The sequence below is a fragment of the Peromyscus maniculatus genome, chromosome 9, assembly GCF_049852395.1.
Source record: "Peromyscus maniculatus bairdii isolate BWxNUB_F1_BW_parent chromosome 9, HU_Pman_BW_mat_3.1, whole genome shotgun sequence".
Lineage (NCBI taxonomy): Eukaryota > Metazoa > Chordata > Mammalia > Rodentia > Cricetidae > Peromyscus > Peromyscus maniculatus.
Window position 1 is genome coordinate 41,379,845 of NC_134860.1, and position 142,077 is coordinate 41,521,921.

The 142,077-nt window shown below is 43.8% G+C and overlaps 4 protein-coding genes, 2 long non-coding RNA genes and 1 pseudogene across 11 annotated transcripts in view; 5 read left to right on the forward strand and 2 right to left on the reverse strand.

Moving 5' to 3' along the window:
- Positions 1-6,163, forward strand: part of LOC143267343 (uncharacterized) — a 7,752-nt gene extending 1,589 nt beyond the window's left edge. The window contains exons 2-5 of one of the 2 annotated variants that reach the window (XR_013042346.1): positions 2,201-2,388; positions 2,844-4,481; positions 4,708-4,999; positions 5,880-6,163. This is a non-coding gene — a long non-coding RNA (uncharacterized LOC143267343). Of the gene's footprint in view, positions 1-2,200; positions 2,389-2,843; positions 4,482-4,707; positions 5,780-5,879 lie in introns of those variants that run through there. The other variant, XR_013042345.1, reaches the window with a different exon arrangement.
- Positions 1-6,825, reverse strand: part of LOC143267331 (disks large homolog 5-like) — a 15,640-nt gene extending 8,815 nt beyond the window's left edge. Inside the window, exons 1-3 of one of the 2 annotated variants that reach the window (XM_076544769.1) lie at positions 5,931-6,825; positions 3,233-3,319; positions 2,170-2,259 (exon numbers count right to left, since the gene is read on the reverse strand). In XM_076544769.1, the coding sequence (XP_076400884.1) occupies positions 2,170-2,209 (40 nt within the window). In that variant the 5' untranslated portion in view covers positions 2,210-2,259; positions 3,233-3,319; positions 5,931-6,825. The remainder of the gene's footprint in view (positions 1-2,169; positions 2,260-3,232; positions 3,320-5,930) is intronic. The other variant, XM_076544770.1, reaches the window with a different exon arrangement.
- Positions 6,826-25,970: 19,145 nt separating this feature from the next.
- On the reverse strand, positions 25,971-82,656 carry LOC102916718 (disks large homolog 5-like). Of its 4 annotated transcripts, XM_076544780.1 has the most exons (12): positions 82,069-82,656; positions 80,092-80,161; positions 77,996-78,109; positions 70,556-70,640; positions 47,982-48,140; positions 46,687-46,818; positions 39,496-39,621; positions 34,749-34,908; positions 33,289-33,420; positions 30,914-31,097; positions 29,795-29,910; positions 25,971-28,654 (listed from the first exon to the last, which is right to left on the reverse strand). In XM_076544780.1, the coding sequence occupies exons 8-12, from the start codon at positions 34,898-34,900 to the stop codon at positions 28,492-28,494; spliced, it is 747 nt and encodes a 248-aa protein (XP_076400895.1). In that variant the 5' UTR covers positions 34,901-34,908; positions 39,496-39,621; positions 46,687-46,818; positions 47,982-48,140; positions 70,556-70,640; positions 77,996-78,109; positions 80,092-80,161; positions 82,069-82,656; the 3' UTR covers positions 25,971-28,491. The 4 variants fall into 4 exon arrangements, with proteins under 4 accessions (XP_076400895.1, XP_076400896.1, XP_076400897.1 ...); XM_076544781.1 differs by lacking the exons at positions 70,556-70,640; positions 77,996-78,109; positions 80,092-80,161; positions 82,069-82,656 and adding an exon at positions 51,494-52,287; XM_076544782.1 differs by lacking the exons at positions 46,687-46,818; positions 70,556-70,640; positions 77,996-78,109; positions 80,092-80,161; positions 82,069-82,656 and adding an exon at positions 51,234-52,287.
- Positions 32,674-43,866, forward strand: LOC143267340 (uncharacterized). The gene is made up of 3 exons (XR_013042342.1): positions 32,674-33,079; positions 33,741-33,952; positions 43,647-43,866. It is a non-coding gene; the product is annotated as an uncharacterized LOC143267340 (long non-coding RNA).
- Positions 55,247-56,695, forward strand: LOC143266749 (glyceraldehyde-3-phosphate dehydrogenase pseudogene; annotated as a pseudogene).
- Positions 82,657-87,538: 4,882 nt separating the features above from the next.
- Positions 87,539-97,740, forward strand: LOC107399810 (disks large homolog 5-like). The gene is made up of 6 exons (XM_076544775.1): positions 87,539-87,747; positions 88,796-88,955; positions 90,329-90,460; positions 92,667-92,850; positions 93,845-93,960; positions 95,090-97,740. The coding sequence occupies exons 1-6, from the start codon at positions 87,615-87,617 to the stop codon at positions 95,247-95,249; spliced, it is 885 nt and encodes a 294-aa protein (XP_076400890.1). The 5' UTR covers positions 87,539-87,614; the 3' UTR covers positions 95,250-97,740.
- A 24,877-nt stretch (positions 97,741-122,617) lies between these two features.
- On the forward strand, positions 122,618-132,807 carry LOC143267332 (disks large homolog 5-like). The gene is made up of 6 exons (XM_076544772.1): positions 122,618-122,805; positions 123,853-124,012; positions 125,348-125,479; positions 127,692-127,875; positions 128,875-128,990; positions 130,139-132,807. The coding sequence occupies exons 1-6, from the start codon at positions 122,673-122,675 to the stop codon at positions 130,296-130,298; spliced, it is 885 nt and encodes a 294-aa protein (XP_076400887.1). The 5' UTR covers positions 122,618-122,672; the 3' UTR covers positions 130,299-132,807.
- The last annotated feature ends 9,270 nt before the right edge of the window (positions 132,808-142,077 follow it).

Sequence of the window (142,077 nt, forward strand, 5' to 3'; positions counted from 1 at the left end):
AAATCAGCTAAACTTGTAATCAAAGTTTATCACTTTAAAAATCTATATATAGGCAGCAAATATGAAAGTTGTAATTCCTACTCTTCCCTTTGGATATTATTATATCTCCTTTATAGACTAAATAGGCAGTCACAGTTACTCAAAATATTTTGGAGAAAGATGGAATTTAATATCATGAGGTATCCTTAAGGAAATATAAATCTACTCAGGATAGATGAACCTGACTCAAAAGATGTTAACTAACCACTTATGTATTGCTAACTTTGAACACCAGGATTCTGGAAAAATTTAAATAAGAAACAAATATGTGACTGATAAATATGGTATATTTGATAAACAAGCTCTTAAATACCTAAGGTCTATTTAGGCTAGCAGAAATGCACTTGAAGATATTATATCTAGGATCTTTGTCTTTCCCAACTTTGTTCAGCTTTAATCTCTCTGCATAAACTGAGTCATATAAATAACTATGATATTCTATAATGGTACACCCTGAAAGAGCAAAATATAAAATAAAATTCAATTCTATGAACTGTATTTATTTAAGTTTTATATTTAAGACTAAGGGATTGTAAGTTAAATCTTCAATCCAAATTTTTAAAACTCAAACTCAACAGGGAAAAAATTGTAAAATCCTATTCATATAAAAAGCTTTCAACTCTTTGTAAACTGTTAAAGACAATTAGGTCATACCAGTTAATGAAGATCACCATATAAATAATAAAATTCTTTAAAGTGTTCTAAAACTATGCTTGTAGTCATACTAATTACAAATCTATTTCATTTTACAGGGAAAAGCTTCAGTTAGAATGCTGTTCATATTTTCAAGGTTAGGCCAAAAGCAATGATTAAAAATGAATGAAGTTTGTTTACACAGACAGTTTACCTTGCTGAAAGACTTTACACTGAAAGAAATAACCTTCATGATGTGTTTCAGTGGAACTTCTCTCTATTCCTTTATTTCAAGGAACTTGCTTTGTAATTAGGTAAATAAACAAGTAATAAATTCAGTTCTATTAAAACATGACAGTAATAGTGAACTGCTCACTCATTTTTCTCCAGAGAACACAGAACAAAAATCTTGCCTAGGAGAAAAGCTAGAAGAGGTCCTGACTCAAGCTGCTGGCAGGAGGCTTAATCAAGGGCTTGGTGCCATGAGCTGTCTGTTACTGAGACTGTAGGAACTTTCCCTGCTTATGCCTGGTCCAATAATGCACGCATCCAATGTGTACAGTGCTAGCAAAAGAAATTTTGTCTTGTCTTTAACATAAACAATGGAGACATTTTAACTGTATGTCTTTCAGAAATGGAAAGCCAGGACACCACTCATATTCCTTGTATTTGTGATTAGTAAAGCTTACTTCTTTCACATTTATATATTTGTATATCATAAGAAGTTAAAACAATGTAAACAGGCTTAGCTGGGTTTAAAAATAAGAGTGAATATTAAAAAAGGGTTTTCTACTAGATAATATAAATATAGTGTCCAACAAGACAAAATAATCACATGTTGCTATTATTCCCTTGGAGGCCAAAATGTGTTAAACAAAAATGTAATCAGTAGAAGTTAGAGTGTTTGGTAGTTTTCATCTAAACTTATTCTTTCTGAGCCATCAAGTATCTAGATGTCTATGCCCAGAATAGGATCACTACAGGCACGCATGATGCCTCTCTCTAGCCAGTCACCTGCAGAGCACAACCCATGTTTAGCATGGGCCACTGGCACCTCCACAAAAATACAGTTGTGTCTTATCTAAAACTTGACTTTGTCAAATAGCTCTTTATGGGTGTCCTTTCTCAGACTCCCATTACAACTTAAAACTGGAAATGGTCTTGCTTATACTAGCCAACACCTTCAAGAATTTTGTACTTTATGGAATATTAATCATGTTAATAAAATCCCTTACTATCCACAAGATCCAGCTAGTGTAAAACACCATCAAATAATTAAATGGCAAGTTTCAAAAATAAAAGGGCAATATTTAGGAACCAAGGTAAATCTACACAAAATACTACATTTATCGAAGTTAACCATTAATTTTTCCACTTTAAAGAATAATCCTTTTCTGCTTCTCTTAAAGCATTTTGCCTTAAAGTAGACACAGCCTAAGAATATATTAAGTCAAAAGATATAAAAATTAAACAATGAAGAGGGCCTGATAATCTAACCTTGAAGCAAGGATGTGTTTATATTTTCCAGGAAATTCATGAAGTCCTAGATGGCTTTCGATCTGACCAGTACAGCATCCCTGAGACCACCTAATAATGAAACAACTGAATGTAGACAACAAACCCATGAATGTGAGATGGAGAGTAAACCTATCTTTAACTTGGAGCAAGAGACATCAAGATGCTTTCTGATCAGTGAGATTTTGGGGTGAAAACAAGGTCACTTATAGTACTGAATCAAGAATGGTGCTGTTTTATTTCCTGACTGTATTACATGTTAACTCTAACCTTCTCAATGTAAAATCTAGTCTTTGATAAGAGGGATAAAAGGCACACCTATAATTGGAGGCAGTATGAGGTTGTTTTGCAATGCTAAGGATCATTTGTGAGCTTTTATACCCAGTCCCAGGAATGGTTACTGGAATATAAAGAGAGATCTCAAATATGGTATCTAGGATTAGTAAAATTACTACTATTACAGTAAAAATTACCAGATACTAATCAAGAGATGGATGAAATGATTAGTACCCAAGCAAGGGACCAGGACAGGTAGCGGGCACTACTTTATTAAATCTGACTACTACTCATAGTCATGAACACTATACTAGACCTCACTTTGGAAGGCCTATACCAAAAGATTTCACAGAGCTCTCACTGAGGCTAATTCATTTCAGGAGGTACCAGAGGAACATTCCATCATTGAGAAGAATTTAAGAAAAAATTTTTCTGATAGAAGGAGCCCTACCTCTTCCTGTCTGGACCTGAGAAAACATTAGCTGACATTCTGCTCAGCAGGGAACTGACTCCTTGCACATTTTACCTTGTTCTGACCCTCTGCAGAAGTAACCCTGCTCCTCTGACCAGCACTATCATCTTTGTCTACACAGGGGACAATATCACCTCAATACAGGATTTGGGAAGGATTTGATCAATCTGGAGGAGGGAGAAAGATCCTGAACACCCTGGATATCTATCTACCTTGCTGGTCTACAATCAGAAACAGTGATTTTTCATTTGATGTCTTTCTTCCACAAGACTTAGTAACAGGTCAAATGATTTTTACCTGTGAGCACTGTGGTGTATCTTTAGTTCTTCTAGTATCAGGTCTTTGGAATAGCTCGGGGAATCACTAGGGGCTTACAGAAAATGGCTACACAGCAAGCAAGAGAAACAGAAATCAGAGTTATTTGGGTTTGTAGGAAGGACACCAAATGGCTGAAATGTCTACTGAGGTTGTTCAATGTTGCTAGCTCATTTAAAATTTTCTCTTTCATGTTACCTATAGCCACAAAGCATTACAATGATGCTGGGGCAGTGTGAGAGTTAGTTTTTAATTATTCTGATGCTTACTCAAACTAGAGTCACCTGGGAAGAGAGAGCCTCAATGAGGAATTCTTTAGATTAAGTTGGCTTTGAGCACATCTTTTGGAGATTTATAGACTGTTAATCAGATGGAGATCTCACCCTAAAGTGTGCAGAAACACTTCATTGCTGGGTCCTGAACTGTGTAACAGTGAAGAAGCTGGATCATATGCAGAGGCAAGCAGGCATCATGGCTGCATTTCTATCTCTCTGCTCTTGACTGTGGATGTGATGTGACTGAGTTCCTGCCTTGATATCCCCAAAATGGATTATTACCTGGACCTGTGGTCTAAAATCAATACTTGCACTGCTGTGCTTTGGCAATTAATGTAAAGGAGATACTAATAAACCACCATGTGACACAGGGGTTTGCATTTGTCAGTGAGATGTGAAAGCAATTCATGACATGCTCAACAGCAACATATCTGTCCCAGAGCAGGAGATCCTGTTTTTTCCTGAACCCAACATGTGTTTCCCTATCACAGATTTAAAAAGACACAGAGACACCCATTGACTCAAACATCATCTCCTTGTTAACGAATGGCTCTGAGGCTTGGCGGTGGTGGCACATGCCTTTAATCCCAGCACTTGGGAGGTAGAGACAGGCAGATCTCTGTGAGTTTGAGGCCAGCCTGGGCTACCAAGTGAGTTCCAGGAAAGGTGCAAAGATACACAGAGAAACCCTGTCTCAGAAAAAAAAAATGGCTCTGGGTAGTGTCTTGCCCTCTGAAGTGCTGTTCTAAATTCTTCTCATCTATAAAATAAAGCAACATTAACTTCAATGTAATGTACTGTTCTATGGGTTTCCTGACTATTAAAATTTGGGGATATGGGGAAATGGATCTGAAATCACAGTTCTAGAGATGAATATCAACTTTATGCTATGTCCTTCTTTGAAGGTCAGGAGAAGCTCATTAAAGGACAGACCAGAGAAGCACCTTAACTACCAGGTATTGGAGGATGTTAGATATGAGTGGCAATGTCCACTAGTTACCTTAGGCCAGAGATTAACCCTAGGGTTGATGCACACACATCCCTGTGAAGACCTCTTGGTTGCCCTCTAATTCTGTGCTTCTTCAGCAAGATTTCTAGATCTTTGACAAACTTCCTTCTTCAGAAATAAGTAGAACTATTTAGAAGGGAAAAGTCATTTTGATTTTGTCCTTCTCTTCCTAGGACATGTGACAGGCCCTTCTGAGCAACTTCAAAGGCTATAGAAGAAGACTAAGGTCTCGGTTCAGGAACTGCAATAACCACAGCTACTGGGACAGAGTGCAGATCTGAGAAATAGAGGGCAAAAGCCAGAAGTCCAAGGAGGAGACAGCAGGGACACTCATGAAATGCTGTTATGTTGTTGGCAGTTTAGCCTCTCTGTATGTGAATGTCTTCCACCTAGAGAAAGGAGGATGGAGATGGAGATAGGTGCTGCAACCAGGAACAGCTTATAACATAACGTCCTTCATCACTGGTACTTTTAATAGCCACAGAAACAGGTCTTTTTAAACTATGGACCTCAGATTGCTAAAGGATTTTTTCCAGCTCCTTTCATTCTCTTTCCTTTACCAGCTTATGGTTATTAATTTTATTATGTGGATTAATCCACAATTAACATACGCAGAACCCACAAAAGGCTCACTGGCATGCTCTTTATAGGGTTGCATGTATTAAATAAACAATACATGCAACCCTATAAAGAGCAAGGAGAGAATGGGGAGGGTGGGTCCAGGGAGAACCTGGGGGAGAAGCAGAAGGAGGGATGAGACAGGGATCTCTGGTTGGTATGTTAAATGAATTTTAAAAAGTCTTAAAAAAAACTTTGAAAAAGAGAAAAGAAAAGCCAGACCAAAAAAAAAAAAAAATCAAGAATAGTAAGATGCCTGAGTGTTCAGTGTCACTTGCCTGCAGGGACAGGGTCAGAAAAATCCAAGTTCAAGTCAGAGATGAAATTGGAGCCAGATCTATCTGTGTCAGGAGACACTGGCAGGCACTGTGAGTAGAACTGGAGGCAAGTGGGTTCTTGGTGAGTTAACAGCAGTCTGACTTCTGTGTGGATGAATTCATCTAACCGCAGGACAAGGCAATGGGCTTTTCTCACATTTGCCAGCTGTGATGATTGTGTTGATACAACACTGCTTTCCATGAAAGTGGAAATGGGATCCAACTATGTAAATGTTTGTGATACTGAGAAATGCCTGACTATGGCCTTGAGTATAAACCTATCACAGTAAAATATGTTCACCATGAATGTTAGCCCAAAAGAGAATTTGTTTTGTAAGTCAAAATGATTATCTATTTTCAACATGTGTCATTGTCTTACTTATCCTTGTCTCTTGTCTCCTTAATAACAGAATCCTAGCTGTTAGCACGCCCACTGTGTCTTTGTAGAGTGGTTTATTTACCTTGTGGTACAGCAGCAGTAACAACGGCTGTAAATGCATTCAGCAGAAGCAGCTGCAGCAGAGGCTGGAGCCTCTGGAGCAGAAGCAGAAGCATGAGAGGTAGAAACAGCAGAAGCAGGAGCAACAGCAACAGATGTGGAAGTGGAAGCAGAGGCAGAAGCAACAGTTCAAGCGTTTCTGTGATCAGAGTTCTCCAGTGTGACCTCTGGTTCCAGGAGTCGGTACTTACTCTCTTCTTGAGCCTTTAAGGAAAAATAACGATGTGTTATTTTTCATAAAAAGGGAATGTTATACTTTCATTCATTTTATCACTTGTCAATGCCATAGTCTTGATTTTAGTCCACAAATATCTGTGTGTTCATTTCAATTTTACCATTAGAGACCACTGATATTTTTTAACCTCTGCTTCATTTCTGCTCAAGTAAGAGACCCATGGTTTCATAAATCTCAAAAGCAGATATGACCACCTGGCTTTTAAAAATATGCACTTTATTACCTAACCCAGTCACAGCTCACAGGTCTGTAGAGTGACCCAACTCCACAACTTCCCACAATAGTTCCCGGCTGCAGCTTCTCTGCTGTCTGGATGATATGGCAGCCTGGACCAGAGGGCAGAAGGTGATCTGTGGAAGGTGTAGCACAGCACGGGTCTTATTCATGGAAGCCGAGTGAGCCTGCACAGCTGGTGGAACCCCTGCGAACTGGCACTTCTCCCCTTACTTGCCTCTTCTGCTCTTCTTGAATGCTTGGCACAGCCTGGTCTTGCAGTGCATGGAGGTGATGTGGGAGCCATTGCTCAGCTGCTGCTGCTGCAGGTGAAGGGGAGGGAGTGCTGGATATGATCTGTGTCCTTGCTGACCAAGCAGTTAAGGAATTTGCTCTCCTTCTTGACCAGTGCCATGACACTGCCCCCTGAAACCTCCTTGAGCTGGCAGCAGGGGTCCTGGCCACTTGTACCTGCTGTGTCTCTGCTGCCCCGTTAGGGGTGAATGGGAACATGGGTGAGCAGCTATCTCAACTTGGAGCTGGGTGGGTGAGCACATGTAAGTTGCTGGACATGGCTCAGCAGTTAAGAGCACTAGCTGTTCTTCCAGAGGACCCCTGTGTGAATACAAGACTCCAAATAACAGCTCACAAATACCTGTAAATCTAGCTGCAGGGAATTTGTTATCCTCTTATGACCTCTGTTTCACGTGTTCAGGTTTACAACCAATGAGAAGGCAGAACAGAAAGACTATATAAAGACAAACACACAGGAAGTAGCTCTCTTTCAGAGAGGTAGGACCACCACAGGAGGAACAGTAAGGTTTTAGCTCTGATCTCTGACCTCTTGGCTTTCTTCTTTACATTGGTTCTGTGTTTCTTATTTAATAAGATGGTTGGTTACATCTACATTTGGCACCCAACGTGACAAGAATCCATTAAAAACCGCTTGGCTTGGCGGCAGATCCGGTTTCCCACAAGGGCAGCTGGCTCCCTAGCCCAGGTGGCTGGATCCCTAGCCCGGGCCCAGGTCTCCTTGGCATCAGGCCAGACTAACCATGAGCTACTTGCTTAAAGCAGGTGCTACAAACAACTCAGGCCTGCCCTGCTGAACAGGGCCCCTGCCTCTAAAGCCAACGCACGTGGTCAGAGCTTAAGGAAGCCAGAGCCAAGGTTTAACTTGGCTCAAAATGGAACACATGGCTAGATTTAAGCTTTAGTCAGCTACGATTTCTTGTTCTCTCTCTCTCTCTCTCTCTCTCTCTCTCTCTCTCTCTCTCTCTCTCTCTCAATTCACACCTCGGACACTAGGTGGCTGTTTTGAAATTCCCTGGGATTTCTACTGTTCTATGCAGATTTGGTAAGTCACTTAACAAATCAGATATATTTTAAAGGAAACTTTTTTTTTTTTTTTGGTTTTTCGAGACAAGGTTTCTCTGTGTAGCTTTGCGCCTTTTCCTGGAACTCACTTGGTAGCCCAGGCTGGCCTCGAACTCACAGAGATCCACCTGGCTCTGCCTCCCGAGGGCTGGGATTAAAGGTGTGCGCCACCACCACCCGGCTTAAAGGAAACTTTTAAAAGAGAAATTTTTTCCACATTAAAAAAAATGGATTCAGGCCCAGTGGCGGCCCACAGAGGTAGACAGGCCGGGCGGTGAAGACAAGCAGACGCAGGTAGGCCTGCGGTGGCGGCCCACGGAAATAGACGGGCCCAGCAGCAGCCCGCTGAGGTAGACGGGCCCAGCGGCGGCAGCCGACAGGGACATTCAGGCCTGGCAGCAGCCGGCAGAGACATTCAGGCCCAGCGGCGGCTCACAGAGGTAGACGGGCCCAGCGGCGGCCCGCTGAGGTAAACGGGCCCGGCGGCTCCGGCCGACAGGGACATTCAGTCCCGGCTGCAGCCGGCAGAGACATTCAGGCCCGGTGGCGGCCCCCAGAGGCAGACAGACCCAGCGGCAGCTGACAGGGACATACAGGCCCGGCGGCGGCAGACCGCAGAGGTAGACAGGCCCAGGGACGGAGACAAGCAGATGCAGCTTGGAACAGGGACACTCCTAACCCCAACATCTGGGGAAGAAGCTATCTCCGTGGGTCAGAACCAGAACGAATCTGAACACTCCGTCTGAGGACAACCCAGGGCCCAGCTACTGATCCTGTGAAACCCAACAACTTGGAGGTGTTGGTGAGACTACCCTGCTCAGCTGAAACCCATCTTGGAGAGGATTCAGATGCCTACAGTTTAAAGTCTGAAAAAACAAGATTAGCTGAGGAGTTCACAAATGAACAAAACGTGACCTGGGAACACAGAAGAAGGCGCTACCCAGACACCAAACCAGATCACCAGAATCATAAGTATATAATTCACCGATCGAAATCAGCTGCCCCTGAAGAAACAGCCCAATAGCACCAATTTAACCAAGAACCCCTACTAAACCAAGACTAAAAATTAGAACAAGAGAGGCACTCTCAGACACAGACACCACCTGCACCGCACAGAGGAAGAGATGAGTAGACGCCAGTGCAAAAATACAGACAACAACATAAAGACCTATATGGCAACATCAGAACCTAGTGATTCTACACCTGCAAGACCTAAACATACCATGACAGAAGAAACAGAAGAAATCAACCCTAAAAATGACTTTAAGAAGATGATAGAGGCCCTTAAAGAAGAAATAAAACATTCCCTCAATGAGGAAATAAAAACTTTCCTTAAAGAGGAAATGAAAAACTACCTTAAAGAGGAAATAAAAACTTTCCTTAAAGAGGAAATAAAAGCCGGGCGGTGGTGGCGCACGCCTTTAATCCCAGCACTCGGGAGGCAGAGCCAGGTGGATCTCTGTGAGTTCGAGGCCAGCCTGGACTACCAAGTGAGTCCCAGGAAAGACGCAAAGCTACACAGAGAAACCCTGTCTCAAAAAAACCAAAAAAAAAAAAAAAGAGGAAATAAAAAACTCCCTTAAAGAGGAAATAAAAACTTCCCTTAAAGAGGAAATGAAAAACTCCATTAAAGAGGAAATAAAAAACTCCCTTAAAGAAATGGAAGAAAAAACGAACAAAAAATGGGAAGAAATCAAATCAAGCCAAGAAAAAGCAATTAAACAGATGAAAGAAACATTCCAAGATCTGAAAAATGAATTTGAGACAATAAAGAAAACACATGCTGAGGGAATGCTGGAAATAGAAATCCTGACTAAACGAACAGGAACTACAGAAACAAGCATAACCAACCGATTGCAAGAGATGGAACAGAGAATCTCTGACACTGAAGACACGATAGACAAAATAGATTCATCAGTCAAAGAAAACAATAAAGACAAAAAAGTCCTAACACAAAACGTCCAGGAAATTTGGGACACCATGAAAAGACCAAACCTAAGAATAATAGGGATAGAAGAAGGAGAAGAATACCAACTCAAAGGCACAGAAAATATAGTCAACAAAATCATAGAAGAAAACTTTCCTAACCTAAAGAAAGAAATACCTATGAAGATACAAGAAGCTTACAGAACACCGAATAGGCTGGATCCAAAAAAAAAGTCCCCTCGCCACATAATAATCAAAACACTAAACACACAGAATAAAGAAAAAATTATTAAGAGCTGCAAAGGAAAAGGACCAAGTAACATATAAAGGCAAACCCATCAGAATAACACCAGACTACTCAATAGAGACTATGAAAGCTAGAAGATCATGGACAAACCTCATGCAGACACTAAGAGACCACAGATGCCAACCCAGACTATTATACCCAGCAAAACTCTCAATCACCATAGGCGGAGTAAACAAAATATTCCAGGATAAAACCAGATTTAATCAATACCTGTCCACAAACCCAGCCCTACAGAAAGCACTAGAAGGGAAAATTCAACCCAAAGAAGTTAAACACATCCATGAAAAATCAAGCAATAGATAATCCTACACCAACATACACCACAGAAGGACAACACAACACAACCAAAAAAAATAACAGGAATTAACAATCACTGGTCATTAATATCCATCAATATCAATGGTCTCAACTCACCTATAAAAAGACACAGGCTAACAGAATGGATAAGAAAACAGGACCCATCCATATGCTGCATACAAGAAACACACCTTAACTCCAAAGACAGACACTACCTCCAAGTAAAGGGCTGGGAAAAGGTTTTCCAAGCAAATGGACCTAAGAAACAAGCTGGTGTAGCTATCCTAATATCTAATAAAATAGACTTCAAACTAAAATCAATCAAAAGAGACCAGGATGGACATTACATATTCATCACGGGAAAAATCCACCAAGATGAAGTCTCGATTCTAAACATTTATTCTCCAAATACAAAAGCACCCACATTCATAAAAGAAACACTACTAAAGTTTAAAACGCACATCAAACCCCACACATTAGTAGTGGGAGATTTTAACACACCACTCTCACCAAAAGATAGATCTACCAGACTGAAACTTAACAAAGAAATAAAGGACCTAACAGATGTTATGACTCAAATGGACCTAATAGATATCTACAGAATATTCCATCCTAACACAAAAGAATATACCTTCTTCTCAGCACCCCATGGAACCTTCTCAAAAATTGACCACATGCTTGGACACAAAACAAATCTCAACAGATACAAAAAAATTGGAATAACCTCCTGTATCTTATCAGACCACCATACCTTAAAGTTAGACCTCAACAACAACAAAAATTATAGAAAACCCACAAACTCATGGAAACTGAATAATGCCCACCTGAAACATCAATGGGTCAAGGAAGAAATAAAGACAGAAATTAAAGAGTTCCTAGAATTCAATGAAAATGAAAGTACAACATACCCAAACTTATGGGACACTATGAAAGCAGTGCTAAGAGGAAAATTCATAGCTCTAAATGCACACATAAAGAAGATGGAGCAATCCCATACCAATGAATTAACAGCACAACTGAAAGCTCTAGAACAAAAAGAAACAAACTCACCCAGGAGAAATAGACACCAGGAAATAATCAAATTGAGGGCTGAAATCAACGAAATAGAAAACAAGAGAACAATACAAAAAAATCAATGAAACAAAGAGTTGGTTCTTTGAAAAAATCAACAAGATAGACAAACCTCTAGCCAAATTAACCAAAAGGCAAAGAGAGAGCACCCAAATTCACAAAATCAGAAATGAAAAGGGAGACATAACAACAGACAATGAGGAAATCCAGAGAATCATCAGATCATACTTCAAAAACCTGTACTCCACAAAAATGGAAAACCAGGAAGAAATGGACAATTTTCTGGATAAATACCACATACCAAAATTAAATCAAGACCAGATAAACCATTTAAATAGACCAATAACCCCTAAAGAAATAGAAACAGTCATCAAAAGTCTCCCAACCAAAAAAAGCCCAGGACCAGATGGTTTCAGTGCAGAATTCTACCAGACTATCAAAGAAGAACTAATACCAATTCTCTTCAAAGTGTTCCACACAATAGAAACAGAAGGAACACTACCAAACTCTTTTTATGAGGCTACAATTACCCTGATACCCAAACCACACAAAGATGCAACAAAGAAAGAGAACTACAGACCAATCTCCCTCATGAACATTGATGCAAAAATACTCAACAAAATATTGGCAAACCGAATCCAAGAATACATCAAAACAATCATCCATCATGACCAAGTAGGATTCATCCCAGGGATGACTCAACATACGGAAATCAGTCAATGTAATACACCATATAAACAAACTGAAAGAAAAAAACCACATGATCATCTCCTTAGATGCTGAAAAAGCCTTTGACAAAATCCAACACCCCTTCATGATAAAGGTCTTAGAAAGATTAGGAATACAAGGAACATTTCTAAACATAATAAAAGCAATTTATAGCAAGCCAACAGCAAACATCAAATTAAATGGAGAGAAACTCAAAGCGATACCACTAAATTCAGGAACAAGACAAGGCTGACCACTCTCCCCATATTTATTCAATATAGTACTAGAAGTTCTAGCTAAAGCAATAAGACAACAAAAGGAGATCAAAGGGATACAAATTGGCAAGGAAGAAGTCAAACTTTCACTATTTGCAGATGATATGATAGTATACATAAGTGACCCCAAAAACTCTACCAGGGAACTTCTACAGCTGATAAACTCCTTCAGTAAAGTGGCAGGATACAAGATCAACTCAAAAAAATCAGTAGCCCTCCTATACACAAATGATAAAAGGGCTGAGAAAGAAGTCAGAGAAACATCACCCTTTACAATAGCCACAAATAATATAAAATACCTTGGGATAACACTAACTAAACAAGTGAAAGACCTTTTTGATAAGAACTTTAAATCTCTAAAGAAAGAAATTGAAGAAGATATCAGAAAATGGAAGGATCTCCCATGCTCATGGATAGGTAGGATTAGCATAGTAAAAATGGCAATCTTACCAAAAGCAATCTACAGATTCAATGCAATCCCCATCAAAATCCCAACACAATTCTTCACAGACTTGGAGAGAAAAATACTCAACTTTATATGGAAAAACAAAAGACCCAGGATAGCTAAAAGAATCCTATACGATAAAGCAACCCTTGGAGGCATCACCATCCTGGACCTCAAACTCTACTATATAGCTATAGTAATAAAAACAGCTTGGTACTGGAATAAAAACAGACATACGGACCAATGGAATCGAATTGAAGACCCTGACATTAATCCATGCACATATGAACACCTGGTTTTTGACAAAGGAGCCAAAACTATACAATGGAACAAAGAAAGTATCTTCAGCAAATGGTGCTGGCATAACTGGATGTCAATATGTAAAAGATTACAAATAGATCCATATCTGTCACCATGCACAAAACTCAAGTCCAAGTGGATCAAAGACCTAAACATAAATCCAGTTACACTAAACTTAATAGAAAAGAAAATAGGAAGCACTCTTGAACGCATTGGCACCGGAGAACATTTCCTAAATAAAACACCGACAGCACAGACCCTGAGCACAACCATTAATAAATGGGACCTCTCAAAACTGAGAAGCTTTTGCAGGGCAAAAGACACAGTCAATAAGACAAAAAGACAGCCAACAGACTGGGAAAAGATCTTCACCAACCCCACATCTGACAGAGGATTGATCTCCACAATATATAAAGAACTCAAGAAACTAGACATCAAAGCACTGAACAGTCCAATTAAAAAATGGGCTAAAGAGCTAAACAGAGAATTCACAAAACAAGAACTACAAATGGCTGAAAGACATTTAAAGAAATGCTCAACATCCTTAATCATCAGAGAAATGCAAATCAAAACGACTCTGAGATACCACCTTACACCTGTTAGAATGGCTACGATCAAAAACACCAATGACACCAATGTTGGAGAGGATGTGGAGCAAAGGGAACACTCCTCCACTGTTGGTGGGAATGTAAACTTGTACAGCCACTGTGGAAATCAGTATGGCGGTTTCTCAGAAAATTAGGAATCGAACTATCTCAAGACCCAGCCATCCCACTCTTAGGCATATACCCAAGGAATGCTGATTCATACCATAAAGATACATGCTCAGCTATGTTCATAGCAGCACTATTTGTAATAGCCAGAACCTGGAAACAACCTAGATGCCCATCAACGGAAGAATGGATGAAAAAAATGTGGTACATATACACAATGGAGTACTACTCAGCAGAGAAAAACAATGAAAGCATGAAATTTGCAGGCAAATGGATGGAACTAGAAAAAATCATCCTGAGTGAGGTAACCCAAACCCAGAAAGACAGTTACGGTATGTACTCACTCATTGGTGGATTCTAGATATAAAATAAAGAACAATCAGACCACAACCCATAGAACCATAGAGGCTATATATATAGCATGGAGGTCCCTAGGACGACTGTGGCATATAATAAATTTCAGTTTTACTCAATTATTAAAAAACATAGCCAAATGAATGGAAACACATGAACTATGAACCAAAGGCTGAGGGGCTCCCAGCTGGATCAGGCCCTCTGAATAGGTGAGACAGTTGATTGGCTTGATCAGTCTGGGAGGCACCTAGGCAGTGGGACCAAGTCCTGTGCTCATTGCATGAGTTGGCTGTTTGAAACCTGGAACTTATGCAGGGACACTTGGCTTAGTCTGGGAGGAAAAGACTGGACCTCCCTGGACTGAGTCTACCAAGTTGATCACAGTCCTCGGGGGAGGACTTGTCCTGGAGGAGGTGGGAATGGAGGGTGGGCTGGGGGTAAGGGGAGGGCGTGGGAGGGGGGAGAATAGGGGAACCCATGGCTGATATGTAGAACTGAATGGTATTGTAAAATAAAAAATATATATCACAAAAAAAGTCACTGTTCCTTACATGTCACCTTACATAAAATGTAATCCCATTAAACCTTATCTTTTCTTGCTTATTAAAAAAAAATGGGTTTTATGTGTACGTTGGAAGAAAATTGGGTTTTGTTTGAAATTTTAGGCAATCTGACAATGGAAAAACTATATGAGAAGATTAATATTGATCAAATTATGCAGTTTATTACTATGATTACCCTCATTTTACTATTTAAAAAGATAGTCAATTTAATTGCCAGGATGACAGCTTTAGAAAAACTTGTTAAACCTGTAAAAATTCAGACAGAAGAAATTAACAATGAAGTTGTTTCAAGATTGGATCATAAAGCTATGGAAAGAAAGCCTGTTTTCACACAGTCACTTTTAATTTATCCTGTAACTGTACAGCACTTGCCTAATCAAGTGACTACACAAAATATTTGGGCTCCAAGTGAAATGTTGGATTTATGAAGGTTTAAGGAGGCAATAGTATCTTATGGCACACATACCCCATATGTAAAGTAAATGTTAAACTCTTGGTCAATATATAATATGATTGTACCACAAGATTGGCGGGAGCTGGCACAAGCTGTTCTGGAACCCAGCCAGAGGCTTCAGTGGTTAATTGGTTCAAGGATCAGGCTAAAACATAGAAAAACAATGGAGGGATAAAGGAATACAAGTTTGCCAGGATCAGCTTATTGGAGAAGGCCAATATGCTTCAGTACAAAAACAATGTTTATATGATGTCCAAACCCTAATTTTATGTCGAACGGCAGCCTTGAATGCATGGGACAGAGTTGAGGAACCAGGAAAAAGAACCTGAGTCATTTACAAAGGTTATGCAAGGCCCAGAAGAATCTTTCACAGATTTTTTACAAAGACTGGCTTCAGCAGTAAAGAGAATGGTCTCGGATTCAGAAGCTTGTAAGATAATAACTGAATCTTTGGCCTTTGAGAATGTGAATGCAGCATGCAAAAGAATAATCAGGCCGTTAAAGTCAAGATCTGCACCTTTGGAAGATTGGATTAGAGACATGGTTAATGTTGAGGCTCATGAGCGTGATGATATGTGGGTAGGAGAAGCAATTTCAAAAGGTTTGAGGAATGTTAGATGTTTTGGATGTGGAAAGCAAGGACATCTGAAAAGGGACTGTAAACAGGTCATTCCTAGAAACAATATTTCTTCAAGGAACAATGGCAACAGAATGCCCCTTCCTTCTGGAGTATGCAGAAGGTGTGGTAAGGGAAAACACTGGACCAATGATGTAGATCAACAAGGGACAGGAAAGGTAATCCTTTGCCTCAGTCTTTGGGAAACTCCCAGAGGGGCCTCATGCAGGCCCCATAGCAAATCCAGTTCAAACCTTTCCTGCAGCCGTAGAGGAAACCCCTGCTCAGAGCAATTAAATAACCAAATGCCTTTTAGAATAAATCATGCTGGTCAGGATGATGAAACAGAGAGAATAGAAAATTCAGGACAAAACATAAAGAAATTTTTTTGGCAAACTTCTATTAATGAACAAAGACCAAAATTAATGATAAAAATAAATGGTGCTTTGTTATCTGGTCTGGAAGACACAGGTGCTGACATTACCATAATTGCACCAGAATTTTGGCATCCAACTTGGCCTCTTCAGGAGGTAAACTTTCAACTGTTAGGAATTGGGACATTATCTCAAGTGAAACAAAGTGCAATATGGCTTGAATGTATAGGTCCTGAAGGACAGAGAGGAAAATTAAAACCATATGTGGCTAACATAGCTATGAACCTGTGGGGTCGAGACTTGTTGCAACAATGGAATACTCAGATTAACATCCCTCCAATCTCAGAAACAAATCATAAACTAACACATGTTTCTGAGAGAAATATTAGAAGATATTGTTCTAATGAGTGTTCACCAGCCATCCATATTATACAAGAACAGGGCATAACAACTGATGATCTTCCAAAGACACCAACAGATCTACCTTTAAAATGGTTAACAGACAAGCCTGTATGGGTTCAGCAATGGCCTTTAACAACAGAGAAACTCCAGGCTTTAGAAGAGCTGGTAGAAGAACAGTTAAATGCTCAGCGTATTGAGGAATCAACCAGCCCTTGGAATTCTCCTGTATTTGTTATTAAAAAGAAATTTGGTAAATGGAGAATGGTAACAGACCTTAGAGCAATGAACAAAGTAATTCAGCCAATGGGCTCTCTACAATCTGGAATTCCTTTGCCTACTCTGTTACCAAAACGATGGCCTCTCATAGTTATTGATTTAAAAGACTGTTTCTTTTCAATACCCTTACAAGAAAAAGACAGAGAAAGATTTGCTTTCACAGTGCCTACTTATAATAATTCTCAGCCGGTTAAAAGATTTCAATGGAGCGTCCTCCCACAGGGAATGTTGAATAGCCCAACTCTGTGCCAATATTTTGTACAACAGCCATTAGAAGTGGTATGTAACAAATTTTCTAAATCTATAATTTATCATCATATGGATGATATTTTACTAGCTGATTCAAATGCAGATACTTTAGAAAGAATGTTTGAAGAAGTAAAGAAAATTTTGCCTTGCTGGGGATTACAAATTGCTCCTGAAAAGATACAAAGAGGAGATTCTATAATTATTTAGGATGTAAAATAGAGCTACAGATTAGACCCCAAAAGGTGCAAATTAGGAGAGATAGACTACAGACTCTTAATGACTTTCAAAGATTATTTGGAGATAATTCTCATCTATGATCTATTCTTGGTATAAAAAAAATGATGAACTGAGTAATTTGTTCAAAACTTTAGAAGGTGACAAGGGCTTAAATAGTCCAAGAGAATTATCACCTGAAGCTGAGAAAGAATTGGCCTTGGTAGAAAAGAAAGTACATGAAGGGCACGTGGATCGTATTGATCCAAAGATGGATTGCATTTTGGTTATTTTACCTTCTAGGCATTCTCCTACTGGAATATTAATGCATAGGGAAGATATTATATTGGAATTGATATTTTTATCAAATAAACTGAATAAAAATTAAAAACTTATGTGGAAAAACTCTCTGACTTGATTTGGAAAGGAAAATTGAGACTTTGTCGATTAGCAGGAATAGACCCAGCAGAAATTGTTCTACCTTTAACTAAGGAGGACATTGAAAAATAATGGACAGAAAGTGAACCTTGGCAAAGAGCTTGCAGTTATTTTTGGGAGAAATAACAGCAAATATCCCAAAAGCTATAGAATTGATCTTATAAAGAGAGCTGATTGGATCTTGCCTCAAATTGTACGGGAAAAACCCATATCTGGAGTTTGTACATTTTATACAGATGCCATCAAACAAGGAAAGACAGGTTACAAATCAGAAAATTTAAGTAAAGTGGTTCAAAGTCCTTATAATTCAGTTCAAATATCAGAATTGTATGCTATTCTGTTGGTATTAATGGATTTTTCAGAATCTCTCAACATAGTAACTGACTCTCAGTATGCTGAAAGAGTAGTATTACATATTGAGACTGCAGAATTTATCCCTGATGCTTCAGAATTAACTTCACTATTTATTCAATTACAAGATAAAATCAGGAAAAGCAGTCATCCTTTATATATAACTCACATTAGATCCCATACTGGTCTGCCAGGCCCTCTAGCACAAGGCAATGATGAGATTGATAAATTATTGATAGGAAATGTGCTGGAGGCTTCAGAATTTCATAAAACATATCATATCAATAGTAAAAGTTTAAAAAAGGATTTTTCCATAACCTGGCAACAAGCCAAAGAAATAGTAAAGAAATGTCCTACTTGTTCCTTCTACAGTCAAACACCATTACCAGCAGGATGCAACCCAAAGGGTACTCAGAGGAATGAAATCTGGCAGACGGACGTGTTTCACTTTGCAGAATTTGGAAAATTAAAATATGTACACCATATTTCAACGGTGTATGGGTATATATTATCTAAAAAATTTTATGTCTTCCTAAATGTTTGTTTCTGCTTTTCTCTAAAGATTTAACACTATTGGTCTTCTAATAGTCCCAGTTCAATTAAAATTTAAAGCTGACTTTGGAGTTGGAGAATGGCTCTCTCCTTTAAACTCAAGCATGTTGTTAAAAGGAAATTGCAAACTCCCTGTATCATGCCAGAATAAAAGAGCCATCATCTGCTGTGGGACAGGACAAAAGCCAAATTAATTAAGGGACTATTCTATTACTAATCTCAACTCTTTGATTCTATTCTGATTCTTTAAACTTTTCTTAAAGTATACATTTTATATCAAAATTTACAAGATTAATATATAAATAGACATATATACATTTTAAACTTTGTTAAGATATGAATGGTCATATAGAGTACTAACTAATTCTAGAAAAAAGGCTTCAATTAGCTGCATATATATATATATATATATATATATATATATATATATATATATATATATATATGTCTTTGTGTACTAAACAATTCTAGAAAAAAGGCTTCAATTACCTGCATATGTATGTTTTTGTGTTTGAGTCTCTTATCAGTTTTCTGCAGGAAATCACGGCCAGGACTAACATCAACTGAAGTCTCCAGAAAGAAGATGGGGCCCCCACAACAACAACAATTCCACGTGGATAATAATAATATCATTAAGCTGGAAGTCTGTATATAAGCTTTAGGAAAACATACTAGCCACCACTGTTCTGTATCAAGTCTTGGTAAATTCTTACCTCATCCCTCTTTCAGGAATTGTCTTGAGCCCCACCACCATGACTATAACAATGCCAAGGCCTCACAGAACTGGTGCCTTTGTGGAATGCAGTTGATCTAACCATCTTTAGAGCTTCTGACACAAGAGCCTCCATCTAAGCTGGGTGTGTTTCATTTTGCTCTCTGTCTGTCTCCCTGGGGAGATGTAAGCAATGTGAGGTTTGATTTGTTGAATAGTGCTCATCTTCAATGCTGGCACAGGGTCTGCTGTACAGAAAGCACTGTTGGAGATGTTGTGAATGTATTGCTCTGATTGATTGATAAATAAAATGCTGATTGGCCAGTAGCCAGGTAGGAAATACAGTATAGGCAGGATAAGCAGAGAAGAGAATTCTGGGAAGAGGAAGGCTGAGTCAGGAGCTGCCAGCCAGAGACAGGAAGCATGATGCGAAAGTACCTGTAAGCCACTAGCAACATGGCAACTTACAGATCGATAGAAATGGGTTAATTTAAGATATGAGAACTGGATAGAAAGAAGCCTGAGCCATTAGCCCAAACAGGTAAATAATATAAGCATCTCTGTGTTTATTTGGATCTGAGTGGCTGCGGGCCAGGGGGGGACTGGAGATAACTCCAGCAACAAAGCACTTTAAACATGCAAGCCAGAAGTAGGACATGGTGGCCCTTGCCTTTGATGCCAGCACTCAGAAGGCAGGGGCAGGTAGATGTCTATGAGTTTGAGGATGGCTTGGTTTACCACATGAGTCCAAGAGAGCCAGAGCCTCATAGTAAGACACTATCTCCAAAAACAAACAAAGAAAGAAAAAGTGGCACCCTGGCATCACTATACCCAAAAAGTCTGGAATGTTCTGGTGGAAGATCCACCTCAACTCCCCTCCCCCATCTTTTCCCCCAAACCTGCTCCTTCAGAGTCAACCAAACACAGCTTCTTCCCCAGAGAGGCTCAAGACCACTCCCACGGGGTATATAAGCTGTATCCCAGAAAACAGGCATGTGGTTCTTCTCATCTCTCTTCCCTGTCTCCTCTCTACGGACCCAGGAAATCATCCAGGAATGCTTTATCCATTAAAACTGGGCTTTTCCTAATTTGGATTGCTGTGTCAGTGGAGAGGCCTATCAGTGTGCACAAAAACTTACAATCTGGAGGTTCCACCGAGGGGGTGGGGGATTTTTTCCCCACTGACCCAAGGTAATGTGGTACGAAAAAACCCCTGTCCCCTACACCTGCTCTCTGACAGACTGAGATCACTCCCAGATTGGTAATTTTCCATTCCAAATCATTGCCTAGCCCCAAGGCGTCTTCATTTTTTCAAGATGTCCTGTCAAGGACTTGTCCACGCCAGGCCCCCTGACCCGTTCCAAAGCAAGGGGCTGCCTTTGTTCCATGGGACTCCTTCTCCAGAAGATATTCTGTTGAAGGGAATTTCCCACACCCCCTGTTTTTGACCCAAGACTTACCACAATGGACACATTATGCTAGGCTTCAGGTCCCCAGCATAGACTTCAAAAATGGTGCTTGCCATTCAAAGCCTGATCCCAAAATGCGCCTGGAGGTCTTTCACAAAATCTATTCAAATTTTGTCTATCTGATATAATTGGACAGAACTGGCCTACATCCATGGTTTTTTGGTTTTGCATTCCTACCTTTCTCTGGGGCCACGACTAAGACCCAATTCCTCCTCCTTACCCTCCTTCCATTGCTCCCCCCATCTCCCAATGCCTCAACCTACACACTGACCCAAGGCCTCCAAATCTTCCCCAGATTCTTCTTATACTCCGTCTCACCCAACTCCTGCCTACCCACCCATTTCATTTCTCAGTCAGTGCCAGATGTTAGAAAAAATTTAAAAAGGCTGAGGAGGATCCCCAAACTCTCCTACAAGAATTGGTGAAAATGGCTTCTAAAGTTTTAATGCTCAAGAATGACAGCCGAGTCAACCGAACAGACAAGGCTCCAACAGAATATGCTCCAAGCCCAAGCCTTAGCAGCTGCTCAGAGGCCACCAGGGACCTCCCACAAGGGGTACAAGAGAAGTTGGCCATGAGGCTCCATCCCACTGGAGTTCAGCCCACAGTCAACTCTGCCAAAACTTGCTTCAAATTTGGCAAGCAGGGACACTGGTCACAGTATTGCCTTGACCACACTGCCGTCCAGGAGGCCATGCCCAATCTGCAGACAGCCTGGGCACTGGAAATCAGAATGCCCCCATGCAAGCTCATCCTGTATGGCATGCCATGGAGGTGCAGCCTCACGAACACTGGCAACTGAGAACTCCTAAGCTTGCTGGAGAACTGACCCTGCCTGGACCTGCTGACTCCCATTGCCCTCTCCAAGCCTAGGGTGACCCTGCAGGTAACAGGTAAGTCCATTGACTCTCTTTTGGACACAGGAGCTACCTATTCTGTTTTGGCATCTCAATCAGGTCCTACAGTTCCCTCACCAATTTCTGTCATGGGGGTGGATGGGATCCCTTCCTTCCTACTTATGACCCTGACACGTCCCTGTATCCTTGCAGGGCGTTTCTTCTCACACTGTTTTTCTGGTCACACTTGCTTGTCTTGCACCTATGCTTGGTCACAATATTGTCAGCCTTTTGGGGGCCACACTCGCCTTGGCCGCCACACACTCCTGAGTATTTCACAGGTCCATTCCCAGGGGCCCTCCAGAGATGTCAACCTCTGCACCAACTTCGATGACACCAACCAGGCAAGGATTGGCATGGGGAATTCACTCACATGCCCATACCTCATAACTATGGTTGACACCTTTATCCTCAGGAAAGGTTGAGAAGGCCAGTGGACTCATCAATCAACAGTACACCAAGCTTTCCACTGATTAGGTTATCTTGCCCCTAGCTTCTTCCCATTGCCCTTACCTCCCTCTGGGGCACCCCACCCTCTCCTACAGGTTTGAGTCCTTAAGAGCTCCTTCATGGAAGGCCTTTCCTCATCAATCACCACCAGAAGCCCAAACACCCCCATTGCCTGTGTACCTCCTCTACCTCTCTCTTCTGAGGTCCCTTGTCCATTCTTTCTGAGAGCTGGAACAAAACCCAGGACAATCATTTCACACTATGGCCTGGAAGGGAGCAGTCCTTGCTCTCAATAGTGACACCCTAGCTCAGGCCCTACTTCTTGCTGTCTCTCTTCTGTGAGAAGATGCTTTTCCTCACCTTGGGAATTACAGCATGTAAGACATGGAGCTCTGGCTCTTCTGAAAACAGCCACAGTGACAGATTTTGGTGTGAATTTAAAGTAGCCCAGCATTTCAGTATTTGCAGCATCTGACCAGGAGCCATTACTGACAGGGGTCTGCATCCTCCTTGACAAATGATTTCACCATGGTCTTTTGAGTGATTTTGAAAAGCTGTGCTAAGTGTGAGGATGCATAAGAACACACACATGAAGCTCAGATGACAGTTTTTGTAAGGTTTGTTCTCTCTACCACGTGGGTCCCAGGCAAGAAACTCAGGTGTGTAGGCTTGACAGCAAGTACCTTTACCTCCTTAGCCAACTCACCAGCTAATCACCTCAATCATGGAATTTGATAAGGTGTGCATCAATATTTATGTTCTCTGAGTAGATCTCTGTGTTTATTAGTAAGTGTAGATTCTATCCACTGCCCATAAAATGATTGCCGTAGTGAAATTCTCTCTTCAAAAAATGTAGAATGTAGAGGATGCTGTGGAGGATGGTGTGTGGGTGGGAGCTCCACCTCAACCCTTGGCACCCTGGTATCCCTATACCCAAAGAGTCTGGCATGTTCTGGTGGAAGAACCACCTTAATTCCTCTCTTCTGTCCGTTTCCTTAAACCTGCCCCTTCAAAGCCTGCCAAGCACAGCTCCTCCCCAAACCTGCCCCTTCAGAGCCCATCAAAAACAGCTCCTCCCCCAGAGAGGCTCAAGACCACTCCCACAGGGTATATAAGCTGCATCCCAGAAAAAAGACCCATGGTTCTTCTGGTGTCTCTTCACAGTCTCTTCTCTCAGGGGCTTAAAAATCACCCAGGAAGGCATCACCAATTAAACTAAGGCTTTTCCAATTCAGTCCCATTCGGTTTAATTTGGATTTAATTTGCTGCATCGGCAGAGAGGCCTTCAGGTTGCAAAGACTTCTCAGTTGGAGGTAGGAGGTTGGATGATGGAGTCTGGAGGACTTAAAGCCTCTGTGGAGTCTCCCTTTGGTTGTAAGCTACACTCTGGATGTCATTGTGTTCTTAACTTTTCTTTTCCTTTAGCCACTAGAGCTAGGATTAACCTAGGATCATGTGCATGCTAAATAACTGCTAGACCACTGAGTTACATCCCAGGTCTGGAACTCCTTTCATCTTTCACAATTACAGGGCAGAGAGAAGAGAGTCGGCTCTCAATTTGTCCACTCCAAGAATGGTCCCTGGAATGGCTGACAGAATGCTCTCAGGACTGGGAAAGTAGCTGGGCAGTGGTGGCACAGGCCTTTACTCTCAGCATTTGGAAGGCAGAGGCAGGTGGATCTCTGAATTTGAGGCCAGCTTGGTCTACAAAGGGAGGTACATCCAGGATAGTCAAGACTGTTACATGGAGAAACCATGTCTTGGAAGAAAGAACAGTAAAGCAAACAAAAAATCCACCTGGGATGTTTAGCTATCTGGGAGACCAAAGAGGGGCATAGTCCATACTGGGCACTAAGGACAGTTTAGCCTTCGAAGAGTTGACAGGAAACTACTATCTGCCTACACAAATCCTAATAGAAGAAGCCACGTTAATCTACAAATCTGGTATCATTTATCAAACCAGTCAAACACTCTGCTGAGGACCCACAGTTGAGTAAGGCATAGCTGGTCCCAGGCTGCTCCCAGATACTGAGAAGATGGACAAGGAGACACACTCAATATAGTAGCAGCTTGGTAATGTGGCCTAAACCATGTCATACATTATTTCAAGTGTGTCTATAGAGGACACCTTCTACTCAGAGTCAGCTCAGAAAGAGGTGTTCTATGACAGACAGTGACCAAAGCATCCACTAGGCTTTTCTGACTGCTGAGATTGTAAAAGTACCAGTTTGTTAGCACCTGTCTGGGGACCCACAGGATTATTTCCTCCACACTTGAATTCTCTGATTTACAACCAGAATCAAAAGTCAGATGCGCTCCAGGGAGCTATAATTATAAAACAGTCACCTGAAAGAAATCCTTCCTCAATATACTCTGAGATCTGCCATGGTCAAGGGCAACTTCCACTGTCCCTCTCTTGTCCCAAGCTTGCATGGGCATGCTCTCCACCAGAAGCAAGTATCTTCTGCTGCAGGCTACATGTGCTGTGCCTACTCTGGAGCTTCCTAACAACACAGCTTAGCTGGAGATTTTTCTTGCTATCAAGGATTCCTTACCAGGAACCCAGGCCCAAGTAGGGTCATCTCAACTCTGCATTTTGTCAGATGTGTCAAATACACCTGGAATGTTTAGCTATCTGGGAGACTAAAGAGGGGCATAGTCCATACTCGGCTCTAAGGACAGTTTAGCCTTTGAAGAGTTGACAGAAAATTACTATCTGCCTACACAAATGCTAATAAAAGAAGCTACATTAATCTACAAATCTGGTATCATTTATCAAACCAGCCAAACACTCTGCTGAGGACCCATAGTTGAGTAAGTCATAGTTGGTCTTCTTCTCCAACCCCAACTATAAGTAACACTGGGGCATGATCTTGAACCCACAGAGATCAGTGGTGACACCAGAGCCCTGCATAGGCGCCAGGCTGCTTCAGAAAATTAGCATGCCTACCACATGTACCCATCCCTACACATCTCCAGAGACTTTTTCTTTGATCGGAGGTGATCCAGTTCTACCTATACAACACATAGGGCTTCAAGATCAAAAGCCAATTGCAGGAGCTAGAGAGAGAGCTCAAAGGTTAAGAGCATTTGGTGCTCTCCCACATGAGTATAACAACCAGTTATAATGGGATGTTTCCCTCTTCTGTCCTCTTCAGGAACTGCAGTCATGTCTAGCACAGATGTACAACAGGAAAAATACCCATTCACATAAAGTAAAAATAAATAAATCAAAAAAGAAAATAAGTACACCAAATGCATGGTCAAGTGCAACAGAATCTACAAAAAGCTATTTCCCAATGTGACTTGGAAGGTCCTTATCTCTGTTGTGTGGTTATTAATGACTATGTGTTGCAAAAATAAATAGAGGCAGATATCGATGGGTTTCCTGATTTCTTTTAGACTCTCTTTATGAATGGTTTTATTTCCTGAGAGTCTGTAGAGCAGTAAAGGTGCATTTCTCAATAGTTCAGTCCTGATGAACATTTCATGAAAGTGGGTCTATAGAGTACCGTATTTTAGGAATAGTTAAATGTATGACAGCATGGATATAGTATGAATACTGAGTCCACCATAAAGTGTGTATTCAGGGAGTAAACGTGGCAATCCATACCCAAGACACCAATCCCCTGTGTCACCCTGGAGAGTAGAAGGAAATTATGTAACGCAGGCTGCCTGGAAATTGCAGAGATCCATCTCTAAGAGTGAAAACTAGGGTTAAAGGAGTATGATAGCACACACCACAAAACAAACTCGTCCACATGTGAAAAGTCTGAAATTGCTTTTTATTTTAAACATAAAGAATATATTTTTAAAGGGGGCATTAAATGGGTTATCAACACCATTAGCCTTATCAAATTTTGAAAATCAGTAACAAGAACAAATAACAACAAAATAACAAACCCATAACCAAAACAATTAAGATACAGAACCTAAACCAAAAATCAAAAACAAAATTAAGCTATGCAGAATTCTCTCACTGCAGACTGAGCAGCACAGACCTGGAGCCTGTGACTGGCCTTGGACAGATGGTAGGTAGCAAGGGAGTCAATGATTGCAACAGCCTTTTCAAGATGAGCATAGCTATGCCTCTTTGGGGCTTTATAAGTGAGTTTTCAGCAAGTTCAAGGATAAAAATGCTACAAGCTCTGGCTCAAACACTGTTGAATTCACTTGAGTCATTTTCACTAAAGTATTCTTGATGGTCCATCAGGATGAGCACTGATTTATACACCCGGACTCCTCCTGGATGCCCAGTAGCTCTGGCTATGCTTCAGCGTTTCTTCAAAGCCCTCTCCTGTTCATCCTTAGCAAGAGTGGAATCCCAAACACCTCCATGTGCAAACACACCATAATGTCTACCTGGGCCAAGGCTTTTCCTCAGCTGCAATTTTTTCATCCCAAAGAGATAAATCTTCTGAAAGTAAAACTTCCTAATGTACAGTAATACATTTGCACCATACAGTTTCTGAGTCACCCTGCTGGTTGTTCCCGAACCCTACAGCTTTTTTATTTTTTATTTTTAGGCATCCTGCACATAGTCATGCATGTCTGGATATAGTGTTACTTTCTCAGCTCTGAACTGCATGCTGATCCTCCTGCATTTAATGCTTTGTCCATTCACAAGTCTCTACATTTTGCTTTATACTAACTCCTGTTCCATGAATTAGAAACATACACCTTCAAATATAGCATCAGGTCCTATCTTAATGAAACATGCTTGATTGCATACGTCCTCATCAACAAATCATATCATTTCCACTCATCTTTAGGCTTAAAATAAACACAGTAATCCATTATGATTCTCTCTGTTGGGAATCAAGGCCACATGGTGAATAAATTGTAGGTCCTGAGAATCTGTCTTCATCCAATATTCAAAAAGTAAGAATTGTCCCAAAACTCAGGCTTATGATAGATAAGATTGTGATATATGTAGGTCATCTGGGGTCATGCCTGAATCTCATCAGCTGCAGGCACAACACTGGCAGCACACTCAGGCCGTTTTCCCTGCACGTCATGATGCTGTACTGTCTAGTTGGTCTACTATGACATGATGCACAGGTGATTCCCTTACACGTTTCCTTTATACTCAGCAAGATCTCATCCTAAAGCTGGGGCTGGAAATCCACCTCCCTGCACTGGATATAGGGTGCTATTTCGTCTTTGGAATGGCACATTCTATACACATGCCATTCAGCTGATGTTCACATGATCCATAAACACCTGACAAAGCTCTTGAGCATCAGAACATTATCTGAGCTTTCTCAACCAAATGACTGCTAGGCCCTATCACTGATAAGCCCTTGGCTTATTCATAGAGCACTCTTGGAGACACTAAGGGACATTTTCTGGTGAATTACAGCTCTCTGATGGCATAATATACACAGACTTGGCCACCTGATCTGTGAAGATGTTCTGCAGCAGGGTGAACCTACAATGTGTTGGCCACTAGGAAATTGTTTCAGTCAACATTTTCCTGTGTGATTATTCAAGACCCACAACTCCATAAGGATCATTGAGTGTCGACAAAGGTCAAAGGTGACTCTGACACTTTCTACAGATCCTTTTCAGGTCTGATCCCTTCAGTCCAGATGTGAAATTGAGAATCCCCATTGATCCTCCTAATGGAAGATCTAATAACTCCTACATGGAAAGAGGGACTACTTTCACATCTGTGGGGACTGTCTTCAGCCGTACTTCTGCATGTCATGGAGTCAGTCTGATTAAGCACTGCACTGGAGAGAGAATCCTATCCTTTTGGGTGTGGTTTGTGTGGATAACAGCATGACATCAAAAAAGTCTTCCAAGTTGATTTCCTGCCACAAATGGAGGGCTGAGGACTCAGTCAGCTTGTGAAAGTCCTTGACCATAAACTGACATAGTAAGTTTTGTATTTCAACATCTCCTGCATCCATGGTGTTGTATTCCACATTGGGGCCATTTGCTGGTGGATGTCAGGGTCATGAGTTATTATCTTGTCAGTTTTTTTGTATCTCAGTCTTATTTTGATGCTTTCTTTTCTTCAGGAGTACTGAGCCAACAGACACTAGGATCATATTGGTTCTGGATGACCTGGAGGTCAGGTGGTTTTTGCTTCATGGAAAGTTCAGAGCTATGATGGGGTTCTATTTCTGAGGTGGCCTTGATCCTAGGGTGAATGATGCCATCTTTCAAGGTGTCTGCCTTCCTTTGGCCTAATCAGTTTCTCAATCAGTATTGTCAATAAGGAAAGGGAGTCAAGGCCCAGAAGCAGCCATCCAGGGTAAATGGCTAGGCACAACCAAGGCCTATTCACACATAGGTAAAAAATAATAGGGAGAAAGTGCATCATAATCCAGAATTTCCCAGAGATTGGGCTCAGCAGGTGGCTCCTGGTTTAACAGCTCCTTCTGAAGCAGGCTCTCATGCTGGGCTGTGTCCTGTTCCAGCTCATGTGTCAGTTTCTCTGACCTAGGAGGGAAAGGCAGTTAGGACACAATCCTGCTGGGGACCTGCCATTGTCAGCTGTTAAACTGCTGCCTCCCACCACCTCAACTGTGCTGGATAGTCAATATGGATCTTTTGACTGAAGTTGTTGTTTTTACCCACAAGGAATAAGAGTCACAGAGTAGTTGGGCCTAGAACTTTCCTCAGCCCTTAACACCTGTCAGAATTTGGCTGAGTAATGTTTTTTTCTGTTCTATTAGAAAGAAAGGGTCTTTCTTTTACAGTCTGGGGACATCATTTTGTAAAAGCAACAACTTATTAATAACAAAGTCATCAGCACAAGAGTGATACTCATTATTCATGATGAATTACTGACCAACCACATCATTTTATTGATAGCCTTATTGCAGCCTTGCTTTCTGGACACTCAAACAAGGTTGTGAAGATAGCTGAGGACTCATGCCCAGGAGGCACCTTGAACATGACAAACATGCAAGACAGAATCAGTCAGTAATCCTAGAGCAGCATTTCCTGAGATGTGTGCCTGAGAACACTGGCCCTGATGGACTCTGGGATCAAACAGAAACTTGTAATTTCCTTAACCAGAGCTAGGAATCTGCATCCTGACTCTTTCACAATCTGTTACAGAACACTCCTGAAAAGGTTCTGATCTTCCCTGCAGCTGAGGCATCTGCCTGGGTTCATTCTTGAAAGTCCTTAACCTATTCAATCCAGAGAACACTTGTCCCAGGAAATGGGAAAATGCTGCACAGCACAGTATTCAAAGGTAGGAATCTCTTTTCAACAGGGGATGTTCCTAAGTCAAAATGTAATTTCAGGAAGGCCTGGTGATTTACAACTTTGAATTCCATCATGGGGAGGCAGAATCAGGCAGATCTCTGTGACTATAAGGAAAGCCTACTCAGGTCATACCAGAGCACTCAGAAGGGAGAAAGGACACCATTGCTCAGACACACTGAGTATTAAACATATTGATTCCTGGACAGAATTGTTTGTACACTCAACCTGAATAATACTCTGAAGTGTTCTTGCCCTTCTTGTAGCTGGAAGCCATGCATTTGAGCAGGAGGCCATAAATGATAGTGATCCCAAAAACAACGTACCCCCGAGGCTCCACCTGCTCCCCCCAGCCTCGGTTCCTACCTCATTTGGGAGACCTCAAAGTGATGCTGCAGCTTTTTTGCCAAGTCCTTTTCCTGGGTGATCATCTCCTTCTGCTTCCACAGGACCTGCAGGTTTCCCTCCAATCTTTCAAATTCCTGTTCATTAAAACATTGTGTTCTTAGTAGAGAGTTGTATACAGGCATGCACACAGTCTAATACACGTGAAGCACATACAAAGGATCAAATTTGCTTACTGGTAGGTGAGGCAAGCCAAAAGAGCTTATACTACACTCATAGAAAAAGAAGTGAGCAGAATACAACATCATGCAAATGAACAGTATAGTAGGCCAAGCACACCAGCACATTGAAGAGTCTCACAACTCTGCCATCATTCCCTTAGGATTAATACTGCTGTGGGGGGTGTGCTCTGTTTGGCCAGACTCTGTTGAGATGGCTAGAGAATTTATTTCAGAAGCAGCAAAGCACCCACCCTAGCACTCAGCTTGTCAAAAGCCCCCATCTGTTCAGCCAATCACATCCAGATTGTATTCTCCACAATCATAGAGCTCTCAAGGAGCACTCACAGAAAACAGGGCTCATGAGCTGCTACTCAGGCTTATATCAGTGTGTACCAATAGTCAGTCAAAGGGAGGAGAACACACTGGGATTCATGAAGACAGGAGAAGGCCACATGTCACCCAAATCTATGACTATGAGTAGGACTCCTTTGGCATTTACACAGGATACACCTCCTTGTAAGCTGCTTCCCCTCTGTGATCTCACATGAACCCTCCCAATCACATGAGCCTCAGGACCCACAATTCACTCATTCAAAGCTCTGTGCACAGCATCCTACCTATCAAAATGACATGTAGGTGTGATATGTTATTGACCCATTTCCCTCATTGGACCGGAGTTTCAAGCACAGCAGCAGGCATGGTTTGCTAATAATTTAGTTTCTCAGAGGAGGCAAACTTCCCAGAAGTACTTGTGCATGGACACTGAAGCGAACACCTCAGATAGCATCAGGTGGGTGGCTGGATGGGAGCATGGATGAGTAAGGTGATGGGTGAAAGCACAGGTGAGTGGATGGGCAGACAGAGACCCCAATGGGAAAATGGTGCCAGACCTTAGCCTGACCCACCTACCTGCCCCTACCTGTTGTTGCTGGGTTTGGAGGTCACTGGTCTCTTCCTCTTGGTCCTCCCAGATCAATTTGAATGCTGCCAAGTGGTGTTTCAGCAGGACCCAATCTTCTGTCCGATTCTTGTTCTCCTGCCTCAGCATGGCTACTTGGTCCTTAAGCTGAGTATGTTCCATGAGGACCTGGCTGTGCAGACTACTGGAAAAGACCCTCTGTATAGTAAGGCCCTGCCAGTCTCCTTCTGCCCCCCCCCCCCCGCGCCTCCAGGAGCATTCACGACAAATAGCCCCAGGTTCTCAGGAAGATGTAGCCAAGAGCCCAAAATAGTCATGACAGCTACACTCAAAGGCCAAATAAGAGAGCAGCTAATTTTAAAAAAATTCAAAATATTTCAGAAAACCCCAAAACCAATAGGCATCTATGTCCTTTCAAAGAAAAGAGGATTCCCTCAAATGTCCTGAACTTCAGTAATAGTGGACAAATACACTCTGAGAGAGGACAGAAGATCCAAGTGAAGTTTATTCTATCTACAGTTTCCACAGAAACCAGATCTGTAAAGCCTAGTCCTGGGCTCCCAGATGGCGAGGGCTGCCTGACATTCCCCTCATAGTGCAAATTCCTTTTCTTTTCTTTCTTTTTCCTTTCCTTTTCCTTTCTTCTTTCTTCCTTCCTCTCTTTCTTTCTGTTTGTTTGGTTTTTGAAACAGGGTTTCTCTGCTAACAGTCCTATCTGCCCTGAAACTCTCTGTAGACCAGACTAGCCTTGAGATCACAGAGATCTGCCCACTCTGCCTCCAGAGTACTGGAATGGCACCACCACAGCTCACTTTGCTCTTCTACCTAGAGGCTCCTGAGGCTCCAGGACAATGGTGGGAGGAGTGGATAGTCTCTTTCATACTTAGCAAACTAAGTGCAAGTGACACAAGTCAAAGATATGCTTGCTAAGGTGCAAAAAGGACAGAACCAGAGCTGTGGACTCTCCAGTCTAGAGACAAAGAAAGGCAGACATGAGCCACTTTTGAAATCAATACAGCGTTTTCTTAGAAAATTGGGAATCAATCTCCCCCAAGACCTAACTGTACCATTGTTGGGCATATTCCCAAGGAATGCTCAATAATATCACAAGGGCACATGCTCAGCAATGTTCATAGCAGCATAGTTTGTAATAGCCTGAACCTGGAAACAACCTAGATGCCCTTCAACTGAAGAATGGATAAATAAAATGTGGTACATATACACAATGGAGTACTACTCAGCAGAGAAAAACAATGACATCAGGAGGTTTGCAGGCAAATGGCTGGATCTAGAAAAAATCATCCTGAGTGAGGTACCCCAGACTCAGAAAAACAAACATGGTATGTACTCACTCATAGGTGGATACTAGATGTAAAACAAAGGATGACTAGACTGCTACTCACAACTCCAGGGAGGCTACCTAGTAAAGAGGACCCTAAGAAAGACACAGGGATCACCCAAAGACAAAGAAATGGATGAGATCTACATGGATGTGTGTGGGGGCGGTAATGAAGGACAAGGGTTGGGGAAAAGAGAGATTAGGGGAGTGGGAGATTACAGCTGGATCAGGAACAGAGAGTGAGAACAAGGAAAGAGAGACCATGATAAATGAAGACCCCATGGGACTAGGAAGAATCAAATTTCTAGAGAGGTCCCCAGAAATCCACAAAGATACCTCCACAATAGACTACTGGTCGAGAGAAAGCCCAAACTGTCCTACTCTGGTGTTCGGTTGGCCAAACAACCCTAACTGTCATGGTAGAACTCTCATCCAATGACTGTTGGAAGCAGATGCTGAGATCCATGGCTAGGCCCCAGGTGCTTTGAGAGTCCAATCAGCAAGAAAGACGAGGGATTGTATGAGCAAGAGATGTTGAGACCATGATTTAAAAAAGCACAGGGTCATATAGCCAAACTAGTGGAAACACATGGAGTATGACGAATAGATGAGGAGCCCCGAACTGGATCAGGCCCTCTGGATAAGTGAGACAGTCGATTAGCTTGAACTGCTTCAGAGTCCCCCAGGCAATGGGACCTGGACCTGTCCTTTGTGCATGAGCTGTTTTTTTTTTTTTGGAGCCTGGGGCATTTTCTGGGACACTTTGCTCAGCCTAGGTGAAGGGAGTAGGGTACTGGACCTGCCTCGACTGAATCTACCAGACTGAGGTGAATCTCCAGGGGAATCCTTGACCTGGAAAGATGGGAATGGGGGGTGTATTGGGGGACAGGGGAGAAGAGGCGCGGTGGGAGGAGGGAGGACATGGAAATCTGTGGCAGATATGTAAAATTAAATTATAAAATTAAAAAATAATAATAAAAGAAAGGCAGAAATGGCCACCAAACAACTATTGGGGTCCATGCCAACAGGCACTTACCGATAGAAGACTGTCAGGTTGGCAAGCTCATCCACCTTCTCTGAAGCCTCGGTGTTCTCATTCTGCAATCTCTGTAGGTCAGTCATGACCTCCTCATGCTCCATCTTCAGATCTTCATACCAAGTATTTGGCCTGTGGGAGGGCATGGCACCAGGAACAAAGATCTTTATGAATATAGGCCACAAGGATCATGTGAATACAGGCTGTTCTCCTGATCTACCACAACACAGTGGAGGCCTCAGTCTGGCTACTATGTACTGAAACTTCCTGGTGCGTAATTAGCTTGTAATCCTGGCCCAGGCCAACAGAGACTGGGTGTTCAGATAGAGGGTGTCCTTGCTGCATGTGTTCACTCAGCAAGCCTGGAGAGGCATCTAACTCTCTGTTCCCAGTGGTCTATGATAAAGGTCTTGTCCCACAAGAAACATGCAATGATGTTTCTTTTGTTTCAGGACAAGGATTCTTGAGCCTGGGTCATTACTACCGCACGGACAGACAGAGCATATAATTCTGGAGATGAGACCCAACATCAGAACAGCTATAAAATCTCCCAAGGAATTCCTATTTGGCATCAAGGTGAACACACAGGACAAGAGCAGAGCTGCTTAAAGTGAGGATCACAGATCTCATATCAGCACTGGAATCACCTGGAAATGAGACACAGGCAAGTCATCAGGCCCACCATAGATGCCTAACTCCCAGAGTCTGTAGGAACACACAAACATGCAAATGCTCATAAACACACAGACACAGACAGACAGACAGACAGACAGACAGACAGACAGACAGACACACACACACACACACACACACACACACACACACATGCCAGCACGCATGCTCCATGCACACAGGAGAGAGAGACAGAGAAACAGAGAGAGAGAGAGAGAGAGAGAGAGAGAGAGAGAGCGCAAGAGTGAAGGAGAGGAGAGCACATGTGGGATACTGAAGAAATGTGTGGAGCAATATTGTCCAAGAGTATAACTCACAAGAAATAGAAAAACAGTGACAACCCCCAGGACTATCAGTCACTCACTGAAATAAATCAAGTCAGATCAGGTCTGACAAGGTCCTACCAGGATCTTCCAGCACATAATTACATACCAGGCAAGTTCAAAAACTAACACAAACTCACAGCAGCTAGTATCTCACACAAGCCATGTCATGGTCTTTTCAAATGCATGCTGGGAAATCAAGCAATACTGCACCAGTCCCTGAGTTGTGTGACTCAGACTCCAGGCTTGGGTTTTCAATGGAGGAAGCAGAATGGTTAGAATCCTCATCTCCCTCCTGCCCAGGTTTCAAGTTCTGCCTCTTCATTGGGAGGCATTTAGGGACATGAAGTAGGGCACAGGGAAACCCTTAGGGTTCAAGCTCCTAGAATCCAAGACATTAAAATGAAGATGAAGGTGACTTTGCAGATGCAAAATTGATACCAGGAAGGTTGAAACAAGAGATACCTATTGTGTATGGATCCTTTCCTGACGAAGAATAGTTGATCACGCAGCTCATTTCTCTCCCTTGTCATCAGCTGCAGCTCCATGTTCAGCCTCTGCATCTCCTTCCTCACCCCTTTCTTGGTGAGGAGGGTTGGGTGGGATGAAGGCTCCATAGCAGCCTCTGTGGGTAGATGAACACAAGTGAACTTGCATAGTGACAAGGCATAGAGGATGGACAGACCACTCTGAGGCACAAACAGAAAGATCACCTCTGCAACTCAGTGTCAACCCAAATATTTTAGGCCAGGTGAAGATGTACCCTCTGTAAATCTCAGCTTTCTCACCACTCTGTAGAGATGTGGCTATGTAAGCAGCCAGAGGTTTCCTCTGCCTCCCTACACATGCTTCAGGGAACACAGAGATGACTTCTTCGGGCGAATTCATAGCAGTACAGGATGCAATATGCATGGACCCAGAGCCCTGAAGTCTGCCTGTGCTTTCAGAAGCCAGGAGAAAAATAACACAGTGCACAAGCACTCATGTGCTGTGGACAGTCCAGATCTCCTGCCTGGTCACTCCAGGCCCATGGCTGGGATTGAAATGTCATTCTGAGACACAACATGTTTAACAGACTCACCAAGTCATCCAACTGCCAGCCCAGAACATGCAGAGCTTGTAAAAAGGAGCCAATCTCTGCCCTGGTCCCACATCTCTACAGTTGTTTGACTACACTAGAGATCTACCTGCCATCCTCAGCTGCTGATTCAGGACCCTAAGGGACCACTGTCAAGGAGAGGTGTCAGAGGAGTCTGCTGGACAGCCTGATGACATGACTTGGCCAGAAGCACTTGTCTCTCCATGTGACTAGTGTCGACAGCCACTGCATCTAAAGGAAACTCCCGAAGCTGAAGTGCAGTAATTTCTGGCCTAGGCCAGGGACACATTAGTCCCTCTGCCTCCTGCTTGTCTCCTTCTGTCCCCATATTACACCTTCAGGACCCAGAAAAGGTAAAAGATAAGCATGCCCAGAATAACAGCCTTGGACTTGCTAGATCCTGGCTTAGAGGAGGCACACGCTAATGTTCTGGACCCTGGGATTTCAGGAAACATGTGAAGCAGGGAAAAATTTGTTTCTCAGAGGCTCCAACTCCTCTGCCTCATTACTTGAGGGCCCAGTTCTAGCCCACCTCCTCCAGGAAGCCCCCATCCCCTGCCCAGCACTCTCTGTGCCTTCCCCAGGAACCCTTTTTGGTTGTTTTCCTCTGAGACTCAAGGCCAGCCTCTTTCCGTCTCTCTCTGTTCTCTGGATGTTCGCCATTCTCTCTTCCAAGGAGACCCCCTCAGTCTTTTTTTTTTTTTTTTTTTTTGGTTTTTTGGAGACAGGGTTTCTCTGTGTAGCTTTGCGCCTTTTCTGGAACTCACTTGGTAGCCCAGGCTGGCCTCAAACTCACAAAGATCCTCCTGCCTCTGCCTCCCGAGTGCTGGGATTAAAGGCGTGCGCCACCACCGCCTGGCGACCCCTCAGTTTCCAGCAGCATGTCTATGCTCTACCCTGTAGGCACTGAAGGATGCCCTGGGGGCAGTTGATGTCGCTACAACACTGGTGACATCACGGGATGCCATGAGCTCTCCAGGATACAATAGAATGTCCAGAGAAGGGACTGCTGACGTCATGGGGAACAGCCTTTGCCACCCTGCTAATTGGTTCTCCCTTAACTGACCAGAAGCCCAGATTCAATTTCTAGGAGCCTCTCTTGGAACATAGAGGAAGCCATTCAGCACCTCCTCCTTCCAATGCCAGAGTTCTCTTAGCTTAATTGGAAGCCCCATACATAGTACATCCCATGTTGGGAACTTAGCTATACTATCCCAACACTGCCCAGGAATATCTCATTCTTTTAAATATCCCTCTGTTCATCAAAATGAGCAATTAAATACTATTACACCACAGATGATACCCCAGCTCCTTTCATTCAGAGTTCTAATTAGGATGGAGTTCAGACACTTACATTCCTGATGAGTACCATGATATACTATCCAACGCCCAGATTTGTTATAGGACTGGGTGTAGACAAGCAATGTGTTGCTGTCAGTAAGAGGTCCTGCCCAGGACCTCTGACCATAAGAGACTTTAGAGGAACCACCCTTCCTCTTTTTCAAGACTGCTAGTGATAGTGTACAGCCTTCATTTGGAGCCACAGGCTACAGAGCCCTTCAAAAGGGACTCACACTACTAGGAAACTACAAGTTTCTATTTTCTTTTTGTTTAAGGCAGTTAAATTCAAATAGACAGTGCTTAGCCAGGGACTAGCCATGTCATCCTGGGCCTCACATCCTAGGTTCTTTTCCAGGAATTCATTAAAGCTGGTTTTCTTGGTTATATAGCTTCTGGTTTCAAAGTAAAATAACAACAAACACTGAATATCTTTCACAGAGAATAAATAAATAACAGGAATGTATTTATAGGACCACATGAGTGGCAAATCAAGCATGAGGAGGGGAAACTAGGACTGTGTCCTGACCTCTGTGGTCCTAGACAGAGGGAGGATTGGGCACAGGTTAGCATCCTCTGCAGAGACAGAGTGAGGTGGAATGGACACTGACCAGGCTGAACAACCATCCTGAGACCCTGCAGATATGGTTACAAGCAGACTCCCAGTCAATCTTCCAAGGAGCTCCTGCTGAGGCCATGGTCTTTGTCTGACCCTCTGCATCATTTAAGGTCAAGCAGGCATCTGTCCAAGGGATACAAAATTCTTCTATTTAGCAGCTGACAGGACAAGGAGCCAAGGTCAGGAATGGTGACCTCCTGCCATAAACTATGTGACAAAAAATTGTGCAGAATTCATCTGTGTGAAAAATCAGTGGCCTCCTGCATGGTTTGGAGTCTATGTTACCCTTGTGCAACAACTTTATGAGCCCAGTTCCTATATTCATTGGGTTTTTCATGATGACCTTGGCAGTCCTGGAACCAACCTGAACTGAGATCAGAGAGCTAGATTCACAGAGTGGAGGGAACATTACTGAATTAGGTTTGCAAAGTTGGGATCTGAGGTCCAGCTCCACCACGTACCACCTGGCTGAACTTGGATCATCATTTTCCTTCCCATGTATATACCCTAGGGGAATGGCCAAGGAGCACTGTTTCTGGAATGACTGTGCCTGCCTCAGACCAGCAGGTCACCAGAAGCCAATTCAGCTCAGCCAGTTCTCTGCAACAGGAGTAAAGATCAGGAGATAGTCAGCCTTTGAGAGGCTGCTTAGGCAGCAGGATCCTTGCACATGATCAGGAGATGGTCACTTTGCCACCTGCCTCCTTAGCTTAGTGCCCAGAAGAAAAGATACCAATGGGGCTGGAAGTGCAGGGCCAGGGGCAGCATGGTCCTTATCAGACACTGGAAGGCAGGCTGTCACTGACTTCCAGAAAGGTAAGGATTTCCTCTTCTCCTGGATCCACTTCAAGTCTGTCTGTCATTCTTTTCCTTCCTTCCTTCCTTCCTTCCTTCCTTCCTTTCTTCCTCCCTACTTTCCTTCCTTCCTCCTTTCTTTTTCTTTCTTTCTCTCTTTCTTTCTTTTTCTCTCTTTCCCTTCTTTCTTTGCTTTTCTTTCTTCCTTCCTTCCTTCCTTCCTTCCTTCCTTCCTTCCTTCCTTCCTTCCTTCCTTCCTTCCTTCCTTCCTTCCTTCCTTCCTTCCTTCCTTTCTTTCTTTCTTTCTTTCTTTCTTTCTTTCTTTCTTTCTTTCTTTCCAGACTTGCTTTGGAACTCAGAATTGTGTCCACCTATGCCTCCAGTGTTCTGGGATTAAAAGTGTGGGCAAGCACACCCAGGTAGTTCAAGAGTCTAGGGCTCTATGCTAGGACACCTACTCACAGGAAGGAAGCAGGAGGTAGATGCATTCTAGTTTGATGACAAAGACAACTCCAGAACAGAGAGGCAAAGTAACAAACTAACCCCAACACACAGTGAGAGCTACCACTGGGCTAGAGTGCTCCACACATAGAGAAAGGAGACATTTCCAGGTAGGGTGGTGGACAGAGGCTGTACCCAGGCAGCAAAGGTGTCAGTGGTGGGTGCTGGGTTTCAGTCCTGGTGTCTGACAGCTGCACTCTGGCTTGTGCATGGGCTTCTCCATTCTAACCCTCCTCACTTTTCTTTCTCTTCACTTTGATGTTGATTTGAAGACAGGGTCTCACTATAGACTTGTCTGACCTGGAACTTGCTATGTAGAAGAAGCTGGCCTCCAGCTTACAGAAATCTGCATACCTCTCCCTCCTGAGTCCTGGGATAAAAGGCATCCATCACAAGGCCTGGATTTCACATAACCTTCTCTCTCTCTCATATATATATATATATATATATATATATATATATATATATATATATATATATATATATATACACATACATATAACCTGTGTCTCTCCATTTTCTGTCCTACTTGGCTCTTAAAATGTTGTTCAGTGTCTCACTAGGAGGCAGGACCACAGAATACCCTACTGCTACACCTGGAGGCTCTTTCACTATCTACCTTCTGTCAATCCTGGATAACATGTAGGCTGTTAGTAAATGTGGCCAAGTACAGCTTCAAGGACTGAAAGGTCTCCAATGGCTCAGTGTCCATATTTTCATTTTGGAACTGAAGAACTGTCTGCACTGAAAGGAGCTCACAGAATAGAGAGAGGTAGGGCAGGGTGCCTTAGTCTCTGGAGACAAACAATCTGTTCATTCTGAAATCCACAGGCCATCTACACTGCAAATCTACTACATACTGGGTCTTTCCTGCCGAAATTAAGCAGCATCAAAGAGATGGTCAGTTGTCTTCCAAAGGAGGCCAGCATCATCCCACTCTCCTTCATCTTGGCCAGGCTATACCTGGTAGTAAACTGGTCTTCACCCTGTGCAATGAAAGATGGTCATAAGAGTCTCAAGCCATTCCAGGAAGTTCAAAACCAAAGCAGAAGACATTATCCCAATGCTGGAACCAATAGAAACAGCCAAGAAGCTATTCATGGCACTACTAAAAGCAATTGGTTTTTAGTGCAGCCTCATAGCCATTGGGACTTGATGATCCCAAGAACAAGGAGCCTGTCTCTTGTCAATTGTACCCAGATGCTGTGCCACACAGAATTAGGAATCTGAGTTTTAAAAAGAGGGTTGCTTCTCCTTTCTTATGATCATTAAGCTAATACTAGAAACAATTTAGTTAATTCCAGTCAAGGAAATGAGCCAAACATACAACAGATCCACACAGGACTGCTATTGTCAACATCTTGTCATTTGAGGGAGTGCTTCATGAAGCCTCCCCTGAGGATTGATAGCCAGATAGTGCTTTTTAGTTTTTTGTTTGTTTGTTTGTTTTTGGTTTTGTTTTTTTTGCGGTGGGGACAGACATAATCTCTAATGGTATAGACACTGGTGAGGTGCCCATGGTCCAGTAAACATCCTGCCCCTCAACCCTGCCTTTGTAAGCAGCCCTAATGAAATTCATTGTGTCATTTTAAAAAGGCATGTAACAGGTGATGGTGGCACACATCTTTAATTCCAGCACTCGGGAGGCAGAGGCAGGTACATCTGTATGAGTTCAAGGCCAGCCTGGGCTACAGAGTGAGTTCCAGGAAAAGGAAGAAAGCTACACAGAGAAACCCTGTCTTGAAATAAAAGGCAGGAAAATAGAAGGACTCGTTAGGAAGAGGAAGCAGACAAGGGGGAATGGGAAGTGCACAAGAGAGGGAAACAGGAGGAGAATATGAGCAAAGTGTGTCAGGATACACATACATAAAAAGGTCATAATGAAATCCATGTTATGTACAATTAATATATGCTAATAAATGCATTAGAGAAAACAAAGTCAATGGGTCATGAGGAAGTGTACCCAAGGTTGACCTCTGGCCTCCACATAAACAGAGGGGCACCCACATGATTATGCACCCACATGTACATACAACAAATAGATATCAATCTGTATTTGCAGATCCAGTGAGATACCATAACCTTTAAAAAAATCAAAGCTGAAGAAGACTTGCAGACACTGTCTCTTTCAGGGCTGCCATGGTCCCACCTGGAGTAGTTAATTTTTGGTCCTGGAGATGAGCCTGGGAATTAGGAATATTTACCCTGACCTTGTTCTATATCTGAGCTACATCTCTGGTTCCATAATGTCCTCTACTGCAGGACAGGCTTATCAGGAAGGGCTCATGTAAACACAATACACTTGTGTATGGGAAGGAAGCAAACACCCATAACAGCTTCCCCCTACACTCTCACCTGAGAGCAAGGTATTTACTCCTCTCTCTCTCTCTCTCTCTCTCTCTCTCTCTCTCTCTCTCTCTCTCTCTCTCTCTCTCTCTCTCTCTCCCTCTCCCTCTCCCTCTCCCTCTCCCCCCCCCCCCCCCCTCTCTCTCTCTCTGTGTGTGTGTGTGTGTGTGTGTGTGTGTGTGTGTGTGTGTGTGTGTGTGCTGGAGATCAAACACAGGGCCCATGCATGGTAGGCAAGCACTCTACCACTGAGCTATACCTATCCCTACTCTCTAGAAATGTTTATAGACACAGCACTAGGAAGGGGTTAGGGAACATTCACCCCAAGTCACTTGGGCATCCTAGTGTTTATAATGGCCAGATTTGCTGTAGAATAAGACTCAGGACATGGACGGAAGTTGTCTTCAAGCTTTTCTCCTCCAATAACTGGTTGTGTTGAAATTCTCACACTGAGAATTTAACAAAACACCTGATCCCATCAGCACACATGGGCCTTTGTTGGTGACAACTACTTCCTGTCCAGGTCAGTCCTCACAGAAGTGTACTTTCTATGCTGTTTACACTCTCTGGCTGTTTGACAGAGGATTTCACGACCCCTGACAACCTGGAGCCTCCATTCTCTCACACATTGTAGGTCATCAGGTCGGAGAGCAGCATCACGTGCCTCCTGTCGATGCTCATGCTATGGTTGACCATCGTGTACTGGATCTTGTTGATGATGGTTGTCCGGGCAGCCTCAATGCCCAGAGTTTTCTCCACTTAGGGAGAGCTAGGAGTGAGTGGAGGCAGTCCCTTCTGGGAGCTACCTCACTACTAGTTCTTCCCATTTGACAAGCACAAAGCAAACACTGCTCTATTATCAAAGTAGATTGTTGTGTAATTGTTGGGGAAGCATAAAAAAAAGGGTCAGGAAACTGCTGGGTATTGGCTGAGGGTCCAGATGTAATGGTACCTCTTATGTGTTATTGGAAGTCATCTGAGTGCCTTTTACACTATTGGTGGCCATGACTGCACAAAGGTTGTCACCTTCTACCAGAAGCTTGAACTTCTCCTTCCCACACTGCTCATCAATATGGATGACAGCTCTGGACACCCCCAGGGTGCCCTGTGCCACCACCTACATTCAACACAGAATTCTTAAGATGCTGCAACCCCTAGGTCCCTACTGAGAGCATCATAAATGGGGCTGAAGAACGGGCTGGTAACTAGTTCATGACGTTCTCAGCCCATTTATCACCAGCAGTGTGTGTACTCCAGGGGTGCCTAGGTACTGCTTGGGTTAGGGGAAAGGTGGTTCAGAGGACTGTGCCCCAACTTAGAGTCAGCCTGAAGAGAGAGCAGAAAAGAGACTAATGGATAGAGTTGCAGTCTCAGAACTTAGAACAAGAGAAGAAAGGCCTTTGTGCAGCTTGGGCTTTTTGATTGTCTTAGCTCAGGAAACTTCATTGATTGGAAATCAGACACCCTGATGAAATGTTCTGGAATTTTCTATAAATGTAGGATTGAAGGATTGTGATCTGCAGAGCCAGAGCCTGACTCCTCACAGACTACATATTCCCCCCTCCTCTGTCCCTTCCCCAGGCCATGATCCTAAAGGAGCAGTCAGTGATCCAGAACCTCCCTGGCAGTGCCTGCCTCTCAGAGCTGGACCAGAGCAACAGCGCCCTCACCATGGCCCTGTGTAGCTCCAAAAGTGAGCTAAGTCCTCAGAGTTGGCTGTTTGTGTGCCCTGCCAGGGGTTTGGCTGTAGAATGTGTCTTTGGTTGTAACATCACAGAGGCTCTTCATTTCTTTAAGTGCCTGTCTATAAATCATTCATGAAGGACTGACCTTTTGTTTGATTTGGGTGGGGGCAGTTATGTCTTTTGAGAAACTGCTGGGTAATTTGGCTGACTTCCTGAGTTTGAATATGCTTTAACTAAATTTATCATTAAAAGTGTAACCTTAGAATTTTCGGTAATAGATTTAGTGAAGTAAGAGTCTTTTTTCTTGGCATGTTGATTTTGGTTTCCAATGCTCTTTATTCAAAAATACTGAATTTTCTCATTGCTGTTTTTTTTTTCTTTTTGGCCTTGAGATAAAGAAAGTGCGTTACTTCACTGTCTTTTTGAGAAACCCACCAGAAAGAAGTTTTTTTTTTTTTTGGTTTTTGGTTTGTTTTAAATATTAGCAGGGCCTAGGAGCATTTCATACAGGGGCCACTAGGTGGCAGTGTAGCGGGAGGGCGCAAAGCATCACGTGAGAATCCTCTCTGGACAGAAAAGAAAGCAGCACGTGGGATGGCGCTCTATGGTGGCCGAGGGACAGCTGCTGCTCTTTTATCCTGAATCCAGAAGCACCCGGGAAGCTGGATGTAGCTAAGAAAATGTAAGAGATGGCCGGCAATGGAGACTGGGGTCCCCGGTCCCAGAGGGTTCCAGGTGAGGGACAGTTGTGAAGAGAGCGAAGAGAGAAGTTCAGGGTGGGATTTCAGATCTTACGGGGACCCTGAACTGCCACCGTGCAAGTGGGATGGACCGAGCTGTAACTCAAATTGTTAGAAGGCATTATTAATAAAAACAAACTTGGAGCCAGGTATTATGATGAATGCTGAATAGTCACAAAAACAGAACAAGCCACATCCAATCTCACCTTGCTAATTCCTCAGCTGATCTTGTTTCCTCAGACTCCTCATCTGAATGGATCTCAGCTGAACTGCTGCTCAAAAGCTAAAAGGTACATAAGACCTCATGTCTTATATACCTTTCTGCTTCCTGCCATCACTTCCTGGGACTAAAGGCCAGTGTCATCATGCTTGGATGTTTCCAGTGCGTCTTTGAACTCATAGAGAGCTGGATGGATATCCCTTCGGAATGTTAGGATTAAAGGTGTGTGTACCACCATTTTCTAGCATCTATGTCTATCTAGTTCTGTTTTCTGACCTTAGATATGTTTATTAGGGTGCACAATATATTGGGGGACACAATATCACCACATCGTGCAGTGTCAGGATGGGCATCCTGAGGCAAAATGCCACCTCCCGAAGCCTGCACTGACTCCTCTCAGGAACTTTTTCCCTGGCATGCAGTATGTGCTGACCCAAGGTTGTCAGCTAGAATGTGACTTCATGGGAAGCTAGGAGACAGGCTGAGATCCAAGCTGCTATTCTGGACCCTCTGCCTCAGAGCTTAATTATTAAATGGTAAACCTTTCCCATGAGTTTTCAGCACCCCTCCCCACCCCCAGATCTGTTTATTTTCAAAGAACACGAGAGAGTCCTGAGGCCAGAAAGATTCCGCATGAATGCAGCATTTGCTGCTTGGTCTAGTGGAGAGCAGTCAAATCAGCCATGGTCGCAGCAAATGCAACGACAAGCAGAGAGGATCACGGGAGCACACATAATAATAAGTCCGGGCTCACCACAGACCAGGCCTTTTTCTAAACGCATATTGGAGGGACAGGGTGGGCTGATAGAAGTGAAGCAGGGGACTCACACTGTGTGCGACTTGCAAGGAGTGTCAGACTCTTGAAGTGTTTGACCAGGACAGAGTTTGAGTAAGATTCCTCGCTCTGGGAGGCCATGGCAGGGATCCAGACTGGAAATGATAATGGCCTGAACTGGGGGTGGGGGCCTGAGGATGGGTGTAGGGACATGGAGAGAAGAGGATTCATAAAGGCTTAGTGTGTAAATTCAAAAAAGAGTAGAGATGGAGGTAAGAGAGAAATGAGATGGATATTGTTTGTGTGAGGTTGACATTTACTAGAACAGATGTCTGACCTGGGTGACCTCCAGCTGTTCTAAGTATTCACCCCTCCCAGTACTTCGCACCCACCCTATCCACTTAAAATACTCTCTCACAGCAGCCCCAGGATACTGTTAGAATGAAGATGAGGTCAAGTTGTGATGGCACAGGCCCATAATCCCAGCACTCAGGCCAAGGCAGGAGGATCATAAGTTTGAGGCTAGTCGGACCCACATAGTAAACAAAGAAACAAAGAAAACTAGATCTATGTCACTTGGATCTTCCAGTAGCTCTCTATTACAATGACACTTCATACTCTCCTGATTCCCAAATCTTGCCCCCCCACCCCCCGCAGGCCTTACTAGAGCCATCCTGTACCCTTAGCTAGCTGTCTGTGCCCCATTGTGCTGCTTGCATGTGGTTGCTTGATGATGCCCAGAGTGTGTGGCCCATGGATCTGTCTTCTGCTTCCAATGTTCATTCTTCTAATTGCCTTATGTGTGAGCTCCTTTCCTACTTGGAATTCAGCTGGAAGGTCAGTTTTGTGGAGAAGCTTTCTGTGGCGACCCCATTGGGCCCTCAGACTACACCATTCCATGTCATTTTGATTCTCTACATCTTTTATGAACAGTCATCACTCCTTGGAATATTGGTTCCAACACCCCAGCATTCATAAACAGATACTAAATTGTGAGGATGTTAAGTCCTTTATGCAAAGTGGCACCATATCTAAGATATTCTATTTGCTCTATAAATTGTTTACCTGAGAAAATAAATACCATTCAGCTGCCCAGTTATTTGTTTTCAATCCAGTGTTTCCATTTTGATAGTTCATGCTACATATAGAAGCAAGTCCCCCCAAACACACACAGCTTCGTGAAAACATCTCATTCCACTTTGGTTCTGGATTTGTTTGTTTTTAAAAATGAGTGCTCTGCATATACATCTGCATGCCAGAAGGGAGCATTGGATCCCATTATAGATGGTTGTGAACCATGCTATGGTTGCTGGGAATTGAACTCAGGACCTCCAGAAGAGCCAGTGCTCTTAATTGCTAAACCATCTCTCCAACTCATTCCACTTTGTTATACACACAACCTCTGTAACATCTACACTGATACAGTCACAGTTACAGTTGGTGGTTGTTGGGTTTTCATTTGTTTGTTTCAGAGGTAGACATCCAGCATGGGACCACATGTGCCAGGCATGTAAGTACTAGATCACTGACCTACACCCTGCTCAACACACCATGGAATCTCACTGACTCTAAGGAGACAATTCTATAAAATAGCTGAGTATACTCTCGTAGGACCCGGCCATTGAGGTAACTAAACAATCACCAAAACATGGTGAGCCAGAGTGAGCCTCCATTTGCCATCCCTACCTCCAAGTACCACCAACCATGAAAAGTTGGCGGTCCCTAGACAGCACAAGAATGGAGCTCTCAGTAGCTAAGCCAGCATCACCAAACGTAGGACAAATCCAGAGAAGAACCAAATTCCAGACAGATTCAAACGACTTCTGAAAATCCTGGTACCAAAAGGGATCTTGTCCCTCTGAGAACAGGGTGCAGTCCACACCTGTGCTTAACTGTTCCTGATATTGGGAAAGCACCAGCAGGTAGAGGCGAAACACTCTCTGAAGGAGGGCAGAAGTCCCAACAGGAATAACTGCTCTCTACAGATCCCAGGCAAAACAGATCTGAGAAGCCCCTGCCAGTGCCCAGAGAACCTGGGCTGCCAGATATCCCCATCATGGTGGAAACCATTTTTCTGTCCTAGGGCTCCTGAGTTGGGCAGGACAATAATAGGAGGGCCTCAGTGCTTTTTCACACTTTGCAAAACTGAGTCCAAGAGGCACAAATTGAAGGGCCATAAGGCAGGCTACTGGCTCAGAGGCACACAGGCTAGAACCAGAGCCCTCGCTTTGGGTCAAGGAAAAAGAAGGGCAGAAACAATCCCTCCCAAGCTATTGGCCACTTACCTAAAGTATTCAGTCTCCTCCATCATCCCCTTGCACTTGTCCAAGGCATCACTCATCTCCATGGGCAATTTATGGAGAGCTGACATCACCTGCTTGTGTTCTATTTCAAGCATCGCAATTTCAAAATTCAGCCTGTGGTAGGGCATGGCCCCAGGAGAAAAGAAGCCCATGAACTCAACAAGAATCACATAAATGAGGCTGTGTCATGGACTACTCCAACACAGTGGATGCCACAGCCTGGCATTTAAACACTGGGACCTCCTGGTTCTTAGTAAACATCCTATCCTGTCCTCAGGACACAACAGCCAGGAGGTTTAAGGGGTTGGGGCCATTGCTGCTAGCACCCTCAGTGGGCTGGAGCCTTAGATAAGCACTCTAAGAAGTTCCAAGGATTCTGTGCCACATATCTGGACATACAAGAAACCTATGATAATATTTCTCCTGTATCCAGAACAGGGATTCTCATTCTTGGTTGCCTATAACCAGAGAACAAGAGCACACAATTATATTTCCAAGGAGGAGCCCCAACTTCAGGATGGTTTTATAAACTGCACAGGTGATTCATATGTTCTACCGAGGTGAGCACAGTAAGCAGGATGGTGATGCTCAAAGTGGGGTTCCCTTGCTTCAACAGTGCCATCACCTGGACCTATGTTAAATTCTCAGACCCTTTCCCAGCCCCAAGACTCTCAGAGGCACACACACATGGAAACATACACATGGAAACACACACACACACACACACACACACACACACACACACACACACACACACACCACATGAAATCAGGATGCCCAAGAAATGTTGAAATGTGACAATGTCACAGAGTATAAGAAGAAGAGAGGGGAGCTGTGATGAGCTCCAGGCCTTCCAGCCATACCCTGAGATGGATTAATGGACCAGGGCCCTCAAGCTGCAGCCAGGAGCTTTCAGGCATTCATCTGATGGTCAAGTACAAAGACTCTCCACAAACTCACAGCACCTAACATCTCCCACAAGCTAACAACACCTGTCAAGGACTCTTGAAATCTATGTCCAGAGTTCACACACTACCTTCTTTATCCGGAGACTGAAATTCAGGCCTCAGGAACTGTTTTTCATTTGGAGGAAGCAAAACAGCCTGTGTCCCCATCTAATTCCAACCCAGGCTCCAAGTTCTGCATCTCAAAGGAACTCATGAAAATTAATTTAGGCAGCAGGACACCCTGGAGTTTCAGGTTCCTGTTCCTCAGGAAACCTGGGATTGATACTGTGGTGTCAAGATGGTCAGCAGAGAACTGGGCATAATAACTACCTGTTGTTCAAATCCTTGTTTGTATAATTGGCCAGGATTCCACGCAGCTCATTTCTCTCACATTCCATATCACGTAAGCGAATGGTGAGTTTATGTTTTTCAACTACTGCTCCTGCTCAGTGATGATGGAGAGTTGGGATGGTGACTCCCCAGTAGTCCCTGCAGGTAGATAAAGACAAATGAGCATGTTTTCTTGAATGGCATAGGACCAGGAGAGTCCATGCTGAGTTCCAAGAAGAAACCTAAGGAAGAGAAAATGCTAGGAACCCAGTGAAGCTTCGGAACAGCAGGACAGCTATCCTCAAACTGGGGCCCCTGAGCTCTGTCTCTGTCCTCAACCACTGTGGATAATCATGTGCCTCACTCCCTAGTGCAGTCCCATGGCCCTGGAAGCATAAGCTAGCCCAGCTAAGGAGAAGTGAATGACATTGTCAGCTCACATCTGATGTGATGCAAGTAAGGCCTGTTGTCCCTAGAGCTTAGAAGCACCAAGTCATCATCATATGTGTCTAGGACCAAAAATTTTGAAGATGTGTTATGTGGCCAAAGGGGGTTTCCCTCCCTTCCTACTGGCATCAGATTTCCATGGAAACTGAAGGAATCTACTAGGATGAAGTGTAGCAACACCCTACCCAGAGAGGGACAGCTCAGTGGTCCATCTGTTTCTCCCAATCCTCTTTCTCAGTCAGAAGGAATTGAAGGAATTCCCAGAAAAGCAGCTGCAACCTGGACAATTCATGGCTCTCCTAAACTAACCTTTAGAAACTCTTGACTCTGGGTCTGCTCTTTAGAAAGCCAGAAAAGCTGGACTGGCCCATTACTACCCAGAATCTCCCAGCTGCTGAGCTCCACTACTACAAGTCTCAGCTCAAGTTCACCTCCTCCAGGAAGCTTCTTGTCCCCTGCTCTGGACTCACTCTGCCTTCCCCAGAACCATTTATTTCTCCAGGTTTTACACTGAGACCAAAGGCCAGCTTCCTTCTGCCTCTATCTCTGGTCTCTCCATGTTCTCCATTCTTTCTCCCAAGCAGCCTGCTCAGTCTTGCCAACATGTCCATGGGAACTGAAGGAATCACCCACAGTCATTGGTGTTGCCACAACACTGGTGACATCACAGAGAACACCAAGCACTCTCCCTGACAGAACAGAATCTCCATGGAAGGGATGATTAGGGTCACCCCTGGCAGTCCTCACTTATCCACTAACTAGCTCTTCTGAAGTTCATCAAAACCATGTTGCCTTTCCCAGCAGCCTTCCCAGAAACGCAAGGGAAGACCTTTACCACCTCCTCATTACAAAGTCAGAGATCTCTTTCTGTTTCATTAGAATATTTTCACTACTTCATGTATGGGAAGTTGAAGACTCACTTCAAAATACATCCCAGGCAATGACTGGCCCCTTCTTGAAATCTCTAATCAATAACATGAGAAATGAATATTGCTAGGGAATTAAGTCAGAATGGTGAGAAGGAAAGGTTGATCCCCTGATGTCAACAAGCACATTGTGGAGGATTCCCAAGGCTGTTACAGTATGTGGATATGGTGGGAGGTTGTGGGTGTCCTGTCAGAACAATGAAATGTCCCTTAGTTAATCAGAAAAATTTCCCTGAATCATCAGCGCAATAAATTCAAGCCAACACGATATTAGCAAATTTGTAATCAACTAGTGACATGTAAGGCTGGAGATGATAAGAACTGGAACTCTCCAGGTGAGCCCTGAGACACAAGAGCAAACACTCCCAGGAAGAGTGATGGTCCATTCCTGCACTCAAGTGTGAGGAAACATGAATAGCTAGTGAGAGGCCAGACAGAGATATGTAAGGACAAATGTGTCACAGTCAAGGGGACAATATGTAGTGTGACACTGTTATGTTGCTTTACTTAGAGCTACACAAAGACTAACTCCTTGATGTGGAGCCACCTGTAACAATGCACATGCCCTTAGGAAGGAAAGGGGTGCAGCCAGCTTAAAGAATACTCACGGGAGCATGAGAAGGGCAGGCAAAGGACACAGGAGATATACGAGGGGTCCTTTGCCGGAGACCTTTCCAGAGCCACACATCACACTCGTGAATTTCCTGGCAGTCCTGAATTGAGGAGCTAGCAACATGTTCATCCTGGATTGCAAATTCTTCAGAAGACTGGACTGTAGTCTCAGGAAGGTACTTGGTGGAACCAAGAACAAATGAGTGATCTGGGGTAAACCATGTCCATTCAGATGTTATATCACACTGACAACCTAATTAGACAAAGTTATGTATCTCAGTAATTGCCTAGTCTAGAAGTAAAAGCACAGTACCTGCCCTATGCACTACCTCATCTCAGTCAAATCTGACCCACTGAAGGATGCTCAGGAAGTAACTGACAGATGAGTCTTTGTCCTAGCAATTCCTCAAAGACAAGACTTGAGTCTCCCCCTCTGTGGATGTCAGTTCTCCCATCTCTCTATAGGGAGGTGGATGTCTCAGAAATCAGTAGGTTTCCTCTGTCTCTCTAGACAATGTAACCCAGGGGACATCCTTCTAAAGCTTATTCACAGCTACAGAGAATGCTCTGTAGCTTCAGAGCCCTCAGCCAAGTGCTTTGAGAAATCAGAAAATTGCTACTGTCACACTCAGGTAGTGTATAATTGATCGCCTCACTTGCTCTACACTTCAGACTCTCATGTTAATGGGGAAACCATGGGAGGGGTGCATCATCACTGATAGTTCAAGACACCCAGAGCTAACAGGATGGGGACAGTATCAGTCCAGGTCCACTGAATCTAACAGCTCTCAGGCTGAACTGCAGACCTGTACGCCATCAACAGTTGGTATTCAGAAACCTCAGGGGTCATTTGAAGACAGCAGCATTTAGTATTCCTGCCCTGATAGTGGTGAGATGTAAAGCATGAGAAAACCTTAGGCTTTGTCAGTGCAGTCTCCTTTCCCTATTATTGTTGGCACACAACTAAAAATCTCCAGTGTGTGTGGGAGGGAACACAGTTATGGTACAGAAATCTCATTAGTTTCTCTGTGCCTCCTTCCCAACTCAGAGTGAAAGCAGATGATACCCACCAACACAGCTAAAGGCTTGTCAATTCCTGAATCTGTTAAACTAACCATCATGGATCCTTGATCTGGGTCTGCTCTTTAGGAACCCAGAGCAGGATAGGCCTATTCCTTCCCAGAAGTTCCCAGCTCTTGAGCCCTAGCTCTGGAAAGCTCAAGCCCATCACATCCAGAAAGCTGCCCAGACCCTCCTCTGAACTCACTGCGTCTTCCCCAGCACCAGAGATTTCTCCATGTTTTCAAGTGAGACCTAGGGCCTGCTTCTTTCTTCCTTGCTCTGGTCTCGCCGGGCGGTGGTGGCGCACGCCTTTAATCCCAGCACTCGGGAGGCAGAGGCAGGAGGATCTCTGTGAGTTCAAGGCCAGCCTGGTCTACAATGCGAGATCCAGGAAAGGCACAAAGCTATACAAAGAAACCCTGTCTCGAAAAACCAAAAAAAAAAATGTTTTCCAGTGAGACCTACGGCCTGCTTCTTTCTTCCTCGCTCTGGTCTCTCCACGCTGTGTATTCTCTCTCTCAACTAGACGCCTCAGTCTTGACCACATCTCTGTAGGTGAACCTTACAGCACTGAACTAATGTCCTAAGCTCACGTGGTGTTGCTACAATACTAGTGACATCACAGGGGATTCCAAGAGCTCTCCATGATACAGTAGAATTCCAGAGAAGGGACTGCTGATGTCATTAGGCACAGCCATTGCTTGCTTGCAAATTCTTCATGAACTGACCAGAAGCTGAGGTTTCCTTTCCAGGAATCTCTTCTGTGACACAGGGAAAGCTATTTAGCTCCTCCTCCTTTCAAAGCTAGAAATATCTCTCTGCTTCATTAGAATCTTTTCACTACTTCACCCATAAGGAGTTGAAAGCTCATTTATAAACACTGACAATAGTTGGCCCTTCCCATCTTATGGGGAGGCTACATACTACCCCCACATTTCCCCAGAATACTCTTGAGTAGGAGAAGTAGGAAATATTACTTAGAAGTATAGACGACGGAGAAACAGAAAGAAAATACAGGATAACCTCCAGAGGGCCTGGCTGTCTCAGCCCTAGGGTATTTAAAGGAACACCAAGGGGTGAAGCAAAAGATCTCCCCCCAGCACAGCCAAGTGCAGACCATCTCAGGCACCTACACTCAGGCCTGTGGTCCAATCATCCTCTCTATGCAGACCTGCTGGGTAAAGCCACTAAGAAACCTGGAAATAGGCTCCAATACCATTCTAATATCCATACTCAATAATATGAGAAATAAAGCATGCCAAGAATTGGTCAGGATGATGTAGAGGAGGAGAATTGAGTCCCCTGATGTAAAAAAGCACCTAGAGAAGGGTAAGGTTAAGGGAAGGTGGCCATTGGAAATTTGTAAGTGACCTGAGACTCCTATGACACACAAACTGTTCTAGAATGTCCTCTCTATATGCCTGGTAATTAGTCAGGGCTCTGTAGCACAACAGAATTATAAAATGAATCTTTCTATGTATTGAAAAGGGATTTGTTATAATGACTTACAAGCTGTACCCTGGCTAATACAACAATGGTTGGCTATGAATGGAAAGGCCAAGAATCCAGTAGTTGCTCAGTCTACAAGTCTGGATGTCTCAGCTGTCTGCAGTCTATGCTATAATCTCAAAATGGATGCTCTTATGCCTGTGAAGGAATGGATGTGCTAACAAGGTGGAGGAAGCACAAGAGGAAAAGCTTCCTTCTTCTGGGTCCTTCCATATGCTTCGAACAGAAAGCATAGTCCAGATTACATATTGATTAAAGATCTGAATTAAAGTTGTGACTTCCTACCTCTAAGATCTAGACTATAAATAGATCTTCCTACTTCAAATGAAGCAAAAATGGCCCACATCTGTGCCCTCTATTTTCTGGGTGTCAGTTGACCTTAGATGTAGGCACATTGACAACCAAGAATAGCCAACACAGTCGTATTCTCCTCTTCATTGATACTCATGAGCAAATGACTTAGAGAGTGAAAGGAAGGAGTGAAGATGATCCAACATCACATCTGGATCACCTGTAGTTCTCATGTTATGAAGATGTTCAGTGGCCTTTTCATGACCATGGATGACTAAAATAGGATGAAATACTAGTCTGGTTTCTTGGGTAGGAGGGATCAACTAGAAAGCCAGTTACAAAAGAATCCGGTCTATCTCTATAATTGAAGATTTGGAATCAAATAATTATGCTATGTCTGGTACGAACTGTTTTGGAAAAGTGTCCAAGAGGCAGAAAATGGGTACTCCTTTCTTAAAGAAATAGGAAGAAAGCAAACACACTGGACCTGTCAGAAAGAATGGGGAGTCAGAAGGAGCCTGTGAATTTGGACTTGAACTGCTACAGGCCACATCTTGCTCACTCCATGCATTCTGGGAAAGGAAAAATCTCCTACTGAAGAAAGGGAAACCTTGGGAAGACATCTGTCGGGTCTTCATGATAAACAACAGGTAGTAGCCTATTGTTTTCTAAGCAAGAACGATTTATTAAGATTTGATCTTGCTTGCAGTCCTCGGGGGAGAATTTGCCCTGGAGGAGGTGGGACTGAGGGGTGGGCTGGGGTAATGGGAGGGGGTGGGAGGGGGGAGAATAGGGGAACCCGTGGCTGATATGTAGAACTGAATGGTATTGTAAAATAAAATAAAATAAAATAAAATAAAATAAATAAATAAAAAGAAATTGTAGGTTTTAAAATGAAAAAAAAAAGATTTGATCTTGCTCTGGTGGTCAAAGAGGCAGGATTTGGAGACAGCAGCAACAGGAAACAAATCATACCCCAGAGTTAAATCATGTTACAGAGCTCACCACTGACACAAGCATAATGAGCATGGGCACTACAGTGTGTGCCACCAAGAATACTGGGTTTGTGCCTGGTGCTGCTTTAGAAGTTTTCAAAAACTATGGCTCTGAAAATGGGATACAGCCTTCCCCAAATCATCAAGCAGAATGGGCTCATCCATTTCTTTAGAACATAAGCTTATAAGGGGCAGGACTTTTGATGGAAACTCCTCCAACGAAACACTGCAAGGATGGCCAAAAGTGTTGTCAGCCATCAGCTACTCCCCATGTCCACCCTGCAGCCTCCAGACAGGGCTTCAGTAGTCAAATTTACCAACTTTTCCTTTGTGGTTTGTGTGATTGTCACTCATTTTAAAGTGAGTTACATTTTCCAACATAAATTCTTTGAAATTATTCTTCATACATTTGAAACTTCACGTTGGACATAGAATTCTATTCATAGAGGGTGAATGTTCTTTGCAGTAACCTGAGATTAATGTTTTCCCCTTTAGGGCTTGTTGTGATGGCTAATCTTGGCTGTCTACTTAACACGTAGTGAGGATTTGACTTCCTCAGACTAGCTTGTAGGTATGCTCCTTTGGCATTTTCTTGATTGCTAATTGATGGAGGAGGGCTCAGTCCTCTGTGGGTAATGGCATCCCCAGGCATATGAGCCTGCGCCATAGAGGAAGGGTAGCTGAGCAGAACAGTGAGCAGCATTCCTCTGTGGTTTCAAGCCCCTGACTTGGGATCTTGCCTTGGCTTCCCTTGATAATGGACTGTAACTTGTGAGGTGAATAAACCTTACTTTCCCAGATTGGCTTTTGGATTTTTATTAGAGCTTCAGAAAGCTAACTAGAACATTTGACATATTCTCAGAGCATGCTCTGATAACCCATCCTTTTCATTACGGCCTCTAAACTCTTTTTTCACCAATTACACAGTTTGGGGACACTGCATCTGTTGCAATATCCAGTCTACCAATCTCACCCACTGCTTACATAAATCTGTTAAAGTATTTTTATTTTTTATTTTCATATGATGTATTTCTCTCTAATATGGCATGCTCCACTACTTTTCCCTCTTAAAAAGTACCTCTGGATGTTCCTGCCCGTTCTGCTTTATAAATTATCCTTTGCCCCTTAATAGTGCAGTTATTGTTAGATTATGAAGTTCCAAAGAAAATGGTGATTTATTGTACTCACATTTTCTAATTCAAGATTTATTGAATTAGTATTATCAATTTAGCAAAATTGACCTTTTCTATTACCTATTTATCCACCAAGTTTTAAAAACCCCCATTCATTTAAGTCTTGAAGTTCTCTCAGAACATCAGCTTTAAGGGTCTTGAATGTATTTAGATTTCTCTTGGGTAATTCATACCTCTTTTTATTAAAGTGCTCTGCTCCTCCCTGTTCCAGAGACAGCCGTATCTTTCTGTGCAGTGCCAGCCTTGTTCCTGAGACACAATGGTGAAGGTCAGAGTGAACGGATTTGGCCGAATTGGACGCCTGGTTGCCAGGGCTGCCTTCCAGTCTGGCAAAGTTGATATTGTTGCCATCAATGATCCCTTCATTGACCTCAACTACATGGTCTACATGTTCCAGTATGACTCTACCCATGGCAAGTTCAACGGCTGAGAACGGGAAGCTGGTCATCAATGGGAAGGCCATCACCATCTTCCAGGAGCAAGATCCCACCAACATCAAATGGGGTGACGATGGTGCCGAGTATGTTGTGGAGTCCACTGGTGTCTTCACCACCATGGAGAAGGCTGGGGCCCACTTGAAGGGTGGGGCCAAAAGTATCATCAACTCCACCCCTTCTGCTGACGCCCCCATGTTTGTGATGGGTGTCAACCATGAGAAGTACAACAATTCACTCAAGATTATCAGCAATGCTTCCTGCACCACCAACTGCTTAGCCCCCCTGGCCAAGGTCATCCATGACAACTTTGGCATTGTGGAAGGACTCATGACCACAGTCCACGCCATCACTGCCACCCAGAAGACCGTGGATGGCCCCTCTGAGAAGCTGTGGCGTGATGGCCGTGGGGCTGCCCAGAACATCATCCCTGCATCCACCGGTGCCGCCAAGGCTTTGGGCAAGGTCATCCCAGAGCTGAACGGGAAGCTCACGGGCATGGCCTTCCGTGTCCCTACCCGCAATGTGTCCGTCGTCGTGGATCTGACATGCCGCCTGCAGAAACCTGCCACGTATGATGACATCAAGAAGGTGGTGAAGCAGGTGTCCGAGGGCCCACTAAAGGACATCCTGGGCTACACTGAGGACCAGGTTGTCTCCTGCGACTTCAACAGTGACCCCCACTCTTCCACCTTTGATGCTGGGGCTGGCATTGCTCTCAATGACAATTTGTGAAGCTCATTTCCTGGTACAACAATGAATTTGGCTACAGCAACAGGGTGGTGGACCTCATGGCCTACATGGCCTCCAAGGAGTAAGAGGCCCGCCTGGACCACCACCCACCCCAGCAAGGACAGCAAGAGAGACCCTCGGCTGCTGAACAGTTCCTGTCCCATCTCAGCCCCCTCTCCCCCGATACTGAGCATCTCCCTCACAGTTTCCATCCCAGACCCCCAGAACAACAGGAGGGGCTTAGGGAACCCTACTCTCTTGAAAACCATCAATAAAGTTCACTGCACCCAAAAAAAAATAGTGTGCTTTAAAAGTATGCTAATCCAAATGTCTAATATGTTTGAAGCCTATTGTAAGTGGAATTGTTTCCCTGATTTTTTTCTCAGTTTGTTTGTCACTGGTATACAGGAAGGCCACTGACTATTCTGTGTTAATTTTGCATTCTCCAATTTTATGAATGTATTCATCAGATTATGGGACTTCTAATAAATTGTTAGTTTTATTTGTTTAGAATCATATCATCTGCAATAAGGACATTTTGAATTCACCCTTTTCCATTGGTATCCTCTTTATCTACCTCAGTTGTCTTATTGCTCTAGCTAAGAGCTCAAGTACTATATTGAATAGGAGTGGAAAGAGAGAATAACCATTTCTTGTTCCTGAATTTTTCGAAAAATTTTTTGTTTTTTTTTCTATTCAGCATGATGCTGCCATGGGCTTGTTGTACAATGACTTTGTTATGTTGAAATATATCCTCTATATTCCTAGATTCTCCAGGACATTCATCATGAATGGAGGTTGGACTTTTTTATTATTATTATTTTTATTTTATTTTACAATACAATTTAGTTATACATATCAGCCACGGATTCCCTTATTCTCACCCCCCTCCCTCCCCTTCCTCCCAGCCCAACCCCCCATTCCCACCTCCTCCAGGGCAAAGTCTCCCCCAGGACTGAGATCAACCTGGTAGACTCAGTCCAGGCAGGTCCAGTCCCCTCCTCCCAGGCCGAGCCAAGCGACCCTGCATAAGTCCCAGGTTTCAAACAGCCAGCTCATGCAATGAGCACAGGACCCAGTCCCACAGCCTGGATGCCTCCCAAACAGATCAACCCAATCAACTGTCTTACCCACTCAGAGGGCCTGATCCAGTTGCGGGCCCCTCAGCCTTTGGTTCATAGTTCATGTGTTTCCATTCATTTGGCTATTTGTCCCTGTGCTTTATCCAACCTTGGTCTCAACAGTTCTCGCTCATATAAACCCTCCTCTTTCTTGCTAATTGGACTCCAGGAGCTCCATCCAGGGTCTAGCCGTGGATCTCTGCATTCAGATCCCTCAGACATTGGATGGGGTTCCTAGCACAACAATTAGGGTGTTTGGCCATCCCATCACCAGAGTAGGTCAGTTCAGGCAGTGTCTCGAAGATTGCCAGCAGTCAACTATGGGGGTATTGTGGGAGCCCGTTCTTGGGTTCCTTGTGGCTTTACCCAGCAGGTCCAAATAGAGGATGATCAGGACCATGGGCCTGAGTACAGGTGTCTGAGATGGTCTGCACTTGGCTGTGCTGGGGGAGGAGGTCTTTTGCTCCACCCCCTTGGCATCTCTATAAAAACCTTGGGCCAGAGACAGTCAGGGCCCTTTGGAATAGGTTCCAGGCCCTCTCGAGGCTATCCTTTATTTTCTATCTGTTTATCTCCACAAGATTCTCCACTATAAATCCTTCTATCTAATATTTCCTGCTGCTCGCACTCAAGAAAACTCTGGGGAACTGTGGGGGTGGTGGGTATACGCCCCACAGAATGGCGCCATGAACAGGGACTAAAGAAAAAAAGAGGGAACAAAAAAAAGGGGGGACTAAAGACAAATGAACAGGGACTAAAGACAAAGTAATAGGGACTAAAGATAAAGGAAAATAATAGTTTTATTACAGAGTTTTTGGTGAAAGTGCTGTCAGCCCTGCCAGTGGAAAGGCATGCCAGTGTTATGGGAAAAATATATTTTTTATATATATTTTTGGGAGGCAGGGGTTTTATCCTCGAGAGAAAAGGAAAGTGGACTGGAAGGATGTCCAATGCTGCAGCGAAATTCTCTTCTGTCAAAATTTTCTATCTTCTATCCCTTTCTCAATTTCTATCTGTGAAAAATAAGTATAAGGTATAAGGTAGTAATATAGTTTAGGAAAAACTTAGAAGTGTAAGATTGTGTAGGAAAAAATAAATAAGACACCTAGACAGAAAAACTCTTCAATTTTCTCACTTTGAGAGCTATAAACGCAAACTGAGGAAAAAAAATCTTTCTTTGGGCTTTACGGGTAGTAAAAAAGCTCTTCTCTGAGCTTATGGGGAAGAAAAAGTTTCCTATGGAAGCTTTTGACCAGGGGACAGCTGAAATGCTAAGTCCAAGCGGCAGGAGAAAGTGTTTTCTCCCTGAGGCAAAAATGGGGGTGTAAAAAGCCAAAAAGTTTAAAGTTCAGAAGTTTTGGGAAAAGTTGGTCTCTCTCCTGGGGGGAAATCTTTCTCTTAAACTAAAAGCTTTTCTTGGAAAATTTGGGGGGGGGGAGGAATCTCTCTAAAAAGCCTTAATCTTTCTCAAAAGCTCTCAAATTTAAAAACTAAAGCCTATCAGAACTCTCTCTGAAGGACAAAAATTAGAATCACCTGAAGATATTAGTATGGGGACCACCTGTGATTAGCTCTAAGGGAAAACAACAAACCTCTTAAGACAGCAAAACCTCTCTAAGTTCTCTCAAGCTTTAACAATCCTCCCTGCAATGCAGGAGGCAGCAACAAGTTTCTAAAAACCCCTTCTAAGCTCTGTCTCTTCAAGCTAGTAAAAGACAGTGGGTCAGAGTACCCTGAGAGAAACGCTTGAGGAGAGTAAGGGTGAAGAGCTACAGAGAGCCCCAAACTTTATAGAGGCAGGAAACTTTGCCTGAGAAAAGCAGAAAAACCAAGCTTTTCAGTTACAACTGAGCTGAGGCATCCAAGGTTTTGTTTGAGTGAGTTTCAGAATGAAAAGGTGCTTCTAATTGACCTAATGCAAAGATCCCCTGAAGCAATGCAAACTGTTAGCATTGTATCCTCACTTGTGACCAAAAACCCAGAGGCGACTGGCCAGTGTCTCTGAGTTGGGGTGCATTTCGGGGATACTAGGGTTCCTGCAGTTGTGAACTTCCTGGAGCACAGAACTGAGGCAGGGAGGTGCAAGACCCAGGGGAAGATTGCTAATGAACAAACAAAGCTAAAACCGGTGGGAATGGCACAGTTGTCCACTTTCCTAAAAGTCCCAGGTTGATAGGTCCACAGCTGCAAAAAGAAATCTGAGAAAAAGCTTTCCTGTCAGAGTAAGGACCTTTCTGGGAAAACAGTAAAGCTGAACTGTGTCTGAAGCAGTCATGCTGCTGAGTCAGAACATTGTCTGGGGAAAGAGCCCTGCCAGGGCAGAACAGAACTATCCAGGAGTAAAGCTTTCTTTTCTATCAAAGAAAGCTGCCATGCTTTGTGGACCATTTTAGAGCTCACTCCAATCTTCCTGGTCCTTTAGCTGTGGATAATGCGAAATGGAAAGATCCCTGCTCGGGATAATGGAAGGGTCCCAATCCTGTGTTAATAGGGGGTTGAGGACATGTTTGTGTTTGAATGAAGCTCAGTGGTTACCGGAGAGTCTAGTAAGGAGCGTGGAACCAAGGAAAGTCAGCTGCAATGAGGTTCCTATAAAGGAACAAGAATGAAAGTGGATCGATTTGTGTTTCTGAGGTTTTGTCACTGGTTAATGCAAACAGTGAGGAAATAGAGTTCAGAGCGGTGCCACTTTTGGCTTTACTAGCTCCTTTAGAAAAATACTTTATATCACCTAATAGCTGTGCAGTATTTGACGAAGAGCTTTACAGCAGCTAAATAGGGTAATTTCACCCTCAGCGTGAAGTGAAGTTTTTCGGTAGAATGAACCAAAAATATTGCAGTAATAGAAACGTTTGTCTGAATTGAAACACTTAGGGGAGCTACTATGAATTTGGGTGAAGGGACAGCCTCTAGTTAAAAACCGTCTACCGCTGACAGTGCATCTCTGCTGGTTACAGAAAGGCTGAGAGAACTCGGCAACTTTGGGGTGTGGCTTTGTCCTGAGAATGTTACAGTCCCCTAGCAAGAAGTATCACAACTCTATAATGACAACACTCACTAAATCCCAGTGCTTTATAACAAAGCTGACTATAAACTCTAAACTTTAGAAATGATGTACATACTTCCTGTCTAGTTAAGAGAATCTTTCTAATAGAGATGGTGATAATAATTAAGAGTAAGAAGTAGAAAGACGAAAATAAGATATGTGAGTTTGTAAAAATTCTGTCTTGTTAGATCTGTGTTAAGAAATCTTTAGGTGTTTGCTAAGTTAGATATATGCTAATGGTAGCCTATATAAGTTTGTAAAATAGATCTATAGAATTCTTTTAAGATATAAGCTTGCAAGAAGTAGCTAAGGTAGTCTTAAGACATGTAGTAATAAGCTTGTAAGAAGTAAAGATACTAGTTGTGTATAAGAAGTAATAAGAAATATATTTGCTGAAGTAGTTCTATAGTTTCCTTAAAGTATAAATAAGTAGATGTTAATATGTTGTATGTGAGTTTGTAAAAATGTGTAAATGTTGAATATGATTCTAAATGCTTTGCAAAGCAAAAAATGTTATATGTGAGTTTGTGAAAAAGTGTAAATGTTAAGTGTAAGTCTATTAATGTATATGGTGAAAATACCTGAGACACAGGAGACAGTGTCCTAGTAGACTGCAAAGTAGGCAGTCTGAATGGTTTCAAAAGCTCCAGAAACCGCCAAGAAGCTAAAAATGGTGGACGCCAGAACCAGCACAAGGCATCCGCAGCTAAGATCTGTGGAAAATCGACACAACACAGAAAAATCTGAGCTAACAGCAAAAAGGTGCAGTTTAAAATATTGCTATACTAAAAAGGTCTGTCTGTGAGAACAAAAGTTGCAGAGACGCTTGTTTGAACAAAAATTGTTAACTGAAAAAAGTTTTGGTTGAAAAACATCTCTTCATATTTCGAAGTGAAAGCCTGATACCAGAATTTATTTCTTGTTTGAACTTTGTGAACATAAAATGAGATAAAACTACAAAGATTTTGGTTATGAATTTCTTCATATTTGGAAGGCTAGTACCAGAATTTATCATTTGAATTTGGGGACTTAAGAAATGAAAAGAACAATAGAGATTTCATTGCAATGGGACAATTTTGAGCTCACTTATAGTAATGACCTAGGAACTGTTTTCTGGAATTGGGTTAAAAATAGAACTGTTTAAATGAAGAAATTGTTTCTACCTTGACTCAAGATGCAATTTTGTGTATGCATATATGCTTTATTAACTGGTGATTTATGAATTGTTTTGTGGAACTGTTTATGTGAAAATGGAATTACTTATGGAACTGGTTTTGTGTTACAAATGGAACTGTTTAAACAGAAAAGTTTGGGTTTTCTAACTAGGCTTGAGATTTTGCTTAAAATTATAAAGAAAAGGGAGAGTTAATATTCCTTAGTCTATTTAATTTAAATTGTTGTTTGAGTGGATTAATGTCATGCTTTGTTAGTAAGAAATGCAAATGGGGTATACTGAGACTACTTTTAAAGTGTGTAAAGAATTTCATTAAGAAACTGCTTTTGGATGTTTTGCTAAAAGTTTTCAAAGTGTTAATGGTTAGATTGAAAATATTGCTTTTCAATATGGGTTTGTAGGAATTGTATAAGTTTGGGTTCCTCTAACTAGGTTTGAGTTTTTGTTTAAAAAATTATAAAGAACCACCTTAGGCCTGTCAGAATGGCTAACATCAAAAACACTGAAGACACTTTATGCTGGAGAGGATATGGAACTAGGGGAACTCTCCTCCACTGCTGGTGGGAATGCAAGCTTGTACAACCACTTTGGAAATCAATATGGCACTTTCTTAGAAAATTGGGAATCAATCTCCCCCAAGATCCAGCTATACCACTCCTGGGCATATACCCAAGAAATGTTCAATCATACCACAAGAGCACTTGCTCAGCTATGTTCATATCAGTATTGTTTGTAATAGCCAAAACCTGGAAACAACCTAGATGCCCTTCAACTGAAGAATGGATAAATAAATTGTGGCACATATACACAATGGAATACTACTCAGCAGAGAAAAACAATGACATCATGAGGTTTGCAGGCAAATGGATGGATCTAGAAAAAAATCATCCTGAGTGAGGTAACCCAGACTCAGAAAGAGAAATATGGTATGTACTCACTCATAGGAAGATGCTAGATGTGGAACAAGGATGACTGGACTGCTACTCACATCACCAGTGAGGCTACCTGGAAAACGGGATCCCAAGAAAGACACAGAGAAATGGATGAGATCTACATGAACAGCCTGGACATGAGTAGGAGCAATGAAGGGCGAGGGTCGAGGGAAAGAGAGCGGGAGATCCTAGCTGGATCAAGAAAAGAGAGGGAGAACAAGGAATAGGAGACCATAGTAAATGAAGACCACATGAGAAAAGGAAGAAACAAAGAGCTAAAGAGGCCCACAGAAATCCACAAAGAAAACCCCACAAAAGACTGCTGGCAATGGTCGAGAGACAGCCAGGACTGACCTACTCTGGTGATGGGATGGCCAATCACCCTAATAGTTGTGCCATAAACCCCATCCAAGGACTGAGGAATCTGGATGCAGACATCCACGGCTAGGCCCCGGGTGGAACGCTGGGAGTTTAATTAGCGAGAAAGAGGAGGGTTTATATGAGCGAGAATTGTTGAAACCAAGTTTGGATAAGGCACAGGGACAAATAACCAAAAGAATGGAAACACATGAACTATGAACCAAAGGCTGAGGGGCCCCCAACTGGATCAGGCCCTCTGAATAGGTGAGACAGTTGACTGACTTGATCTGTTTGGGAGGCATCTAGGCAGTGGTACCAGGTCCTGGGCTCGTTGCATGAGTTAGCTGTTTGAAACCTGGGACTTATGCAGGGACGCTTGGCTCAATCTGGGAGGAAGGGACTGGACCTGCCTGGACTGAGTCTATCAGGTCGATCCCAGTCCTCAGGGGAGACCTTGATCTGGAGGAGGTGGGAATGGGGGATGTGCTGGGGGGAATGGGAGGGGGCAGGAAGGGAGAGAACAAGGGAATCTGTGGCTATTATGTAGAACTGAATAGTATTGTAAAATAAATAATAATAATAATAAAATTATAAAGAAAAGGAGGAGTTATGGGACTGAATTATGTTCGCAGAAACCTATTGATATTAATGCACCCTGGTTTTGTGGAGTTAAGGAAATGTTTAAGTTTGATGTGAATACATTGAAATTTTTCCTATGTTCTGTTAACAAGAAAATTCAAATGACTAAGTTAAAGTTGTAAGACGGAGAAAATTGTTAACTATATATAGCACCATATATGCTAATTTAAATGGTTCTGTTAAGAGTTTGCTTTGAGTTGTAAGATTGAGAGAACTGTGACTATGTATAGCAATATTTATGTTAACCTGTTAATGGTAATGATGAAGCTAAGGGATTCTTTAAGTTTGTAGTTGCCTTAAGAGTTTTTGGTTTAGAAAGGGCTTGAGGCAGCTAAGACTGCTGTAGTCACCTTGGACCTAATTCAAAAGACAAATGCCATCTATATCATCCTCTACTCCCATACTGGGAGGTGTAACAGCTATGGAGATTGCTGTAAGCCATTAATAGTTATTTTTTTATATAATAAGAAGGGGGGACCTATGGGAGCCCATTCTTGGGTTCCTCATGGCTTTACCCAGCAGGTCCAAATAGAGGATGATCAGGACCATGGGCCTGAGTGCAGGTGTCTGAGATGGTCCTCACTTGGCTGTGCTGGGGGAGGAGGTCTTTTGCTCCACCCCCTTGGCATCTCTATAAAAACCCTGGGCCAAAGACAGTCGGGGCCCGTTGAAATAGGTTCCAGGCCCTCTCGAGGCTATCCTTTATTTTCTATCTGTTTATCTCCACAAGATTCTCCACTATAAATCCTTCTATCTAATATTTCCTGCTGCTCGCACTCAAGAAAACTCTGGGGAACTGTGGGGGTGGTGGGTAAACGCCCCACAGGGTATCTTTGTGGATTTCTGTGGGCCTCTCTAGCACTTTGCTTCTTCCTGTTCTCATGTGGTCTTCATTTACCATGGTCTCCTATTCCTTGTGGCTACCTGGAAAACAGGACCCCAAGAAAGACACGGGGATCACCCAATGACGGAGAAATGGATGAGATCTACATGAACAGCCTGGACATGAGTGGGGGTAATAAAGGGTGAGCGTTGAGGGAAAGAGAACTTTGGGGAGGGGGAGATCCCAGCTGGATCAAGAACAGAGAGGGAGTTGGACTTCTACAAAGGTCCTTTTTCTTTTATACTCTGACGGTCATGTAGTTTCTGTCTTTTATTCCTTTTATGTGGTGGAATAAATAGTGTGTTTTATGTATGTGGAACTATCCTTACAGGACTGGGGTGAAGACCACTTGATCATGGTGGGTGATTATTCTTTGATGTGAACCTGAACTTGATTTGCAAGTATTTTATTGAGAATTTATGTGTATATGTTCATCAGCATAATTGTCCTGTAATTCTATGTACCTATTCATCTATCTATCCATTATCTATCTATCTATCTATCTATCTATCTATCTATCTATCTATCTATCTATCTATCCGTCCATCCATCCATCCATCCATCCATCCATTATCTATCTATCATTCACCATAAGACAGCTTATGCTGAAGAGGATGTGGAGCAAGGGGAACTCTCCTCCACTGTTGGTGGGAATGCAAGCTTGTACAGCCACTTTGGAAATCAATATGGTGCTTTCTTAGAAAATTGGGAATCAATCTCCTCCAAGACCCAGCTATACCACTCTTGGCCATATTCCCAAGGAATGCTCAATCATATCACAAGGGCACATGCTCAGCTATGTTCATAGCAGCATTGTGTGTTTCCAGCCAAAACCTGGAAACAACCTAGATGCCCTTCAACTGAAGAATGGATAAATAAAATGTGGTACATATACACAATGGAATACTACTCAGCAGAGAAAAACAATGATATGAGGTTTGCGGGCAAATGGATGGATCTAGAAAATTACATCCTGAGTGAGGTAACCCAGACTCAGAAAGACAAACATGGTATGTACTCTCTCATAGGTTGATAATAGATGTAAAACAAAGGATGACTAGACTGCTACTCACAACTCCAGAGAGTCTACCTAGAAAAGAGGACCCTAAGAAAGACACAGGGATTGCCCAATGACAGAGAAATGGATGAGATCTATATGAGCCATCTGGTGTGTGTGTGGGGGGGGTTAATGAATGGCAAGGGTCAGGGGAAAGAGAGCTTAGGGGAGCGGGAGATCCCAGCTGGGTCAAGAACAGAGAGGGAGAACAAAAAAAAAGACCATGATTAATGAAGACTCCATGGGAATAGGAAGAAGCAAAGTGCTAGAGAGGTCCCCAGAAATCCACAAAGATACCTCCACAATAGACTACTGGCAATGGTCGAGACAAAGCCCAAATTGACCAACTCTGGTGATTGGTTGGCCAGTCACTCTAACTGTCATGGGAGAACTCTCATTCCATGTGTGATGGAAGCCAATGCAGAGATCCACGGCCAGACTCCAGGTGGAGCTCCTGGAGTTCAATTGGCGAGAGAGAGTAGGGATTGTATGAGCAAGAATTGTTGAGACCATGACTGGAAAAAGAACATGGACAAATAGCCAAACTAGTGGCTGCACATGAACTATGAACCAATAACTGAGGAGCCCCCAACTGGTTCATGCCCTCTGGATAAGTGAGACAGTAGATTAACTTGAACTGTTTGAAAGGCTCCCAGGCAGTGGGACCGGGACCTGTCCTTAGTCCATAAGATGGCTCTTTGGAACCTTGGGCCTATGCTGGAACACTTTGCTCAGCTTGGGTGAAGGGAGGAGGAGACTGGACCTGCATTAATTGAATCTACCAGGCTAAGCTGAATCACCAGGGGAGTCCTTTCCCTGGTTGAGATGGGAATGTGAAGTGGGCTGAGGGGAATGGGGGGGGACAGGGAGGACAATGGAATCCGGGGCTGATATGTAAATTAAATTAAATTATAAAATAAAAAAAGAATGGCCTCTTAACTGTTGACTTAAAAGACTGTTTCTTCACTACACGTCTATAAGAAAAGGATAGAGAAAAGTTTGCCTTTATGGTATGTACTTACAATAATTCTCAGCCTTTTATGAGATATCAATAGAAGATTCTCCCAAAAGGAATGTTAAATAGCCCTCCTCTGTGCCAACAATTTGTTCAAAAACTGTTGGAAGTAATTCATGTACAGTTTCCACAATCTATAATATGCCATTATATGGACAATAAATTTTTCTTTAAAGAAATGAAAATACTGGTTGTATTTTCCCCTCAGTCAGTAAGTCTCACCACAGCAAAAAAGCCAACTTGTTTGATATGCAATAACAACAAACAATCATTGCAATAAATTATCTGGATTGATATATTAACAAACGTTTGAAAGTATAAAACTTTCCTCTGCCTTGCTCATTTTCATGTATCATGTTATTCTACGACAACTTCTGATGGACTACAATTAACTTCATATTAATTATTAACCTTAATTTAATGCTAATGTTTAAATTTAAATAAATGGATTAACTTCTGAAGTTTACCCTTGATAATGGATGGACATAGGCCATGAAGACAACAACCTCTTTGAGTTACACTAATTTTGCTTTAAAGAACAATATTTTACATAATAACACGAAATAAGGTTCAACAATAATTTTAAACTTAATCTTATTTCCTAGGTAGTTTCTTTTATATATGACAGGGAAGTGGCACCCAGAATATTTCAAAAATCTAGGTGAGAAAATTAACCTTTCCTAGGAACAAATCCCGTCATAGGTTATCCAACCCTAAGTGGTCAGGCCATAAATGTTATTATCAAATACAAATTACACATGTTGTAAACTTAATTGTAATACAGAAAATGTTTATCAAGTATAATTATATAAAACCATGAGAGAAAATTTCTCTATGATTAATGTGCCTTCTGATCCATGCAGATTCTATATTAAGATTCTCATTTGTATTGTTGTTATGTTGTTTTAAGTGGACAGATAAAGTTAACTAGGACTTCTATTCCTTGTCAGCATGACACACAGACACATCATCTGAACACCATAACCATTTATTTCTTGTTCCCCAAATTCTTATGTTAATATCATAATATAAAACACGGTGTAGTTTTTTTAAAATCCCACAATCTTTAAAAATTACAACACTTCAAAAGTCCAAGATCTCTAAAAAACAAACAAAACAAAAGTCTATTAGTTGGATCTGGTAAACAAAATTAAAAAAAATAGATATTTTCTTATTCCACAAGAGAAGAGCTGGAGCACAGAAATTTTCAGATGGGAAGAATACCAAAATCCATCTTATTAATTCAAATCCTACAGCCCAATGTCCAGCATCTGGTACTCATGTGATCTTCTGGAATCCAAATGGATGGGGCATTCCTCCCTCTCCAGCTATACCCTGTACAACACATGCAGTGCAGCTTTTCTCATGGTTAGTCTGGTTCCACTCCACACCTGTGCTTCACCTCAGTAGATGGACCATGGTCCTGCCATCAGCAGTATTCTGTGACATTCTTTTCACCTCCTCTTCCACAGGGTTCCCTAAGTCCTGAGGGAAGGAATTTAAGTGCATATGTCCTGTTTAGGGTTGAGTGTTCAAGATCTCTTCCTCTCTGCATATGCTCTAGCTGAAAGTCTCTGTATTTGTTCCCATCTGCTGAAGGAGGAAGTTGCTCTGATGAGGGCTGACAAAGGTATTGTCTATGAGTACAGCAGAATGTTGTTAGGAGTCATTTTATTGCTATGCCCCTTTTGCAGAACAGTAGTATTTGTTTTCCCCATGGGCCCTAGCCTATCAGTTCTCAGGACTTGTCCACCCATGCAGTCCTGGGTATGAGTTCCATCTCATGGAGTGGGCCTTAATCAAGTCAGATATTGGTTGGTTTCTCCCAAAAGCTTTGTTCCACTACAGCACCAGCATATCTTGGATGCGGTCACCATTGTAGCTGGGTTGGTGTTTACTTTTCTCTTTGATAGTGAGCAGGGTAACTTCCAGTGCCAGGAAATCTAGTCCATATGTGATGAGGGATCTGAGGAGACATAAGCTTGACTGATCCATGTTCAATGAGTCGTGTTGGTGTCATCTTCAAGAATAGCACCGTCCTATCAGTTTGGAGAGCAACCAATAGCCTTACAATACCTTGATTTGTCTTGGGTCCCACTGGACCCATTTGGCCAACAAATTGACTAAATGTAACCCATTGCCAGTATTCGAAGCTTCATTTAGTGACAAGAGATATCCAGTTCACCTCACTCTGCCCTCTTCAACAATATTCTTGCTCCTCTGACCACCACTATCATCTTTTTTCTGCACAGGAGACAGTATCCCATCAACACAGAGTCTTGGAATAGATCTCAGTATACTACAGGAGGCAGGAACACCTCCAACCACCCTGGATATCCAAAGTTGCTGGTCTACAACCAGGAGCAGCTATTTCTCATTTGATGTTATTCTTCTGCCAAACTTAGAGTATAGACAAATTTCTATCCCTAAAAACATGATGTATCTCTAGTTCTAATAGTCTAGGGTCTCTTGAAATATATAATTGCATCACTTGGGGTTTACAGAGAATGGCTATAAACCAAATAGGAGAAAAATCATTCATGGCTATTCATGTCTAGGTAATGGCATCAAAGGGATGAAATGTCTACTCATCTAGTGCTCAAGAATGCTAGCTAGTATAATATTTTCTCTTTCACGCAACCAGTAGGCATAAAAAAATCAGGTGGCTAAGACGTGGTTCAGAGGATGACAGCACAGGCTGCTCAAGAGGTCCTGAGTTCAATTCCCAGAACCACAAGGTGACTTGCAGGCATCTGCAGTGGTGTCTGTAAGTCACTGTTGCTACTCTGTGGGTTTGGTCCTGGGTTTCCACACCAAAATGTGAGTTTTGCAACTCTGGGAAGGGTATCCTGACTACTTTGGAAGTCAGGCTACACTTTGAGCTGCTAAGACAGCTCTGACAGCTGGAGCTGTGATGAGACAGCTCAGCCCTGGAGGGCGAGGTATCCTGGATACCTGGAGCTGCGATGAGACAGCTCAGTACCGGAAGGGAAATTATTCTGACTGCTCGGGAGATTCAGGCCTGGAACTGCTAGGACAGCTCAGCAGAGAAGGGTATCCTGGCTGTACAGGTCTGTGGGATGGTCTGTATGTCAAATTGCTCTGATTGGTCAATAAATAAAACACTGATTGTCCAGTTGCCAGGCAGGAAGTATAGGTGGGACTAATAGAGAGTAGAATTGAGAGAACAGGAAGGTGGAGGGAGACACTGCCAGCCACCACCATGACAAGCAGACTGTGAAGACACCAGTAAGCCATGAGCCAAGTGGCAAGGTATAGATTTATAGAAATGGATTAATTTAAGATGCAAGAATTAGAGAGCTAGAAGCCTGAGCGATTAGGCCAAACAGTTTTAATAATATAAGCATCTGTGTGTTTATTTTATAAGTGGGCTGTCAGACTTTGGGTGTTTGGCAGGACCTGGAGAGAAAACTCTCTGGCTACACAGGTCTCCAGAAACTTCTCTATTTGGGTAAGGGGGATATGGTCTAACTGGTACAGCACACAAGAATAGAAGGACAAATCCAAGTGCACAGTCAAGACCAGCTGCATCTGTGAAACACTGTGTCACACCAGTCTGGGAAGGCCGTACCTCTGCTGTGCCTTATTGTTGTTGCCATATTTATCTCTGGTTTTCTTGATCTTTTCAGTTACCCTTTTAATCAATGTTTTCATTTCATGAAAAGATTATACAACACACATCAACTGTATGATTCTCAATGATTTGGACAGCATCATTCCACAACCTCCAACAATGGACACAGTGTAACATATCTTAGCAACTGCTAAATACACAGCATCAAGGCAGACATGTAAATATTGGTTCTCTTACACAGTGCTTGTAAGGAGCCGGCCACTCTAGGGAAACTGACCCTCTACTTAAAATGTAGCTAGCTCTCGTTACACAACCTTTTCCCATGAGTGATCTTCAACCATATCTCAGCCACAGGGCTGTGGGAAGGAGGTCAGCATAGCTCTAGGGACTTTATGAGGCTTAGGTAGGAGTGGTTGTCTGTGTTTTACCCTGAAGCACCGCCCCGAGTGAGGCAGTAGGAAACTGCAAGGTACCTACCCCTGCCAGGGTGTGGCCCAGACAGAGACCCCTTAAGACCTGGGAGAAGTAAATGCTTGCTCTCTCTTTCATACCTCATGGTCTTGGATGCTGATGCTGTGGATCAACGCAGAGCTCTCCTGAGAACCGAACTGAACCGTGACCCAACTCTCCTGGATTCTGCAAAAAAACCTCAATTATTATTTTTGTCTGTTAAACCCTGAATAAATTCCTTTGACTTTCAAATAGACTCTTGTTGGGGACCAACTCTGGACAGCGGTGTCTTGAACCTGTGTAACCTTCCACGATTTATCAAGCCTCGTGTAAATAGGAGGCTCTTAGTCTAACCTAGGAATGTACGATTAAATAAACTTCTTGGAGCCTGTACTAAATCAGCTAGCTGCAGGGGCCTGGGACCAAAGCGACCTCCTGCTGACCCTCCCCTAGGAATTTTCTTTGTCCTCTCCTCACTCCTCCTGCTCCCCCTCCCTACCTGAAGCCCTGTTTATAAGCTCTAACACCCAGTCAATAAACGAGACCTTGACGCAACTCAGACTGACTTTGTCTTTCGTCACGCGCTTGGTCTCCTTTCCCTCTCACCCCCCATTGATTCACAGGTGGTCCCTCCTCGAGACCCTTGAATAACCTGGCCTGCTTAACCGGGCCAAGTGGCGCCTGAACATGGGGCTCGAGGCACGGCGGCTCACTATTGGACGGCAAAGAGAAAACGGGGTCTGGCCAGACTCACTAGGGTAGAGGTGCCCCAACAGCATCACTCGTGCGCCGTGGGCAGCCTTGAGGTAAGTGCCGTCCAACAATCAATGGGTAAAGTACTCTCTAAAGAGGCTCTCTTCATTAAGGAAATGAAGATTTCAGGGAGAGGGGAATAAGAGTCAAAAAGAAAGAAAAAAAAGATTTAATTAAGTTTTTCTGTTTTGTGGAAGAAAAATGTCCCTGGCTGGTTATTAATGGCCCGGGCATCCACCCTTTGATGTGGAATAAAGTCGGAAAGGATATCAATAACTTGCTTAAGGACGGAGAGAACGTCCCCGATGCATTCTTTAGTTTCTATGGAGTAATCAGAGATGTTTTATAGGATTCAGAAAAGGATAGCAGGGTATCACATATTCTGGCACTTGCTGAGGACCTATTAAATGATGTGTCCGTCCCAGAAAACGGTAAGAGTAAGGATGCCACAAATCACATTGAACAAAAGACCAAAAGACCCCACCAGGACCCTCAAGGGTCCAGAGGTTTATTGACATCTACTGGTAAGAGCACTCTCTGTCTTGTCTCTGTCTCTGTCTTGTCTCATTATGTTTTGTGCCGGTCGACTGATTTGTACTTTGCAGGCTCACTGGGACAGACGTGTCCGGACAGTGATCCTGGGAGGGAAAGAGAGACGTCTCATTCCCTGATTTGGGCAAGGGACCCCCTAGTCCCGAGCCATTTGGGGCCACCTCAGAGGTGACCATTTGATTTTAGGAGTCTCCTCCAGGGAGTGCTCAGGAGAGGAGCATCTTTGGGTACCTTTCCCCATGGTGGGAGGAAGTGCCACTTTGCATTTTGTCCCGGGAAATTGAAGAGCCATTTTGTGGGGGTTTTTTGTATGTTTTATTGTGGTCATTGTTACTTTACACTCTGTTTCTCTTCTAAGAAATAAGGTACATGTCTGACTGACAGGGATGTGAAAGCCCCCTGATGTGTGTTTGATCAAGGACAGAGATCCTCGAGTCTGGATTGTTTTTGGTGTGATTTAGACTGAAGGGTCACTCTCCACAGAGCACATCAGGCTGTCATTGTTCTTGGAGCTTTGTTGGTTGTCTCGTTGGGGCAAAGTTTTTCTTTCGTGTGCCCTTGGTCTTGTGTGTAGTGTGTTAACTGTTCTCATTGTTGACTTGACTGTGACGGACGCTATGGGACAGTCCCCTTCTTCTCCATTAGACCTTTGCCTATCCCACCAGAAGGATGTGCGAGCCACAATCAAGGGGCTTGCTTGCTGTGAGTGAGGCCATCATCATCTCAATGCTGATGTGCCGGTACTTGGATTGTCTGTGTAAATGTCATCTGTTTCTGCTACTCACCTCCCTTATTTTCCTGGGGAGAAGGAGAGAGAGGCACAGCGAGGGCCACCTCCCTCCCTCCCTAGCTCTCTTGCTATCAGGACTGCAGGCAGCTGGCTGCTCTCACGAGGGTGGGGGTGCGTGCTCTCGGTACAGGTGGGCTAAGATTCTCATGTCCTGCTCTGGACAGGACAATGGCTGCCTGCAACTGACAAAACTGTGTGAACACTGAACAGAGAATCTGACTTTAGTCAGAGGAGTTAACAAAAACTTTTTTTCAGGAACACTGGCAGCCAAGGACATACTTTATGACCACTGCTCCCCCTCCCTTCCTTTACTGTGATAACTTCAAGGTCTCTTCTGCCAGCTAGGAATTTCTCTTGTTAACCCTTCTCTGTCCTGATTGTGAAACCTCAGTAACCCCCACACACACTTCATCCCCTACAGACAAAGAGAAGCTAAAACCAGGATTCTTAAATGTAGATAAGAACTTAGACGCCTTTTTCCAGGTGGCTTTATCAACTACAGAAACTTAAGAAAACACAGAGTTAGGATATGTGACCATCTGACAGAGACTAAGTGGTCATAAAACATCCCAAACTCCCCAAACTCCCCAAACCCAGGAGACAGCTCATAAAACTAAACACGGTTGCTAAACAAACGAGAAATAAAGATAACATAAAAAACTACTGATATGAACCTAAAAGAGGGATGTGGGCGGTGGGAGATGAATTATGTGGTCTGTGCTAGCCTCACAAAGAAAGGCACAAGCTCCTTCCAACCTCCCTGCTGTGTGTGAGAGGTTTGGAACTAGCCCCCCTGCCGAGGCTTGTAAACTTCATTTGTATAAACCTTGCTTTTGCATTCTGTACCTGAGGTCTCCAGTGGCTTCTTTGGGGATGCGATCTGGGCATTAACACTGATATTGCTTGATAAAGAAATGTTAAATTACCAGTTCAAGATACTAGGAAAATTATGCTTTTGTTTCCACAGGAAAAGTAAAAATTTATATGGGTTTTGGTCATTTGAGTTCAATGTGTTACAAATACTTGCCATCATTTAAGAAAATTGGTTTCAAATTATTGTTGCTTAAAATAAAAGTTTAAATAAATGATTTTTTGACTTGAGGAAACAGTTTAAGATGTAAAAATTTAAAGGCTTAAGCATGTCATGAGGGTTTAAAAAATATAATAAAACTTTAAGGTCTAACTTTAAAGTTTAAGTAAACATGTTTCAGATTTCTTTCTCTTGTTATTCTGCTGTTACATGGAGACTCCAAAGGGTCATAGTTTTAAAAAATGTCTGTCTATTCTGCAGGTATGAATGAAAATGTGGCCACATGTATGTTTGGTTTTGAATGTCTGAGTTTGCATGTTCTTTGTGTTAAGGAATACAAGTTAATACTAGTCATCTGGCTATCCAGATACTAGTTTAAAGCATAAACGGCTCTATTTAAAATAAAACAAACTGAAAGGTATATTTGACTAATATATCTATAGGAAAACAAATTAGCCTGGTCATTATTACCAAATTTAGAGATATTTTCAAGATTAGGCCTAGATTTCTTTGGCTCAGATATATTTAATAGATAATGGTCCTCAAACCTGTCAATGATCTGATGAATATGACATTTAAATTATTTGATTAAAAACTTACTATCGGAAACAGAGACTCCCAGCTCCCCAGCTCCTAGCAATGACTCCCAAGGTCTCCAAAGAAGATATGGAATGACAAGAAGATGCCACCTAAATTGCGAACGACACTGACCACAGGGCAAGATGCCCTAATACAACGCCTACCTCCAGGACCCAGCCCAGACTGTGGACAAGTAGTAGGACACTGTCAGTCTTCCGTGTCCCTATTCCACAGAAAAGGTACTCTGCCTTATGGGCTTGATGGTGGTAAAAGATTGATGTTGTTCTGACTGGTACCTCCAACGCTATAGAAACCTGGGTAAGGGGTTGATCACTGTAATTTATAGGATTGGAAGCTTCTTGGACTGCACTCAGATATAGTTTATCCTTCTCAGATCTCTGACAGTGCTGATGACTAGGCTAGCTCTAACTTTGTCAGCATGGCAGCATCAGACAACCAGATCTTTCTGCAAGGCCATAGCTAGCTTGTAAGCTCACTTTAAAAAAAAATGTTCTAAGATATAAAAATTTAAATAAATCATAAAGGTTCAGATATGAGTCTAAAATAAGATATGTTTCAGATTACTCTCCTGTTCTATGGTTCAGAGCTTAACATTTAGGAGTCCTGATGAGCTGATAGAGCAATGACCACTTACTGTTCAGTCTCAAGCTCAACATTTTGGACTTGTTTTAGATGTCATCTAGATATGTCTAAATGTAAACCTAAAAGTGCTTCTCACCAGGCCAAAAATCTCTGTCTAATTTATACCTGGCATTCTGGACAGAAGAAAAATGCCCAAATTTGTAGTTCTTGTTGGGACTCAAAGGTATAAGTCTACTTCTGCTGTTTTACAGATACCCATTATCTGCTTTGTCTACAATATGGATTTCAGTACAGATTTGTAATACTAATGTATCTAAAACTTTTATGTCATTTTGTAAGTAGGCCTCAAAGTATTAAAAGAGCCATAAAAACATAGATCCACTTCACAGAGGTCGAAAGGACCCCAGATAATTATTCCTAAAGATGGTATTTTTCCTTTCTCCTGGTCTTGGGATTACTGCTTTTCCCATTACTAAGGGTATAAACCTAAGGGTTCCAAATAAATTCATAAATTTTAACCTCTGTTCCTAGTTTAAATCTGTCTCAACAGATTTCTACTTGGCTGGCAGACACCTCCAAGTTTCAGTTGCTGACTCCACCACTCCAGACAACTGTGGACTCCGGACGTGTTAAAGGCTAACGTGGACCAGCCCAGCTAACATGATTCTTCTCTGTCACTATGGTGTCAGGCAGCTACATGCTACTGACAAATGCCCCCTGCCCAGTCTTTGACCAGCTTTTCAGCCTTTTGTGGGAGGGGCCCTGATAACGAAGCCCCAATGCCAGCTTGAAGCAGTTCCAGAAAGAAAATACATCGTCCCATTTTCCTTGTTCAAAAAAGGCTGAAATGCTGGGTCAAAAGAAAACTCCCTGGCATAGAGACCAGATGGCTAATTATACATGAACTATGCATGGCCATTACAGGCCATGAGTTACTAAAATAGGCCATGAGGTACCAAATGTAATGCCATAATTTTAAGATTAAAATTTGCCAAAAAGAAATGGGGGAGTGAAAGACCCTAGCCCTTCAGGCTTACACCCCCAAGCCTCAGGAAAAGAGAAAACTTCAAGCACCAGGAAATGAGAAACTAAAAATCTAGTTCCAAGAGCAACCTGACTTAGCCATTGTTCAATCTCCCCTGCAACCATATAATGATGTAAAGAGATTTCTGCTAAGAGATGTGCTCAACTGTGACTGGGATAGTTGCAGGTGTTCCAGGAAGGACCACTGTGACCTTTGTGTAAACTCCACTCCCGCCTTGATACCCCTCCCTTGAGGTTTCAGGAAAAATGTACCTGTTGATGCAAATTACCCGTCTGTGATCACTCTGTACCCAGACCATGATCTTGTAAAATGAAATTGTATGGGAATTGTAATCTTGTGGGTTTTTCCTTTATTAGCCTTTATGGGGCTTCAGTAAGATGCGGCTCTTGCTCTTAGGAGCAGGGTTTGCCCTTCTATATAGAAGCTTTAAAGAATCCCCTTGGCTTTCTACCCTGATCCCCACCCTCCTGGCCCCCCTGATTATTTTCCTTCTCCTTCTCATTACCTTTGGTCCCTGGGCCTTTCAGCAGTTGACTCGGTTTATCAAAAATCAGATTGATTCGGCCTTACCACGACACGTCTCGATTCATTATCACAGAGTAGATTCCTAGGAGGCCAGCCAGGAGCCCCATCAAGGACTCAGATTCAGTGTCCTAAAGCCCTAACGTCCCCACGGTCTTGCTAGAGAGTACTCAATGACGGGAATAATAAATGGCCCACGCAGGAGACAACAGCTTACAGAGGTTGAGACTGGCTCAAAATGGCACCTGCCATGCGTGGGAGTCCCCCTGTATAGCCTAAGACAGAGGCTCTCTAGGACCTTCGCAACCCCGATCACATGGACTTGGTCCATTTTTGAGAAAAGAGGGGGAACTGTTGGGGACCAACTCTGGACAGCGGTGTCTTGAACCTGTGTAACCTTCCACGATTTATCAAGCCTCGTGTAAATAGGAGGCTCTTAGTCTAACCTAGGAATGTACGATTAAATAAACTTCTTGGAGCCTGTACTAAATCAGCTAGCTGCAGGGGCCTGGGACCAAAGCGACCTCCTGCTGACCCTCCCCTAGGAATTTTCTTTGTCCTCTCCTCACTCCTCCTGCTCCCCCTCCCTACCTGAAGCCCTGTTTATAAGCTCTAACACCCAGTCAATAAACGAGACCTTGACGCAACTCAGACTGACTTTGTCTTTCGTCACGCGCTTGGTCTCCTTTCCCTCTCACCCCCCATTGATTCACAGGTGGTCCCTCCTCGAGACCCTCGAATAACCTGGACTGCTGGACGGGTCAGACTCTGTGGAATTATCCCATTATCTGGCCCCCATTTCCCATTAGGCACACATTTCCACACTCGAGAGTATGCATGCCTCCACTGTGAAGGCTTCCTTGGAAGCATTATCAATCACTGTGAACATCACTGTTTCTGTCCTATGGTTACAGCTTCTCAGAGTGCCTTGGCCTAGTCAACTCTTCCTTTTTTGTTTTGTTTGAGACAGGGTTTCTCTATGTAATAGCTCTGGTTGTCCTGGAACTCACTTTGTAAAGTAGGTGGGTCTTGAAATTACAGAGATCCAACTGCCTCTACCACCCACTGCTGGGACTTAAGTTGTGCACCACCATGCCTAGCTCAACTCTTTCTTTACATTGAGAAGATATGAGACATGAAGGGTAACGCTGCAGTTCAGACATCTTTCTAGATAGAAATGATTTCATTTAAGAAAGAGCTTTATTAAAGTAAGAACTAAAGTCTCAGAAAGAGTTAGACAGATGGCTCAGCAGGTAAAAACAGGTTTAATTCCCAGCACCCACAGATTCAAAAACAAAACATAAACCAAGGTAACCCTCAAGGCACACAATGATAAAGTCCCTCAAGAGGAATGGGAAGACAACACAGTGCGTTTCTGATCCGTGATGGAAAGATGCTGCAATCTGAGACACATGCAGTCACTAGTGGCAGATGTTCAGAATGGCTGCAGAAGGAATATGAGAGTGGATGTGGGCTGGTGACAAGGCTCACACAGACCAACTCTCTAGGTTCTTTCTCCTAATAGGAAGACAAGACATTAATTCTTCATGCTGGCTAGTGAGATACTGTCCAGAACACAACAAAAACCACATTAAGACCATGGCTTACAAAATGCACTGGGAGGCATTTGACAGACCACATTTTCACCACCACAGGGTAGAGCCTACCTGCAGGAAGCTGTCTTGGCAGGAGAGGAACTCGTTCTTCTTCATGATGGCCTCAGTGGTCAAGGTGAGCTCGTTCTTACTGAGAGCAAGTTCGCTCTGACATGGAAACACTGCCTGAGTACAGAAAGGACATGGCATTACATATGCCTGGTGAGGGGGAGGGAGAGCACTAGGCAGAGGAATTTACCAGGCATAAAAATACTCAGTGAGATTTTAGCAACCTGTGGCTCAATCTGCTAACAAACTCTAGACTCCACTTTTCATCTGAAAATGAAAACCAGATAAGCTGATACTCTGCCTTTTGTTTGTTTGTCTGAGACAGTCTTGGGTAGCTCAGGCTAGCCTCAAGCTCACTATGGAGTGAAGCTGGCCTTTAACTCGTGATCATCTTCCTTTCAAGCCACAGGACTACAGGCATGCACTATGATCCCAGTCAGCAATCCCCATTGTATTTAAAGAGTTCCACTCTAATTCATGAGTATGGATCTTTTACTTCCCAATTCGACTCCAGCCCAGATTTGTATTAAAAATGAACAATGCTGTAGCCAGGTCTCATGGCCCACTCTGTAACCTCAGCTACTTGAAAGCTTGCCTGGCTGCAGAACATATTCAAGGCCAGTTTGGGCAGCTGAGCAAGACCTTGCCTGAAAATAAAAAGTAAAAGAATAACAAAGGATCAAGGTGTTGCTCATAACAGAGGCCTTGTCCAGCATTCCCTAGGTCCAGGCCTCAACTTCTGCACTACAAAAACCATCCAGCCAACTAAACATCTCCAAATGGGAAGTGTGTCAACACTCCTCAAGCTCATGGGGTTTCCTCAAAGTTTTAGTGCTTTCTGACCCATTCTCAACTGGTGGCTTCCAACTACTAGAAACAACTAAAAAACCAACTCACTGGGACCACCTTCTGCTGCTAGAAGATCTGGGTCAAAATACACTAAACTGAAACCCAGATGAATTTTGTCCGATTACTATTCAAAAAGAGCGGTTTGTTTGTTTGTTTGCTTTTCATGGTGCTACAGATGAACCCAGGGCCTTGTGTGTGCTAGGTAAGCACTCTGTCACCAAGCCCCATCCCCAGCACGAGGTTACAGGTACTGAAATCACATCAACAACACTTTATTAGACATCCCTGAAGAGTCCCTCCTTTGCCTGAGAACAGCAGGGTCACAAGTGCCTCACTAGCCTGTGCAGTAAGAGGCAGCTCATGCTCCAACCTCCTGTGTTACCTGTGTCAAGTCTCCCTGCAACAGAAACCTCACCAGCCCCAAGAACTCTGCACACTGCTTTCCTGGGCTGCTTAGTCTTCCTACCCAGCTCCCTATGATACAAACTAGTTTTTATGCAAATTCAAGACAGGGCCCATGCAGACTTCACTGCAGAGAATCAGATGTAAGCCCTCTTTTGGGACAGAGGACAAAGAAGCAGGGCTACAGACTATGAATCAAGGGCAGCAGCCATTTCTCAACTATGCTTGGGAAAACCTTCCTCCACCAGCCAGCAGTGTGACTCTGGCATAGAGAATGAGAGAAACCTTAGAAAACAGACTTGCTTTTTCCAGAAGCCACTGCTTCTAGGTTATCCTGGTGCTCTTGGAACTTCACACTGTATTTGTGAACATCCTAAGTCACAGCTTCTCATACCACGAGTGGAAAAGACATTCACAGTTCCTTTTGACAAATGTAGCTCATCTCAAAACCAGAGGGCAATTCCCAGCAGATGTCCACAGCATCAGGGGATAACAAACAAGTATAGACGGGGCATTGTCTGCACAAGGGACTCTGGCCACTATCTTACCCTCTTCACACACACAGAATCAAATGAAGAAACAACCAGTAAAAATAACTCTAGCAAGCTCAAGGGTCAACGACAAACCTAAATACAGGAAAGGGCATAGTGGTGCACACCTGTAACCCTGGCACCTGGGAGTGCAGGGCAGGATTCTGAGTGCCAGGCCAGACCAGCTGAGCCACCCAGGGGCACCCTGTGTCAAACTAAGAGTAGGAAGACTCCTAAGTACAGATAAGTAAGCATTCAGGCCATCGTCTGAATCACTGTGCCTGGGAAGACAAAGCCTCCTTTCTAGGTAACACTCACCTGTTAGGAAGTCCTGAATGGCAGCAATGAGTGGCTCCCCGTTTCTCGGGGTCACAAGGTTTGCTTTGGTCTGAAAGAGAAACAAGCACAAGTCAGCCACTCTGGTTGAACAGTGCAACCTGAAGATCTGCATCACATGACTATAGGCATCACATGACTACTGAGCTGAGAGGTCTCCATCCCAGGATTCTTACTATCTTGCAATACTTGCCTTACTGATCAAGGGAAAAGAAAAGTCCCTAGTAGGGGCTCACTCCGTAGGCCAGGTTGGTCTAGAATTCACTATGTAGCCTATGCTGGCCTGGAACTCAAAATGATTCTCCTGCCTCAACTTCTTGAGCACTGGTGTTAACAAGTGTGTTAGACAAGCCTAGCTAAGATCATTCCCTTTTCTGAGAGCTGTATCTCTGAAATCAACCAAGTCCATGTTTCTCCACAATGACAGAACTGAGCGACTTCTCTTGTTAAGTTCCAACAACAGTTGAGAGCAAGCAGAAGTTCCTTGTCAGAGTGGGAATCTTCTAATGTTCATGAGAGGCTGTGGAGGTGCTACTGTGAGTCTGGGTTTTCTGGGCCTCCTTACCATGTCCAAGGTCCTGTCAGGCAAAGACCATTTACTTCCCATTTGTGAGCCCTCACAGGGTAATGACCCTACATCTGGAGTGGCCACGACACACTCAGCTAGGTTTAGAGGCCCTCTCAGAGGGAAGACGGCAGGTGGCCTCACATTAGTAGGGACATGGGGTAGGGTTTCATGATTTTGTAAATCTGTGTTCTCTGGGCCCACATCCATGCTGGGCCCTACAGACCTTACTGAGAACTGCTGTGTCAAAATGTCTCCAGTGAAACTCACAGAGATGTGTTCAGATGGATCAAGGGACTCTACCACCCCAAGTGTCCAAGCCTGTAGTGGTTGTTATTTTAATCAATAAGATCTTATATCAAAATAGCAGTGGTATGGCTCCTGATAGGCACAGTTTAACTGACTGAATCCAAGTGGTGACTGTTATTCCCAATAACATTTTAATATTATTTCTAGTTAGAAAAGCAGCATGTGCTTTTGGCTTAAAAAACAAAACAAAAACAAAAAACAAGTACAAATACAGACAATCCAAAACCCCACAACTAATCTATCGACTAAGGCCTCAGTCAATAAAAGGCTAAAGTACCACATCAGTGATGGAGGCTGTGGCTGAGCATCGTGTTGCATCCTCAGGCCCCCACCCCCAGTTCAGGCCATCATCATTCCCAGTCTGGATCCCTGCCATGGCCTCCCAGAAGGAGGAATCTTACTCAAATACTGTTCTGGTCAAACACTTCAAGAGTCTGACATTCCTTGCAAGACTCACACAGTGTGAGTCCCCTGCTTCACTTCTATCAGCCCACCCTGTCCCTCCAATATGCATTTAGAAAAGGCCTGGTCTGTGGTAAGCCCGGACTTATTCATTAGTGTGCTCCCATGATCCCCTCTGTTTGCCGTTGCATTTGCTGAAACCATGGCTGACTTGACTACTCTCCACTAGACCAAGCTGCAAATGCTGCATTCACGTGGAATCTTTAGTGCTCAACACTGGCCTCAGGACTCTCTCGTGTTCTTTGAAAAATAAACAGATCTGCGTTCAAAAAACAAACAAACAAAAACCCGCAAACTCATAAGGAATTTCTATGTTTTAATAACTAAGCTCTGAGGCAGAGGGTCCAGAATAGCAGCTTGGATCTCAGCCTGTCACCTAGCTGCCTATGAAGCCACTTTGTAGCTGGCAACCTTGGGTCAGCACACACTGCGTTCCTGAGAGGAGCCAGTGCAGGGCTTCAGAAGGTGGCTTTTTGGCTCAGGACGCCCATTCTGACACTGCTTGGTGTGGTGATATTGTGTCCCCCAATATATTGTGCACCCTAATAAATGTATCTGGGGATACAAATGCTAATGAACAGAACTAGATATACATAGATGCTAGAAAATGGTGGCACACACACCTTTAATCCTAACATTCCGGAGGGAGATCCATTCAGATCTCTGTGAGTTCAAAGCCACACTGGAAACGTCCAAGCATGGTGACACAGGCCTTTAGTCCCAGGAAGTGATGGCAGGAAGCAGAAAGGTATATAAGGCGTGAGGACCAGGAACTAGAGTTCTTTTAAGCTTTTAGCTTTTTAGCAGCAGTTCAGCTGAGATCCATTCAGATGAGGAGTCAGAGCTCTCAGTCCAAGGAAACAAGTCGGCCGAGGAATTAGCAAGGTGAGATTGGATGTGGCTTGTTGTGTTTCTGTGACTATTCAGCGTTCAGCCCAATACCTGGCTCCAGGTTTGTTTTATTAATAACGCCTTCTAACAATTCGAGTTACAGCTCGGTCCATCCCACTTTCTCTGAAATCCCATCCTGGAACTTCTCTCTTCGCTGTCTTCATAACTGTCCTTCACCTGGGACCCCAGGCTCCAGCTGCCTCTTTCATTTTCTTAGCTACATCCAGCTTCCCAGGCGCTTCTGGATTTGGAATAAAAGAGCAGCAGCTGCCCCCCGACTACCATAGAGCGCTGCCCCATGTGCTGCTTCCTCTTCCACCACGGAAGTCTGTCCAGAGAGGCTTCTCACATGGTGCTTTGCGCCTTCCCGCTACACTGCCACCTAGCGGCCCCTGTATGAAATGTACCTAGACCCGGCTAATATTAACAACAACAACAACAACAACAACAAAACCTTTCTGGTGGGTTTCTCAAAAGACAGTGAAGTACTGCACTTTCTCTATCTCAAGGCCAAAAAGAAAAAAAAAAAACACCAATGAGAAAATTCAGTATTTTTTGAATAAAGAGCATTGGAAACTTAAAATCAACATGCCAAAGAAAAAAGTCTGTTACTTCACTAAATCTATTACTGAAAACTCTAAGGTTAAACCTTTAATAACAAATTTAGTCAAAGCACATTCAAACTCAGGAAGTCAGCCAAATTACCCACCAGTTTCTCCAAAAGTCATAACTGTCCCCACCCAAATCAAACAAAAGCTCAGTCCTCCATGATTTATAAACAGGTACTTAAAGAAATGAAGAGCCTTTGTGATGTTATGACCAAAGACGTGTTCTAGAGCCAAACCCCTGCCAGGGCACACAAACAGCCAACTCTGAGGACTTAGCTCACCTTTGGAGCCACACAGGGCCATGGTGAGGGCGCTGTTGCTCTGGTCCAGCTCTCGGAGGCAGGAACTGCCAGGGAGGTTCTGGATGACTGACTGCTCCTTTAGGATCATGGCCTGGGGGAGGGACAGAGGAGGGGAGAACATGTAGTCTGTGAGGAGCCAGGCTTTGGCTCTGCAGATCACAATCCTTCAATCCTACATTTATAGAAAATTTGAGAACATTTCATCAGGATGTCAGATTTCCAATCAATGAAGTTTCCTGAGCTAAGACAATCAAAAAGCCCAAGCTGCACAAAGGCCTTTCTTCTCTTATCCTTAGTTCTGAGACTGCAACTCTCCATTAGTCTCTTTTCTGCTCTCTCTTCAAGCTGACTGTAGGTTGGGGCACAGTTCTCTGAACCACCTTTCCCCTAACCCAAGCAGTACCTAGGCACCCCTGGAGTACACACACTGCTGGTGATAAATGGGCTGAGAATGGCATGAACTGGTTACCAGCCCATTCTTCAGCCCCATTTATGATGCTCTCAGTAGGGACCTAGGGGTTGCAGCATCTTAAGCATTCTGTGTTGAATGTAGGTGGTGGCACAGGGCACCCTGGGGGTGTCCAGAGCTGTCATCCATATCAATGAGCAGAGCAGGAAGAAGAAGTTCAAGCTTTTGGTAGAAGGTGACAACCTTTGGGCAGTCATGGCCACCAATATTGTGAAAGGCACTCAGATGACTTCCAATAACACCTATGAGGTACCATTACATCTGGACCCTCAGCCAACCCAGCAGTTTCCTGACCCCGGGATTTGCTTCCCCAACAATTACAAAACAATCAACTTTGATAATAGAGCAGTGTTTGCTTTGCGCTTGTCAAAAGGGAAGAAGTAGGAGTAAGGCAGCTCCCAGAAGGGACTGCCTCCACTCACTCCTAGCTCTCCCTAGGTGGAGAAAACTCTGGGCATTGAGGCTGCCCTGACAACCATCATCAACGAGATCCAGTACATGATGGTCAACCATGGCATGAGCATCGACAGGAGGCACGTGATGCTGCTCTCCGACCTGATGACCTACAATGTGTGAGAGAAGGGAGGCTTCGGGTTGTCAGGGGTCGTGAAATCCTCTGTCTGGCAAACAGCTAGAGAGTGTAAACAGCATAGAAAGTACACTTCTGTGAGGACTGACCTGGACAGGAAGTAGGTGTCTCCAACAAAAGGCCCATGTGTGCTGATGGGATCAGGTGTTTTGTTAAATTCTCAGTGTGAGAATTTCAACACAACCAGTGTTGTGGAGGAGAAAAGCTTGAACACGAATTTTTGTCCATGTCCTGAGTCTTATCTACAGCCAATCTGGCCATCACCAAAACTAGGATGCCCAAGTGACCTGGGGTGATGGTTCCGTAACCCCTTCCTAGTGCTGCATCTATAAACATTTCTAGAGAGTAGGGATAGGTATAGCTCAGTGGTAGAGTGCTTGCTTAGCATGCATGGGCCCTGTGTTTGATCTCCAGCACACACACACACACACACACACACACACACACACACACACACACACAGAGAGAGAGAGAGAGAGAGAGAGAGAGAGAGAGAGAGAGAGAGAGAGAGAGAGAAGAGAGAAATCCAGGCCTTGTGATGGATGCCTTTTATCCCAGGACTCAGGAGGCAGAGGCATGCAGATTTCTGTAAGCTGAAGCCCAGCCTCTTCTACATAGCAAGTTCCAGGTCAGACAAGTCTACAGTGAGACCCTGTCTTCAAAACAACATCAAGATGAAGTGAAAGAAAAGTGAGGAGGGTTAGAATGGAGAAGCCCATGCACAAGCCAGAGTGCAGCTGTCAGACAAGGACTGAAACCCAGCACCCACCACTGACACCTTTGCAGCCTGGGTACAGCCTCTGTCCACCACCCTACCTGGAAATGTCTATTGTCTCTATGTGTGGAGCACTCTAGCCCAGTGGTAGCTCTCACTGTGTGTTGGGGTTAGTTTGGCACTTTGCCTCTCCTTTCTGAAGTTGTCATTGTCATCAAACTAGAATGCATCTACCTCCTGCTTCCTTTCTGTCGAATCAGAGTCCTAGCATAGAGCCCTAGACTCTTGAACTACCTGGGTGGTGGCTGCTCACACTTTTAATCCCAGAACACTGGAGGCATAGTTGGACACATCTCTGAGTTCCAAAGCAAGTCTGGAAAGAAAGAAAGAAAGAAAGAAAGAAAGAAAGAAAGAAAGAAAGAAAGAAAGGAAGGAAGGAAGGAAGGAAGGAAGGAAGGAAGGAAGAAAAGCAAAGAAAAGCAAAGAAAGAAAGGAGGAAGGAAGGAAAGAAGGGAGGGAGGAAATAAGGAAGGAATTAAAGAATTAAGGAAGGAAATTAAGAAGGATGGAAATTAGGAAAGAAGGAAAGAAGAAAGTTAAGGAAGGAAGGAAGGGAGGAAAGAAGGAAAAGAATGACAGACAGACTTGAAGTGGAGCCAGGAGAGGAGGAAAACCTTACCCTTCTGGAAGTCAGTGGCAGCCTGCCTTCCAGTGTCTGATAAGGACACTGCTGCCCCTGGCCCTGCACTTCCAGCCCCATTGGCATCTTTTCTTCTGGGCACTAAGCTAAGGAGGCAGGTGGCAAAGTCACCATCTCCTGATCATGTGCAGGGATCCTGCTGCCTAAGCAGCCTCTCAAAGGCTGTCTATCTCCTGATCTTTACTCCTGTTGTAGAGAACTGGCTTGAGCTGAATTGACTTCTGATGACCTGCTGGTCTGAGGCAGGCACAGTCATTCCAGAGACAGTGCTCCTTGGCCCTCCCCCTAGGGTATATACGTGGGAAGGAAAATGATGAGCCAAGTTCAGCCATGTGGTACGTGGTGGAGCTGGACCTCAGACCCCAACTCTGCAAACCTAATTCAGTAATGTTCCCTCCACTCAGTGAATCCAGATCTCTGATCTCAGTTCAGGTTGGTTCCAGGCCTGCCAAGGTCATCATGAAAAACCCAATGAATATAGGAACTGGGCTCATAAAGCTGTTGCACAAGATTAACACAGACCCCAAACCACATAGGAGGCCCCTGATTTTTCAAACAGATGAATTGCACATAATTTTTTGTCACATAGTTTATGGTAGGAGGTCACCATTCCTGACCTTGGCTCCTTGTCCTGTCAGCTGCTGAATGGAAGAATTTTGTATCCCTTGGACAGATGCCTGCTTGACCTTAAATGGTGCACAGGGTCAGACAAAGACCATGGCCTAGCAGGAGCTCCTTGGAAGGTTGACTGGGAGTCTGCGTGTAACCATACCTGCAGGCGCTCAGGACGGTTGTTCAGCCTGGTCAGTGTCCATTCCACCTCACTCTGTCTCTGTAGAAGAGGCTAACATGAGCCTGCTCCTCCCTCTGTCTAGGATCACAGAGGTCAGGACACAGTCCCGGTTTCCCACTCTTCAGGCTTGATTTGCCACTGATGTGCTCATGTAAATACATTTCTGTTATTTATTTGTTCTGTCTGAGAGATATACAGTGTCTGTTGTTAATTTACTTTGAAACCAGAAGCTGTAGAACCAAGAAAACCAGCTTTAATGAATTCCTGGAAAAGCACCTAGGATGTGAGATCCAGGATGACATGGCTAGTCCCTGGCTAAGCACTGTCTATTTGAATTTTACTGCCTTAAACACAAAGAAAATAGAAACATGTAGTTTCCTAGTAATGAGAGTCCCTTTTGAAGGGCATTTTAGCCTGTGGCTCTGAGTGAAGGCTGTACACTATGACTAACAGTCTTGGAAAAGAGGAGGCGTGGTTCCTTTAAAGTCTCTTATGGTCAGAGGTCCTGGGCAGGGCCTCTTACTGACAGCAACACATTGCTTGTCTACACCCAGTCCTATAACAAATCTGGGCTTTGGATAGTATACCGAGGTACTCATCAGGAATGTAAGTGTCTGAACTCCATCCTAGTTTGAATTCTGAATGAAAGGAGATGGGGAATCATCTGTGGTGTAATAGTATTTAATTGCTCATTTTGATGAACAGAGGGATATTAAAAAGAATGAGATATTCCTGGGCAGTGTTTGGATAGTATAGCTAAGTTCCCAACATGGGATGTACTATATACATATGTACATACTATGTACTATGTATGGGGCTTAAAAGTAAGCTAAGAGAACTCTGGCTTGGGAAGGAGGAGGTGCTGAATAGCTTCTTCTATGTTCCTAGAGAGGCTCCAAGAAAGTGAACCTGGGCTTCTGGTCAGTTAAGGGAGAACCAGTTAACAGGGTGGCAAAGGCTGTTCTCCATGATGTCAGCAGTCCCTTCTCTGGACATTCTATTGTATCCTGGAGAGCTCATGGCATCCCGTGATGTCACCAGTGTTGTAGCAACATCAACTGCCTCAGGGCATCCTTCAGTGCCTACAGGGTAGAGCATAGTCATGCTGCTGGCAAGACTGAGGGGTCTCCTTAGAAGAGAGAATGGAGAACATCCAGAGAACAGAGAGAGATGGAAAGAGGCTGGCCTTGAGTCTCAGAGGAAAACAACCAAAAAGGGTTTCTGGGGAAGGCACAGTGAGTGCTGGGCAGGAGATGGGGGCTTCCTGGAGGAGGTGGGCTAGACCTGGGCCCTCAAGTAATGGGGCAGAGGAGCTGGAGCCTCTGAGAAGCAAATTGAGTTCCCTGCTTCTCATATTTCCTGAAAGTCCAGGTTTCAGAACATTAGTGTGTGCCTCTTCTAAGCCAGGATCTAGCAAGGTCAAGGCTGTTATGCTGGGCATGCTTATCTTTTACCTTTCCTGGGTCTTGGGGGTGTAATATGGGGACCGAAGGAGACAAGCAAGAAGAAGAGGGACTAATGTGTCCCCAGCTGAGGCCAGGCATCACTGCACTTCAGCTTCGGGAGTTTCCTTTAGGTGCAGTGGCTGTTGACACTAGTCACTTGGAGAGACAAGTACTTCTGACCAAGACATCATGTTGTCAGGCTGTCCAGCAGACTCCTCTGACCTCCTTTCCTTGGCAGTGGTCCCTTAGGGTCCTGAATCATCAGTTGAGGATGGCAGGTAGATCTCTAGTGTAGTCAAACAACTGTAGAGATGTGGGACCAGGGCAGAGATTGGCTCCTATGTACAAGCTCTGCATTATCTGGGCTGGCAGTGGGATGACTTGGTGAGTCTGTTGACCATGTTGTGTCTCTGCATGACATTTCAATCCCAGTCATGGGCCTGGAGTGATCAGGCAGGAGATCTGGACTGTCCACAGCACCTGAGTGCTTGTGCAGTGTTATTTTTCTCCTGGCTTCTGAAAGCACAGGCAGACTTCAGGGCTCTGGGTTCATGCATGTTGCATCCTGTGCTGCTGTGAATTGGCCCGAAGAAGCCATCTCTGTGTTCCCTGAAGCATGTGTAGGGAGACAGAGGAAACCCCTGGCTGCTTACATAGTCACATCTCTACAGAATGATAGGAAAGCTGAGATCCACAGAGAGTACATCTTCACCTGGTCTCAAATATTTGGGTTGTCACTGAGTTGCAGAGGTGATCTTTCTGTTTGGGCCTCAGGGTGGTCTGTCCATCCTCTATGCCTTGTCACTATGCAAGTTCACTTGTGTTCATCTACCCACAGAGGCTGCTATGGAGACCGCATCCCGCACAACCCTCCTCACCAAGAAAGGGATGAGGAAGGAGATGCAGAGGCTGAACATGGAACTTCAGGTGGTGACAAGGGAGAGAAATGAGCTGCGTGATCAAGTATTCTTCATCAGGAAAGGACCCGTGCACAATAGGTATCTCTTGTTTCAACCTTCCTGGTATCGATCTTGCATCTGCAAAGTCACCTTCATGTTCATTTTAATATCTTGGATTTTAGGAGTTTGAACCCTCAGGGTTTCCCTGTGCCCAACTTCATGTCCCTAAATGCCTCTCAATGGAGAGGCAGAACCTGAAACCTGGGTGGGAGGGAGATGGGGATTCTAACTACTCTGCTTCCTCCAATGAAAACCCAAGCCTGGAGTCTGAGTCACACAACTCAGGGACTGGTGCAGTATTGTTTGAGTTCCCAGCATGCACTTGAAAAGACCATGATATGGCTTGTGTGAGATACTGGCTGCTGTGAGTTTGTGTGAGTCTTTGAACTTGCCTGATAGGTAATTGTGTGCTGGAAGATCCTGGTAGCAGCTTGTCAGACCTGATCTGAATTGATTTATTTCAATGAGTGACTGAAAGTCCTGGAGCTCATCACTGTTTTTCTATTTCTTTTGAGTTATACTCTTGGAAAATATTGCTCGACACATTTCTTCAGTATCCCATGTGTGCTCTCCTCTCCTTCACTCTTTCTTGCACTCTGCCTTAGTCTCTCTCTCTCTCTCTCTCTCTCTCTCTCTCTCTCTCTCTCTCTCTCTCTCTCTCTCTCTCCCCATCTGTCTGTTTCCTGTATGCATGGAGTATGCATGATGGTGTGATGGTGTGATGGTGTGTGTGTGTGTGTGTGTGTGTGTGTGTGTGTGTGTGTGTGTGTGTCTGTGTCTGTGTCTGTGTCTGTGTCTGTGTGTTTATGAGCATTTGCAAGTTTGTGTGTCCCTCCAGACTCTGGGAGCCAGCCGTCTATGGTGGGCCTGATGACTTGCCTGTGTCATACTTCTAAGTGATGCCAGTGCTGATATGAGATCTGTGATCCTCACTTTAAGTAGCTCTGCTCTTGTCCTATGTGTTCACCTTGATGCCAAATAGGAATCCCTTGGGGAGATTATATAGCTGTCCTGATGTGGGTCTCATATCCAGAATTATGTGCTCTGTCCCTCTGTGTGGTAGTAATTTGCCAGGCTCAAGAATCCTTGTCCTGAAACAAGAGAAACATCATTTTAGGTTTCTTGTGTGCCAAGACCTGTAGCATAGACTCCTGGGAACAGAGAGCTAGACTGTCTCTCCAGGCTTGCTGGGTGGACTCATGCAGCAAGGACACCCTTCATCTGAACACCCAGTCTCTGTTGGCCTGGGCCAGGATTACAAGTTAATTAAGCACCAGGAAGTTTCAGTCCATAGTAGCCAGACTGAGACCTCCACTGTGTTGTAGTAGATCAGGACAACAGCTTGTGTTCACATGATCCTTGAGGCCTATATTCATGAAGTTCTTTGCTCCTAATGCCATGCCCTCCCACAGGCCAAATACTTGGTATGAAGATCTGAAGATGGAGCATGAGGAGGTCATGACTGACCTACAGAGATTGCAGAATGAGAACAAGGAGGCTTCAGAGAAGGTGGATGAGCTTGCCAACCTGACAGTCTTCTATCGGTAAGTGCCTGTTGGCATGGACCCCTATAGTTGTTGAGTGGCCATCTATGCCTTCTTTTATTATTATTTTTATTTTTTAATTTTATAATTTAATTTAACTTTACATATCAGCCACAGATTCCCATGTCCTCCCTCCTCCCTTCCCCCGCCCCTCCCCTGTCCCCCAATACACCCCCAATTCCCATCTCCTAGTGGGCAAGGATTAGCCTGGGGATTCAGCTCAGTGTGGTAGATTCATTCGAGGCAGGTCCAGTACTCTCCTCCCTTCACTCAGGCTGAGCAAAGTATCCCTGCATAGGCCCCAGGCTCTAAAAAGCCAGCTCATGCACTAAGGACAGGTCCAGGTCCCACTGCCTGGAGGTCTCTGAAACAGTTCAAGATAATCAACTGTCTCACATATTCAGAGGGTCTGATCCAGTTTGTGGATCCTCAGCTGTAGGTTCATAGTTCATGTGTTTCCGTTAGTTTGGCTATTTGTCAATGTGCTTTTTCCAATCATGGTCTCAACAGTTCTGGCTCATACAATCCCTCCTCTTTCTTGCTATTGGACTCCCTGAGCTCCACCTGGGCCTGGTTGTGGATCTCTGCATCTGCTTCCATCAGTCATTGGATGAGAATTCTATTAGGACTGTTAGGTTGTTTGGCCATCTGAACACCAGAATACATCAATTCACAATTTCTCTCGACCATTGCCAATAGTCTACTGTGGAGGTATTATTGTGGATTTCTGGGGAACTCTCTAGCACTCTGCTTCTTCCTATTCCCATGGGGTCTTAATTTATCATGGTCTATTTTTTCTGTTTCTCCCTCACTGTTCTTGATCCAGCTGAGATCTTCTGCTCCCCTAAGCTCTCTTTCCCTTAACCATTGCCCTTCATTACTCCTGCCTCATATCCAGTTTACTCATGTAGATCTCATCCATTTCTCTGTCATTGTGTGATTCCTGTGTCTTTCTTAGGGTCTTCTTTACTAGGTAGCCTCCCTGGAGTTATGAGTAGCAGTCTAGTCATCCTCTGTTTTACATCTAGTATCCTCCTATGAGTGAGTACATACCATTTTTGTTTTTTGGAGTCTGGTTTATCTCACTCAGGATGATTTTTTTTCTAGATTCATCCATTTGCCTGCAAACCTCCTGATCATTGTTTTTCTCTGCTGAGTAGTACTCCATTGTGTATATGTACCACATTTTCTTTATCCATTCTTCAGCTGAAAGGCATCTAGGTTGTTTGCAGGTTCAGGCTATTACAAACAATGCTGCTATGAACATAGCTGAACATGTGCTCTTGTAGTATGATTGAGCATTCATTGGGAATATGCCCAAGAGTGGTATAACTAGGTCTTGGGGGAGATTGATTCCCAATTTTCTAAGAAAACCCCATATTGATTCCAAAGTGGCTCATCTCTACCTTTCTTTGTCTCTAGACTGGAGAGTCCACAGCTCTGGTTCTGTCCTTTTTTGCACATTAGCAAGCATCTCTTTGATTTGTGTCACTTGCACTTAGTTTTGCTCAGTATGAAAGAGACTATTCACTCCTCCCACCATTGTCCTGGAGCCTCAGAGCCTCTAAGTAGAAGAGCAAACTGAGCTTTGGTGGTGCCATTCCAGTACTCTGGAGGCAGAGTAGGCAGATCTCTGTGATCTAAAGGCCAGTCTGGTCTACAGAGAGTTCCAGGGCAGATAGGACTGTTAGGCAGAGAAACCCTGTTTTAAAAACCAAACAAACAAAAGACAGAAAGAGAAGAAGGAAAAAAAGAAGAAAGGAAAAGGAAAGTAAAAAGAAAGAAAAGAAAAGTGATTTGCACTATGAGGGGAATGTCAGGCAGCACTGGGCATCGGGAAGCTCAGGCCTAGGCTTTACAGATCTGGTTTCTGTGGAAACTGTAGATAGAATAAACTCCCCTTGGGTCTCCTGTCCTCTCTCAGAGGGTATTTGTCCACTACTTACTGATGTTCAGGACAGTTGAAGGACTCCTCTTTCCTTTGAAAGGACATAGATCCCTATTCGTGTTGGGGTTTTCTGAAGTATTTCGATTTTTTTACTTAGCTGCTCTCTTATTTGGCCTTTTGAGTGTAGCTGTCATGGCTATGTTGGGCTCTTGGCTACATCTTCCTGAGAACCTGGGGCCATTTGTCATTATGGTTCCTGGAGGCAGGGGTGGCAGAAGGAGACTGGCAGGGCCTTACTCTACAGAGGGTCTTTTCCAGTGGTCTGCACAGCCAGGTCCTCATGGAACATACTCAGCTTAAGGACCAGGTAGCCATGCTGAGGCAGGAGAACCAGAATCGGAGAGAGGATTGGGTCCTGCTGAAGATCCACTTGAAGGCATTGAAATTGATCTGTGAGGACCGAGAAGAAGAGACCAGTGACCTCCAGAGCCAGCAACAACAGGTAGGGACAGGTAGGTGGGTCAGGCTAAGGTCTGGCACCATTTGCCCATTGGATTCTCTGTCTGCCCATCCACTCACCTGTGCTTTCACCCATCACCTTACTCATCCAGCCAGCCACCCACTTCATGACATCTGAGGTGTTCACTTCAGTGTCCATGCACAAGTCCTTCTGGGAAGTTAGCCTCTTCTGAGAAACTAAATTATTAGCATACCATGCCTGCTGCTCTGCTTGAAACTGCGGTCCAATGAGGGAAATGGGTCAGTAACATATCAAACCTACATGTCATTTCGATAGGTAGGATGCTATGCACAGAGCTTTGAATGAGTGAATTGTGGGTCCTGAGGCTCATGTGATTGGCTGGGGTCATGTGAGATCACAGAGGGGAAGCAGCTTACAAGGAGGAGTATCCCATGTAAATGCCAAACGAGTCCTCATCATAACCATAGATTTGGGTGGCATGTGGCCTTCTCATTTCTTTATGAATCCCAATGTGTTCTCTTCCCTTTGACTATTGGTTCACACTGACATAAGCCCGAGTAGCAGCTCATGAGCCCTCTTTTCTGTGAGTGCTCCTTGAGAGCTCCACCATTCTGGACAATACAATCTGGATTTGATTGGTTGAATAAATGAGGGCTTTTGACAAGCTGAGTGCTGGGGTGTGTGATTTGCAGCTTCTGAAGTAAATTCTCTAGCCATCTCAACAGAGTCTGGCCCAACAGAACACACTCCCCACAGCAGTATTAATCCTCAAGGAATGACGGCAGAGTTGTGAGACTCTTCTGAAAGTGCTGGTGTGCTTTGCCTACTCATCTGTTCATCTTGCATGATGTTGTATTCTGCTCACTTCTTTTTCTGTGAGTGTAGTATAAGCTCTTTTGGGTTGCCTCACTTACCAGTAAGCTATTTTGATCCTTTGTATGTGCTTCATGTGTATGACACTGTGTGCATGCCTGTATACACCTCTCCACTAAGAACACTATGTTCTAATGAACAGGCATTTGAAAGATTGGAGGGAAGCCTACAGGTCCTGATGAAACAGAAGGAGATGATCACTCAGGAAAAGGACTTGGCAGAAAAGCTGCAGCATCACTTTGAGGTCTCCAAAATGAGGTAGGAACCGAGGCTGGGGGAGCAGGTGGAGCCAAGTGGGTACATTCTACCTGGGATCACTGTCATTTATGGGATCCTGCTCAAATGCTTGGCTCCCAGCTACATGCAGGGCAAGAACACTTGAGAGTATTGTTCAGGTTGAGTGTACAAACAATTCTGCCCAGGAATCAATATGTTGAATACTCAGTGTGTCTGAGCAATTTTGTCCTTTCTCCCTTCCGAGTGCTCTGGTATGGCCTGAGCAGGCTTTCCTTATACTCACAGAGATCTTCCTGCTTCTGCCTCCCCGTGATGGAATTCAAAGTTGTACATCACCAGGCCTTGCTAAAATTACATTTTCACCTAGGAATATCCCCTGTAAAGAAGAGATTCCTACCTTTGAATACTGCTCTGTGCAGCATTTCTCCTTTTCCTGGGACAAGTGTTCTCTGGATTAAATAGGTTAAGGACTTTCCAGAATGAACCCAGGCAGATGCCTTAGCTGTAGGGAAGATCAGAACCTTTTTAGGAGTGTTCTGTAACAGACTGTGAAAGAGTCAGGATGCAGATTCCTAGTTCTGGTAAATTAAATCACAAATTTGTGTTTGATCCCAGAGTCCATCAGGGCAATTGTTCTCAGGCACACATCTCAGGAAATGCTGCTCTAGGATTACTGACTGATTCTGTATTGCATGTTGGTCATGTTCAAGGTGCCTCCTGGGCATGAATCCCGAGCTATCTTCATGACCTTGTTTAAGTGTCCTGATTGCAAGGCTGCAATATGGCTATCAATAAAATGATATGGTTTAATCTGTAATTCATCATGAATAATGAGTATCACTTCTGTGCTGTTGACTATGTTATTAATAGTTGTTACTTTTGCAAAATGATGTACTCAGACTGTAAGAGAAAGACCCTTTCTTTCTAGTAGAACAGAGAACAAATACTTCTTAGTCAAATTCTGACAGGTGTTTAGGGCAGAGGAAAGTTCTAGGCCCAACTACTCTTGTGACTCTTACACAAACAATGACTTCAGTCAAAGATCCATGTTGAGCATCCAGCACAGTTGAGGTGGTAGGAGGTAGCAGTTTAACATCTGACAATGGCAGGTCCCCAGCAGGATTGTGTCCTAACTGCCTTTCCCTCCTAGGTCTGAGAAACTGACACATGAGCTGGAACAGGCCACAGCCCAGGATGAGAGCCTGCTTCAGAAGGAGCTGTTAAACCAGGAGCCACCTGCTGAGCCCAATCTCCGGGAAATTCTGGATTATGATGCACTTTCTCCCTATTATTTTATTTCCTATGTGTGAATAGGCCTTGGTTGTGCCTAGCCATTAACCCAGGATGGCTGCTTCTGGGCCTTGACTCCCTTTCCTTATTGACAGCACCCGTTGAGAAACTGAGGAAGCCAAAGGAAGGCAGACACCTTGAAATATGGCATCATTCACCCTAGGATCAAGGCCTCCTCAGAAAAAGAACCCCATCATAGCTCTGAACTTACCATGAAGCAAAAACCATCTGACCTCCAGGTCACCGAGACCCAATCTGATCCATTTGTCTGTTGGCTCAGTACTCCTGAAGAAAAAAAAGCAGCAAAAATAAGACAGAAACCTGACAAAATAATTACTCAGAACCCTGACATCCACCAGCAATTGGCCCCAATACAACACCTTGGAGGAAGGAGATGATAGAATATAAAACATACTATATCAGTTTATGGTCAAGGACTTTCACAAGCTGACTGGGTCCTCAGCCCTCCATTTGTGGCAGAAAATCATCTTGGAAGACTTTATTGATATCATGCTGTTATTCACACAAACCACACCCAAAAGCATAGGATTCTCTCTCCAATGCTGAATCAGACCAACTCCATGACATGCAGAAGCACTGCTGAAGACAGTCCCCACAGATGTGACAACAGTCCCTCTTTCCATGTAGGAGTTATTTCATCTTCCATTAGGAGGACCAATGGGGATTCTCAGTTTCACATCTGGATTGAAGGGATCAGACCTGAAAAGGATCTGTAGAAAGTGTCACAGTTACCTTTGACATTTGTGGACATTCAATGATCCTTATGGAGTTGTGGGTCTTGAATAATCACACAGGAAAATGTTGACTGAAACAATTTCATAGTGGCCAACACATTTCAGGTTCATCCTGCTGCAGAACTTCTTCACAGATCAGGTATCCAAGGCTGAGTACATGATGCCAGCAGAGGGCGGTAATTCATCAGAAAACATACCTTAGTGTCTCAAAGAGTGCTCTATGAGTAAGCCAAGGGCTTATCAGTGATAGGGCCTAGCATTCATTTGGTTGAGAAGGCTCAGATAATGTTCTGATGCTCAAGAGCTGTGTCAGGTGTTTATGGATCATGTGAACATCAGCTGAATGGCATGTGTATAGAATGTGCCATTCCAAAGACCAAATGGCACCCTATATCCAGTTCAGGGAGGTGGACCTCCAGCCTCTGCTTTAGGATGAGATCTTTTGAGCATAAAGGAAAGATGTATGGGAATCACCTGTGCATCATGTGACAGTAAAACAACTAGACAGTACAGCATCATGACCTGGAGGGAGCATGGCCTGAGTGTTTTGACCGTGTTGTGCCTTCAGCTGATGAGAGTCAGGCATTGACCCCAGATGGCTTACATATATCACAAGATTATCTATCATAAGCCTGAGTTTTGGGACAATTCTCACTTTCTGAATATTGAATGAAGACAGATCCTCAGGACCCACAATTTATTCACCATCTGGCCCTGATTCCCAACAGAGAGAATCATAATGTATTACTGGGCTTATCTTAAGCCTAAAGGTGACTGGAAAAGTTATATTTTGGGGATGAGGAGGTGTGCAAGCAAGCATGTTTCATAAAGAGAAGACCTGATGCTATATTTGAAGGTGTATGTTTCTAATACATGGAACAGGAGTTAGTATAATGCAAAATGTAGAGACTTGTGAATGGACAAAGCATTAAGTGCATGAGGATCAGCATGCAGTTCAGAGCAGAGGAAGGAAAACTATATCCAGACATGCATGACTATGTGCAGGATGCCTAAAAATAAAAAATGAAAAAGCTGTCGCGTTTGGGAACAACCACCAGGGTGACTCAGAAACTGGATGGTGCAAATGGATTGGTGTACATTAGGAAGTTGAACTTTCAGAAGATTTATCTCTTTGGGATGGAAATATTGCAGCTGAGGAAAAGCCTTGGCCCAGGTAGATCTTATGGTGTGTTTGGGATTCCACTCTTGCTAAGGATGAACAGGAGAGGGCTTTGAAGAAGTGCTGAAGCATAGCCAGAGCTACTAGGCATCTAGGAGGAGTCCGGGTGTATAAATCAGTGCTCATCCTAATGGACCATCAAGAATACTTTAGTGAAGATGACTCAAGTGAATTCAACAGTGTTTGAACCAAAGCTTGTAATGTTTTTATCCTTGAACTTGGTGAAAACTGTCTTATAAAGCCCCCAAGAGGCATGGCTATGCTCATCTTGAAAAGGCTGTTGCAATCGTTGACTCCCTTGCTACCTACCATCTGTCCAAGGCCAGTCACAGGCTCCAGGTCTGTGCTGCTCAACCTGCCGTGAGAGAATTCTGCATAGCTTAATTTTGTGTTTGATTTTTGGTTTAGGTTCTGTATCTTAATTGTTTTGTTTATGGATTTGTTATTTTGTTGTTATTTGTTCTTGTTATTGATTTACAAAATTTGCTAAGGCTACCGTTGTTTATTACCCATTTAAAGCCCCCTTTAAAAATATATTCTTCATGTTTAAAATAAAAAGTAATTTCAAACTTTTCACCCCTGCACCAGTTTGTTTTGTGGTGTGTGCTGTCATACTCCTGTAACCCTAGTTCTCACTCTGAGATGGATCTCTGCAATTTCCAGGCAGCCTGCACTACATAATCTCCTCCTGCTCTCCAGGGTGACACAGAGGATTGGTGTCATGGGTAAGGATTGCCATGTTTACTCCCTGGATACACACTTTATGGTGGACTCAGTATCCATACTGTATCATTGCTGTTATGCATTTAGCTATCCCTAAAATATGTTACTCTATAGACATACTTTCATGAATTGTTCATAAGGACTGAACTATTGAGAAATGCACCTTTACTCCTCTATAGACTCTCAGGAAATAAAACCATTCATTAGGAGAGTCTAAAAGAAATCAGGAAACCCAGAGCTATCTTACTCTGTTTATTTTTGCAATGCATCATCATTAATAACCACACAACAGAGATAAGGAACTTCCAAGTCACTTTGGGAAATACCTCTTTGTAGATGCTGTTGGCCTTGCCCATGCATTTGGTGTACTTTTTTTTAGATTTATTTATTTTTACTTTATGTGAATATGTATTTTTCTTATTGTATATCTGTGCTAGACATGACTGCAGTTCCTGAAGAAGACAGAAGAGGGAAACAGATCCCATTATAACTGGTTGTTATACTCTCGTGGGAGAGCACCAAATGCTCTTTTGCTTTTAGCTCTCTCTCCAGCTCCTGCAGTTGACTTTTGACCTTCTAGCCCTATGTGCTGTATGGGTTGAACTGGATCACCTCCCATCAAAGAAAGAGGCAGCCTGGCACCACTGCAGGGCTCTGTTGTACCCACTTATCTGTGTGGGTCAGGATCATGCTCCAGAGTTACTTATAGTCAAGGTTGGAGAAGATCTATCTCCTCTCATCTAGGATAACATAGTAGATTTGACACATCTGACGAAATGCATAGTTATGATGACCATCCTTGGGCCTGGGTTCCTAGTAAGGAATCCTTGATAGCAAGAAAAATCTCCAGCTCAGCAGTGTTGGTAGAACACTCCAGAGCAGGCATAGGACATGTAGCCTGCAGCAGAGGACACAAGCTTCTGGTGGAGAGCATGTCCATGCAAGCTTGGGAGGAGAGAGGGACAGTTGAAGTTGCCCTTGGCCATGGCAGATCTCAGAGTATGTTAAGGAAGGCTATCTTCCAGGTGACTATTTTATAATTATAGCTCCCTGGATTGCATCTGACTTTTGATTCTGGCTGTGAGTCAGAGAATCAAGAGTGCACAAAATAATCCAGCAGTCAGAAAAGCCCGATAGATGCTTTTGTGACTATCTGCCATAGAACACCTTTTTCTGAGCTGACTCTGAGAAAGAAAGTGTCCGCTATAGACACACTTGAAATAACGTATGACATTTTTTAGTTCACAATGCCAAGTTACTACTATATTGAGTGTGTCTCCTTGTCCATCTTCTCAGTATCTGGAAGCAGCCTGGGACCAGCTATGCCTTACTCAACTCTGGGTCCTCAGCAGAGTGTTTGACTGGTTTGATAAGTGATACCAGATTTGTAGATTAATGTGGCTTCTTCTGTTAGCATTTGTGTAGGCAGATAGTAGTTTCCTGTCAACTCTTTGAAGGCTAAACTGTCCTTAGTGCCCAGTGTGGACTATGCCCCTCTTTGGTCTCCCAGATAGCTAAACATCCCAGGTGTATTTTTTGTTTGCTTTTGTGCATTTTCTTCCAAGTCATGGTTTCCCTGTGCAACAATCTTGGCTATCTTGGATGGAACTTCCTTTGTATACAAGGCTGGCCTCAAATTCAGAGATCCACCTGCTTCTACCTTTCAAATGCTGAGAGTAAAGGCCTGTGCCACCACTGCCCAGCTACATTCCCAGTCCTGAGAGCATTCTGTCAGCCAGTCTTGGGGTGGACAAATTGAGAGCCGACTCTCTTCATTCAGCCTGCCCTGTATTTGTGAAAGGTGAAAGGAGTTCCAGACCTGGGATGTAACTCAGTGTTCTAGCTGTTATTTATCATGCACATGGTCCTAGGTTCAATCCTAGCTCTAGTGGCTAAAGGAAAAGAAAAGTTAAGAACACAATGACACCCAGAGTGTAGCTACAACCAAAGGGAGGCTCCACAGAGGCTTTAAGTCCTCCAGACCCCTTCATCCAACCTCCTACCTCCAACTGAGAAGTCTTTGCAACCTGAAGGCCTCTCTGCCGATGCAGCAAATAAAATATAAATTAAACTGAATGGGACTGAATTGGAAGAGCCTCAGTTTAATGGATAATGTATTCCTGGGTGATTTTCAAACCCCTCAGAGAGGAGACTGGGTAGAGATACCAGAAGAACCATGGGTCTATTTTCTGGGATGCAGCTTATATACCCTGTGGGAGTGGTCTTGAGCCTCTCTAGGGGAGAAGCTTTGTTTGATGGGCTCTGAAGGGGCAGGTTTGGGGAGGAGCTGTGCTTGGCAGGCTTTGAAGGAACACGTTTGAGCAAACAGACAGGAGAGAGGAGTTGAGATGGTTCTTCCACCAGAACATTCCAGATTCTTTGGGTATAGGGATGCCAGGGTGCCAGGGATTGAGGTGGAGCTCCCACCCAAACACCATCTTCCACGGCTTCCTCCATGGTCTACATTTGTTGAAGAGGGACTTTCACTAAGGCAATCATTCATTTTATGGGCAGTGGATAGAATCTACTCTTACTAATAATGCACAGAGATCTACTCAGAGAACATAAATACTGATGCATACCTTAAAGAATTCCATGATTGAGGTGATTAGTTGGTGATATCGCTCAGCAGGTAAATGTACTTGCTGCCAAGACTACACACCTGAGTGTCTTGCCTGGGACCCACATGGTAAAGAGAACAAACCTTCCAAAAATGTCATCTGAGCTTCATGTGTGTGTTCTTTTTTTTTTTTGGCTTTGAATAGGTAAGTTATTTGAATATATAGCAAGCCAAAGTAAAGAGTAAATAGCAACAGATAGATGATAGATTGACAGACAGCAAAATATGTTCTAATTGTTTGCTCAAAACATCCAGCAAAATGGCTGGAGAGGACAGGCTAGATCAGTCAGCTGTGGCCCCTGATAAGGAGAGCCCAGCAGGGCAGTCTTCCTTCTGGTGAGGTTTCCAAGATAAAGAAAAAATAACCACAGGAAGGTGACATCATCAAGTCGGGGTGTCTTATAAACACTCAGCAGAGCCAGGAACTTGAAGCAGTCACCTGGAGTTCGAGTTGAGCTTTTCCTCCAAGGCTGAACTCCCAACTTCCCTTTCCCACGGTAGGCGCTTTTACCTCATGGGCTGCACAGTGCTGACCTGAGATGGGCTGACTTCTAGCGGGTCTCAAAGACACGCTGTTCTGACTCTTTTTTTTTTCCATCACAGGCAATTTATTTTGTTCTATTCATTCACAGTTAATACGGAAAATACTTGGAAACATTTCCATATAATGTTTGACACAGAAATCATCAAATATAAGTATACAATGTTGACAGGAGACAGTACATTTATAATTTCTAACCCCAAATGTATTTATAAATTAGAAATGGAAAGATCTACAAATGAAATTATGAAGGTTCACCAAAGTCATTTAATCTGTCAGTTTCTCATTCACTTTTATGTCTTAATAATATTCTATTGTATGAATAAGCCACATTTTATTTCTCTCCAGTATTTGATAGCTATTTGAGTTGTTTTAACTTTTTTACTATTAGCAACACACTGCTGTAAACCTTCATGTACATGTTTCATAGGTGCACATTTTCAGTAGTTTGGGGATATATTCCTAAGGGTAGAATTGTTGAGCAACAGAGTAACAATGTTTTGCATTTTGACCAACCACCAAACTGTTTTGCCAAAGTGGCACACCATTTTACAATCTCACCAAATCCTTGTTTTTTAAGGCTCTGATTTTTGTACAAAAGCATTCAATCATTCTGTCAGACCAAACCAGGAAAAGTAAGCTATAGTTCAGAGCTGTTCTATTCCATTTACTATGCAAAACCATTCTTGGTGTTTGCAACTCTCAGCCCTTTTGAGCATTCTTGCAGTGTTCACTTTTTCCTCCACCACTTTTTTTTCTGGTTTATTTCTATCTATTACAGATGTATAAAAAAATCCTCGCCGGGTGGTGGTGGCGCACGCCTTTAATCCCAGCACTCGGGAGGCAGAGCCAGGCGGATCTCTGTGAGTTCGAGGCCAGCCTGGGCTACCAAGTGAGCTCCAGGAAAGGCGCAAAGCTACACAGAGAAACCCTGTCTCGAAAAACCAAAAAAAAAAAAAAAATCCTCCATCAATGCTGCTGATAGCAGCGGAACCTTGAGAAATATACCTTTGGTTTGCCTCAGAAAAGGAACACATATTGCACTGTAAAGTTTATAAAATTGGCGCAAAACATTGTGATAATGTTACAATACCAGTTTTAAGAGTTCAGTGACTAATGGGGAGCCAATGGGATACATGCAGAACTGTGAAAGCGATCTCACGTAGCCAGCTGTACGCGTAGACTGTAAATCTACATTCAAATCATTTCTGAACTAAGACTATCAGCTCAGTTTATCTGTTTAGGTCAACCAGGAAACCCTAGAATATACCTTGATTTTTGCAAAAAACAAAATAGGGGGAGGGGTTTCTTCAGCATTTCAGTCCACGAGTAACAGTATCCTAACAGGCAAAGAGTTCTCTCACTGTCAACATAGAATAAACTGCTGCTGGAGGTCAACTTGGGCTTTAATTTGCATTAGCACTTACATGCATAGTAGTCCAAGTTGTTGACCTCATGACTTTAAAAAGTAACTCTAAAAAAGTAAAATGGCCCTTCTTGGAAGACTAAAGAAAGACATCCAGCCACAGTTGTAAAAAGTCTCATCAAAACAATATACCCTTTTATGAATTACGCCTCAGTTTAAAAAAAAAAGTAGCCCCAAATAAGAAGCAGCTCTGAAAAAGAAAATATAACTTAAGATATTTGAAAAAAACAAGGTGAATACAGGTTCAAAAATAATTAAGACACATTTTCCTAAGGCTATCTAGAATTAGGCTTTAAAGAATTCTACCATTTCAAGTTTACCACTAGTTACTAGATACCTATTTACAAACAAGATGTTCACTTTTTTTGTTCCTTTATCAAGAGAAAAATCTACCTTCAGACTGTGAGGGTGGTGATGGGGAGGGACTAGAAAACAAGATTCAAACAATCCCATGCAAATATCACATTTTTCAAATGGAAGAACTCCAAACTGCACTAGAAGTTCCAATCACTAAGACACTTTCCATTGAAATGATTTAAGTACAACTACATGGCACCAAGGTTTAGGCCTAATATAGGCCTGACAACCAAGTCCTTGTTTTCTGGAAGAAAGGCCTCAAAAGTCCCACTCAATTCCACATAACAATACTTCAAAGATCAATTAGGTTTTCATTTCCTTAATATTTTTGTTTTTGACTTCTAATCTTAAAGACTAGATTAAAACTTAGCTCATTTCCCAGAAGGCATTGCTTCCCTTTGCTCTATGAAAGAGTCCACCAAGACCTTTTCCTCAAAACCATCTAGCCCCCAGCCTTCAGCCTGTGCTTGTGATGCATCTTTCTCAACATCCTGAAAAGGTAATGTAGGTAAAATATGCTCATAAACATTAAAACTAGTTGTTAGAAAGATGTAACTAGCTTTATAATTTAAGTTTTAAAACATAAATACTTGCAGCTTGATCTGCACTGACAATGATTGTCGGAGCCTAGAATTCAACATTTACAAATTCTCATTCACACACAAAACACACTATTATCACACAACTTGTGTCTTGAGAGAATCTTCTGCTTTTTAAATCTTTGGCCTCCCAGTCAATCCCAAGTTCAACCAACTTTAACTAAAACTTCACTCAGAATTTCACCAAGCTTTTCACCCACACATTAATGCTTGTCGTATTGTTCATCAACTGTCAAAATCTGAAGCCTGCTCAGAGATCGCCATGTAAAAGAAAATAAATGAAATACACAGAGGTTATTTCAAAACAGAACATGACCATCATCAAAAAAAAAAAAAAGTCATGATTCCCGATTGGGATCATCCTTTGTTTACTACTAATAAGAAAAATCCCATGTTGGACTATTTCACATTCCGGCATTGGCCAAAGGACATGAGAGCTGGTTCTGGAGCATGCAGTTTCTCACACAGGTGTCCCCAGAGGAACACCAGGGACAAAGTCACGTGAGGCCTCTCCCGTACAGAGACTGTTTCACAGGGGCAGCGAGGACACCCACTAGTTTGTGGAGATCCCTGAGAAAGTATGATTCTTAAAATCTGGACTGTACATAATTCACATCAGCCCTGTTCAGGTACTCACTGGAAGAAAGATGCAGCTGTTTGCCAGAACTCAACACTCCACTCTAGATCAGCCATGTGGCCATCATGGCTTTCTCACAAGTGATATTCTCTAGTTTAAAGGATAATTATGTTGGGCTATAGATTTGCTATTTCCAAGGATGACTTGGAGTTCATCACTCATCACTTGATTTGAGTAACCATCCCAACATCAACCATCTATTGAAAAAAGAAACTCTTCAAAGAATGACTTCTCACTCTGTAAGAAATAAGCTAGAAACAGCAAAGTAAAAAAAATTCTAATGGCTGATACTGAGATTAAATTGTGTTCAATATGGGATCTAGTGGCTTACTGCAAAAACCAGACCCGGAGAGCTATAGAATTACACATATGCTCACCATCAAAATAACTTACATGAAACTGCTCTGGCATAGATCAAGAGGTTAAGATTAAAAAAATAAAAACAATGGATTGAACCTGCATGTTCCATTGCTCATAAACTTGCACACACTATTGTTCTGCAAAAAAGACAACTGCAGCAAAGAAAAATGGCCCTTTTGCAAACAAACCTAAAAGTAACCCCCAAAAAGAAAAAAAATAATATGCATCATATATGTATAAAGTGTTACTATTAAACACAATGCTATCTCTAGGGGGGGGAATTAACTGCATAGATTAAAAAAGAAAAACAAAAAACCATGTACAACATCTTAAGCCAGTAAAGCACCAAAATAAAAAAAAGTTTAAAAACCCACCAAAAATCACTTTTCATAATGATTAACATAAAAGCACAAAATATCGACCATAAGTCAGGAAGCAATTACCTGGACAGATACAATGTCCACTGTTGAAAGAATTTTTCTTCAATTTAAATGTCTTTTCTCATCTCTAAAGAAACCTTAAAGTGCTAACTTTACTTATATAAAGCAGGCAAATTCTTCAAGTAATTTGCTACGCCAATTTTTATCAGCCTAAACAAGGAACTAAAAATAGCAAGTGAAGTGAAAAGGGCAGAACACCCGACCGGTTCCACACAGGTAGACACCCCGGAGAACGTCACCTACCATCCCGCCTTTCTTCACTGCACTGCACAAGCTAACAGATTAAGTATCTGTTTTCTTACATTAACTCCCTAGGATTTGCTATGGTTTTTGCAAATCACTAGGTAACACATACAGTCCTAAGGAAATAATGTCACTTAAAAATCAGCACTGGACACTAATTAAAGCGAGCTTGTGTGTGTCTACTGCCTTAAACTAAAAGTGAGGCATTGTGTGTTCTTATGCATCTTCACACTCAGCATAGCTTTTCAAAATCATTCAAAAGACCATGGTGAAATCAGTTGTCAAGGAGGATACAGACCCCTGTCAGTAATGGCTCCTGGTTAGATGTTGTAAATACGGAAATGCTGGGCTACTTTAAATTCACATCAAAATCTGTCACTGTTGCTGTTTTCAGAAGAGCCAGAGCTCCATGTCTTACATATTGCAGTTCTCAAGATGAGGAAAAGCATCTTCTCATGGAGAGACAGCAAGAAGTAGGGCCTGAGCTAGGGTGTCACTATTGAGAGCAAGGACTGCACCCTTCCAGGCCATAGTGTGAAATGATTATCCTGGGTTTTGTTCCAGCTCAAAGAAAGAATGGAGAATGGACCTCAGAAGAGGGAGGCAGAGGAGGTATCCAGCCAATGTGGGTGTTTGGGCTGGTGGTGGTGATTGATGAGGAAGGGCCTTCCATGAAGGAGCTCATAAGGACTCAAACCTGTATGAGAGGGTGGGGTGGCCCAGAGGCAGGTAAGGGCAATGGGGAGAAGCAAGGGGCAAGATAACCTGATCAATGGAAAGCTTGGTGTGCTGTTGATTGATGAGTCCATTGGCCTTCTCAACCCTTCCTGTGGATAAAAGTGTCAACCATGGTTATGAGGTGTGGGCATGTGAGTGAATTCCCCATGCCAATCCTTGCCTGGTTGGTGTCCTCGAAGCTGGTGCAGAGGCTGACATATCTGGAGAGCCCCTGTGAATGGACCTGTGAAATATTCAGGAGAGTGTGGCAGCCAAGGTGAGTGTGGTCCCCAAAAGGCTGACAACATTGCACCAAGAATAGGTGCAAGACAAGCAGGTATGACCAGAAAATGAGTGTGAGAAGAATCGCCCTGCAAGGATACAGGGAAGTGTCAGGGTCTTAAGTGGAAGGAAGGGATCCCATCCACCCCCATGGCAGAAATTGGTGAGGGAAATGTAGGACCTGATTGAGATGCCAAAACAGAATAGGTAGCTCCTGTGTCCAAAAGAGATTCAATGGACTTACCTGTTACCTGCAGGGTTACCCTAGGCTTGGAGAGGGCAATGGGAGTCAGCAGGTCTAGGCAGGGTCAGTTCTCCACCAGGCTTAGGAGTTCTCAGTTGCCAGTGTTGGTGAGGCTGCACCTCCACGGCATGGCATAGAGGATGAGCCTTCATGGGGGCATTCTGATTTCCAGTGCACAGGCTCTCTGCAGATTGGGCATGGCCTCCTGGGCGGCTCTGTGGTCAAGGAAATACTGTGACCAGTGTCCCTGCTTGCCAAATTTGAAGCAAGTTTTTGGTAGAGTTGACTGTGGGCTGAATTCCTGTGGGATGGAGCCTCATGGCCAACTTTCCTTGTACCCCTTGTGGGGGGTCCCTTGTGGCCTCTGAGCAGCTGCTAAGGCTTGGGCTTGGAGCATATTTTGTTGCAGCCTTGTCTGTTGGGTTGACTCAGTTGTCATTCTCGAGCATTAAAACTTTAGAAGCCATTTTCACCAATTCCTGTAGGGGAGTTTGAGGATCCTCCTCAGACTTTTTAAATTTTTTCTAATATCTGGCACTGACTGAGAAATGAAATGGGTGGGTAGGTAGGAGTTGGGTGAGACGGAGTATAAGAAGAATCTGGGGAAGATGTGGAGGCCTTGGGCCAGTGTGTAGGTTGAGGCATTGGGAGATAGGGGGAGCAATGGAAGGAGGGTAAGGAGGAGGAATTGGGTCTTAGATTCATGGCCCCAGAGAAAGGTAGGAATGCAAAACCAAAAAACTATGGTCGTTGGCCAGTTCTGTCCAATTATATCAGATAGCCAAAATTTGAATAGATTTTGTGAAAGACCCCACAGGGGCATTTGGGGATCAGGCTTTGAATGGCAAGCACCATTTATGAAGTCTATGCTGGGGACCTGAAGCCTAGCACAAAGTGTCCATTGTGGTAAGTCTTGGGCCAAAAATACTAGGGGTGTGGTGAATTCCCTTCAACAGAACGTCTTCTGGAGAAGGAGTCCCATGGAATAAAGGCAGCCCCTTGCTTTGGAATGGGTCAGGGGACCTGGTATGGACAAGTCTTTGGCAGGACATGAAAAATGAAGATGCCCTGGTCCTAGGCAATGATTTGGAAAGGAAACTCACCAATCTGGGAGCGATCTCAGTCTGTCAGAGAGCAGGTGTGGGGGAGAGGGGGTTTTCCTACCACACTGCCCTGGGCCAGTGGGAAAAAATCCATCCCCCCTCGGTGGAACCTCCAGATTGTAAGTCTTTGTGCACCCTGATAGGCCTCTCCACTGATGCAGCAATCCAAATTAGGAAAAGCCCAGGTTTAATGGGTAAAGTGTTCCTGGATGATTTCATGGGTCCTTAGAGAGGAGACAGGGAAGAGAGACCAGAAGCACCACAGGCCTGTTTTCTGGGATACAGCTTATTTACCCCGTGGGAGTGGTCTTGAGCCTTTCTGGGAAAGAAGCTATGTTTGGTGGACTCTGAAGGGGCAGGTTTTGGGGAAAAGATGGGGGAGGGGAGTTGAGGTGGATCTTCCACCAGAACATTCCAGATTCTTTGGGTATAGTGATGCCAGGGTGCCAGGGGTTAAGGTGGAGCTCCCACCCACACACCATCCTCCACAGCTTCCTCCACGGTCTACATTTGTTGAAGAGGGACTTTCACTAAGGCAATCACTCACTTTTTGGGCAGTGGAAAGAATCTACACTTACTAATAAGCACAGAGATCTACTCAGAGAACATAAATACTGATGCACACCTTATAAAATTCCATGATTGAGGTGATTGGCTGGTGAGATCTCTCAGCAGGTAAAGGTACTTGCTGCCAAGCATTCACACCTGAGTTTCTTATCTGGGACCCACATGATGGAATAAACCTTCCCAAAATTGTTGTCTGAGCTTCATGTATGAGTTCTTATGCATCCTAACATTCACCATAGCTTTTCAAATCACTCAAAAGACCATGGTGAAAACAATTATCAATGAGGATGCAGACCCCTGTCAGTAATGGCTCCATGGGGACATTTTCTGCTACATTCTCCATGGCAACTCTCCAAGCCATGGTGACACATAAGTGATTATTTGAAGACCCCTAAATAAATTACCCATAGTGGTCTATGCTAGAAGTATTTTGGTGTTGGGGTTAGGCATGGGGCCTAGGCTTGCAGGCTGGAATGGGGGAGGAAGTGAGGAGGCATCATTACTTATTGTCCTGGATCTGGCTCTGTGAAGCACCCAGTCTGGCCAAATTGTAATGGAGCCTTGTTAAAAAGTTCAAGGACAATAGGCTCTGGCTTGTGTAGTCCTTGAAAATGGGGATTTTGCAGCAAAGTGGCCCCCTGAGCCTGGCTCCAGGTCAGATGAGGGGCAATGTCATAGGGAGCAGGGATTCCAGGCAGGTCTGCTGGGCTCCAGGACCCTCACTCCTTCATGCTAAATTCAGAGAACATTGGAGCTTGAATTCACTTCCTTCCACATATTTAGTGTGTTTTATTTTAGGTGCTAAGAATGGAAACAGGCCCTTCCCTGTGCTCTATCACAGAGCCATATCTCCAACATAACTGAAGTGACATTTCTTTGGCTGTCTTTTTTGAAAATTTCTGTTATCTTTTTTATCTTTACAAATTAGATTTTGTATATGAGCACATGTAGAGTTCTAAAGACTACTTTGTTTGGTCTCATTTTTCTTTTTCCTCCATGTTTAAGAAAATTCTGGGGATTGAACTTAGGTCTCCAGGTTTGTGTAAATATTCTTTACTTGCTGAGCCTTTTCATAAGCCCCTGACTTGCATATGTATGTTATTTTAACTTATTGGTTTTTTTTCTTTTTTAATGTTCATTTCATTTTTTATGTATATGAGTGTTTTCCTGCAGGTATGTTAGAGCACCACATGTGTTCCTGGTGCCTGAAAAGGCTGGAAGAGTGTGTTTGAACCTCTGTATGGTTACTGGGAATTGAACCCTCATTCTCTACAATGAGCAGATGCTCTTAACTGCTGATCCAACTCTCAAACCCACTTTTTCTTTCTTTGTTTGTTTGTTTTTGGAGATAGTGTCTTACTATGAGGCTCTGGCTGTCTTGGACTCATTCAGGAAACCCAGCAGTCCTCAAACTCATAAACATCTACCTGCCTCTGCCTTCTGAGTGCTGGGATCAAAGGCAAGGGCCACCATGTCCTACTTCTGGCTTGCATGTTTAAAGTGCTTTGTTGCTGGAGTTATCTCCAGTCTCATCTGGGCTTGTAGCCACTCAGATCCAAATAAACGTACAGATGCTTATATTATTTCACTGTTTGGCCTAATGGCCAGGCTTCTTTCTATCCAGTTCTTATATCTTAAATTAACCCATTTCTATCCATCTGTAAGTTACCACGTTGCTAGTGGCTTACTGTCTAGCTTCTTGCTTCCTGTCTCTGGCTGGCGACTCCTGACTCAGCCTTCCTCTTCGCAGAATTCTCTTCTCTTCTTATCCCACCTATACTATACTTCCTACCTTGCTACTGGCCAATCGGCATTTTATTTATCAATCAATCACATTCACAACATCCCCAGCAGTGCTTTCTGTACAGCAGACCCTGTGCCAGCATTGAAGATGAGCACTATTCAACAAATCAAACCTCACATTGCTTACATCTCCCCAGGGAGATAGACAGAGAACAAAATGAAACACACCCAGCTTAGATGGAGGCTCTTGTGTCAGAAGGGGTGAAGATGGTCAGATCAGCTGCAGCCCACAATGACACCATGCTGTGGGGCCTTGGCATTGTTACACTCATGGCCATGGAGCTCAAGACAATTCCTGAAATGGAGAAGGTAGAAGGATGAGGTAAGAATTGACCAAGACTTGACAAGTCTACCAGGTAGTATTTTAAAGGTGTCTGAATGAGTTGTGAGACAGTGCAGGCTAGATGGGGGATTTTGTGTTGCTGTTTTTAAACTGTGGTTGTGTGTGTGTGTGTGTGTGTGTGTGTGTGTGTGTGCGTGCACATGTGTACATATGTGTTTGTGTGAGTGCGAGCATGGGTGTTGTGGTCAGTGGATGGTCTCAGGTGTCTGTGCTTACCTTCTACCGAGAGACAGGGTCTCTTTGGATTGTATTTTACTGTGTAGAGGGAGAGGTTGTGCATGCCATTGCTTTCATGTGGAGATCAGAGGAGAACTCTGGGAGTCTATCCTGTCCTTCCAACTTTACATGAGTTCCCAGGAACAAAGTTAGGTTATCATGCTTCATGGCGAGTTCTTTCACCAGCTGAGCCATCTAAGTTGCTCCTCTTTATTTTTTTTTTTTTGCCACTGTGTGTGCCAGGAAAACCAGCCCTGTGTTACTTTCTTTCTTTTTTCTTTTTACATTTTATATTAAGAATTTTTTTTCATTTTACACACCAATGAGAGATCCACCTCTTCCCTCCTCCATCCCCCCAGTGTTCCCCCCTACCTACCCCCCAATTCACCCCCTATGGCTCCGCTCAAGGAGGCAAGGCCTCCCTAGGGGAGGTATATCCAGTAGAGGCAAGTTCAAGCCCTTCCCCCTGCCTCAGGGCTGCATGAGGTGTCCCATCATAGGTTGTGGGCTCCAAAAAGCCCTGTCATGCACCAGGGATGGATTCTGATTCTACTTCCAGCCCCCCACCCATGCCAAGCAAATCAAGCTACACAGTTGTCTAGCCATGCAGAGGGCCTAGTACAGTACCATGCAGGCTCCACTACCTTTGATCCAACTTTCATGAGTTCCCACTAGTTTGGTTTGGTCGTCTCTGCAGGTTTCCCCATCATGATCCAAATGCATTTGCTCAAAAAATCCCTCTTTTCTCTCAGACTGGACTCTTGGAGCTCTGTCTGGTGTTTGGCTGTGGATCTCTGCATCTGCCTCCATCGGTCATTGGAGAAAAGCTCCATGAAGACAGGGTATTCACCAATCTGATCACTGGGGCAAGCGAGTTTATTACAGGCACCCTCTCCACTATTTCTAGTAGTTTAAGCTGTGGTCATCCTTGGGGATTCCTGGCAACTTCCACAGCACCGGGTTTCTCTCTATCCCCACGTTATTTCTCTCTATAATGGTATCTCTTTCATTGCTTTCCCTCTCACTTCCTGTTCCAGCTCAACCATCCCATTCCCTTACGTTCTCATCACTCACGCCTTAACCCTATTGCTCACCCCTCACTCTCATTTCACTCATGGAGATCTCATCTATTTCCCCTTCCCAGGGCAATCCATGCATCCCTCTTTGGGTCTTCCTTGTTAGCTAGCTTCTCTGGAGTTTTGGGTTGTTGTTGGGTTATCCTTTGCTTTACTTCTAGTAACCACTTATGAATGGGTACATACCATCTTTGTCCTTCTGAGTCTGGGTTACCATACTCAGGATGATATTTTCTATTGGTTCTCTTGTCTCTGTTTTCGTGCTCACCATAGGAACACAAGGATTAGAGATACAACAGCTTCTGCCCTGAGCTTTACATGAGTTCTGGGATTCAAATGTGGGATTCATGCTTGTGTGGAAAGTACTTTACTCAGTGTGCCAGCTTGGCGTATTTCCTCTCCTCCTCTTCTTCCTCTTCCTCCTCCTTCTCCACCTCCTCCTCTTCATCTACAATTTTTCAAGACACAGTTTCTCTGTGTTGCCCTGGCCGTGCTGGAAAATGCTCTATAGATCAGGGAGGCCTTGAATTCACAGACATTTTCCTGCCTCTGTCTCCTGAGTACTGGGATCAAAGCTGTGCATCATCACTACCCAGCTTAATTTTTTGTTTAAAGGTTTATTTGTTTTTATGTGTATTGGCATTTTGCCTGCATGTATATGTGTGAGGGCGCCAGACATCTGGGAACTTCTGTTTTGGATGCTGCGGAATGAACCTGGGCCCTCTGGAAAAGCAGTTACTTAACCGCTGAGCCATCTCTCCAGCCCCTGGTTTATTTCTAATATTAACCCCAGCTGATGATATACAGCTCAGACTTAATTTTATTAGAGTCCAATCATGCCTAATGTGTGAGCTGAATGAGTCAGCCAGGTCTATTTTGCATGGGACAACCTGAAATGGCATGAGAACATGGTTGTTAAAGATTTAGTTTTATTTATGTGTATGGGGGGGGTGCCTGTTTGTGTACATTCTACATATGTGAGGCTGTTCCAGGCCAGAAGACTCTGTCAGATATTCTGCAGCTGGAATTGGAGGCAGCTGTAAGCCACCCAACACATGTCTGGGACCCAAACAAGGGTCTTCTTGAAGAGCAGCAAATGCTCTTAGCTACCCTGCCAGCCAGGAATATGATTCTTGTGGCCCTGAACTTCCTACATCTACAAGGCTCCTTTTGGGAAGAGAGGCTGAGGAGCCTAGGCCTTGAGCTTCCAAAGAAGGGTGATTCTAGAGTCTGTCCACACCAGAGTCTCTGGCTGTTAGGACTGAGAATTATTGACCTCTCACTAGAACAGTTGTTCTCAACCTTCCTAATGCTGCAACCCTTTAGTACAGTTCCTCATGTCCTGGTGACCCTCTCAACAATAAAATTATGTTTGTTGCTACTTCATAAGTGTAATTTTGCTGCTGTTATCAATTGTATGTAAAAAAAATCTGTGTTTTCCTATTGTTGTAGGCAACCCATCAAAAGGATCATTTGATCCCAAAGGAGTCAAACCCACAAGTTTAGAACTACTGCACTGGACCTTGGCTTTAGTGTCAGGATGACTGACACAGAAAATGACTTCCGGTCAGTGTAAGGACAGAGAGGAATCTAGTGGGAACTTCCTTAGCTAGTAGAGAGGCTGAATGGCCATCTACGAGGTATTAATCTCCTGAATTGGAGCTGTTATATGAAATGAGACACACAATGGGTTTGTGAAACCAGGACAAATAATATAAAATGTCTCATTTGTAAGCTTTTATGCTGACTAATGTTGAAATGACAATTTGGATCTATTATATTAAATAAAATACATTGGATATTCTACCTAGTTTTCTTATCACTGTTTGTGGTGAACTCCTCGGCCAGCGAGGAGGAATGACCACCACTCGAGGATTCTTCTCAGATCACACTTTATTGGAGCGCCTCTTGATTAAGGGAGAGCTGGAGGTGAGGGGCTCCGAGAACTAACTTGCAGCTGCTTATAAGAGGATTCAAGCAAACGGGTCAGTCCGTGATTGGATCCCGCCAGAATGCGAGCACGGGGAGCCACAGGATAGGCTGAGGACATAGAGCCAATTACCATATCCTAGGAGCATAGCCAAATATGGAGTTGTTTACAGCTAGGCTACCAGGAAGTCAGCACCATCTTAGAATGGCGGCTCCCTATATCTCCCCCCTCTTTATTAATTAAGCAGCAGGAGAGGTATAGGTCTGATTTCTGCAACACAAGTATTTCATCCAATCAGGTCCCCACCTCATGATGTGTCGACCGATCGAAGATGAATAACACAGCCATTTCACCCAATCAGGTTTCCACCTCATGATGTGTTGACCGATCGAAGGTGAGTAACTGTGATAATTGTCCACATACCTTCCCAAGTGCAATGGACTAACCAGTCCTAAGGGTGCAAAGGCTATGTGAACCCATATGCAGTCAGACTTGCTCTCCTTGAAGGAAGGAAAATGTCCTACACTTCAAGTGCAGTGCACGAGCCTGGCATCCTGTGCTCAATACAAGTAATATGTGAAAGCTGTCCACATACCTTCCCAAGTGCAATGGACTAACCAGTCCCAGGGGTGCAAAGGCTATGTGGATGATTATGTGCTCTTTAAGGCAGAAAGCCAGATTTGAGGGGAGGAGCCACACTCCAAAGCGGCTAATGCTTGAGTGATAATGACCTTGTCCTTTTTTGTACGTGTTCGCAAACAGCAGACCAACCACAGACAAAACACGCATCCTCCAAGGCAGCATGCCAAAAATATACGCACCCCCCACTCATTCTTTAAACAGGGAAAAGGTAGAAGTGATCCAGGAGGACAGTCCCTCTGCCAGGCTGATATCCACTCGTGTGGAGTTGATGGTCACCATCGCCATTCTCAGTTTCTCCAAGGTCTCTTCAAATTCTCCAGACCAATTTCCTATAAGATAACTGGACAATTGTTTAGACAAATTCGCTGCTCGGGAACCATTCTGGAACTGCACACTAGTGACAACACAAACCAGGCATTCTCCACTCACAGCCCAATTGGGCTAGCTGCCAAAGGATGTCAACTTGTTCTTGCACCAGGTCAATGCGCTGATTAAGCACCATAAGACCGCCTTTCATCTGTGCATTTAAAGAAGTCTGAGTATCCAGTGCTTGGGCCACTGCAGTAGACAAACTATTTAAAGTAGCGGCTGTTTGCACTGTGGTGGACATAGCTAAACCAGCAGCAGTGGCGGCACCTGCAGCAATAGAAATGGCAACTATAATGGCTGCAGTTATTCCAAAATCCCTTCTTGGCCTAAACAGTGTCATTGTGCTAGGCACTTCCACTGGTACTAGAATCTATCGAGGCACTCGAGCAACCAGAACTCTGGTAAATTTCTCGCTGTTCCAACACTGGGACATCCATCAGGTACTATTTGTACAGTTTAAAAGGCTAGCATTGGAGAGGACAAACAAAAACAGAGGGTATACACACACAGGGCTAGATCTGTAAGTGGTGCTATTCACCACAGTTTGATTAACCTTAAGGCAAGCAGATGAAATATTAAAGGCAGGAGAGGCATCTTCTCCATAACCTATCTGAGAATGGTTGGAATAACAGGTAAATGTAGAAACGCCATCTACCTTGTAAATGCTTTCCTAAACCTTTTGATGGAACATATCCTTGAAGCTTCATGATATTTTTGCTTGCCTCTGAATAATCATTAGTTAACCTTAGTTGTAATTGTTGCTGGATATCTCTGCCCCATAAATTAATGGGGATATCTACTACAAAAGGCTGAACAGTTCCTTGCTGATCCTCCGTCCTCCAAATCAACTCTTTTGCACTGATGGAGGGAGTATGAGCATAGCCTAGTCCCTGCAATGTTTGAGAGGAGCTCTGTAAAGGCCAATGCTTAGGCTAGGCACTGGACTGGATAATACTTCGGTCTGCACCTGTATCTAATAGTCCTGAGAATGCCTTTCCTTCTATCTCTAATTCCAGCATGGGTCTTTGATCTAAATCCATGGATAAACATGCCAAATCTATTCCTGTGGAACCAAAACCACCATCTTTCCTCTCTTTATCCTTGGCCTGAAACTGCTCATGCATGGAGGGCAAGATAAGTAATTGAGCAATTCTATCTCCTGGAGCTATGGATATAATGCCGTGGGGAGAATGGCACAGTACTTTAATTACTCCTGTATAATCTGAATCTATAACCCCAGGAAATACAAACAATCCTCTCATGGTGGAGGAAGACCGTCCCAGTACTATTCCTACAGTTCCCTTTTCTAGTGGTCCAGACATATCGGTTTCAATTGCTTGTACTCCCATCTTGTGAGTCAGTACCAGTCCGGTGGTGGCACGGAGGTCCAACCCTGTGGAGCCTGGGATTGCTCTCCTTGCTGAGGAGGGGGCCTCATGTTGGGACCCTGTATTGCCCCAAAAACTTTCAGGCCCTGGGGATGTGGGCCCCTCACCCCGTTTTTTGGCTCTTGGTCAGTAGACTGAGGGATGGGTTGACCATTGATGTCCTAGACCGACCTACATTCATTTGCCCAATATTTCCCCTTCTTGCACTTAGGGCACAGGCCAGGCTGCCTCTGAGGTGCGGACAGGCGTTCCCTAGTCTTAGGGCATTGCCTCTTAAAGTGTCCCTTCTGGCCGCAGCTAAAACATCCCTCATTCTTGCTCATTCGTGCAGCTCGTGTGGCCGCGAGAACTGCTGCTGCTAGACCAGCATTACTTAACGGTCCCCCAATTTCCCAACAGGCTTTTAGCCAAGCTTCTAATCCCTTTCCTTTCCACGGAGTAATGGCTCTTCGACATTCCTTAGTGCTTTGCTCATACACTAGTTGTTGAACCAGAGGCAAAGCTGTTTCTGTGTCTCCAAATATCTTTCCTGCTGCCTCCATCATTCTAGCTACAAAATCTGAAAAAGGTTCATTAGGTCCCTGAATGATCTTAGTCAAATTCCCTGAAACTTCTCCTTTATTTGGTAATGATTTCCAAGCTTTAGAATAAATCTCATTTATTTGTTGATAAACCTCAATAGGATATGCCATCTGATTTACAGTCCATTGTCCTTGACCCAGTAGCATGTCAGCTGTCCACTGTGGTCGATTATTCTGGAGGTTAATTCTAGCTTGTGCCTGGGCTCTATCTGTGACTATAGATTTGAAATCCAAGTACTGTCCTGTAGTTAAACATGCTCTAGCTATTTCAAACCAATCTGTTGGTGTCATAGCCTGAGTAGCGAGTCTAGTCAATAATGTTAAGGTATAACTGGCTGTTACTCTGTAAGCTCGAGCAGCCTCTACCAGGTCTTTCTTTCTTTCTTTCTTTCTTTCTTTCTTTCTTTCTTTCTTTCTTTCTTTCTTTCTTTCTTTCTTTCTTTCTTTCTTATTTATTTATTTATTTTCTTTTTATTTTACAACACCATTCAGTTCAACCTAATAGCCACACATTCCCCTGTTCTCCCCTTCTCGCCCCCCTCCTCCTCCCCCCAGCCCATCCCCCATTCCCACCTCCTCCAGATCAAGGTCTCCCCTGAGGACCAGGATTGACCTGTCTACCAGGTCTTTTAATTGATTATAAGGCACAGGTTCATGATATCTATTGTTTGATTGCGGATCTTCAAAAACTGGAAACGTGGACGCTAGCCGCGCCCAGGTGTCCCTCCTGATAAAATGACAACCTCCACCTGTTTGCAGATACGAAGGTAGTGCCGGGGGTGGTTGTGGTCCCGAAGGTGCCGTTGGTTCCACATTCACCCCAGCAGAAACATTATAAGGAGGGGGTCGCCGCCACCCATATCTCTCTTCCTCATATTCAGCGGCGGCTTCCTCTAAATTTTCCTCCTCATCTGAATCTAATTCATTATCAGATAAATCAAGTTTTGCAAATTCCTCTAATACTAGATACAAAGGGTTCCCTTTCTTTTCTGAATTTTCTTCCTTCTCTGGTTTATTTTCTTTAATTTCCTTTTCTTTATTCTTTTCTTTCTTCTTTTTAGGCCTACTTAAGTTCTCTCCTTAGAGTCTGACTCTGATAGACTATCCTGGTGCTTAATTAATGCCTTGCGTCCCTCTCTAATGATTTCGACATTACGTCCTTCCTTAAGACATGCATGTAAAAAACAGCAAAGAACAACAATTGTCATAAGAATGAACACAAGAGCAAACACAACCAGATTAATCCCAGCAATCAGCATACCTGGAGAACTTACCAATGTCGCCGCTCCGTGTGTTGAGTTCTGAATCCTCTTCGACCCCTCACCTGGTGTCCGAAGTTTCCCGGGTTTCGGCACCAGTTGCGGCAAGCTCCTCGGCCAGTGAGGAAGAACAACCACCACTCAAGGATTCTTCTCAGATCACACTTTATTGGAGCACCTCTTGATTAAGGGAGAGCTGGAGGTGAGGGGCCCTGAGAACTAACTTGCAGCTGCTTATAAGAGGATTCAAGCAAACGGGTCAGTCCGTGATTGGATCCCACCAGAATGCGAGCACGGGGAGCCACAGGATAGGCTGAGGACATAGAGCCAATTACCATATCCTAGGAGCATAGCCAAATATGGAGTTGTTTACAGCTAGGCTACCAGGAAGTCAGTGCCATCTTAGAATGGCGGCTCCCTACAACTGTTCTTATTAAATTATTTTTATGATGATTATAATTATTGTTTGGGGTTTCTTTGAGACAGGATTTCTCTGTGTAGCCCTGTCTGTCTGTCAGAGATCCTGCTGCCTCTGCCTCCCCAGTGCTAGGATTAAAGGCATGAGCCACTGCATTCAGTTTCTTCTTTTTCTCCTTCCTTCCTTCCTTCCTTCCTTCCTTCCTTCCTTCCTTCCTTCCTTCCTTCCTTCCTTCCTTCCTTTCTTCCTTCCTTTCTCCCTGCCTCCCTCCTTCCCTCCCTCCCTCCGTCCTCTTCCTTCCTTCCTTCCTTCCTTCCTCCCTCCCTCCCTCCCTCCCTCCCTCCCTCCCTCCCTCTCTCTCTCTCTCTCTCTCTCTTTCTTTCTTTCTTTCTTTCTTTCTTTCTTTCTTTCTTTCTTTCTTTCTTTCTTTCTTTCTTTTTTGAGCCAGGATTTCTCTGTGTAGCTTTGGTGCCTGTCCTGCTGTCTTGGCTCTCGCTCTGTAGCCCAGGCTGGCCTTGCACTCATAGAGATCCACCTGGCTCTGCCTCCCAAGTGCTGGGATTAAAGGCGTGCACCACCACTGGCTGGCTTGGATGCAGTATTTAAAAACATTCTCAACTAGGCACATGATTGTCCTACAAGGGACTAGATTAATACCATAAGGGAAGGGGCCATGGTATGTATTGTCCTGTACCCTGCTGGTACTTTGATGAGGGCATAGTGGGTTGAAAATGGTGTTAGCGGCTGACTCAACATTTAACAGTCACCCTTTCCCTCACCTCAGGACTGTTTCAGATGGCTTGCTATTTCTAAGGAAATGTGATCTGATTTAAATGTCACACACACACACACACACACACACACACACAGACACACACACACACACACACACATGTGCATTCTCCTTAGGCCTAACATTAGTGAGAAAGCAAAAGGTCATGAGATGAAGCCTATGGGGTCTGTCTTGTCTTTGCTTTCAGGAGCTGTTCTTGGTCTCACTGTATCCCAAAACGTTTCATTCTGACAGGTCTAAGGTCATATTCTGACCTTTGTCAAACCAAGAATGAGAAAGATCCTCAGACTCCAGCAGCTGAGACTTTCTGCTTCCGCCATTCTGTCCCATTGTCTCTTTGCTCACGACAGGGCTCCCTATTATACCCAGCACAGGGCCACCCAGAGTTGAAACATTGTCCAGCCTCCTCAGATCTGGTTCAGCTACATAAATACTGGCAGAAGGGATATAAACAGAAGTATCAAGTGACTTTGGGGACCCCTCTTAAAGGGCAGGGCCTCCTCTCTGTTTCTGTGGCTGGAAGGCCTAGCACTCAAGTGGCTACCATAGTCCACAAAGCATGAGGAATCCCCTGCCTCAAGGACAGCAGGCAGCAGTGGTCAGTCACTATTGGAGTCCCTAAATAGCCATAGGAGTTTATGTTTTAGTTTTGGTTTCTGGGCTGGAGAGGGAATCCAAGGCCTTGTGCATGCTTGGCAAGGACTCTACCACTGATCCACCTGATCCCTCACCCCCTCCCACCTTGGACCTTTTCTCAGAAAAGACAATGGTCTCTTGAAAACCTGATCACATCCCTACGGGCCTTACAGAGAATGGACACAAACCAATCAGGACAAAAATAAATCAAAACTATTCTGGCATGAAGTAATGCCACCAAAGGGATGACATGTTTACTGACCTAGTGCTCAATACTGCTAGCTCGTCTAATATTTTCTCTTTCATTTAATAGCAGGCATAAAAGAAAAAACAAAACGAAACAAAAAACAAACCAAAGAAACAAAACATAAAGTAGACTATAGAATCCATTTTGACTATATCCAGTTTTTCCTTGAGCGACTTTCTAAAAACCCAAACACTGATCAACACAATAAACCTGTCCTCTCATCACCAGACACTGCTTGATTAACAAATCACAGACATTCATGAGCACAAGGACCACTTGTTCTTAAGAACCCAGCCAAGGAAGAGCTCCCTGGTAGCTTTGGAAGTGTTGATGGTTTCTTTGATCTGAGGCACACTCAGGGTGCTGTTGGAAGCTACACCTGCAGGTCAACAGTGCCTGAGGAACAGGCATTTACAGGCCAGGAACAAGTGCCATTAGGGGAGTGAGTGGCCAAAGGGGCAGATAATGGGACTAAATTCAGTGTGGTTGGTGTATGATATATACAGGGCTGATGTCCGCTGTGTGAAGTAGTTTGAAGTGGTCTGCTCCTGCTCAGTATGAACCAGGTCAGAGAGCTGGAATCTGCCACACAGAACATGTGTTTCCTTATGTGCAAAGACATTCAGGAAATTCCTTTGTAAGTCCTTTCAAATTAATGAGCATCCAGCCAACATCCCAGCCAACAGACTATAGATGTAAGGCACAATTCTGGCCAATCCTGGCAGTGATGGTGGGACAGTGTGCTTGTGAGTTTTTGTTATCAGCCTGACCTGACCTAGAGTCACCTGGGAAAAGGACTCTCAATGAGGAATTATCTAGATCAGGTTGACTGGGTTTGTCTCTTTCTTGCTTCCTGTAGAGGCAGAGTCCTAGTACAGAGCCCATTCTTAGAGCTTTGAAGACTTCAATTGAAACCTGGTGGTGGTGGCCCACACCTTTAGTCATGGCACCCTCTAGGCAGAGGCACACAAATCTCTGATTGTTCTACACAGTGAGCACCAGGGCTGCTAGGGTTGCAAAGAGAAACTGTGTCTCAGAAAAAATTAAAAAAGAAAAAAAAAGGCAAAAGAAGAAAGACTGGACTGAAACCATGTAGGAAATCTGCACCAAGCTACTGGAAAGCAGTGGAAGCCTTCAGAGTGTACTGATAATGGCACTGGTTCCCCTGGCCCCATGCTTCCATCCCCAACCCCATTGTTATCTTCTTCTAGGCACTAAAGTAAGGAAGGGGGGGCAGATGGACCATTTCCTGATCTCTTGCAGGGTTCTTGCTGTCTAAGCACTTTCTCAAGGCTGAGTTTGTCCCCTACTTTTGACTCCTGTGGTAGAGGACTGACTGAGCTGAATTGGTCTCAAGTGATCTGCTGGGCTGAGGCAGACACTGTCTTTACAGAGACAGTGGTCCTTGGCCACATCCCTAGTGTACATGGGAAGGAAAATGAGGGATTGAGTTCTATCACTTTGGTAGATCTGGTCCTCAGATCCCTAAGTCTTCAATCCTGACTCAGTAATGTAATCCTCCACTCTGTGAATCCAGCTCTCTGACCTCAGTTCAGGTTGGTTCCAGGCATGTCTAAGGGCATCATCCTGGAAACCAAAGAATATCAGAGTTGGGCTCTTCAAGGCCAACAGGGTTCCAAAACCAGCCAGGAGGCCCTTGATCCTCCACAGAAATGTATTCTACATTATTCTTGTCACATAGCTTATGGCAGGAGGTCACCATTCCTGACCTCCTTGTCCTGTCAGCTGCTGAATGGAAGAACTATGTATCCCCTGGACAGAGGCCGGCAGGACCTGAAATGTCATACAAACACCATGGCCTCAGGAGGAGCTTCTTGGAAGGTTGACTGGGAATTTGCTTGTAACCTAACCGACAGGGGCTCAGGATGGTTGTTCAGCCTGGTCAGTGTCCATTCCACCTCACTCTGTCTCTTCAGAGGATGCTAACATGGGCCCAATCCTCCCTCTGTTTAGGCCCACAGAGGTCAGGACACAGTCCTGGTTTCCACTCCTCAGGCTTGATTTGCCACTGATGTGCTCATGTAAATACATTACTGTTATTTATTTGTTCTGTCTGAGAGATAACAGTATTTGTTGTTATTTTACTTTAAAAGCAGAAGCTATAGAACCAAGAAAACCAGCCATAATGAATTCCTGGAAAAGCACCTAGAACGTGAGGTCCAGGATGATATGGCTAGACCCTGGCTAAGCACTGTCTATTTGAATTTAATTGCCTTAAAAACAAAGAAAACAGAAACATGTAGTGTCCTAGTAATGCTATTCCCTTTTGAAGGGCATTGTAGCCTGTGGCTCAAGTGAAGGCTGTACTCTATCTCTAGCAGTCTTGAAAAAGAGAGGGGTTGGTTCCTCTAAAGTCTCTTATGGTCAGAGGTCCTGGGCAGGACCTCTTACTGACAGCAACACATTGCTTGTCTACACCCAGTCCTATAACAAATCTGGGCCTTGGATAGTATACCGAGGTACTCATCAGAAATGTAAGTATATGAACTCCATCCTAACTAGAACTCTGAATGAAAGGAGTTGGGGTATCATCTGTAGTGTTCTTATATTGATGAACAGAGGGATATAAAAGAAGGAGTGGGACATTCCTGGGCAGTGTTTGGATAGTATGGCTAAGTTCACAACATGAGATGTAATATGAGGCTTCCAATGAAGCGAAGAGAACTAGGGTTTAGAAGGTGGAGGTGCTGAATTGCTTCTTCTATGTTCCTAAAGCGGCTCCAAGAAAGTGAACCTGGGCTTCTGGTCAGTTAAGGGAGAACCAGTTAGCAGGATGGCAAAGGCTGTTCCCCATGACATTAGCAGTCCCTTCTCTGGACATTCTATTGTATCCTGGAGAGCTCATGGCATCCCGTGATGTCACCAGTGTTGTAGCAACATCAACTGCCTCAGGGTATCCTTCAGTGCCTACAGGGTAGAGCATAGACATGCTGCTGGCAAGACTGAGGGGTCTCCTTGGAAGAGAGAATGGAGAACATCCGGAGAACAGAGAGAGAAAGAAGGAGGCTGGTCTTGAGTCTCAGAGGAAAACAACCAAAAAGGGTTTCTGGGGAAGACACAGTGAGTGCTGGGCAGGAGATGGGGACTTCCTGGAGGAGGTGGGCTAGACCTGGGCCCTCCAGTAATGGGGCAGGGGAGCTGGAACCTCTGAGAAGCAAATGGACTTCCCTGCTTCTCATATTTCCTGAAAGTCCAGGGTCCAGAACATTAGTGTGTGCCTCCTCTATGTGAAGATCTAGCAAGGCCAAGGCTGTTATGCTGGGCATGCTTATCTTTTACATTTCTTCGGTCTTGGGGGTGTAATGTGGGGACAGAAGGAGACAAGCAGGAGGCAGAGAGACTAATGTGTCCCCAGCTGAGGCTAGGCATCACTGCACTTCAGCTTCGGGAGTTTCCTTTAGATGCAGTGGCTGTCAACACTAGTCACATGGAGAGACAAGTGCTTCTGGCCAAGACATCATGTCCTCAGGCTGTCCAGCAGACTCCTCTGACCACCTCTCTCTGACAGTGGTCCGATAGGGTCCTGAATCAGCAGGAGAGATGGCAGGTAGATCTCTAGTGTAGTCAAACAACTGTAGAGATGTGGAACCAGGGCAGAGATTGGCTCCTTTGTACAAGCTCTGCATGTTCTGGGCTGGCAGTGGGATGACTTGGTGAGTCTGTTAAGCATGTTGTGTCTCTGCATGACATTACAATCCCAGACATGGGCCTGGAGTGACCAGGCAGGAGATATGGACTGTCCACAGCACCTGAGTGCTTGTGCACTGTGTTATTTTTCTCCTGGCTTCTGAAAGCACAGGCAGACTTCAGGGCTCTGGGTCCATGCATGTTGCATCTTGTGCTGCTATGAATTCGCCCAAAGAAGCCATCTCTGTGTCCCCTGAAGTTGTGTAGGGAGGCAGAGGAAACCCCTGGCTGCTTACATAGTCACATCTCTACAGAATGAAGGGAAAGCTGAGATCCACAGAGAGTACATCTTCACCTGGCCTCAAATATTTGGATTGTCACTGGGTTGCAGACCTGATCTTTCTGTTTGGGCCTCAGGGTGGTCTGTCCATCCTCTATGCCTTGTCACTATGCAAGTTCACTTGTGTTCATCTACCACAGAGGCTGCTATGGAGACCTCATCCCACCCAACCCTCCTCACCAAGAAAGGGGTGAGGAAGGAGATGCAGAGGGTGAACATGGAGCTTCAGGTGGTGACAAGGGAGAGAAATGAGCTGCGTGATCAAGTATTCTTCATCAGGAAAGGACCCGTGCCCAATTGGTATCTCTTGTTTCAACCTTTCTGGTGTCAATTTTGCATCTTCAAATTACCTTCATCTTCATTTTAACATCTTGGATTCTAGGAGCTTGGGTTAGGAGGGTTTCCATGTGCCCTCCTTCATGTCCCTAAATGCCTCTCAATAAAGAGGCAGAACTTGAAACCTGGGCAGGAGGGAGATGGGGTTCCTAAATATTCTGCTTCCTCCAATGAAAACCCAAGCCTGGAGTCTGAGTCACACAACTTAGGGACTGATACAGTATTCTTTGAGTTCCCAGCATGCATTTGAAAAGACCATGACATGGCTTGTGTGAGATACTAGCTGCTGTGTGTTTGTGTGAGTCTTTGAACTTGCCTGGTAGGTAATTATGTGCTGGAAGATCCTTTTAGCATCTTGTCAGACCTGATCTGACTTATTTCAATGAGTGACTGATAGTCCTGGAGCTTGTCTCTGTTTTTCTATTTCTTGTGAGTTATACTCTTAGACAATATTGCTCCACACATTTCTTCAGTATCCCATGTGTGCTCTCCTCTCCTTCACTCTTTCTTGCACTCTCTGCCTTTCTCTCTCTCTCTGTCTCTCTCTCTCTTTTTCTGTCTCTCTCCTGTATGCATGGAGCATGTGTGCTGGCGTGTGTGTGTGTGTGTGTGTGTGTGTGTGTGTGTGTGTTTGTGTGTGTGTGTGTCTTTCTGATTGTCTGTCTTTCTGTTTCTGTGTCTCTGTGTGTATGTGCATTTGCAAGTTTGTGTGTCCCTCCAGACTCTGGGAGGCAGTCATCGATGTTGGGCCTGAGGATTTGCCTGACTCACACTTCCAACTGATGCCAGTGCTGATATGAGATCTGTGATCCTCACTTTAAGCAGCTCTGCTCTTGTTCTATTTGTTCACCTTGATGCCAAATAGGTATCCCTTGGGGAGATTTTATAGCTGTCCTGATATTGGGTGTCATCCCCAGAATTATGTGCTCTGTCCATCTGTGCAGTAGTAAGGGCCAGGCTCAAGTATCCTTGTCCTGAAATAAGAGAATCATCATTGCAGGTTTCTTGTGGGCCAAGACCTGTAGCATAGACTCCTGGGAACAGAGAGCTTGACTGCCTCTCCAGGCCTATTGAGTGGACTCATGTACTCAGCAAGGACACCCTCTATCTGAACACCCAGTCTCTGTTGGCCTGGGCCAGGATTACAAGTTAATTAAGCACCAGGAAGTTTCAGTACATAGTAGCCAGACTGAGACCTCCACTGTGTTGTGGTAGATCAGGACAACAGCCTGTATTCACATGATCCTTGAGGCCTATATTCATGAAGTTCTTTGTTCCTGGTACCTTGCCCTCCCACAGGCCAAATACTTGGTATGAAGATCTGAGGATGGAGCATGAGGAGGTCATGAATGACCTACAGAGATTGCAGAATGAGAACAAGGAGGCTTCAGAGAAGGTGGATGAGCTTGCCAACCTGACAGTCTTCTATCGGTAAGTGCCTGTTGGCATGGACCCCTATAGTTGTTGAATGGCCTACTCTGCCTTCCTTTTTTTATTATTTATTTAAATCATATAATTTAATTTAATTTAACATATCAGCCACGGATTCCCATGTCCTCTCTCCTCCCTCTCCCCCCCCCCTGCTCCTCCCTTGTATCCCAATACACCCCCCATTCCCATCTCCTCCAGAGCAAGCATTACTGTGGAGATTCTGCTCAGACTTGGAGGTTCTGTCGAAGCAGATCCAATCCCTTCTTCCCTTCACTCAGGCTGAGCAAAGTGTCCTAGCATAGGTCTCAGGCTCCAAAAAGCCAGCTCATGCACTAGGGACAGACCCAGGTCCCACTGCCTGGGAGTCTCTGAAACAGTTCAAGCTAATCGACTGTCTCACTTATCCAGAGGGCCTGATTCAGTTGGGAGCTCTTCAGCTCTTGGTTCATAGTTCATGTGTTTCCACTAGTTTGGTTATTTGTCCCTGTGCTTTTTCCAATCATGGTCTCAACATCTCTTGCTCATATAATCCCTCCTCTTTCTTGTCTATTGGACTCCCGAAGCTCTACCTGGGTCCTAGCCATTGATCTCTGCATCTGCTTCCATCAGTCATTGGATGAGAGTTCTACAATGACAGTTAGGTTGTCTGGCCAACCGATCACCAGAGTAGGTCAGTTTGCGCTTTCTCTTGACCATTGCCAGTAGTCTATTGTGGAGGTATCTTTGTGGATTTCTGTGGACCTCTCTAGCACTTTGATTCTTCCTATTTCTATGGTGTCTTCATTTATCATGCTCTCTCTTCTTCTGGTCTCCCTCTTTGTTCCTGATGCAGCTGGGAATTCCCACTCCCCTGAGCTCTCTTAACCCCAACCCATGTCCTTTATTACCTGCCCCCTCACATCCAGTTTGCTCATGTAGATCTCATCCGTTTCTCTTACTTTGGGTGATCCCTGTGTCATTCTTAGCGTCCAGTTTACTAGGTAGCCTCCCTAGAGTTGTGAGTAACAGTCTCGTCATCCTTTGTTTTACATCTAGTATGCACATAAGAGTGAGTACATACCATGTTTGTTTTTCTGAGTCTGGTTTACCTCACTCAGGATGATTTTTTTCTAGATTCATCCATTTGCCTGCAAACCTCCTGATGTCATTGTTTTTCTCTGCTGAGTAGTACTCCATTGTGTATATGTACCACATTTTATTTATCCATTCTTCAGCTGAAAGGCATCTAGGTTGTTTCCAGGTTCAGGCTATTACAAACAATGGTGCTATGATCATCGCTGAGCATATGCCTTTGTGTTATGATTGAGCATTCCTTGGGAATATGCCCAAGGGTGGTATAGCTGGGTCTTTGGGGAGATTGATTCCCAATTTTCTAAGAAAGCACCATATTGATTTCAAAAGTGGCTCACCTCTGCCTTCCTTTGTCTCTAGACTGGAGAGTCCACAGCTCTGGTTCTGTCCTTTTTGCACCTTAGCAAGCATCTCTTTGACTTGTGTCACTTGCACTTAGTTTTGCTAAGTATGAAAGAGACTATCCACTCCTCCCACCGTTGTTTTGGAGCCTCAGGAGCCTCTAGGTAGAGGAGCAAACTGTGCTGTGGTGGTGCCATTCCAGTTCTCTGGAGGCAGAGTAGGCAGATCTCTCTGATCTCAAGGCCAGTCTGGTCTACAGAGAATTCCAGGGCAGATAGGACTGTTAGGCAGAAAAACCCTGTTTCAAAAACCAACCAAATAAAATAAAGAAAGGAAGGAAGAAAGAAAAAGGAAAAGGAAAGTAAAAAAGTAAGAAAAGAAAAGTGATTTACACTGCGAGGGGAATGTCATGGAGCCCTGGGCATCTGGGAGATCAGGCCTAGGGTTTACAGATCTGGTTTCTGTGGAAACTGTAGGTAGAAAAAACTCCCCTTGGGTCTCCTGTCCTCTCTCAGAGGGTATTTGTCCACTACTTGCTTATGTTCAGGACAGTTGAGGGACTCCTCTTTCCTTTGAAAGGACATAGATCGCTATTGGTGTTTGGGTTTTCTGAAGTATTTGGACTTTTTAAAATTAGCTACTGTCTTATTTGGCCTTTTGATTGTAGGTGTCATGGCTATTTTGGGCTCTTGGCTATGTCTTCCTGAGTACCTGGGGCCATTTGTCGTGCAGGTTCCTGGAGGCAGGGGTGGCAGAAGGAGACTGTCAGGGCCTTACTCTACAGAGGGTTTTTTTCCAGTGGTCTGCACAGCCAGGTCCTAATGGAACATACTCAGCTTAAGGAGCAGGTAGCCATGCTGAGGCAGGAGAACAACAATCGGACAGAGGATTGGGTCCTGCTGAAGATCCACTTGGAGGCATTGAAATTGATGTGTGAGGACCAAGAGGAAGAGACCAGTGACCTCCAAAACCAGCAACAACAGGTAAGGGCAGGTAGGTGGGTTAGGCTAAGGTCTGGCACCATTTGCCCATTGGATTCTCTGTCTGCCCATCCACTCACCTGTGCTTTCACCCATCACCTTACTCATCCATCCAGCCACAGACCTCATGCCATCTGAGGTGTTCACTTCAGTGTCCATGCACAAGTACTTCTGGGAAGTTAGCCTCTTCTGAGAAACTAAATTATTATCAAACCATGCCTGCTGCTCTGCTTGAAACTATGGTCCAATGACAGAAATGGTTCAAAAACATATCAAACCTACATGTCATTATGATAGGTAGGATGTTATGCACAGAGCTTTGAATGAGTGAATTGTGGGTCCTGAGGCTCATGTGATTGGCAGGGGTCATGTGAGATCACAGAGGGGGAAGCAGCTTACAAGGAGGAGTATCCCATGTAAATGCCAAATGAGTCCTACTCATAGTCATAGATTTGGGTGGCATGTGGTCTTCTCCTTTCTTCATGAATCCCAATGTGTTCTCTTCCCTTTGACTGACTATTGGTTCACACTGACATAAGCCAGAGTAGCAGCTCATGAGCCCTCTTTTCTGTGAGTGCTCCTTGAGAGCTCTACCATTGTGGAGAATACAATCTGGATTTGATTGGCTGAACAAATGAGGGCTTTTGACAAGCTGAATGCCAGGGTGGGTGCTTTGCTGCTTCTGAAGTATATTCTATAGCCATCTCAATAGAGTCTGGCCAAACAGAGCAAACTTCCCACAGCAGTATTAATCCTAAGGGAATGATGGCAGAGTTGTGAGACTCTTCTGAAAGTGCTGGTGTGCTTCGCCTACTCATCTGTTCTTCTTGCATGATGTTGTATTCTGCTCACTTCTTTTTCTGTGAGTGTAGTATAAGCTCTTTTGGCTTGCCTAATCTACCAGTATGCTATTTTGATCCTTTGTATGTGCTTCATGTGTATGACACTGTGTGCATGCCTGTATACAACTCTCCACTAAGAACACAATGTTCTAATGAACAGGCATTTGAAAGATTGGAGGGAAGCCTACAGGTCCTGATGAAACAGAAGGAGATGATCACCCAGGAAAAGGACTTGGCAGAAAAGCTGCAGCATCACTTTGAGGTCTCCCAAATGAGGTAGGAACCCAGGCTGGGGGAGCAGGTGGAGCCACATGGGTACCTTGTTCTTGGGATCACTTTCATTTATGGGCTCCTGCTCAAATGCATGGCATCCAGCTACAAGAAGGGCAAGAACACTTGAGAGTATTGTTCAGGTTGAGTGTACAAACAATTCTGTCCAGGAATCAATATGTTTAATACTCAGTGTGTCTGAGCAATTTTGTCCTTTCTCCCTTCTGAGTGCTCTGGTATGGCCTGAGCAGGCTTTCCTTATACTCACAGAGATCTGCCTGCTTCTGCCTCCCCGTGATGGAATTCAAAGTTGTGAATCACCAGGCCTTGCTAAAATTACATTTTCACTTAGGAACATCCCCTGTAAAGAAGAGATTCCTACCTTTGAATACTGCTCTGTGCAGCATTTTTCCATTTCCTGGGACAAGTGTTCTCTGGATTGAATAGGTTAAGGATTTTCCAGAATGAACCCAGGCAGATGCCTCAGTTGCACGGTAGATCAGAACCTTTTCAGGAGTGTTCTGTAACAGACTGTCAAGGAGTCTGGATGCAGATTCCTAGCTCTGGTTAAGGAAATCACAAGTTTCTGTTTGATCCCAGAGTCTATCAGGGCCAGTGTTCTCAGGCACACATCTCAGGAAATGCCGCTCTAGGATTACCGACTGATTTCTGTCTTGCATGTTGGTCATGTTCATGGTTCCTCCTGGGCATGAGCCTGAGCTATCTTCATGACCTTGTTTAACCTTGTTTGAGTGTCCAGAATGCAAGACTGCAATATGGCTATCAATAAAATGATGTGCTTTATCAGTAATTCATCATGAATAATGAGTATCACTCCTGTGCTGGTGACTATGTTATTAATAAGTTGTTGCTTCTCCAATATGATGTCCCGAGACTGTGAGAGAAAGACCCATTCTTTCTAGTAGAATAAAAAAACCATTACTCAGCCAAATTCTGACAGGTGTTTAGGGCTGAGGAAAGTTCTAGGCCCAGCTACTCTGTGACTCTTATTCCTTGGGGGCACAAACAATGACTTCAGTCAAAAGATCCATGTTGACTATCCAGCAGAGTTCAAGTGGAAGGAGGCAGCACTTTAATAGCTGACAATGGCAGGTCCCCAGCCGGATTGTGTCCTAACTGCCTTTCCCTCCTAGGTCTGAGAAACTGATACATGAGCTGGAACAGGACACAGCCCAGGATGAGAGCCTGCTTCAGAAGAGGCTGTTAAACAAGGAGCCACCTGCTGAGCCCAATCTCCGGGAAATTCTGGATTATGATGCACTTTCTCCCTATTATTTTATTTCCTGTGTGTGAATAGGCCTTGGTTATGCCTAGCCATTTACCCTGCATGGCTGCTTCTGGGCCTTGACTCCCTTTCCTTATTGACAATACTGTTTGAGAAATTGAGGAGGCCAAAGGAAGGCAGACACCTTGAAACACGGCATAATTCACCCTAGGATCAAGGCCTCCTCAGAAAAAGAACCCCATCATAGCTCTGAACTTACCATGAAGTAAAAACCACCTGACCTCCAGGTCTGGACCATGTGTCTGTAGGCTCAGTACTCCTGAAGAATAGAAAGAATCAAAATAAGACTGAGATACAGATAACCTGTCAAAATAATTACTCAGAACCCTGACATCCATCAGCAAACGGCCCCAATGAGGAATACAACACCATGGAGGGAGGAGATGTTGGAATACAAAACTTACTATGTCAGTTTATGTTCAAGGACTGTCACAAGCTGACTGAGTCCTCAGCCCTTCATTTGTAGCAGGAATTCATTTTGGAAGACTTTATTGATATCATGCTGTTATCCACACAAACCACACCCAAAAGTATAGGATTCTCTCTCCAGTGCAGGGCTGAATCAGACCAACTCCATGACATGCAGAAGCACTGCTGAAGACAGTCCCCACAGATGTGACAACAGTCCCTGTTTCCATGTAGGAGTTATTTGATCTTCCATTAGGAGGACCAATGAGGATTCTCAGTTTCACATCTGGATTGAAGGGATCAAACCTGAAAAGTATCTGTAGAAAGTGTCAGAGTCACCTTTGACATTTGTGGACACTCAATGATCCTTATGGAGTTGTGGGTCTTGAATAATCACACAGGCAAACGTTGACTGAAACAACTTCATAGTGGCCAACACATTTCAGGTTCATCCTGCTGCAGAACATCTTCACAGATCAGGTGGCCAAGTGTGTGTATATTACGCCATCAGAGAGCTGTAATTGATCAGAAAATGTCCCTTAGTGTCTCAAAGAGTGCTCTATGAATAATCCAAGGGCTTATCAGTGATAGGGCCAAGCAGTCATTTGGTTGAGAAAATTCAGATAGTATTCTGATGCTCAAGAGCTGTGTCAGGTGTTTATGGGTCACGTGAACATCAGCTGAATGGCAGGTGTATAGAATGTGCCATTCCAAAGACCGAATGGCACCCTCTACCCAGTGCAGGGATGTGGACTTCCAACCCCAGCTTTAGGATGAGATCTTGCTGAGTATAAAGAAAAGATGTATGGGAATCACCTGTGCATCATGTCACAGTAGACCAACTAGACAGTACAGCATCATGACCTGCAGGGAACACGGCCTGAGTGTGCTGCCAGTGTTGTGCCTGCAACTGATGAGATTCCGGCATGACCCCCGATGACCTACATATATCACAACCCTATCTATCATAAGCCTGAGTTTTGGGACAATTCTCACTTTCTGAATATTGGATGAAAACAGACCATCAGTACCTACAATTTATTCACCATGTGGCCCTGATTCCCAACAGAGAGAATCATAATGGATTACTGTATTTATTTTAAATCTAAATGTGAGTGGAAATGATATAATTTGGGGATGAGGAGGTGTGAAAGCAAGCATGCTTCATAAAGAGAGGACCTGATTCTATCTTTGAAGGTGTATATTTCTAATACATGGAACAGGAGTTAGTATAAAGCAAAATGTAGAGACTTGTGAATGGACAAAGCATTAAGTGCATGAGGATCAGCATGCAGTTCAGAGCTGAGGAAGGAACACTATATCCAGACATGCATGACTATGTGCAAGATGCCTAACAATATAAATTAAAAAAACCTGTAGGATTCAGGAATAACCACCAGCGTGACTCAGAAACTGTATGGTGCAAATGTATTGGTGTACATTAGGAAGTTAAACTTTCAGAAGATTTATCTCTTTGGGATGGAAAGTGTGCAGCTGAGGAAAAGCCTTGGCCTAGGTATACCTTATGGTGTGTTTGCACCTGGAGGTGTTTGGCATCCAACTCTTGCTAAGGATGAACAGGAGAGGGCTTTGAAGAAGTGCTGAAGCATATCCAGAGGTACTGGGTATACAGAAGGAGTCTGGGTGTATAAATCAGTGCTCGTCCTGATGGACCATCAAGAATACTTTAATGAAGATGACTCAAGTGAATTCAACAGTGTTTGAACCAAAGCTTGTAACATTTTTATCCTTGAACTTGGTGAAAACTGACTATAAAGCCCCAAAAGGCATGGCCATGCTCATCTTGAAAAGGCTGTTGCAATCGTTGACTCCCTTGCTACCTACCATCTGTCCAAGGCCAGTCACAGGCTCCAGGTCTGTGCTGCTCAGTCTGCAGTGAGAGAATTCTGCATAGCTTAATTTTGTGTTTAACTTTTGGTTTAGGTTCTGTATCTTAATTGTTTTGGTTATGGATTTGTTGTTTTGATTTTATTTGTTCTTGTTATTGATTTTCAAAATTTGCTAAGGCTACCGTTGTTTATTACCTATTTAAAGCCCCATTTAAAAAATTCTTTATGTTTAAAATAAAAAGTAATTTCAAACTTTTCACACGTGGACCAGTTTGTTTTGTCATGTTTGTTGTCATACTCATGTAACCCTAGTTCTCACTCTTAGAGATGGATCTCTGCAATTTCTAGGCAGCCTGTGTTACATAATCTCCTCCTACTCTCCACGGTGACACAGGGGATTGGTGTCTTGGGTGTGAATTGCCATGTTTACTCCCTGGATACACACTTTATGGTGGACTCAGTATTTATACTATATCCATGCTGTGATGCATTTAGCTACTCCTAAAATATGGTACTCTATAGACACACTTTCATGAATTGGTCATAAGGACTGAACTATTGAGAAATACACCTTTACTGCTCTACAGACTCTCAGGAAATAAAACCATTCATTAAGAGAGTCTAAAATAAATCAGGAAACCCAGAGCTATCTGCCTCTGTTTATTTTTGCAATACATCATGTTTAATAGCCACACAACAAAGATAGGGACCTTCCAACTCACTTTGGGAAATAGCTTTTTGTAGATGTTGTTGGCCTTGCCCATGCATTTGGTGACCTTTTTTTCTTTTTAGATTTTTTCATTTTTACTTTATGTGAATGGGTATTTTTCCTATTGTACATCTGTGCTAGACATGACTTCAGTTCCTGAAGAAGACAGAAGAGGGAAACATCCCATTATAACTAGTTGTTATACTCTCATGAGAGAGCACCAAATGCTCTTAAGCTTTGAGCTCTCCCTCCAGCTCCTGCAGTTGACTTTTGAACTTCCAGCCCTATGTACTGTATAGGTTGAACTGGATCACCTCCCATCAAAGAAAGAGGTCTCTGGAGACGTGTAGAGACAGGTACATGAGGTAGGCATGCTAATTTTCTGAGGCATCCTGGCACCTATGCAGGGCTCTGGTGTCCCCACTGATCTCTGTGGGTTCAGGATCATGCTCCATTGTTAATTACACTCAGGGTTGGAGAAGATCTGTCACCTCTCATCTAGGATGACAAAGTAGATTTGACACATCTGATTAAATGCAGAGTTATTATGACTTTCCTTGGGCCTGGCTTCATGGTAATGAATCCTTGATAGCAAGAAAAATCTCCAGCTAAGCAGTGTTGGGAGAACACTCCAGAGCAGGCACAGGACATGTAGCCTGCAGCAGAGGACACAAGCTTCTGGTGGAGAGCATGTCCATGCAAGCTTGGGAAAGGAGAGAGACAGTTGAAGTTGCCCTTGGCCATGGCAGATCTCAGAGTATATTGAGGAAGGATATCTTCCAGGTGACTTTTGGTAAATTATAGCTCCCTGGATCAGATCTGACCTGACTTTTGATTCTGGTTGTGAGTCAGAGAGTTCAAGTGTGGAGGAAATAATCCTGTGGGTCCCCAGACAGGTGCTAACAAACTGGTACTTTTACAATCTCAGCAGTCAGAAAAGCCTGATAGATGATTTGGTGACTGTCTGTCATAGAACACCTCTTTCTGAGCTGACCGTGAGACAGAAAGTGTCCTCTATAGACACACTTGAAATAAGGTATGACATTGTTTAGGCCACATTACCAAGTTACTCCTATATTGAGTGTGTCTCCTTGTCCATTTTCTTAGTATCTGGAAGCAGCCTGGGACCAGATATGCCTTGCTCAACTGTGAGTCCTCAGCAGAGTGTTTGACTGGTTTGATAAATGATACCAGTTTTGCAGATTAACATGGCTTCTTCTGTTAGGATTTGTGTAAGTAGATAGTAGTTTTCTGTCAACTCTTTGAAGGCTAAACCGTCTTTAGTGCCCAGTTTGGACTATGCCCCTCTTTGGTCTCCCAGAAAGCTAAACATCCCAGGTGGATTCTTTGTTTGCTTTTGTGTTTTTCATCTTCCCAAAACACGGTTTCTCTGTGTAATAGTCTTGGCTAACCTGGATGGAACTCCCTTTGTAGACCAAGCTGGCCTCAAATTCAGAGATCCACCTGCCCCTGCCTCCCACTTGCTGAGAGTAAAGGCCTGTGCCACCACTGCCCAGCTACATTCCCAGTCTTGAGAGCATTCTGTCAGCCTTTCCAGGGACCAGTGTTGGTGTAGACAAATTGAGAGCCGACTCTCTTCATTCAGCCTGCCCTGTAAATGTGAAAGATAAAAGGAATCCAGAGCTGGGATGTAACTCAGTGGTCCAGCAGTTATTTAGCATGCACATGGTCCTAGGTTCAATCCTAGCTCTAGTGGCTAAAGGAAAAGAAAAGTTAAGAACACAATGACATCCAGAGTGTAGCTTACAACCAAAGGGAGGCTCCACAGAGGCTTTAAATCCTCCAAACCCCGTCATCCAACCTCCTACCTCCAACTGAGAAGTCTTTGCAACCTGAAGGCCTCTCTGCCGATGCAGCAAATAAAATATAAATTAAACCGAATGGGAATGAATTGGAAAAGTTTCTGTATAATGGGTAAAGCATTCCTGAATGATATTCAAGCCCCTCAGAGAGGAGACTGGGAAGAGATACCAGAAGAACTACATGTCTGTTTTCTGGGAACTGTAAGTCTGTAGCTTATATACCCTGTGAAAGTGGTCTTGAGCCTCTCTGGGGGAGGAACTGTGTTTGATGGGCTTTGAAGGGCCAGGTTAGGGGAGGAGCTTTCCTTGGCAGGCTTTGAAAGGACAGTTTTGGGGAGACAGACAGGAGAGAGAGTTGAGGTGGTTCTTCCACCAGAACATTCCAGACTCTTTGGGTATAGGGATGCCAGGGTGCCAGGGGTTGAGGTGGAGCTCCCACCCAAACACCATCCTGCACAGCCTCCAACATGGTCTCCATCTGTTGAAGAGGGATTTTGACTAAGGCAATCATTCATTTTATGGGCGGTGGATAGAATCTACAGTTAATAATAAAGCACAGAGATCTGCTCAGAGAACATAAATACTGATGCACACCTTATAAAATTCCACGATTGAGGTGATCACCTGTTGAGATGGCTAAGCAGGTAAAGGTACTTGCTGCCAAGACTACACACCTGAGTTTCTTGCCTGGGACCCACATGGTAGAGAGAACAAAGCTTCTAAAAACTGTAGTCTGAGCTTCATGTGTGTGTTCTTATGCATCCTCACAATCAGCATAACTTTTCAAAATCACTCATAAGACCATGGTGAAATCAGCTGTCTAGGAGGATGCAGACCTCTGTCAGTAATGACTCCTGGGGACCTGCTGGAAAATACTGAAATGCTGGGCTACTTTAAATACACAGCAAAATCTGTCACTGTGGCTGTTCTCAGGGAGGCTGTGGTGGGCATAACCACCATGAAGAAGAGCCAGAGCTCCATGTCTTACATACTGCAGTTCCCAAAGTGAGGAAATGCATTTTCTCATGGAGAGACCACAAGAAGTAAGGCCTGTGTCAGGGTGTCACTATTGAGAGCAAGAACTGCACCCTTCCTGGCCATAGTGTGAAATGATTGGCCTGGGTTTTGTGCCAGCTCTCGCACAAGAACTCAGGCCATTAGGTTTCCTTCTGTTCTCTCATCCACTTGATTGTAAATGGGCTACAGTTCCCTGAGCTGCCACTCTCCTGACCCACACAGCACACAAGCACTCCTAGGTTGAGTGGATTCCTGGAGGTCACTGATGCAACAGAATCAAGGGCATAGTGTCCCCAGTTCTTGTAGACACCAAAACCCACCCAGAGACTTCTGGTGTGATCTTATTGCCAAATAGTTCAGTATACCATTCCTTACTTTGGCTCCTTGCCCTGCCTCCAGCTCAATATAAATGCACTTTGTGTCCCTGAGAAAGAGGCATGGATAGCCTCACCTGTGTCCATGTCCCTGCCTTCTGGAGGAGCAGTTCCTAGGATGAGCAGCAGGCTCTCTGTTTTTCTTTTCTTTGTTTTGAGACAAAGACTCTCTTTGTAACCTTGGCTATCTCAGGACTCTGTATGTAAACCAGGTTAGCCTTAAAATTGCAGAGATATACCAGCCTCTGGCTCCAGGGTGCTGGGAGTAAAGTCAGCACTCCCATTTAGAGTTCTCATTGTTATAAACTTCAGTGGGAGGAATACTGTCAACTTCCTTTTTGAAATGACTACTACTCTGTCATCCTTTTTAACACTGACATGTCAGCCTCTGTCCCCAGTCTCTGGCCTCAGGCACAGCAGGGCTATGAGCTCTTGTTTGGAAGGATGAACTGGAGAAGGAGAGATGACCTGTGTTAACTGCTCAGAAATATGGATAAGAACTCCAGTGAGGTCACTTCAATTTTCTAGCATAGACATGGACTCAGCTCTGAGACCCAGTGACTCCAGGAATAAACACAGCTCTGGCCATGAGGAAGTCAAACCTGTGCCCTTTTCCTGAGCACCAAGATCATGGCAGACCCTGTTCTGATACTTTCCCCAAGTTCTCAATGACTCTTCTCCAGGGTCACCACAGGTATGACAGCCTGACAGGCCCCACTATGCAGACAAGTGGTCTGAGGTTCAGCATTCTGACCCCTTCCCACACTTCTGGCAGATTGTGCTTCCTAGAATACAGGAACAATCTCAACTGCAGGGAGTAGTTGGGAGGTCTGGAACAGTTCTTTACAACCATAAGAACAGTTCCTGCTTTCAGAAGAATGAAACCCAGTATCTGAGGAACAAGCTAAAAATCAAGAGCTGTCCTGCCTGTGGGTGGAGACATATGCAAAGCAGATGCAAATAGTCACCTGAGCCCAGTCAGGCTCTCAGAAGTGGTAAAGTGTCACAGAGGCAGAAGCAGCTTGCTACAAGAATTGTTGCAGCTTAGAAACTCTGGCTGGAGTAAAGCAGAACCCACATGGACCCCAACATTTCTTCTTCAAGCCTTTTATTTGTCCTTCCCTTGACCATGTGACAGCAGCAACTGTCCATGTTCCCTGCTGGGCTCAGAGAGGCCAGTCAACTTGGTCAGTATGGAGAAGCTGGAAAGTGATAGGATCACCCTCCTCCAGAAGCTATCAAGGTCACGCCTCTAAGCAAGCCTCCTTGGTGTAGAAGCAACAGCTGAAAAACAGCTGCCAAGTTAACATGGCCATGAGTGACCAGGGCAGTTCTGATGGTGTCTTCACCAGAGGGAAGACAAACGAAGACACACAAGGTGCTGACCACCTCAGTGAGGACACCCAGTGTCTACCTGTGTGCAGGGCTGTGAAGTCTGAGACCAATTAGACAGAGAATAATGGCAGGCTGTTTGTAAAAGAAATTAACCAGGGCCTGGAAACATGTCTGAGGGGTTAAGAGCACTATTGCTCTTCCAGAGGACCTGGGTAAATAAAATGAAGACAGGAGTGTTCCAAGTTCTGGCTGAGGAGGTTTTTATTGTAGATATGAGGGAGAGAACAGTCAGAGGCATCTGGAGGAGTCCAGAGCAGGTAGAGAAATAGTTCACTGAACATGGCCAGTGGACAGAACCTGTCCATGAAAGGAGAGAGAAGAGAGAGAGGAATAAGAAAGAGACAGTCAAGAGGGGGACCACAAGCCAAGAGTCGAGGACCAAGAAAAAAAAAAGACAGTGAGAAGAACCAAGACAGCACATAGCTGAAATGTCTGTGCTATACAGGAATGAGAAGCTGGGGGAAGGGAAGAAAAGCCCCTGGCTGGTGAGGTTTAGGCGATTTAGAAGAGCAGAGAGGAGATATCGGTATTGAGACACCCTGGCTGTCAGGGTGAGCTATGCTAACCACAGTTTGCCATTTGTCCCAGGTTTCTCTGGGACCTGACTCTGGGTTCAGTTCCCAATCTACATTAGGTATCTTCCTAAGCCTATGACTCCAGTTCAAGGAGATCCAGTGTTCTCTGGCCGCCAGACACATATGTGGTACACATAAACTAATGCTGGCACAAATACATGCACATGAGTAGATGTAAGTGTTTTTCTTTATGTATGTATGTATGTATGTATGTATTCATTTTTTTGAGACAGTTTCACTTACTTTATATTTCTGACTGGTAAACTTGTTATATAGACCAAGTTGCCTGTGAACTCATAGAGGTTTATCTCCCTCTGCTTCCCGAGTGCTGGGATTAAAGGTGTGCACCATCACACCTAGCCAAAAAAATTTTTTTAAGAGCCTGGTAGCAGTTGCCCATGATTTTAATCCCAGCACTTGGGAGGCAGAGGCAGTTAGCCTGCTCTCAGAGCTAGTTCCAGGACAGCCAAAGCTACACAGAGAAACAATGTCTCAAAATATGAAAATAAAAATATTTTTCTAAAGAAATGACCCTGCAGCTACTTTAAAAACCAGCCCACTAAGCCGGGTGGTGGTGGCAGCTGCTGCTGCTGCTGCTGCTGCTGCTGCTGCTGCTGCTGCTGCTGCTGCTGCTGCTGCTGCGGCGGCGGCGGCGGCGGCGGCGGCGGCGGCGGCGGCGGCGGCGGCGGCAGCAGCAGCACACACCTTTAATCCCAGCACTCAGAAGGCAGAGGCAGGCGGATCTCTGTGAGTTCTGGAATACAGAGTGAGTTCCAGGAAAGGCTCTAAAGCCACACAGAGAAATCCTGTCTCGGAACACCAAAAAAACAAACAACAAAAAACAAAAACAAAAAAACAACAAGAACAAAAAAAAAAAAAAAAAAAAAACTCCAACACACTATCTAAGCATTCAGTCCAGGAAGCCAAGCCACGCCTCTATGAAAACTGTCACGAAATGGCCAAGACTTGGCCAATACTCAGTACTTACTAGCTTCCCAAATTTTTGCCTCCACTGGCTTTCCAGATTTTTGCCCAGACCCCTAGGCCAGGCCCTCTGGGATAATAAGCCTGCATTTGCACCATGACACGGACTTATCAGTAAGACTCATGTGATCCAGGGCCTTCCCCTTTTATTCCAGGGAGAACCTTAACATCCAGGCAGGAAATGGATTTTCGTATTGCAGGTGGGCTTCTCCTGAAGTCTCTAAGCGAGCAGACTTGGTCTGGGAATTCTGCTCCTCTGGTTATCCAGAAGAAGAAGCTCATGGGCTTTTGGGAACCTTCAAATTTCAGCTTAGCCCAAAATGAGAAGCAAGAGAGCTCAGAACAATCATGCTCACAGAAAGGAGTGACCATGGAAGTTTCCCAGCCAGAAAAGGCCTGTTAGGCTTGTGCAATGGGCTCTGTCCTCCATGTCATTTGTTTCCTCTGGTTTCAGGGATTTTGAGCTGCACCCTAACTCTCTGAGCCTTCCTTGTTCAGGGAGGCAGCTTCTCCCTCCCTGGAATGATTTCCCCCAACATTGCCCTCCTCTTCACCACCAGACAGGAGCCAAGGGATCTCAAAACTCATGTGAATCCCATGGTGATCCCAGTCTCCATAACTTTCCCAAATTGACTCTCAGTCCTCAGAGCCACTCTCTGACACAGGTACCATGATTAGCTTGTCTACTGAGAAGATAGGTAAACTGAGTCACAGAGAAAACAAGGAGAATGTAGCCAAGAAGAAGGGGGACATTAAAATTCAAGCCCATGTTAGAAGGCTTGTACAGCATGCTCAAGGCTCTTGATCCAGTTCTCAGAACTGAAAGAAACTTCCAACCAAAATGAAACACAGACACACAGACACACACACACACAGACACACACACACACACACACCTGTGCAAGCCACAAAATCTTCAAACCCCAAGTACAGTTCTTTTCCTCCTCACTGTACCTTTCTGTAATCTTTCCAAATGAATATGCAAATTCACTCTTTGGGGGTACTGAAGCTCGATCCTAATTAATCTTAAAAATAAAAACCTGATTTAACTTAGGTATGTGGTTCCTATCCAGAAAAATGTCCATTTCCTTTAGGTTTTTCAGTTTTGTGGAGTAGAGGTTTTTGAAATATGACCTGATAATTCTCTGGAATTCCTCCATGTCTGTTGTTATATCCCCCTTTTCATTTCTGATTGTGTTGATTTGGATTCTCTCTCTCTGTCTTTTGGTTAGTTTGGATAAGATAATCTATCTTGTTGATTTTCTCAAAGAACCAACTCTTTGTTTCATTAATTTTTTGTATTATTCTCTTAGTTTCTAAATTATTAATTTCACCTCTCACTTTGATAATTTCCTGGCATCTATTCTTCCTGGGAGACTTTGCTTCTTCTTGTTCTAGAGCTTTCAGGTGTGCTGTTAAGTCACTAGTGTGGGATTTCTCCAATTTCTTTATGTGGGCATTTAGTGCTATGAATTTCCCTTTTAGCACTGCTTTCATAGTGTCCCATAAGTTTGGGTATGTGGTATCTTCATTTTCGTTGATCTATAGGAAGTCTTTAATTTCTTTCTTTATTTCTTCCTTAACCCATTGGTGATTCAGTTGAGCATTATTCAGTTTCCATGAGATTGTAGGTTTTCTGTAGTTTTTGTTGTTGTTGAAATCTAACTTTAAACCATGGTGGTCTGATAGAACACAGGAGGTTATTCCAATTGTTTTGTATCTGTTGAGATTTGCTTTGTGGCCAAGTATGTGGTCGATTTTAGAGAAAGTTCCATGGGGTGCTGAGAAGAAGGTATATTCTTTCTTGTTAGGATGGAATGTTCTGTAGATATCTATTAGGTCCAGTTGGGTCATGACATCAGTTAAGTCCTTTATTTCTCTGTTAAGTTTCGATTTGGGAGATCTGTCCAGTGGTGAAAGTGGGGTGTTGAGATCTCCCACTATTAATATGTGAGGTTTTATATGTGTTTTAAGCTTTAGTAATGTTTCTTTTACATATGTGGGTGCCCTTGTGTTTGGGGCATAAATGTTCAGAATTGCAACTTCATCTTGGTGGATCTTTCCTGTGATGAGGATGTAATGCCCTTCTTGATCTCTTTTGATTGATTTTAGTTTGAAGTCTATTTTGTTGGATATCAGGATGGCTACCCCTGCTTGTTTCTTAAGACCATTTGATTGAAAAGTCTTTTCCCAGCCTTTTATTCTTAGGTAGTGTCTGTCTTTGAATTTGAGATGTGTTTCTTGTATGCAGCAGAAAGATGGGTCCTGCTTTGGTATCCATTCTGTAAGCCTGTGTCTTTTTATAGGTGAATTAAGTCCATTGATATTAAGGGATATTAATGACCAGTGATTGTTCATCCCTGATGTTTTTAGTGGTAGTGTGTGTGTACTTCTCTTCTCTGGGGTTTACTGTTGTGGCTTTATCTATTGCCTGTGTTTTCGATTGTGTATCTGACTTCCTTCGGTTGGAATTTTCCTTCTAGTGCTTTCTGTAGGGCTGGGTTTGTGGATAGGTATTGTTTAAATCTGGCTTTGTCTTCGAATGTCTTGTTCCTTCTGTCTATGATGATTGAAAGTTTTGCTGGGTATATTAGTCTGGGCTGACATCCATGGTCTCTTAGTGTCTGCATTACATCTGTCCAGGTCCTTCTG

Bases quoted from the DNA above. Each gene is read 5' to 3' on its own strand.
- LOC102916718 (XM_076544780.1), bottom strand. From the start codon at position 34,900: ATGGAGCCTTCATCCCACCCAACCCTCCTCACCAAGAAAGGGGTGAGG. The intron at 31,098-33,288 runs GTAAGTGCCTGT...GGTCTTTTCCAG, and splicing joins AACCTGACAGTCTTCTATCG to TAGTCTGCACAGCCAGGTCC. The intron at 28,655-29,794 runs GTAGGAACCGAG...TTTCCCTCCTAG, and splicing joins TTTGAGGTCTCCCAAATGAG to GTCAGAGAAACTGACACATG.
- LOC107399810 (XM_076544775.1), top strand. From the start codon at position 87,615: ATGCTGCTGGCAAGACTGAGGGGTCTCCTTAGAAGAGAGAATGGAGAA. The intron at 87,748-88,795 runs GTGAGTGCTGGG...ATCTACCCACAG, and splicing joins GGGTTTCTGGGGAAGGCACA to AGGCTGCTATGGAGACCGCA. The intron at 90,461-92,666 runs GTAAGTGCCTGT...GGTCTTTTCCAG, and splicing joins AACCTGACAGTCTTCTATCG to TGGTCTGCACAGCCAGGTCC.
- LOC143267332 (XM_076544772.1), top strand. From the start codon at position 122,673: ATGCTGCTGGCAAGACTGAGGGGTCTCCTTGGAAGAGAGAATGGAGAA. The intron at 127,876-128,874 runs GTAAGGGCAGGT...TCTAATGAACAG, and splicing joins TCCAAAACCAGCAACAACAG to GCATTTGAAAGATTGGAGGG. The intron at 128,991-130,138 runs GTAGGAACCCAG...TTTCCCTCCTAG, and splicing joins TTTGAGGTCTCCCAAATGAG to GTCTGAGAAACTGATACATG.